Below are 139,006 nucleotides of genomic sequence, written 5' to 3'. Positions count from 1 at the left end.
CTGTTGGTAATAGCTTATCTAAAGTGATCACTCTCCTTACAAACCTGGATTTGTGCTGGAAATGGCCCACCTTGATTGTCATACACATTGTAAGGAGCGTGATCACTTTAGATAAGCTATTACCAGCAGGAGAGTGGGGTGGGGGGAGAGAAAACCTTTTGTAGTGGTAAACACCCATTTTTTCATGCTCTGTGTGTATAAAAAGATCTTCTCTACTTTCCACAGTATGCATCCGATGAAGTGAGCTGTAGCTCACGAAAGCTTATGCTCAAATAAATTGGTTAGTCTAAGGTGCCACAAGTCCTCCTTTGCTTTTTGTGGATACAGACTAACATGGCTGCTACTCTGAACAATGAGAGTAAATTCACATAGGAAAGGGAAAAAGATGGAGCCATCTGGAGCCTCCATCACAGCCACTAGCTCCCAGCCCACCTGCCCTTTCAAATCCTCATGTGCCAAGGTAAACATTGAAGGTGAGATGGTTTGAAATAACAATGGATAATTATAGGATGGAATAATATATATTTTGTGAAAAGGAGTACTTGTGGCACCTTAGAGACTAACCAATTTATTTGAGCATGAGCTTTCGTGAGCTACAGCTCACTTCATCAGATGTTTACCGTGGAAACTGCAGCAGACTTTATATACACACAGAAATAAATTGATTTCTGTGTGTATATAAAGTCTGCTGCAGTTTCCACGGTAAACATCTGATGAAGTGAGCTGTAGCTCACGAAAGCTCATGCTCAAATAAATTGGTTAGTCTCTAAGGTGCCACAAGTACTCCTTTTCTTTTTGCGAATACAGACTAACACGGCTGTTCCTCTGAAACCTGTCATATATTTTGTGCTATCTCTCGGTGTTCACAGGCTTTATTAGTAAATGGCTGAACAGATCACTGTCTCATCTGTTCATTTGGGGGTGTGGGTTCATAAACGATCAAGGTGGCCAGACTTCTGTGCTCCCTGCCTTCAGCCCTGGCCCTTGTGCTCGCACCAGCTGAGAGTCCTTCCCCTCTCCCTGCAGCAAGAGAGCCCCCACGTTGGTTTAATATCATGGGGGTTTAAGCCAATCTCATGGCTTAGGGGGGCCTCATTGTGAATGTTTGGGGTTGGCACCAGCTACTACTGCAGCAACATCCGACTTCCCGCCACACCCAGCATCCCCCCCACAATGGCATCTTCTCACCCCCACCCCACCCCCCCACAGCCAGCATCCCCCCCACAATGGCATCCTCTCACCCCCACCCCACCCCCCCCACAGCCAGCATCCCCCCCACAATGGCATCTTCTCACCCCCACCCCACCCCCCCACAGCCAGCATCCCCCCCACAATGGCATCTTCTCACCCCCCCCCCACAGCCAGCATCCCCCCCACAATGGCATCTTCTCACCCCCCCCCCACAGCCAGCATCCCCCCCACAATGGCATCCAATCACCCCCCCCCACAGCCAGCATCCCCCCCACAATGGCATCTTCTCACCCCCCCCCCCACAATGGCATCTTCTCACCCCCACCCCACCCCCCCCACAGCCAGCATCCCCCCCACAATGGCATCCAATCACCCCCCCCCACAGCCAGCATCCCCCCACAATGGCATCTTCTCACCCCCCCCCCCACAGCCAGCATCCCCCCCACAATGGCATCCTCTCACCCCCACCCCCCCACAGCCCCCGCCCCCGCCCCCATCCAAGCACCCGCGCCCCCTCCCCCCGGCACTGCCCCGCCCTCCCAAGCCAGCCTGCGGACTCACTGCCCGGCCCGGCCCGGCCCCGCACGCGCAGGCCCAGAGCTGTGGGGGGAGGGGCTCCGTGCAACTGGGGCCCCTCCAAACAACCTCAGTGGGGGGGTCTTTAAGGGGGGGTCAGTACAGGGGGGAGGAGGGGCGCTAGCGCCAGGGCAGCGCTGCACCAGCCCCCCCGCTGGAAAAATATGTGCGCGTGCGCACTATCAGGCGCATCGCTTCCGGGGTGGCCCGCGACCGTTCCACGCCGCGTTTCCCCGTCACGTGGCTGCCAGGGCCGGAACTCTCGGCAGGCAGCTTTCTTCCGCCCGGAAGTCCCCCACGCTCGGGATGGGCGGGGCCGCAGGGGAGCGATTGGAGGGGGTAAATTAGGGACCGTCTGAAAATTCCTGTCCCTTACCTGGGCGGGCAGCAGGGGCAGCGGTCAGCTCCGCTGTCTCCTCGCCAGGTCCCCGTGTCCTCCCCCAGCCACTCCGCCCCCACCCCGAGCCCGGCCACCCCAGCTCCCCCAGCCCCATATCCCAGGCCCCGAGCCCGGCCAGCCCCAGCTCCCCCAGCCCCATATCCCAGGCCCCGAGCCCGGCCAGCCCCAGCTCCCCCAGCCCCATATCCCAGGCCCCGAGCCCGGCCACCCCAGCTCCCCCAGCCCCATATCCCAGGCCCCGAGCCCGGCCAGCCCCAGCTCCCCCAGCCCCATATCCCAGGCCCCGAGCCCGGCCAGCCCCAGCTCCTCCAGCCCCATATCCCAGGCCCCGAGCCCGGCCAGCCCCAGCTCCCCCAGCCCCATATCCCAGGCCCCGAGCCCGGCCAGCCCCAGCTCCCCCAGCCCCATATCCCAGGCCCCGAGCCCGGCCAGCCCCAGCTCCTCCAGCCCCATATCCCAGGCCCCGAGCCCGGCCAGCCCCAGCTCCCCCAGCCCCATATCCCAGGGCCCGAGCCCGGCCAGCCCCAGCTCCCCCAGCCCCATATCCCAGGGCCCGAGCCCGGCCAGCATCAGCTCCTCCACCCCCACGGCCCGGGCCCCGAGCCCGGCCAGTCCCAGGCTCCAGGGCCCGAGCCTGGCCAGTCCCGCTCTCACCAGACTCCTCACCATAGTCTGTTCCCTTCCCTCCCTCAACCCAGCATTTGTTCCCTCTGTTTTGAAATCAGGTGTCTTCCCCCTCCACTAGCTTGGCGGTACCGGATCAGTGGGCTCCCCGCTTTCAGGGTGGTCGCCAGACCCAGCATGGCCCAGAGCAGGCGGGCCAGGGCCAGGGCTTCCGCGCCACTGTCATCGTGGGCTGGAGGGAGCATGATCCGGGGCCCCGGTGCAGTCCGGTCTCGCACAGGCTCTGCGAGGGGACGCTCGGCGGCTGTGCGGGGCTGACGCGAGGGGACGCTCGGCGGCTGTGGGGGGGCTCATGCGTGTGCGCTCTGCTCAGCCCTAGCCGCTTTAAGGGGCTGTGGCATGTGCAGGGCTACACGACAGCTGGCATGCCACAGGGCCACAGCTAGAGCACGGCAGCAGATGGAAAAATTCTTCCATCCACCTACCACTAAGAAAAGGAGGACTTGTGGCACCTTAGAGACTAACCAATTTATTTGAGCATGAGCTTTCGTGAGCTACAGCTCACTTCATCGGATGCATACCGTGGAAAGTAGAGAAGATCTTTTTACACACATAAAGCATGAAAAAATGCGTGTTTACCACTACAAAAGGTTTTCTCTCCCCCCACCTCACTCCTGCTGGTAATAGCTTATCTAAAGTGATCACTCTCCTTACAATGTGTATGATAATCAAGGTGGGCCATTTCCAGCACAAATCCGGGGTTTAACAAGAACGTTGGGGGAGGGGGGGAGGGTAGAAAAAAACAAGGGGAAATAGGTTACCTTTCATAATGACTTAGCCGCTCCCAGTCTCTATTCAAGTCTAAATTAATTGTATCCAATTTGCAAATGAATTCCAATTCAACAGTCTCTCGCTGGAGTCTGGTTTTGAAGTTTTTTTGTTGTAATATCGCAACTTTCATGTCTGTAATCGGGTGACCAGAGAGATTGAAGTGTTCTCCGACTGGTTTATGAATGTTATAATTCTTGACATCTGATTTGTGTCCATTTATTCTTTTACGTAGAGACTGTCCAGTTTGACCAATGTAAATGGCAGAGGGGCATTGCTGGCACATGATGGCATATATCACATTGGTGGATGTGCAGGTGAACGAGCCTCTGATAGTGTGGCTGATGTGATTTGGTCCTGTGATGGTGTCCCCTGAATAGATATGTGGGCACAGTTGGCAACAGGCTTTGTTGCAAGGATAGGTTCCTGGGTTAGTGGTTCTGTTGTGTGGTATGTGGTTGCTGGTGAGTATTTGCTTCAGGTTGGGGGGCTGTCTGAAAGCAAGGACTGGCCTGTCTCCCAAGATTTGTGAGAGTGTTGGGTCATCCTTCAGGATAGGTTGTAGATCCTTAATAATGCATTGGAGGGGTTTTAGTTGGGGGCTGAAGGTGACGGCTAGCGGCGTTCTGTTGTTTTCTTTGTTAGGCCTGTCCTGTAGTAGGTGACTTCTCGGAACTCTTCTGGCTCTATCAATCTGTTTCTTCACTTCTGCAGGTGGGTATTGTAGTTGTAAGAAGAAAAGGAGTACTTGTGGCACCTTAGAGACTAACCAATTTATTTGAGCATGAGCTTTCGTGCAGCTACAGCTACAGCTCACCACATTCAAAAAATCTATCAAGCATTCTTACAACTACAATTCCCAGCTGCTGAAGTGAAGAAACAGATTGATAGAGCCAGAAGAGTACCCAGAAGTTACCTACTACAGGACAGGCCTAACAAAGAAAATAACAGAACGCCACTAGCCGTCACCTTCAGCCCCCAACTAAAACCTCTCGAGTGCATCATCAAGGATCTACAACCTATCCTGAAGGACGACCCATCACTCTCACAGATCTTGGGAGACAGGCCAGTCCTTGTCTACAGACAGCCCCCCAACCTGAAGCAAATACTCACCAGCAACCACACACCACACAACAGAACCACTAACCTAGGAACCTATCCTTGCAACAAAGCCCGTTGCCAACTGTGTCCACATATCTATTCAGGGGACACCATCATAGGGCCTAATCACATCAGCCACACTATCAGAGGCTCATTCACCTGCACATCTACCAATGTGACATATGCCATCATGTGCCAGCAATGCCCCTCTGCCATGTACATTGGTCAAACTGGACAGTCTCTATGTAAAAGAATAAATGGACACAAATCAGACGTCAAGAATTATAACATTCAAAAACCAGTTGGAGAACACTTCAATCTTTTTGGTCACTCGATTACAGACCTAAAAGTGGAAATTCTTCAATAAAAAAACTTCAAAAACAGACTCCAACGAGAGACTGCTGAATTGGAATTAATTTGCAAACTGGATACAATTAACTTAGGCTTGAATAGAGACTGGGAGTGGATGGGTCATTACACAAAGTAAAACTATTTCCCCTTGTTTCTTTCCCCCTTCTCCCTCCCACCCCCCACTGTTCCTCAGACATTCTTGTCAACTGCTGGAAATGGCCCACCTTGATTATCACTACAAAAGTTTCTCCTCCTCTCCCCACTCTCCTGCTGGAAATAGCTCACCTTAAGTGATCACTCTCGTTACAGTGTGTATGGTAACACCCATTGTTTCATGTTCTCTATGTATATAAATCTCCCCACTGTATTTTCCACTGAATGCATCCGATGAAGTGAGCTGTAGCTCACGAAAGCTTATGCTCAAATAAATTCGTTAGTCTCTAAGGTGCCACAAGTCCTCCTTCAATCACCGTGCTTCAGGAGGCTCTCTAGGTTCTTGCATTTTGTCATTAGCTGCTCTTGTTTTCCTATTTCATTGAATTTAGTTGTGTCATACAAAAATCCAAACTGTTCATGGTGTGCTCGCAAGGTATTAAACCTTTCATCAATGGCAGATATTGCTTTATCCATCACAACATTAAAAAATTCAACCTCAAAATTTTTTTTCTGAATCTTCTATGGGCTCATCTGCTCCTTCATATTCTGCTTGCCATTTTTTCCTTGAAACTCTTGTCATGTTTGGACATAGAAATTTTGGTTCTACACCGAGTGCCTGTGCAAACTCTCTTGAATCCGTTTTCTCTGTATTTCACTAAAAAGTCTCGTGTGTTGTTTAGTAAGGTAAGTGTTGAATCAAGCTGCATCATTGGACTCTGCATTATTTTGCTTACACGTGAGATTTTAACTAGAATGTCATACCAGATTACGACAGATGTTAGAAACTTGAATCTGGATATTTCAGAGGCCAATGACTGTGCTTCACTTTTAGCTTTTGGATCTCTGGCTTCTTCCGAAATAGTAACCAGTGCTTCGTAAACTTCCTCAGATTGATAGCTCAACATTTTTGCACTTTCTACTCCACTTTCCCAGCGTGTCTCAGACAGAGGCTTAACGGTAATACCATTGACATGTGCCTTGAATATTTGCCATCATCGAGTGGAAGCTGAAAAGAGCACATAAATGCGTTGCAGCAAACGAAAAAAAGAAATAGCTTCTACAGAAGACTTGGCCATATCACACAAAATCAAATTAAGGCTGTGGCATGCACACGGAACAAAAAAGGTTCATGGATTCTATGCCAGCAATCTAGCTTGCACGCCAGAAATGCATCCTCTCATATGGCACCATTATTATAGCCTTGTCCTCTAATGGCCATTACGGACAATCCCATTCATTTTAATTCATCAAGGAGAGCTTGAAGAAGTCCAAAACCTGTAGTATCCTCTACTTCTAAAAATGTGATAAACAATTCCCTAACTGTAAGCTTAATCACTAATGTCGACAAATCTCACTACTTTGGGGGGAGGGATAGCTCAGTGGTTTGCGCATTGGCCTGCTAAACCCAGGGTTGTGAGTTCAATCCTTGAGGGGGCCATTTAGGGATCGGGGCAAAAATTGGGGATTGGTCCTGCTTTGAGCAGGGGGTTGGACTAGATGACCTCCTGAGGTCCCTTCCAACTCTGATAGTCTGTCTGTGATTCTGTGATACTAACGACATCTGTTCTTGATGACTTATGTCCAGAGTACAATCTAGAATTATGGAAAAATATTTCCCCGGAGTAACCAATGAAACAATTTTGTCTTTCACTTTATCACTCATTAGCATGATGAGTTTGTGACGAAGTGGGAATGTTCTTAATGTTCTCTCTCAATACTGTGTGGGTGTCTCAGTTTCCCCTAGGCATTTCTTAAGTATCGAGGTGGTGGGATAAGGGTGTGTGATTGTTGCAGAGCCCTAGAGGGCCAGTGTGATGGTGGCTGCACAGAGAATGGCCGACACCCTGTCTCCTGGCAAATGATGGCCTGGGCCCCACCTCTGCAAAGGTGCCAACTGAAGGTGTTGGAGAACAAAGAGATCGGGTGGCCTCCTGGCCCAGGAAAGAGACAAAGGCCAGAGGAGGGGCGGGAGGGTTTCAGTTTGGAGCTGGCTGGGGAAATGGAGGGAGGCCCAGATGGGGCTCTGGGCTCCTTGGCCCCCAAGATGGACCTGACTGAGGGGTCCTGTTTCCTGTACCTACAAGCTCTGTTTTAGACTGTGTTCCTGTCATCTAATAAACCTTCTGTTTTACTGGCTGGCTGAGAGTCACATCTGACTGCTGGCTTCCTCAGGAGCCCCGTCTGTGCGGACTCGCTGTGGGAAGCGCACAGTGTGAGAAGGGGATGCTGAATGCTTCGAGGTCAGACCCAGGAAAGTCGAAGCTGTGTAAGCTTCTTGCCCTGGAGACAGGCTGCTCACAGAAATGAGGCTCCCCCAGAGTCCTGCCTGGCTTCGTATGGAGTAGTTCCGGAGCATCGCCCGGTGACTCCGTGACAGAGTTCATTTTGAATTCTTGGTTCTAAATAGTGGTCATGTATTTCATTTTCAGTTACTCTTGGGAGATGTTCACTCATCACTCTGTCAAATTTTCCCAGCAGTTGTACAAGGCCCCAAAAATTGCCATTTTTGGGCTGGAATAATTTCTCAATGCTTCCTCTGAAAGCAAGATTGTTTGTTGATAGCTATTCAACAATAGATCATAGACGTTCAAGAACACGACACCAATGCTGCTTCTCTGACCCTAGCAATCTTTGGTGTTGGGCATCAAGAGTTGTCTGATTTTTTAACCTTACACTCAGCTCACAATATTTGTGCATACTTTCAACGTGGTGTTGTGCCTTTTCATGTTGCAGTAATGTGTGACTAAGATTTTGCCAATTATTAATACCCATGGCTGCTATCTTAAAATTGCAACTGTTGAAAATCTTGCATGGGAAATAAAATACAGCATCCTTGCATTTAGAGTACACAAGCCCCCATCTGTTGACAATTTCACCATTAGAAAGTCTTTTGTAGTAATTGTTTTCTGTCAATTTCCTACCTCTAATGTCTTTAGGATATTCAAGACCTTTTCTTTTCACAGGGCCTTTCTCAAGTATAATGGCACGTAATTCGTTGTTTAAAGATTGCGACCATGCATCCATATCCCATGCTAGTACAGTTTCAACTGTTGTAATTTCTTGTTTTGTATCTGCATCTGTTTCAAATGATTGTTCTGTGTGTTGTTGCGTTTCTTGAGCTTTGTCTGCATAAAAATTTTCTTTGGTAGTTACTTGATGATCTTGATCAACTTTGTTGTTTTCATGATGTATAAACTTAAGTATAGAACCCTTCTGTGCTTGTACAGCTAATCCTATTTCATCTTTCCGTTTTCTTTTTTGTGACCCAGAAAGTTGTTTTCGATATGCCATAACTTACAAGGGAGTTTTTAAAGAAATAACTGTTTAAATTATTGTCAGATTATCAAAAATATTATTTAAAATAACTAATATAGGCTAGCCGTGAGTCTGTGACCTTGAGCTGGTGTGAAGACTCCTCACAAGGTGCTCCACCCTGATGGAGAAATAGTAGAGTTGGAAACCCATGTCATTTTTACAAAGTCACTTTTTAGTTCTACATGTATAGTGGGCATCAGTCTTAATGTTAGTTTTAACTCTATATCACTGTTACACTGTAACTAGATCAATGGCATTATCCAATTTAATAAGCAGGGTTTCCAAGCAGCGGGAAAATAGAACCCTAGTTTTATTCCTAGGTGACCAAAATGAAGTCAGCACAGAATTGTCCCATCTAGATTAAGGTAGGACAGAAATGTCCTGAAAACAGCCCAGGAACTGGAGAGAGAGGTCAAGGACATGCTGGCTTTAGGGGTGGTCCAGACATAGAATCATAGAATATCAGGGTTGGAAGGGACCTCAGGAGGTCATCTAGTCCAACCCCCTGCTCAAAAGCAGGACCAATCCCCAATTAAATCATCCCAGCCAGGGCTTTGTCAAGCCTGACCTTAAAAAATTCTAAGGAAGGAGATTCCACCACCTCCCTAGGCAACGCATTCCAGTGTTTCACCACCCTCCTAGTGAAAAAGTTTTTCCTAATATCCAACCTAAACCTCCCCCACTGCAACTTGAGACCATTACTCCTTGTCCTGTCCTCTTCTACCACTGAGAATAGTCTAGAACCATCCTCTCTGGAACCACCTCTCAGGTAGTTGAAAGCAGCTATCAAATCCCCCCTCATTCTTCTCTTCTGCAGACTAAACAATCCCAGTTCCCTCAGCCTCTCCTCATAAGTCATGTGTTCCAGACCCCTAATCATTTTTGTTGTCCTTTGCTGGACTCTTTCCAATTGATCCACATCCTTCTTGTAGCGTGGGGCCCAAAACTGGACACAGTACTCCAGATGAGGCCTCACCAATGTCGAATAGAGGGGGACAATCACGTCCCTCGATCTGCTCGCTATGCCCCTACTTATACATCCCAAAATGCCATTGGCCTTCTTGGCAACAAGGGCACACTGCTGACTCATATCCAGCTTCTCGTCCACTGTCACCCCTAGGTCCTTTTCCGCAGAACTGCTGCCTAGCCATTCGGTCCCTACTCTGTAGCTGTGCATTGGGTTCTTCCATCCTAAGTGCAGGACCCTGCACTTATCCTTATTGAACCTCATCAGATTTCTTTTGGCCCAATCCTCCAATTTGTCTAGGTCCTTCTGTATCCTATCCCTACCCTCCAGCGTATCTACCACTCCTCCCAGTTTAGTATCATCCGCAAATTTGCTGAGAGTGCAATCCACACCATCCTCCAGATCATGTTTATGAAGATGTTGAACAAAACCGGCCCCAGGACCGACCCCTGGGGCACTCCACTTGACACCGGCTGCCAACTAGACATGGAGCGATTGATCACTACCCATTGAGCCCGACAATCTAGCCAACTTTCTACCCACCTTGTAGTGCATTCATCCAGCCCATACTTCCTTAACTTGCTGACAAGAATACTGTGGGAGACCGTGTCAAAAGCTTTGCTAAAGTCAAGAAACAATACATCCACTGCTTTCCCTTCGTCCACAGAACCAGTAATCTTGTCATAGAAGGCGATTAGATTAGTCAGGCATGACCTTCCCTTGGTGAATCCATGCTGGCTGTTCCTGATCACTTTCCTCTCATGCAAGTGCTTCAGGATTGATTCTTTGAGGACCTGCTCCATGATTTTTCCAGGGACTGAGGTGAGGCTGACTGGCCTGTAGTTCCCAGGATCCTCCTTCTTCCCTTTTTTAAAGATTGGCACTACATTAGCCTTTTTCCAGTCATCCGGGACTTCCCCGGTTCGCCACGAGTTTTCAAAGATAATGGCCAGTGGCTCTGCAATCACAGCCGCCAGTTCCTTTAGCACTCTCAGATGCAACTCGTCCGGCCCCATGGACTTATGCACGTCCAGCTTTTCTAAATAGTCCCTAACCACCTCTATCTCCACAGAGGGCTGGCCATCTACTCCCCATGTTGTGATGCCCAGCGCAGCAGTCTGGGAGCTGACCTTGTTAGTGAAGACAGAGGCAAAAAAAGCATTCAGTACATTAGCTTTTTCCACATCCTCTGTCACTAGGTTGCCTCCCTCATTCATTAAGGGGCCCACACTTTCCTTGGCTTTCTTCTTGTTGCCAACATACCTGAAGAAACCCTTCTTGTTACTCTTAACATCTCTCGCTAGCTGCAGCTCCAGGTGCGATTTGGCCCTCCTCATTTCATTCCTACATGCCCGAGCAATATTTTTATACTCTTCCCTGGTCATATGTCCAACCTTTCACTTCTTGTAAGCTTCTTTTTTATGTTTAAGGTCCGCTAGGATTTCACCATTAAGCCAAGCTGGTCGCCTGCCATATTTACTATTCTTTCGACACATCGGGATGGTTTGTCCCTATAACCTCAACAGGGATTCCTTGAAATACAGCCAGCTCTCCTGGACTCCTTTCCCCTTCATGTTAGTCCCCCAGGGGATCCTACCCATCCGTTCCCTGAGGGAGTCGAAGTCTGCTTTCCTGAAGTCCAGGGTCCGTATCCTGCTGCTTACCTTTCTTCCCTGTGTCAGGATCCTGAACTCAACCAACTCATGGTCACTGCCTCCCAGATTCCCATCCACTTTTGCTTCCCCTACTAATTCTTCCCGGTTTGTGAGTAGCAGGTCAAGAAAAGCTCCCCCCCTAGTTGGGTCCTCTAGCACTTGCACCAGGAAATTGTCCCCTACGCTTTCCAAAAACTTCCTGGATTGTCTATGCACCGCTGTATTGCTCTCCCAGCAGATATCAGGAAAATTAAAGTCACCCATGAGAACCAGGGCATGCGATCTAGTAGCTTCTGCGAGCTGCCGGAAGAAAGCCTCATCCCCCTGGTCCGGTGGTCTATAGCAGACTCCCACCACTACATCACTCTTGTTGCTCACACTTTTAAACTTAATCCAGAGACACTCAGGTTTTTCTGCAGTTTCGTACTGGAGCGCTGAGCAGTCATACTGCTCCCTTACATACAGTGCTATCCCCCACCTTTTCTGCCCTGCCTGTCCTTCCTGAACAGTTTATAACCATCCATGACAGTACTCCAGTCATGTGAGTTATCCCACCAAGTCTCTGTTATTCCAATCACGTCACATCATCCAGTCCTTGGGCCTCTCTCTTGGTGTTGGTCCCCAAGAAGGATGGGTCAATCTGGTTTTGTGTGGCCTACCAAAAGCTTTATGCCATCACCAAGTTTGATGCCTACCCCATGCCTAGGCCTGATGAGCTCCTAGACAAGTTAGGGCGGGCTTGTTATCTCACTATTATGGATCTCACCAAGGGCTACTGACAAGTACCTTTGGATCCGGATGCCAGGCTGCAATCTACTTTTATCATCCCTCTGGGACTATATGAGTTCCTGGTCCTACCTTTTGGCCTAAAAGGGGCACCTGCAGGGCTGTCCCTATAGATTGTGGTGCTATACGCAGCCCGCCTGTGGGAGGGACGGTGGCTCCAGGCCTCCGAGGTGGGGGGCATCCCAGGCCTCTGCAGGGGTTGGGGGTGGGTCTGCGCCCAAGGGCTTTGGGAGGCAGGAGCAGCCAGTGCAGGAAGGCAGCAGGTGTCGGGCCTGATCCCGCACTCATGGGGTGGCGGGAAGTGGAGTGACCCGGCCGCAGCCTGCTCCGCTCTGCTCCACTGGCTCCCAGGCTTTGGGGAAGGGGAGAGCTGCCCCCCAGCACTCACTGGCGGCACGGCTGGGAGCTGGTGTAGCTTAGCAGGCTGGGGCCGGGGCCAGGTCGCTCCACTTCCCACTGCCTGGTGAGTGCCGGGCAGCCCCGACCCCTGCTGCAATCCCCAGGGATGCATAGCTCAGGGGATGGGATGGGGGGAGGGGCAGAGTGGGGGCAGGGCTGGGGCGGAGCAGGGGTGGGAAGGGGAGGGGGTGGAGCAGGGGCGGGGGCTGAGGGGAACAGGTGGGGCCAGGGGGGAGGCAGCTTTCCTGGGCCCTGCTGTGTGCAGTGCACAAGGGGCCAGCTCAGCTGTCCAGGGATTGTGCTGGCCACTGGAGCTGGATGCAACACACAGCTGCATAGGGCACTGGGAAATTTGGGGCAATTTGGTGCAGCTGCCTAGTTTGCGTATAGGTAGGGATGGCCCTGGGCACCTGCCACCTTCCAGCGCCTGGTGGACCAGTTATTCAAAGGGATGGAGAATTTTTCCCGGGCATAGATTGATGATATCTCTGTTTTTAGCCAGGTTAAACAAGTGCTGGGCCGTAACTTCCCCAGGTCACTGGCTAAAGTGGCCCCGCTCAGTTCGGTCTCAGAGACGGGAGAGATGTGATGAGTGGGGTTTTATTCATCTTGTTACGTTGCATGTGAGTTTTACTGTCCGATACGAACACTGTGTGTACCTCCATTTCCCTGTGTACTGCATCAAGATTTCGGTGGTGGGAATTGGGTGTGTGATTTTTGCTGAGGCCCTCGGGGCAGGTGAGGCTGTCCAGCTGTCTGCCCATATGTAATCTGAGACCCAGGCGGGGGATGTGACCAGGTGACAAGGGGTGACAATAGGCTCACAGAGAGGAGGCATGCTCCCCCAGAGCCCTGACTGGCTTTGTATGGAGTCATTCCAGAACACTAATCCGGTGACTCCGTGACACTGGGTCAGACCAAAGGTCCATCTAGACCAGTAGCCTGTCTTCTGAAAGTGGCCAATGCCAGGTGCCCCAGAGGGAATGAACAGAACAGCAACAGCAACCCCCAGGATCATCAAGTGATCCATCCCCTGTTTCACATTCCCAGCTTCTGGTAAATAGAGGCTAGGGACACCTTCCCTGCCCATTCTGGCTAATAGCCATTGATGGACCTATCCTGCAGGAACTTATCTAGTTCTTTTTTGAACCCTGTTATAGTTTTTGCCTTTGTAACATCCTTTGGCAAGGAGTTCCATAGGTTAATGGTGCATTGTGTGAAAAAAAATACTTCCTTTTGTTTGTTTTAAATCTGCTGCCTATTAATTTCATTTGGTGACCCCTAGTTCTTGTGTTATGAGGAGTAAATAACACTTCCTTATTTACTTTCTCCACACCAGTCATGATTTTATTTCCCCTCCCCCCCAAGTTGTCTCTTTTCCAAGCTGAAAAGTCCCAGTCTTATTAATCGCTCCTCATATGGAAGCCGTTCCATACCCCTAATAATTTTTGTTGTCCTTTTCTGAACCTTTTCCAATTCCCATATATCTTTTTTGAAGTGGGCGACCACATCTGCACACAGTATTCAAGATGTGGGCGTACCATGGATTTATATAGAGGCAATATGATATTTTCTGTCCAATGATCTATCCCTTTCTTAATGTTTCCCAACATTCTGTTGGCTTTTTTGGCTGCCACTGCACATTGAGTGGATGTTTTCAAAGAACTATCCACAAGGACTCCAAGATCTCTTTCTTGAGTGATAACAGCTAATTTAGATCCCATCATTTTATATGTATAGTTGGGATTATGCTTTCCAGTGTGCATTACTTTGCATTTATCAACATTGAATTTTGTCTGCCATTTTGTTGCCCAGTCAGCCAGTTTTGAGAGATCCTTTCGTAGCTCTTTGCAGTCTGCCTGGGACTTAACTATCTTGAGTAGTTTTGTGTCATCTGCAAATTTTGCCACCTCACTGTTTACCCCTTTTTCCAGATCGTTTATGAATAAGTTGAATAGGACTGGGCCAAGTACAGACCCCTGTGGGACACCACTATTCACCTCTCTCCCCCTTGTCCACATGCTTGTTGACCCCATCAAAGAATTCTAGCAGATAGGTGAGGCATGATTTCCCTTTACAAAAACCATGTTGACTCTTCCTCAACAAATTGTGTTCATCTCTGTGTCTGACAATTTTGTTCCTTACTATAGTTTCAACCAGTTTGCCCGGGTCTGAAGTCAGGCTTACGGGCCTGTAATTGCCGGGGTCACCTCTGGAGCCCTGTTTAAAAATTGGCATCTAGAGATGGGACTAAGTTTTGACTTCTGCTGGTCTGGCGGTACTTGCACAGGTAACTAAGAAGGGACGGCTCCATGCCCCAGCCCCAGCCCCAGCCATTCTTCTGACAATAATGCATTCAGCTCTGGCATGCACACTCCTCTCTTTCTGACTCACGTGGTCTAGATCGAAGCTGAGTTCCGGAAAGGAAATTACAATCTGATTCAGAGAGGAGCACAAGATAACATATATGCCAGTGGTATCCTGTAATTCACAACCCCATCCTAGCTCTGCACTGTCATTCATTCCCAGCAGGCCAGAGCTCTATTACAAAGAAATAACCATTATAAGGAAATGGGGCCACTCTGTCTATAAGAACAACCCCCTATATCAGAGGTGGGCAAACTACGGCCCATGGGCTGACCGTCCTGCCCGACCCTTGAACTCCTGGCCGGGGAGACTAGCCCTCAGCCCCTCCCCTGCTGCCCCCCACCCTTTCAGCTACACCGCCGAGCGGGCAGTGCTTTGGGCGGCGGGGCTGCGAGCTCCTACCGAGCAGACCGGCAGTGTGTCTAGCTCTGTCCTGGCGGCGTGGCCACTAGACATGCTGCTCTGAGTAGCATGGTAAGGGGGCCGGGGCCCAGGGGGGCAGTCAGGGGACAGGAAGCAGTTGGATGGGGCAGAGGTTCTGCGCAGGGGGGGTCAGGGGATGGGGATTGGGGGGACAGGGAGCGGGGTGGTTGGATGGGGGTGGGGTCCCGGGGGTCCCAGAAGGGGGCAGTTAGGGGACAAGGAACAGGGGGGGTTCAATGGGTCAGGGGTTCTGAGGGGGGCAGTTAGGGGGCCGGAAGTGGTAGGGGTCAGATAGGGGGTAGGGGCCAGGCTGGGAGACACAGCCTTCCCTACCGAGCCCTCCATACAGTTTTGCAACCCCAGTGTGGCCCTTGGGCCAAAAAGTTTGCTCACCCCTGCCCTATATAATGCACTGATGTCTTAGCACAATCACAGCCATAAACCCAGAGAGTCTAGATTCAGCTACGAGGGCTCTCAACCCCCTCCCCGATTTTAACTTTTGGAAAGACCCTCCCTTGGGGCAGGACATGTCAAGGTGTGGTTTCCGAATTTTTTCCTGCCTGGAAAGTGGGGTCAGCCCCAGGGAAGGCTACTGCCAATGATTCTGCTAGAGAGGGCCCTGACCCAATGCTGCGGGCCCAGGCCTTGCAGCGGGAAGGTGGGTGGCTCAGGGTCCACTGGAGACCCCTGGCTGTTGGGGTGCTTAGCTCCCCCCGCAGGACCCTGGCTCCGGACAGGACTCCTTCCCCCCCGCCCCGCTCCAGGGGGTGCAGATCAGGGCCTTGGCTCCCCTCCGTGGGATGCAGATCATGGCCTTGGTTCCCCTCCGGGGGTGCAGATCAAGGCATTGGCTGTCCTCGGGGGGTGCAGATCAGGGCCTCGGCTCCCCTCTGGGGGGTGCAGATCAGGGCCTCGGCTCCCCTCTGGGGGGTGCAGATCAGGGCCTCGGTTTCCCTCCGGGGGTGCACATCAGGGCCTTGACTCCCATCCGGGGGTACAGATCAAGGCATTGGCTGTCCTTGGGGGGTGGAGATCAGGGCCTCAGCTCCCCTCCAGGGGTGCAGATCAGGGCCTTGGCTGCCCTCCGGGGGGTCCAGATCGGGGTCTTTGCTCCCCTCCGGGGGGTGCAGATCAGGGCCTCGGCTGCCCTCTGGGGGTGTAGATCAGGGCCTCGGCTACCCTCCGGGGGTGCAGATCAGGGCTTTGGCTCTCCTCCGGGGGTGCAGATCGGGGTCTGGGCTCCCCTCCGGGGGCACAGATCGGGGCCTTGGCTCCCCTCCGGGGGTGCAGATTGGGGCCTTGGCTGCCCTCCGGGGGTGCAGATCAGGGCCTCGGCTGTCCTCCGGAGGTGCAGATCAGGGTCTTTGCTCCCCTCCAGGGGTGCAGATCGGAGCCTAGGCTACCCTCCGGGGGTGCAGATCGGGGCCTTGGCTCCCCTTCGGGGCGCAGATCGGGGTCTTTGCTCCCCTCCGGGGGCGCAGATCGGGGCCTCGGCTCCCCTCCGGGGGTGCACCGCGGGGCCTTGGCTCCCCTCCGGGGGGTGCAGATCAGGGTCTCGGCTCCCCTCCGGGGGCGCAGATCGGGGCCTCGGCTCCCCTCCGGGGGTGCACCGCGGGGCCTCGGCTCCCCTCTAGGGGTGCAGATCGGGGCCTTGGCTGCCCTGCGGGGGTGCAGATCGGGGTCTTTGCTCCCCTCCGGAGGTGCAGATTGGGGCCTTGGCTACCCTCCGGGACGCAGATTGGGGTCTTGGCTCCCCTCCGGGGGCGCAGATCGGGGCCTCGGCTCCCCTCCGGGGGCGCAGATCGGGGCCTCGGCTCCCCTTCGGGGTGCAGATCGGGGCCTCGGCTCCCCTCCGGGGGCGCAGATTGGGGCCTCGGCTCCCCTCCGGGGGCGCAGATCGGGGTCTTGGCTCCCCTTCAGGGCACAGATCAGTGCCTCGGCTGTCCTCCGGGGGTGCAGATCACGGTCTTTGCTCCCCTCCGGGGGCGCCGATCGGGGCCTCGGCTCCCCTCCGGGGGTGCAGATCGGGGCCTCGGCTCCCCTCCGGGGCGCAGATCGGGGCCTCGGCTGTCCTCCGGGGCGCAGATCGGGGTCTTGGCTCCCCTTCAGGGCACAGATCGGGGTCTCGGCTGACCTCCGGGGGTGCAGATCGGGGCCTCGGCTGCCCTCCGGGGGTGCAAATCGGGGCTTCGGCTGCCCTCCGGGGGCGCAGATCGGGGCCTCGGCTGCCCTCCGGGGGCGCAGATCGGGGCCTCGGCTCCCCTCCGGGGGCGCAGATCAGGGCCTCGGCTGTCCTCCGGGGCACCGATCGGGGCCTCGGCTCCCCTCCGGGGGTGCAGATCAGGGCCTCGGCTGACCTCCGGGGGTGCAGATCAGGGCCTCGGCTGACCTCTGGGGGTGCAGATTGGGGCCTCGGCTCCCATCCGGGGCACAGATTGGGGCCTCGGCTCCCCTCTGGGGAGCAGATCGGGGCCTCGGCTCCCCTCTGGGGAGCAGATCGGAGCCTCGGCTCACCTTCGGAGCGCAGATCGGGGCCTCGGCTCCCCTCTGGGGGTGCAGATCGGGGCCTCGACTCCCCTCTGGGGGTGCAGATTGGGGCCACGGCTGCCCTGCGGGGGCACAGATCGGGGCCTCGGCTCCCCTCCGGGGCGCAGATCGGGGCCTCGGCTCACCTTCGGAGCGCAGATTGGGGTCTTGGCTCCCCTCTGGGGGTGCAGATCGAGGCCTCGGCTCCCCTCCGGGGGTGCAGATCGGGGACTCGGCTGCCCTCTGGGGGCGCAGATCGGGGCCTCGGCTCCCCTCCGGGGGTGCAGATCGGGACCTCGTCTGCCCTCCGGGGGTGCAGATCGGGGCCTCGGCTGTCCTCCGGGGCGCCGATCGGGGTCTTGGCTCCCCTCCGGGGGTGCAGATGGTGGCCTCGGCTGCCCTCCAGGGGTGCAGATCACGGTCTGTGCTCCCCTCTGGAGGTGCAGACTGGGGCCTCGTCTGCCCTCCGGGGGTGCAGATCGGGGCCTCGGCTGCCCTCCGGGGGTGCAGATCGGGGCCTCGGCTGCCCTCCGGGGGTGCAGATCGGGGCCTCGGCTGCCCTCCGGGGGTGCAGATCAGGGCTTTGGCTCTCCTCCGGGGGTGCAGATCGGGGTCTGGGCTCCCCTCCGGGGGCACAGATCGGGGCCTTGGCTCCCCTCCGGGGGTGCAGATCACGGTCTTTGCTCCCCTCCGGAGGTGCAGATTGGGGCCTTGGCTGCCCTCCGGGGGTGCAGATCAGGGCCTCGGCTGTCCTCCGGAGGTGCAGATCAGGGTCTTTGCTCCCCTCCAGGGGTGCAGATCGGAGCCTAGGCTACCCTCCGGGGGTGCAGATCGGGGCCTTGGCTCCTCTTCGGGGCGCAGATCGGGGTCTTTGCTCCCCTCCGGGGGTGCAGATTGGGGTCTTGGCTCCCCTCCGGGGGGCGCAGATCAGGGTCTCGGCTCCCCTCCGAGGGGCTAAGATCGGGGTCTCGGCTTCCCTCCGAGGGGCGCAGATTGGGGCCTCGGCTCGCCTCCGGGGGCGCAGATCGGGGTGTCGGCTGCCCTCCGGGGGGTGCAGATCGGGGTCTCGGCTCCCCTCCGGGGGCGCAGATCGGGGTCTCGGCTCCCCTCCGGGGTGTGCAGATCGGGGTCTCGGCTCCCCTCCGGGGGCGCAGATCGGGGCCTCGGCTCCCCTCCGGGGGTGCACCGCGGGGCCTCGGCTCCCCTCCGGGGGGTGCAGATCAGGGTCTCGGCTCCCCTCCGGGGGCGCAGATCGGGGCCTCGGCTCCCCTCCGGGGGTGCACCGCGGGGCCTCGGCTCCCCTCTAGGGGTGCAGATCGGGGCCTTGGCTGCCCTGCGGGGGTGCAGATCGGGGTCTTTGCTCCCCTCCGGAGGTGCAGATTGGGGCCTTGGCTACCCTCCGGGGCGCAGATCGGGGTCTCGGCTCCCCTCCGGGGGCGCCGATCGGGGCCTCGGCTCCCCTCCGGGGGCGCCGATCGGGGCCTCGGCTCCCCTCCGGGGGTGCAGATCGGGGCCTCGGCTCCCCTCCGGGGGCGCAGATCGGGGCCTCGGCTCCCCTCCAGGGGCGCAGATCGGGGCCTCGGCTCCCCTCCGGGGGTGCAGATCAGGGCCTCGGCTGTCCTCCGGGGCGCAGATCGGGGCCTCGGCTGTCCTCCGGGGCGCAGATCGGGGTCTTGGCTCCCCTTCAGGGCACAGATCGGGGTCTCGGCTGACCTCCGGGGGTGCAGATCTGGGCCTCGGCTGCCCTCCGGGGGTGCAAATCGGGGCCTCGGCTGCCCTCCGGGGGCGCAGATCGGGGCCTCGGCTGCCCTCCGGGGGCGCAGATCGGGGCCTCGGCTGCCCTCCGGGGGCGCAGATCGGGGCCTCGGCTGTCCTCCGGGGCGCCGATCGGGGCCTCGGCTCCCCTCCGGGGGTGCAGATCGGGGCCTCGGCTGACCTCCGGGGGTGCAGATCAGGGCCTCGGCTGACCTCTGGGGGTGCAGATTGGGGCCTCGGCTCCCCTCTGGGGAGCAGATCGGGGCCTCGGCTCACCTTCGGAGCGCAGATCGGGGCCTCGGCTCCCCTCTGGGGGTGCAGATCGGGGCCTCGACTCCCCTCTGGGGGTGCAGATTGGGGCCACGGCTGCCCTGCGGGGGCGCAGATCGGGGCCTCGGCTCCCCTCCGGGGCGCAGATCGGGGCCTCGGCTCACCTTCGGAGCGCAGATTGGGGTCTTGGCTCCCCTCTGGGGGTGCAGATCGAGGCCTCGGCTCCCCTCCGGGGCGCAGATCGGGGACTCGGCTGCCCTCCGGGGGTGCAGATCGGGGACTCGGCTGCCCTCTGGGGGCGCAGATCGGGGCCTCGGCTCCCCTCCGGGGGTGCAGATCGGGACCTCGTCTGCCCTCCGGGGGTGCAGATCGGGGCCTCGGCTGTCCTCCGGGGCGCCGATCGGGGTCTTGGCTCCCCTCCGGGGGTGCAGATGGTGGCCTCGGCTGCCCTCCAGGGGTGCAGATCACGGTCTGTGCTCCCCTCTGGAGGTGCAGACTGGGGCCTCGTCTGCCCTCCGGGGGTGCAGATCGGGGCCTCGGCTGCCCTCCGGGGGTGCAGATCGGGGCCTCGGCTGCCCTCCGGGGGTGCAGATCGGGGCCTCGGCTGTCCTCCGGGGCACAGATCGGGGTCTCGGCTCCCCTTCAGGGCACAGATCGGGGTCTCGGCTGACCTCCGGGGGTGCAGATCGGGGCCTCGGCTGCCCTCCGGGGGTGCAGATCGGGGTCTTGGCTCCCCTCCGGGCCCGCAGATCGGGGTCTTGGCTCCCCTCCAGGGGTGCAGATTGGAGCCTAGGCTACCCTCCGGGGCTGCAGATCGGGGCCTTGGCTCCCCTTCGGGGCGCAGATCGGGGTCTTTGCTCCCCTCCGGGAGTGCAGATCGGGGTCTCGGCTCCCCTCCGAGGGGCGCAGATCGGGGTCTCGGCTCCCCTCCGAGGGGCTAAGATCGGGGCCTCGGCTCGCCTCCGGGGGGTGCAGATCGGGGCCTCGGCTGCCCTCCGGGGGGTGCAGATCGGGGCCTCGGCTCCCCTCCGGGGGCGCAGATCGGGGCCTCGGCTCCCCTCCGGGGTGTGCAGATTGGGGCCTTGGCTACCCTCCGGGGCGCAGATCGGGGCCTCGGCTCCCCTCCGGGGGTGCACCGCGGGGCCTCGGCTCCCCTCCGGGGGTGCACCGCGGGGCCTCGGCTCCCCTCTAGGGGTGCACCGCGGGGCCTCGGCTGCCCTGCGGGGGTGCAGATCAGGGTCTTGGCTACCCTCCGGAGGTGCAGATTGGGGCCTTGGCTACCCTCCGGGGCGCAGATCGGGGTCTCGGCTCCCCTCCGGGGGCGCCGATCGGGGCCTCGGCTCCCCTCCGGGGGCGCCGATCGGGGCCTCGGCTCCCCTCCGGGGGCGCCGATCGGGGCCTCGGCTCCCCTCCGGGGGCGCCGATCGGGGCCTCGGCTCCCCTCCGGGGGCGCAGATCGGGGTCTCGGCTCCCGTCCGAGGGGCGCAGATCGGGGCCTCGGCTCCCCTTCGGGGGGCGCAGATCGGGGCCTCGGCTCCCCTTCGGGGGGCGCAGATCGGGGCCTCGGCTCCCCTCCGTGGGGTGCAGATCGGGGTCTCGGCTCCCGTCCGAGGGGCGCAGATCGGGGTCTCGGCTCCCCTCCAGGGGGCGCAGATTGGGGCCTCGGCTCCCCTTCGGGGGGCGCAGATTGGGGCCTCGGCTCCCCTCCGTGGGGTGCAGATCGGGGCCTTGGCTCCCCTCCGTGGGCGCAGATCGGGGCCTCGGCTCCCCTCCGGGGAGTGCAGATCGGGGTCTCGGATGCCCTCCGGGGCGCAAATCGGGGCCTCGGATGCCCTCTGGGTGCGCCCATCGGGGCCACGGCTGCCCTCCGGGGGGTGCAGATTGGGGCCTCGGCCGCAGATCAGGGCCTCGGCTCCCCTCCGTGGGGTGCAGATCGGGGTCTCGGCTCCCCTCCGGGGGCGCAGATCGGGGCCTCCGCTCCCCTCCGGGGCGCAAATCGGGGCCTCGGATGCCCTCCGGGTGCGCCCATCGGGGCCACGGCTGACCTCCGGGGGGTGCAGATCGGGGCCACGGCTGCCCTCCGGGGTTTCAGACCGGGGTCTCGGCTCCCCTCCGGGGCGCAAATCGGGGCCTCGGCTCCCCTCCGGGGCGCAAATCGGGGCCTCGGCTCCCCTCCGGGGTGCAGATCGGGGCCTCGGATGCCCTCCGGGTGCGCCCATCGGGGCCACGGCTGCCCTCCGGGGGGTGCAGATCGGGGCCTCGGCTCCCCTCCGGGGGTGCAGATCGGGGTCTCGGCTCCCCTCCGGGGCGCAAATCGGGGCCTCGGCTCCCCTCCGGGGCGCAAATCGGCGCCTCGGCTCCCCTCCGGGGGTGCAGATCGGGGTCTCGGCTCCCCTCCGGGGCGCAAATCGGGGCCACGGCTGCCCTCCGGGGTTTCAGACCGGGGTCTCGGCTCCCGTCCGGGGTGCAGCGCGGGGCCTTGGCTGCCCCGGTTCCGTGCGTGGGCGCGGCGGGCGGCTGGAGCGATGCCCGGTCCCGCCCCGGCTGCGCAGGGCGCGGGCGGCAGACACGCCCCGGGAAGGGCGGGCTGAGCCTGGCCCCATCGGCCCCGCCGGCCCGGCCCAAGCGGGCGGGGATTTGCTGACCCGGGGCCGGCGTGACGGGGCCAGCGGCCGCCGCGCCATGGGGCCCCCCGCCGAGACCGACCTCTACCGGGACACCTGGGTGCGCTACCTGGGTGAGTGTGACCCAGACCCCGACCCCGCGCCCGTGTAAGGCGTGTGCACGGCGCGGCACTAACGCCAGGCCGGTGACGTGTCCGGAGCAGGGTCTGCCGCAGTGTCAGACACGGAGCCGTGTGTGTGTGTGTGTGCGGGCGCCGCACACAGGCGGGGAAGGGGCTGTGTGTCCTCCCAGGAGAGAGGCCGCCACACTCCAGAGCTCACCCTGCAAGGGCTGGTTGTGAGCCTGATTTCTCAAGGTGTTATTGTGGTGTGTGTGTGTGTGTTGTGCAGCCACACACCGATTTACACACATCAGTGTACTGTGTGTGTGTGTTGCTCTGTAACCACACACCGATTTACACACATCAGTGTCCTGTGTGTGTGTGTTGCTGTGTAACCACACACCGATTTACACACATCAGTGTACAGTGTGTGTGTGTGTTGTGCAATCCGTGCACAGCACATGCAGGCACCCGTGCGCTCCATCCCCCTGCCGCGATTGTTGCATTGCGGAAAAGGGGGCCATGTCCCATGCCATGCTATGAGCATTTGGCTTCTTTGAGTCCCTGGGTCAGATGTGCCCCTGTGGACAGGCACGCTGTGGGATCTTGCCAGTGATGAGCTGCCAAAAGCTGAAGAACGGGGTCCTTCACTCGCTCCGGGTCTTCGGCGGCACTGGAGGACCTGCCGAATTAAAAAGGGATTCTCAGGGGAGCCTCCCCAGCCGAGAGCTCAGGCGGGCCGGACAGGATGGCCCTGGGGGCAGAATGTGGCCCGCAGGCCGGAGTTTGCCCACCCTTTAACAACCGGTGCTAAACTGGCTTCAAAATTTAACAACTGGCTCCAGCTCACCACTGGATCTTCCTGCTGGGGCTGGCTTTCTGGCTGAGACGTGGAACGGCCCCCACCTGCCGTGGGCAGCTCTCACCAAGTGATGGGCTGCTGGAGGCCGATGCAGGGAACAAAGGGCACGCTCAAGGTGACCTTCCTGCCCATCAGCCCCAGGCTAGTGAGGCCTCTGCAAGGGCTCAGTGTTTCCGCCCTCCGGAGGCGCCTGGCACAGCCTGCAGGTGTCAGAGGCACCAGGGCTAAAAATAACCCTGGAAGCACTGCTGACAGCCCAGGGCACGCTGAGAAGGCGGCTGCTCTGAAACTCTGTGTGGTGCGTCTGCGAGCGAGCCCTGGAGAGCCTCAGAGTAGTGCAGCAGAGGGCAAGCTTTGCCCACATTGCCCTGCCCCATGCCTCAGCCCTGCTGAGGAGGCACCCAGGGCCTATTCTCTCCTGGGCCGGCGCCTCCCGCAGAGTTTACATGTGCAGTTCCCAGCCTCGTGATCCCAGAGGTGACCTGATGCAGAATTGTCTGTTCAGTCTGCAGAGGGTCTGACGCTCTCTGAGAGGCGTGAGCTGCCCATTGGCTGCAGGGAGCTGCCAGGCTGAAGCCTAGTGCTGATGCTTGAATGACAACACTGGGGCTGCTGATCATTGAGCTACTGCGGTGTTGTGGGTGGAGCTTGGGTAGGATCCCACCGTTTTTTTGTTTCAACTCCTCTCTGGCCTGTGCCTTAGCCTCTTCTGTAACTAAACCCTCCCCCACTGGTCCCTCTGACCTTGCCCTTTCTTAAAGGCTACGCCAATGAAATTGGAGAGTCCTTCAGAGCCATTGTGCCCATCTCGCTGGTCTGGGCGAGCTACGGGGTGGCTACCACGTATGTGACAGCCGACGCGATTGATAAGGGAAAGAAGGCAGCTGTTGTAAGTGTCCTGGAGCTCTCAAACCCTTCTGTCCCTGTACCCCAGAGCTGGTTGTCTCCTGGACCCCTGGGATTGTGTGTGTGTGTGTGTGTGTGTGTCCTAAACCCCATAGAGGGGCCAGAACAAGATTCTGTCACTTAGACCCTGGTCAGGTCCTGTGCCAGCGGGGAGGGCAGGCTAGGGTGGGTCTCCCTGTCAGGCCTTTGACCTTCCATGGGGCAAGGGCTCTCCTCTCCTGCTGACAAACTGGGCAGCCTGGGGCCAAGTTCTCTCATCTGCTAACTCCACCCTCCCTCTCATTCCTGCCCAGATCCTGTCTACTAGGCCAGACCTGCTCATGCACCAAAAGTCTGCTTCTGCCTCTGAGCCCCATCTTTTCACAGACAAAGTCAGTCTGGCACACCTCCACTGCACAACTCTCTGCACTGAGGCCCTGTCTTCCTCTCCTGCTCCACCGGCTATAGACGTCAGACTCCATAGATTGAAGTTCCTGGGCATGTTTTAATTCATGGTGTCAGCTCAGGACTTGTAGTGTCCTGTATCTCCATTCTGTGAAATTCACCTGCCTTTTCCTTTCAGTTCTTTCTCACTCACCTCCTTGGGTCGGACAGTGGACCATAAGAATTCCCCTGCAGGAAGAGACTTGTGGTCCATCTAGTGCAGTATCCCATGTCCCTGACCCTCTGGAAGAGACCCCTGAGCTCTCCAGTCCAGGACCCTGTATCTGACATTGGCCAGCTCCAGATGTGTCGTAACTGTGCAATATGCTGGGCTGCGGGATCATTCCTGAGCCCACCATCTGCAAAAGCATTTGGGTTTAGGGCATGCCAGGAGCTGGCAGCAGATCCAGGAGCCCGAGAGGCCAGCTACAGCACCTCCAGGAGCGTGGAAGAGGATGTTCTGACCCCTGCTGCTGTGCTGGAGACGGGGGCAGAGCCTGCTAGCACTGACCCCCCATCCAATGGTAGCTAGAGAGCAAGGAGCCACGTGCTGTGGTCTGGGTGAGCGAGCCAGGGGAGGCCTGGCTCCCTTTGAAGGGGCAGGTGGGATCCCCATCAGACACAGCAGTGACTTGGCAGCTTCCTTGCTGTGTGTCGGCTGCGCTGCCCCGCGGTGCCAAGCTGAGCTCTGCGGCGGTTCCTGATTGGTGGTACCACCCTGCACGCACCAGGGCAGCACCTTCCCTGCTCAGGTGAGCTAATGCACCCACCCAGACGCGTACAGACACACCCAGCCCTGCACCCCTGTGCATGCACGGATCTGTACAGCCCCAACCTGCACACGCACGCACATGGACGTGCACACCCACAAATCCACAGAGACCTGTACACCCCCTGCCTGCACACACACCTGCACACGTGTGCACTCAGACACACACACACACAGAGACCTGTACACCCCCTGCCTGCACACACACCTGTACACGTATGCACTCAGACACACACACACAGACCTGTACACCCCCTGCCTGCACACACACCTGCACACGTGTGCGCTCACACACCTGCACACGTGTGCGCTCACACACACACACACAGACCTGTACACCCCCTGCCTGCACACACACCTGCACACGTGTGCACTCAGACACACACACACAGACCTGTACACCCCCTGCCTGCACACACACCTGCACACGTGTGCACTCACACACACACAGAGACCTGTACACCCCCTGCCTGCACACACACCTGCACACGTGTGCGCTCACACACACACACACAGACCTGTACACCCCCTGCCTGCACACACACCTGCACACGTGTGCGCTCACACACACACACACAGACCTGTACACCCCCTGCCTGCACACACACCTGCACACGTGTGCACTCAGACACACACACACAGACCTGTACACCCCCTGCCTGCACACACACCTGCACACGTGTGCGCTCAGACACACACACAGAGACCTGTACACCCCCTGCCTGCACACACACCTGCACACGTGTGCACTCAGACACACACACACAGACCTGTACACGTGTGCACTCAGACACACACACACAGACCTGTACACCCCCTGCCTGCACACACAGCTGCACACGTGTGCACTCAGACACACACACACACCTGTACACGTGTGCACTCAGACACACACAGACCTGTACACCCCCTGCCTGCACACACACCTGCACACGTGTGCACTCAGACACACACACAGACCTGTACACCCCCTGCCTGCACACTCTCCTGTATGCATGTGCGCTCACACACACAGAGCGCCCATAACAAACGATTTTCTCTGCTTGCCTTCTGCTGTGGTCCATTCCTCTCTGCATCATTTCCCCCAACCCATACTGGACGCTGTGTGTAACCCACCTCTTCCACATCACTGATACATTCCTCTCTGTACATGCCCCCCCATCCACACCCTGCTGTTCTGCCCCTCTCCTCCAGTACAGTGTCCCTGCTCTCCATGCTCTCTTTGCTGCACCCATCAGGCACATGAATACGACGCGGGGAAGACGACGCGGGTGGCCGTGGCGGATACGTTTGTGTGGCAGGCTCTGGCCTCCGTAGCCATCCCCGGCTTCACCATTAACCGCATCTGTGCTGCCTCCCTCTACCTCCTGGGCACCATGACCCACTGGCCCCTCCCCATCCGGAAGTGGGTGACCACAGCCATTGGCCTCTCAGCCATTCCCATCATCATCAAGCCCATTGACAGGTAAGGGCCGGCCTGGCTTCCCTGGCATGCCAAGGTTTAACACTGCGGAGGCAGGATCATGGCTAAGCACCTGGGGCTCAGGACTCTGGGCAAGAGTCCAGAGGCTTGTGATGCCCTGGGGGGGAAGATGATGGTGGAGGGGGTAGTGTACACTACTTACATAGAGAGGCACGGTGTTAAAGCAGAGGACTAGGAGTCAAGACTCCTCCCTCCGCTATTGACTCATGGTATGGCCTTGGGCAAGTCATGGGGCCGCTCCGTGCCTTGTTTTCCCTGCCTCTATCAGCGGTAGCTACAGTGCTTGGCATTAAAAATGCAGCATTTGCCAGTAGTGCTCTGCCTGAGGGATACCAGTGACCCTTGTAAGCCCCTGCACCCTGAGCCCGCTGCCTGGCAGGAGCACTGTGGAGGGAGGAGCCCCCGTGCTCCAACTCCATTTCCCCAGCTGGAGTGCCGGGGGAACTGCAGGTGGAAGGGGTGGGGAAAGGCCCCACAAACCCCTAATCTGAGTGGAGCAACGCCTGAGGGTCTTTGGATTGAGGCCGTAGGCACCCCACTCCTGCTGAAAGTCCCCTCATGCCCCAGGCCCTCTGGCAAGCGCAGCCTGTGTGTTCATTGTCAAGCAGCTCAGAGGGAGCTAGCACTGGGGAATTTGTGCAAGTACCCTGGTTGCACCATTGCCCTGCACCAGGATGGTGTCACCCTCTCCTGGCACAGCTGCCGTTAAACACCTGGCCGAGCACAGCGCTAGCTCACAGCTAAACCCTGTCCATTGCTTCAAGGGGCCTCGACCACAGGAAGACTACAGGGGCCCATGGCAAATACCAGCCTGGGGCTGATGACAAGACTCCATGCTCACTAGGAAATTCCGACACTAAAAAATGACCCATAAGCCACCAAGCAAAGGCCAGCGTAGGCCTGGGAAGCTGAAGTGGATTGGTTCACATGGGGCCTTAGTCCTCACTGGTGCCTGGCAGTAGGGGGTGGTGCATGAAGCTTGTCCGGCCATCCCACATGGTGCTGCTCTTTGCTTTCACCTGTCACCCGCTCTGTATTACCAGCATGGGCATCCACACATCATGAGTCAGCCCCTGCCCCAAGCATGGCTTTTTTTTAAAGACGCCACCCAAAGCCATGTTGGTTTTGGTTGGCTGCTAGTGGCCTAGCTGTTCAGGGTCACAGCTCCAAGCTTTTCCTCACCCCCTCTGGGGAATAGAACCTTAGTTTCCATTTTAAAAAGTGAAGTTCTCCTGCTCAGACAACTCGAAGAGCTGTGAGCACTAGCTGCACTTGTGTGTGCTAAGCATCCCCCTGTACCAAGAACCTAGAGGGCTATAAAAATAGCTGGAATTTAAGAGCAGCCCTCTGGCTGCCTCTAATAGGGGCTGCCGTGTGCAAGAAGAAACGGGCAGCTGGTATCAAAGAGCAGGTGGCTGGGCAGCACATCCATCAAGGGACTGAACAGCTAGGAGGAGAAAGAAAAATCAAAATCAAAGGAGACCTTGTGGTTAACCCTTTCACTAAGGGCCCCACACTGATCACATTAGAGATGGATACAAATGTTTTCCAAGTAACTCCTCGCTGTGAGCTAGTGCTCTGGGGCTGTTTGCTAGGAGACGGAGCCCAGCTGATGGAATGAAGGGATATGCAAGGGGCACAATGGGATAGGAGCATGAAAACACCTGTTTGAAGTAACTTCAGCCTCCCCTCTCTGCAGGTCTGTGGATTTCCTGATGGACTCCAGCCTTCGCAAACTCTATGGTGCAAAAGAGAAACATCCCTCTTCTTCCTGAGGCAACCCCCCTGCCCCCATGGCTGAAGTGGGGCAGCGGGGAGAACTCTCACCCATCCAGCTCCACACCTCACAACTGACTCCACTGTATTTGAGTAATTTTCTGCTGTTAAGCCAACTTACTGTGACATCAGGGTAGGAGAACAAGAGGGCTGGGCAGTCCTGCCCCATGCATCTCTGCTTCAGAGGCATTAGCACCAGGCCTGAATGGCCAGGAGCTGGTTGTCCTACCCAAATGCTGGCAGCCTAGCTGCTTTGGCAGAATGGGATTTCAGGGTTGTTTTTGGTCCTTTGTGGCCTGATTCAGGGAGTATTGGGGGATGGGGGAGGAGAAGAGGAAAAGCGGAATTGCTACCAAAACCCCCGTGGTATTAATACAGGCTAGGGCTGGTAGAGGCTCTATCTAAGTTACAAAGCCATGGGACAGGTTAGGTTTGGCCTATCGAGAGATCTGCATTTACTGTGAAAAACCCTGTTCTGGGGGTTAATTGTACTAACTCACATTCATCTAACTGGCTCCAGTTCCTGCTGTTTGACTAGTCAGGTTCCCACTGTAAAACAACTCTGCAATTCCCTCTCCTCAGAATAAACCACTTTAACCTGAATTCACTCCAGTTCCATGGGATATTGAACTAGCTGGTTAAGGCTCCCTCTGCTTTAGTGCAGGGACACTCTTAATAGCTATGATATGCTGGCATGGAGAGACCTGAGGAGGTTTGTCTCTCCCTTCCTCTAAGAAGCAGAGACAATGCAACATACAGACACCAGAAAACTCAGGATTTGGGTGGTGACCCCCGTAGTACCCTAGCCTGCAGCACGAGCCTCAGAGCATTGACCCTGACCTGTAGCACAGCTCTGGTTGACTCTTCAGCCTGTTTTCAGAGACTTAACTGCTAGCCTTGAGATGATTCCCCCCCCCACTCCAGCTCTATTTTCTGAGTCCTTTGCTACTGACAATTTCCCCTAGTTCATTGTTACAGGTCAGCTGAAGGCAGAGATAAGTGCATGTGCCCTTCACACCTGTGCCATCACCACAGGACATGGCTACTTGCACCTGTTATTTCTGAGCTTCACACAGTTCTGACTTCTTGGCTTCTGCATCCTCCCACCACCCTCATTTGTCAGCTGCCACTCACACTGGACAGCCAGTTCCTGAGCTTAGAGGCAGCCAGAAAAGCATCAGCCACAGGTTGGGTTTTTGTTCATTTTTCTTATGTGATCAAGTATCTATTCTGCGATTGCACTCAGGCTCCCCTAGTTGGGGGGTGGATAGGAACTGCTGCATTGCAAAGTGGGACTCTTCCATTTGCCATGGCTGCTTACTAATTGGAATGCTTAGAGCTAGGAGTTGCCACAAAGTCTTAACCTATGGGTCTCTAGACCAAGCAGCTGCATAACATCACCCTCCCCCCCCCCAGAGTATCTGGACCTGTTGGTGGAGAAAACTAGGAAACCCAAGGCTCATTCCAGCAAGGAAGATCCAGATTCTCATGGAGGGCAGAGTCAGTGTCTCATCTCCCCCTGCCCCTCCTCCCCCCCCTTGGGGGCTTGGAGACCTCAGCAGAGGGAAGACAGACAAGAGATGAACATTAGAGAAAGAGCATTTATTGTAGCTTGAAGGGCTGGTTATTCCTTCTCTGATGCATCTGTATTCAAGTTGTAGTCTATGCTGGATTCTCTCTGATCCTTCTGTATCTCTTCAGCAGGAACAAGGGCACTCACCACAGTCTGCAGCTCTGTATGGTAGGGGTACTCCTTCCTCTTCCTCAGCAGCCTTTGCCCTTTGCTGCTCTGGTATGACCGGAACAAGGCCAGAGCCAGAGCTAAGAGGCCTCCTACAAAGAGGGCTCCCACTAGACAGCTACCCACAAAAGCAACACCCACCAGCAGAAGCTTCTTCAGGGTGCGGCATCGTTCTAGGGGACAGAGACATTTAGGGGTTGAGTCCAGACCAAGTGGACCAAAGAAAAATGTAGCCCTAGGAGAAGCCAGTCTCTTATGAGCCCTGCATTTGTGTATTGGCTCTCAGTGCCTAGCCATTCATTAGATGCCACCTACAGAGAAATGCCCAGAACTGCTGTTACAAGCAGTGCCAGCTGGGAGCTACAAAACCAAGTACTGCCTTCTTACTCAGAGAAGAGTGCTAGAGCTTTTACCATTAGTCTTAACCATTTTCAGGTGTTGTAGGGGTGGAAGGACCCTGAGTCTAAGTTATTCATTCCCACTTCCCTCCCAGTACAATGAGTTTGTCAGGTCTCATTCACACCTACCTTCATACCACGGAGCCTCTTCCTTGCGCACTGTCAAGGGGCCAGCTACCTTTCTGTGGAGCATCCCTTCACCTACAAACTCTGTAGGAAAAACAGGTCTTTGGACAACCCAGTCTGAGCATGGGTAGTCACTTTACTACAGAGGCAGGTGAGCACAGCCATGGAGATCTACGGGATGGCTACAGCCACCTTCATTCCACAAGGAGATGGAGGCTACAGGTCCAAGCTAGTCAGCACAGGCTGCATCACCATATTGAGGGGGTTTTGGTTAATAGAGTAGGAGTTACTTGTGTGAGAGAGTTCAATACCCAGCTCAGGTGCCTTAGCTTGATTTGATTTGGCAAGGTGGCTTGATACCATGCAGCCCCCACCATTCTTGTGCTGCATATGATGGAGTGGAGGCTGCCCACAGTCTGATGTTAGATGGGGTCTTTGTGTTTGTGTCCCCATCAGAGCAGGGAGATGGTTGTGACCGGCTCCTGTAGGATAGCTAGACTTTCCCCCTCCTCATGATGTATTGAGGCTCACAGAAGAGGGCCAGTCAAGATCACATTTCCTCAACATTGCCCCATTCTTGTTGGCTGCATTATTGCCCTCAAAACCACACAAATCCAGTGGAGAGCCCAATGCTAACTGGCCACAGCAGAGTGGATGATACCAGGAACCCAGAAGCCCTCCCACTCTGGACAGATGAAACACCCTCTTACGGCATTGCTGCCAGGTCCTGCCTGCAGTCTGCTGAGACAGCCCCAGCAGAGAACATCTGTTTCTCTGCAGCAAAGTCAGAGTGACCATTCTGTTTGGGGAGCACTCACCAATTGGTGATACAATCTGGCTGCACAGTATCAAGCATGCAGAGAAGAAAAGGGACACAGGGTCCTGGTACCTCTTAGTTCTCCTGGAGGAGTGGGGTCAGCAGGGCAGTGGCTGTCACAGCAGCTACACTTTAAGTTCTGGGAAGGATCCTCGAGGTTCTGCCAGCTGGAGATAGTGAGAGGAAGGAATCACTGGGCAGCAGTCCCTGCACAGCACATCTGGGATCAGGAGTGGTCCCACAGGGAGGGTACCCCCTATAGCCCCACAAGCAGGTACTTTGAGGACAGGCCAGCCCCACACCATTCTAGCCTTGGCATCTCTGCAGAGGCTGCCAGTTGGTGACAGCTGTGATGGCCATTTCCATGTGGCAGCTTGCCCACTAGAACTGAATGGAAACCCACTGCTTCACATAGGCTACTCAATCAAATGGTCACTACTGATCAGAGCTGGATTCAAGCCAGCTTCCTGGACATACCCTCCCAGCAGGGTGTTATGTTGGCAGGGGGCCACATTTAATCCAGGTGGCCACATTCAAGCCATTGGTGGCTCAAATTTAGTCATATGTCCTCCTCCACAAGCATAGCCCAGAGAGCCTTCTCCAGGCACTGTTTGACAGATGCTCTGGAGTAGTGTCTTGTTTGTGCTCAGATGTGAAAAAGCACTTCCCCAGATGCAACTGTTGCAACAGCCCTGCCAGCTGCTTCTTATATGGGAGAGCCCCACTAGTCAGTGTTAAGGGGCATTTTGGTCACAGCCCCCAGAAATGCACAGAGAATGGCTGAGCAGACCTGAAGGAGGTACTGTTGTAATAGCAGGACTTCTTCCCCAGGCTTGTGAGGCTCTCCTGACCCCATGCAGTCAGCAGGCAGTGAATGTAGATCTGAAAGAGACAACTTGTGCTCAGAGCAAGCCCTAAGCTCCCACCCCAGATTCATACCCCAGGTGCTGCTGGTCAGTCTACATGTAGGCCAGACTGCAGAGGGATTGAGCTCAAGGTCATGGTCAGAGCAGCCAGGGGAAACCCTTGGGCCAAGCCTCATCTTGGCTGAAGCTTGCACTGACTGACAATTTCATTTGATGTTCTAAGTTTGGAGGGAGCCTGGCAGGTGTCCAGAAGCAGATGGGATGGTGGGCTTGCCCACTGTCATGCAACTGCCATACATGCAGCCTTCCCACTTCAGGCAGGCCCAGAGCCACTGGGGAACAGAGGTGAAGCTAGTGCACAAATGAGGGCCTGGGAAGAGTTGGCTGTCTGGAGAGGCAGTGCACAGGGACCCCACAGCTGAATGATCCTGAGGGCTGAGCCAAGCACAAGCCTCTCTTCTGAACCATTTGCTGTATATGGTTGTGTTGAGATGGGGCAAGGGGCAGCCAGCTCAGCCAGTCTGGCTACTGCACACGTTCCAGGACAGACATCTCCCTGAAAGCCCCAGCTACATCGTTGGAGATGCAAGCTGGTGTCCCGCAAGGGGTGCACATGGGCGTCTTAGCCTGGGCAATAGGGCAGGACATAGTGCTGCCTTCCTAGATCAGTCTTCCATGGCAAGGATAACCCCCTGGTTCCAACCAGGTAGATTCAGGGGCAGTTAAAGCACCCAGCTAACAGAGAGGAGACTTTGGGATCTTTGTAGGAGGATCTGGATTCCAGTTAAGGTGGCTTTCACCAAGCAGTTCCTGCTTTTCTGGTTTACTGGGGAGGGGCAGGCAGAGTCTCTCATAGGGCACCGTCTGTTCAGAATTAGGATTCTGAAGCAGGACAGGCAATTACTGCCGAGTGCCTTGGCTAGGCTGCAAAGTACAGTCAGCTCCACTCAGTCGCTGCAGGGAGCTTGTTAAAGGCTCCCAAGTCTGCTTCTTAGTTGGCAGCATCTGAGGAGGCAGATGCCCTCCTCTATCAGCCCCTGGCTGAGCCCAGCTGCCCCTTTCAGCCACTAGCAGAACAATGCCTGAGGGCACAGCCAGTCACACTCCCCACCCATAGTGGGGCCTCACCTTTTCCTCTGGTTCGCCAGCCAGCATGAAAGCCTGGATGGCAAACTGCAAGGCAGAATCCTCCGGCCGACGCCAGATTGCAATGTCTCCAGACTCCCCCCCATGCAGACACCTGGGGGAGACAAGAGAGCCAGCCAGGGATGCCTTGAGCCCAGGGTCACAGCCTCCAGAAGGGGGAAGGGATCAGAGGAAGTGCCCTCCCCAGCAGTGACGTGCAGACTGAGTAAGGGTTGTCATGTTACTGACCAGGCTGCCGTTCTTCCCATTGACTTGTCCTAGGCTCCCCAATACCAAGGTGGTGGGCATAGCCCAGGAAGAGACTCCCTCAAGTGTATGGGGATCCACACCCCCCTACATCTGGGAGAGTAAACAGGGATGACTGAGGGTTTAATATAGGAACCAGCTGAGGGTCAAAGAGCACCTGCTCCCCCTCCCTGCTGTATTTTTGCTCCAGGGAAGTGCTGAAATCCAGCCTAGGGTGACCAGATATCAGGACTGTCCCTATAAAATTGGGACAGTCCTGATTTTTGGGTCTCATATAGGCTATTACCTTCAACCCGATTTCACATTTGTTGTTGGGTCACCCTAATCCAGACAGCAGGATAGATTGCATGTCCATGTGTTGGGGGTGAGACCCCACAGCTGAGGGCATGCAGAACAAGCCCAAGCACCTCCTCAGTCTCTGATCTCCCCACCCTTCGCCCCCACTGACCCATGGTTGTTCACAATCACATAGATCCTCCTGGAATGGTTCAGGTGCTTTGCACGGGTCCCATAGCACTCATCCACATAGATCCTTGGGGAGACACCTGCACTGGATTCCACTCTGGCCTCAACATGGATGGGAGAGCCAGGGTTGTATGTTGGGGGCTCTGCCATCACACTGAAGTCCTCTGGGGGGGAGGGGAGGAGAGGATAGGTTACATGTGCCAATGCCTTGTACTATCCCAAATACGTCTGGAGCACCTCTGAAGAGGTGCTCTTGTCTCATCCACCCAGTGACAGAGGGAGTGCCCCAAGGGCAAAGTACACCTTCTTGCCAGCATCCAGGGAGGTCATGGGATGGAGAAAGTCTGTATCAGGTCCTTGCACCCAGGAACAGCAAGCCATAGCTGTAACTAGGACTGTCTCTGCTCTCCAGAAGGGTCAAACCAGCAACTGCTCTTTCCTGGTTTCCTCAGCCCAGAAAAGGAGCAAGTGGTCAAGGAGCTGGATGAAGGCCACCTAGCCCTTGAGCTCAGTTTCCAATCCAGTTCAGATTGATTGAAACTAAGAGCTATTGCTTCCCAGGAGCCTATGGCTGGAGTCTGAGGTGTCAGAAGTTCAACTCCATGGTAAATGTTAAGATTGAGACCTACTCAGACTTGTGTTCTGGTGACAGTGGTCACCCCCAATAAGCCACCAGCTAGTCCCCAGGAAGTATTATGGGACAATAGAGGAGTAGAGAACAAGCTACCCACTCACATGGTGGAGCATACAAACAGCTCAGGGTACAGGGAAGGTACTGAATGTCCCAGCTAGACAGAGGCAGGGCTAGAGGCTATTCTAATCCAGGAATTCTGTTGTTGAAACTACACAAGACTCCCATTTATGAAGCCCTCTGCTGAAGGGAGCCCCATATGCTGGCCCTTATACCTGCCACCCCAGGTATTTAATCCCAGTCATTAGGTTCATTCAGCTAGGTGCTGGAGCCAGTGTGCATTGGACCAGCAGAGGTTCAGCACTATAGAGCTGATCCACCCTTGGACCAGGGCAGAGGATGGCAGCTCCCCATGCTCAAGGTGAAAAAAAGTGGTGCTAAACCACACTTCCAATATCTCTCACAGGAAGTGCCTTTGGTTTCTCAGTGCGCAAAGCCCTGCACGTGGGGCAGTCCAGGAAAGAATGGGGGTGGGGGGTGGGGAGAGAATACATCAATGGTCACCACTGATGAGATGAGCCCAAGATGCCTGTAGGTGGTCACATCCAGGAGCACGTTAACCAGATATCCATGGACAGATTGTTACCCTAGAGACAGCTGGCTTAAACTCATACTGACACCTAGGCAGCAGGGTGAGTGTTTACCAGGGTTGGTTTTGTACATGGGGTGGGGGGGGGCAAACAGCACAGAACAGAACATTAAGGCAGAATGCTGCATCTCTTACACATGGCAACTTCACCAAGATCTGTAGGAAGGTCTCACCATTCAGGATCCTTAGGGTGAAGTTCATCTTCGCAGACTTTATGGAGTGGCCACCTTGCAGGACCTGGACATGAGCCGGTGTCCTAGCTGAGAGATGGCCAGCCACTGGGGTACCAGAGGGGGCTGAAGCAGCAGGCACCACTGTGGACACTGTATTGTAAGAGGAATCACCCCAGAAGGGGGACACTAGATCTTTGGCAGCTATGAGAGAAGAATTGAGAAACTAGACTTGAATCTACATTGAACAGCATCTGTAGGAACATAGAAAGTGTCAGACTGGATCAGACCAGCAGTCCTATCCCCAACAGTGTCCAACTGGAGAGACTTTAGAGGAATGTGTCAATAGGCTGCCCATGGGGGGGGGGAACCTATAATTAAACACTCACCCCCATTGCAAAGTTTGGTTTATGCCAGGATTTATTTAAACCTCAACATGGAAATGTTCTTGCTACCCACAGAGCATCTTAGTCTGGCAGAGTTCTTGACCTTGATGCATTTCAGTGGCATTGAGTTCCACAGACTTAGGTAAGTCTTGTCAGTTTTAAATTTGCTTCATTCCAGTCTCACTGGTGTTTGTTCTAGGAATGCAAGAATGGGCGAGTAGGAGCATCTTGTCTACTTTCTATCCCATTCTTTAGACTGGAGACCTTCATCAGGCCCTCTAATTCATTGATGTACCATGCAGGCACCTCTCAGCCCTCCTCCTGCAGCATTCACCAGCCTAACTATGGCCACAGAACTGGCCAAGTGGGACCTCCACCACCACAGAGGGACCTACTAAAATAGGTTCTGCAGAAAACCTATGGAGGGACCAACCTGAGACCTGCAGCACTGTAAGAGAGAGACCATTAAACATACATGGGTTTCTAGGTAGCTGGCCTTTCCTCCCATGAAGAGGTTAGGACCTGCCTTTGGGTCATTCTGGAAGGAGGGGTTGGATAGTAATAAAGAGGACTAGTGAGCAGCTCCCAGAAGGAAGGGGACAAGAGCACCAAGCGGCTCATCCTTCAGGAAGTCATCCATAGGATGGAGTGAAGGAAATATGGCCCTACAAACATGTAACCAACTTCTGCACTGAGGGGACTGCCTGGCTAAGTTGCAACCTTCAGGTCAGTGGTATTTTGCCAAGTAGCAGCCCACCAAGCCACAGGCAAGCCCTGCCTAACCTAATGAGGGGATGGCAGTGATGCAGGGTTCAGAGCAGGGCGAGGAATCGAGAATGAGCTCCACAGAGTTTCAAGGATGCTGCTGCATATCTGCTGAGGGCCTAACCCAAGATGGAAGTAGCTAGTGTCATGGGCTTTTGCAGCTCTTGGGCTTTTGCAGGGCTTGACCTGCCTGACCCAGGAGGCCAAGGGTTTCTCACCATTCAGGACTTTATGGAAGAAGCTCATCTTTGCAGACTGTGCAGTTGTGGCGTCTTGCCGATTGTGACCTGTGGCAATAGCTGCTGCAGTTGGGTGCAAGGAGCCATTCCATTGGGTGGGAACTAGCTCCGGGACAACTAGAGAAGGAAACCTTTGATTATTGCCAACTCAGCCTGGGTTAGCCACTATGCTTAGAGTCTTACATCTCCACTCACAGTGCACAAGCCAGGCACCCAGCTAGCCTTCAGTCTCCTCAGCATGGAGCAAGATGGTAAATGAAGCCCTTAAGAGTACCGATTCCAAGGATACAAGGAATCACAACAAAGCAGGGAATTTGTTCATTTAAATCCAAAGTTATCACATGGTAGGGGGTTAGTTACAGAAAAACCCAGCCATGCTGAGGAAGCAGGACCCAGCAAGGAGGACAGACCCCAAGAGAAGCTCATACAGGTTGAGAACCTTTCAGAGCAGGGAACATCCAGGCAGAGAGGGATTGTCCAGACTGGGGTGCAGGCAGTTATATAGCGAGTGAAGTATTACCACTCCCCAGCCCAGGGCTTAGAAGGGGGGCAGAGGCAGATCTCTCCCCTCTTGTGGCCTACATAGGAAGTCAGTGGATGCTCCAGCTCCTAGGGGTCAGGTGTCCACATCCCTAGCTGGCACCATTGTTATCAGTCACAGCAGGAACTGAAGGAAACATGGAGTGGGTAAAGTCCAAAGTTGCCAATGCTGGATTCATAAGAGACTCTCATAGCATTTGGTGGTTTTCTTAATGCCCCAGCTCCTATAATCATGCGAGTGTGGGGAGTCTCAGCTTTCATTTAATAGTGAGTTTCTAACCTTATGGTATAGAAGAGCTTGAAAGTGACTTGAGTGCACCCTAAAGGCTCAGAAACCAGAAGTAAATAGAGCTTTATTAAGACACACATGGCATTCTCTATAAAAATGATCTCATATTTGAAAGCTTGGGGTTGGTAATACCAAGAATCTGATTCTCTCTCCCCCCTCCCCAGCCCTCAAATCCTTACACAGGGCCTGGGGAATGGGGATGTGAGCTAGAGGTAGCAGATGAGGGAATCTGAGCTAGAGACCATTTTAGCCTCCAGGGCTGAGATGCACCTTTCTCCTGCATTAAACCCCAGCATGGCATTTCAATCTACAGCTTGCTCCCTAGACACTAAACAAGTCCATTTCCCTTGGGCACAGAGTTTTCATTAGCCCAATGATCAGATAGCAATTTAGTCTAGTGCCAGAGGACACCACAACAGTTCCTAGCCTGCTCAAGGGTAATAAAAGCCTTAACTTTTTGCTGTCCACTCCTCCCTCAACACCCAGTTACAAAAAGCCCTCATAGATCAGCTGTAAAAAGAAAAGGAGTACTTGTGGCACCTTAGAGACTAACCAATTTATTTGAGCATGAGCTTTCGTGAGCTACAGCTCACTTCATCGGATGCATACCGTGGAAACGGCATTAGACATTATATACAGACAGAGACCATGAAACAATACCTCCTCCCACCCCACTGTCCTGCTAGTAATAGCTTATCTAAAGTGATCAAGTTGGGCCATTTCCAGCACAAATCCAGGTTCTCACCCTCCGCCCCCCCACAAACTCACTCTCCTGCTGGTAATAGCCCATCCAAAGTGACCATTCTCTTCACAATGTTTATGATAATCAAGGTGGGCCATTTCCTGCACAAATCCAGGTTCTCTCACCCCCTCCAAAAGCCACACACACACAAACTCAATCTCCTGCTGGTAATAGCTTATCCAAAGTGACCACTCTCCCTACAATGTGCATGGTAATCAAGGTGGGCCATTTCTAGCACAAATCCAGGTTCTCACCCCCCCCCCACCACCCTCATACACACACACAAGTCAGCTGTGACTCCTTTAGGCAGATACCCGTGTCTTTCTGCTTCTCTTCACTGCATGAGGCATGGGTGCTACCACAGGGGAATGGTGGAAAATCAAGTGGAAGCGAGTCAAGATTGAATGTCTAAGAAGTTATGCTATAGCTCAGAGAAGAGGGGTTTTTTGGGGGGCACAAAGGGGAGAAAGGAATGTTTAATCTTTGTTGTGCAGGTGGTCAGACTAGAGGCTCTTAATGGTTCCTTCTGGCCTTAAGTTCTATGAAAGACAGCAAGAGCAGGCTGGACTTCTGGTGGAACTGTGCCTTTGTTACAAAAAAAAAAAAAGAGGAGACATGCCTGTCTCTAGACAGCTTCCTCTCACATGGAAAGAGAGGTCAGCCAGTGAGCAGAGCTAGAGAGCAAGCCATATATCCGCAGCACATATGCGCCCTAGTGAGCTAACCACTAGAAGGTTTCAGGGCAACACTACTTTGTTCCTTAGAACGATCACACTCACCTCCAAAACAAGGTGAGCAGGCTGCTTTGTCTCTTCAAGGCAGAGAGACCACAACATGAGAGGCACAACCTTCCCCACAGCAGGCAGCTACTAGGCCCATATCACATCTTCCCCACAGAGCCCCATAGCCTGCAAGCAGGACCAGGAAAACCCCCATGCCATTTAGAGTGATGGCTTACCATTTTAATACCCCACACTTCTCAGTCAAGCAGACACCCTAGAAAGACTAGCCTAACCTAAGGCATCAGACACCATCTCACCCAGCACACAGGAGTGAGAACAAGAGGCCCTCATAGTAGGATTGCTAAGTAAGGATGTTACAGGGTAAGAAGTCTCAGATTACCTGGCACCCCAAACACTGCTACACACACAGCTGTAACCAGGACCACCCTCCAAGGAGCCATCCTGGGAAAGAAAAGATTCAGAGCACTACCTCCCAAGCCCCTGTAAATAGGTGCTCTGAGAGCGAACAAGCCCCACCTGAGTGAGCTTCAGCCCAAGAGCTCTGCCTCCTCATTGGGCAGTTCACCTGGATAACCACCTGGGTTGGGGGAGGGGGAAATCAATGCCAAAGCAAAAGCTCATAGAGATTCCCTGGGCACACCTGGATCAGCTTCATCCTTCACCCAGAATTGGGTCGCCTCCAGTCCCACAGATTTGGGGGGGAAATCACAGCCCATGTGGATTTAAGCACATAGTAAAAGTGCTGAGTGGAGACTCCTTATTCATTAGCTGACAGGTGCTTAATATCAGTGCTGGGAGCAGTGCTAAAAGTTCAGGGGTTCTGCCCAGCCCAAGCATCTAACATGTCCAGTGTTTTCTGACCCCCAGCTGTGAAAAGCTCACTGGCTCTCGCTCTCCTGTTAGCTTTCCAGTCTCTTGATTCCAGCAGGGCTGTATATGCCTTACAGATAATCAGCTGTGCAGGGATAGTTTATTTTTGGCAGTAACATAGCACCTAGAAGCTGCTACCTATTGAGACCTGAACTGCATCGCGTTAGGAGTGGTGCATGCACATAGGAAGAGATAGCCCCTGCTCTGGTGATGGGGTTGCCCCACATATGGGACATCAGTGACAGGCTTTCAAATCTTAGGCGAGGTGGGGCACAGGTTTTGGGAGGAGGGTTGCGTCTCACCTCGTGAGAACCAGTTTCTCTGTCCCTATCAATTTCCTTGAGGTGTGGAATGGATGGGGGAAAGGAGTGTGCTCAGAGGGTGGTCTGGGCCTGGGCCCGGGCCCAAGGAGTTCATGCCCCCAAAAGAGACTAGTTTGCAATCAAGGTGTAAGTAGTCTCAGAAGCACAGTTCTCTCCTTGCTTGTCTAGCCTGGGCAGCTCACAGAACTCTCTGGGGCTCCTGGCTGTGGGACCACCCCCTGTCTTGTCTCTGCTGGCCTGGCACTACCCTCTCCTCCCACCTGACCTTACTGTCTACAGTATTCATCCCCTCATTGTCCTCTGAGGTGACAAAATGGCTGGCATCCTGTAGGCCTCTGTATCCCAGCATGCTACCTCTAGGGTTGCCAGGTGTCCGGTTTTCAACTGGAACGCCCAGTTGAAAAGGGACCCTGGCGGCTCCGGTCAACACCGCTGACCGGGCCATTAAAAGACTGGTTGGCAACGCAGTGGGGCTAAGGCAGGCTCCCTGCCTGCCATGGCTCTGCGTGCCGCGCAGCTCCCAGAAGCAGCGGCATGTCCCTCCTCTAGCTCCTATGCATAGGGGAAGCCAGGGGGGCGCCACACGCTGCCCCCACCCCAAACGCTGGCTCCGCAGTGCCCACTGGCTGCACACTCCAGCCCCCTGCCTCAGCCCGGAGCCCTCCCATACTCCGAACTCCTCGGCTCCACCTCCCAGCCTGGAACACTCTCCTACACCCCAAGCCCCTCATCCCTGGCCCCCACCCCAGAACGCGCACCCCCAGCCAGAGCCCTCACCCTCTCCCACATCCTAACCCACTGCTTCAGCCAGAAGCCCCCTCCTGCACCCTCAACCCCTCATTTTTGGCCCATCCCAGAGCCTGCAGGCCCAGCCAGAGCCCGCACCCCCTCCCACACCCCAACCCCCTGAACCAGCCCAGTGAAAATGAGTGAGGGTGGGGAGAGTGAGTGACAGAGGGAGGGGGGGATGGAGTGAGAGGGGCGGAGCCTCAGAGAAGGGACAGAGCAGGGGGCAAAGCGACGGTGTTTGGTTTTGTGCAAGTAGAAAGTTGGCAACCCTAACTGCCTCTCCAGCCTGGCAGCCTCTGCCCCACTGCACTGACTGAGTCACTGGGAAACGTGATGGCGGTTGCTGACAAGGGGTCTGGGCCTCCTCCACCTCCTCTTCCCTCTCAACACCCCCTCCAGGCTATATCCGGGCATTGTTGCCAATGCGGTGCCGGCAGGGTCCGGCCCAGAGACAGAGGCTGGGATGAGAAGTGGAGTTGCCCAAGTGGAGTGCAGGAAGCGATATGGTAGGACAGTGGCCCAGGAGAGCGAGGAGCCATGGGGATGGGCTGTGGAGCAGGGAGCTCTTGGCCACACACAGGAAATTCCTGCTATGGCTTTGGTCCCCACTCATTGTCTTCATTTAAGCATTTATATGACATCACTGTTGTTCAGACCTTCCCCATCTCCCTGAAATAATCAGCAACCACAACCATAGAGCAGATGCTCCTTGGTGCCGCCTGCTCTTCCCTACGCCCCCCACACCACTGCTGGATCTTGAGCCGGGCTTCTATTGTGCCCCTGCTGCCCACACATTTCCTTCTACACCAGGAGGTGGTACTGCTGGGCGTATGAAGCTAGGAATCAGTTTTCCGCCTGCAGAAGGTTGTTATGTTGTGCTCAGCCCCCAGGTAACTGAGCACCTCCGAGTTTCTTCCTTGTCCATGGGAAGCATGCCGCCCACCCCATCCATCCCCTTCCATTCTCAGAGGCCCCACCATGATTCCTGGGAGGTGCTTCTGCAGCATTGGAGGGAAGGGTCCAGGGGGCAGAACTACAGCTATCCCTTCATGCATGCTACTGCCCTCCCACCTGGCTGAGCTCCCCTCTCTGATGAAGAGAAGAGCAGAGGCCAGCTCAAGCAAATCAGGTTTCCCCGTGAAGTCATTCAGTCCAGCCCCACACCCCAGATACAAGGCTAACTATCTGTGTGTAACTGCCTCCAGACACTGTGCCGTCTTCTCAGATGTTAGGGCTGGTCAGAAAATGCTTTTTATTTTCCCACAAAAAATTGTATCTTTTTGGTAGAAAGTCACCAAACAGAAATATTTGGATTTGGAAATGCTGCTGCAGTGCTACATGGGAGTTGTAGTTCTGATGCCTCAGAGTGCCACTCTCTTGTATATGCCTGGCTCCCTTCTTGGACTACATTTCCCAAGATGCACCATGGTCTCAACTTTCGATGAGGAGAAGCAGTGCTTTCTGGGAATCCCTGGCCATGGTGTATGAGGAAGATGGCTGGGGACCATAAAGGAGAACAGGAACAGAAGGCTACAGAACTACAGCTCCCATACGGCACTACCGGGCCTTTCAGAACTGAATTACTTTGATTTTTGGCTGAAAACCCTAAACACTGGTTTGGGGCATTTTTTTTTCCTTTCACAAAAAGTGAAAATTTTCTGCCAAAAGCAGCCACTTTGTGTGAAAAATTTTGCTGAGTAAAAAAATCAGATTTCCCATCAAAACACATCTTAGATGGAAAATGTTCACACATACCTATTCAATATGCACAGCATCTATCACTGTAGTATTTAAGTGCATTCCTGGGCTCCTACCACAGACAATCCCCTTTTGTCCTCCACTTGCTCAATGGATAACAAGCAACAATGTTTCCTTCCTACAACTGACACCCATTCATCAGAAACTCATTCAACTTTATTGTTGATGCATTTCAGCAGCACCTCCCTCACTTCCTGCTGAAGTCTGCTTACTAGGGGCTCGCTCCCCCAGGGTGGAGGGGCAGGGCAGACAGTTCTTCGACATAAGTGTATTTGAAATGAGGAGTTTTATCTCCTATGAGACCACAGCTCCTTGAGACCACAGTACATCGCATAGCATTAATTCCATGCTCCCCTTCTTGTGCAAATGACAAAGGCCACAGGGTTTTTTTCTTTTCACTTTGTCAGTCGCTGTTTAAGCTGTAACAATCTGGGGCCAGGGAAGCCTGCATGAAAGCAGCTGGTGATCGGTTTGTCAGTGACCCTGCCCTGACGGACACAGAGCTGCTCTGGTCTAAATGATGCAGAATGTGTGGTGGGATGGTTACTGCAAGAACCTATTGGGTTAGCTTAAAAACAGGGCTGTTAGGACAAACAAGCAGGAAGGGAAGAAGGATAGCTCAAAATAAGGCCCTGGTCAGCAAACACTTGAGTGTTGTCATGGGACAGTGGGAGGGCTCACGGGCTCTGATTTGGCCTCTGGCTGAGGCTGCAGGTTTTGACAAGCAGGGCCAAAGCCCAGGAACTGTCAAGAACAAGGAACTCGGGCTACATTATAAGGGACTTTCTCTCTCCAGAGGGGCATGGTTGTTCAGGGGAACTAGACTGGGACAGGACCCTGCTGTGGTATCAGAAGAAGGTAGGCCTTCTTAGGTCCCCATCAAGGGGGCCAGGACTTCAGGTGAGACAGCCATGTGTGAAGGCTATCCTCTAAACGCTTTGTTCCTACTGTTAAAACATCGGCTATCATCGGCAGTAGCTGATGGGTCTTTTTTCCTCGGTGACACAGGGACACTGCCTTTCTCCAGCATGTGAAGACTGTTCTGGTGGACTGGGTAGAGGAAATCAATTTCTGATTCAATGGCCATGAAGGCAGTTCAGCAATGTGCTGTGGGGCACGGAGAGCATGACAAGACTCTGAAGCTGTCCTGGCCACCCACTGCAGCTAAGGAAGTCCCCAGCCATAACGATTCTTCATGCTGCTGGAATCTTTTTTCCGTGGCTGAGAGTGTGGGACGGTTCCTGTGCAGCGCCTTTCTCACTCAGAAATTTATCGCAACTCTCATCCCATTAACATCTTATCAAATCTCATTAACGTCATATCACTAATTCAAGTCCTGTGGTGATGGGGGCATGGCGAAGCGACTGTAGAGATGCCCACTGGCGGTCGTAGCCACAATCCTGCACGTAGGCGGCCTTGGGGCTAGTGGCCGTTCAGCTCCATCCCAGGGCAGTGGAGAAATTCGGCAGCACCCTAGGTGATGGAGCAGTCCTTATTAGGAAAGCACTGCTCACCCTAGATAAGGGAGGGGCTAGAAAAGGTGCTTTAGACATAACACCTGCCCCATAACATCTGGCCAGACTACCATGGCTGGCAGATCATCCTTCAGTGGTTGAAAAACAATAAAGAAGAAAAGACTCACTCTAGGAGCATGGAATGTCTACACCCTTATGGATGGAGGGGATGCACAAAGGCCTGAGAGAAGAACAGCTCTTGTCTCCAGAGAACTTGCCTGCTACAACATTGATATTGCAGCACTCAATGAGATGAGACTGGACGGAGGAGGTTCCATCAGTGAGCTAGGAGGTGATTACACTTCCTTTTGGAAAGGAAAAGCAGAGAATGAAGACAGGATCCATGGCGTCAGATTTGCAATAAGAACGTCTCTCCTGAAACAACTCCCTGACCTCCTTGTTGGCCTGAATCAAGAGTTCATGGAACTTCAGTTCCCCTGAATCCTTTATGGCATGTCACTATTATCAGTGCCTGTGCACCTACACTGCCCAACACATAGGAAAGCAATGAGCAGTTCTACTCTGACCTGAACTTCATCACTGGATCAACCCTGCAAATGACAAGCTCAGCCTCCTGGGAGGCTTTAATGCTAGAGTTGGTAGAGACAGCAGTGGCTGGAGAGGTGTGATAGGATGACATGGACTAGAAAGATGAACAGCAATGGACTCCTCTTGGGTAAATGTGCAGAACACAGTCTGCTCATCACTAACACCATCTTTAGGCAAAATGATAAATATAAAATGACATGGATGCACCCATAGTCCAAACAGTGGCACCTGATCCACTATGTTATCACCTACCAATGAGATGTCTGTGATGTCAGAATTACCAGAGCCATGCGTAGTGCAGAATGCTGGGCAGACCACATATTGGTAAGAGCAGTGCTCAACCTGCATATAGTCCCTTGACAGCATAGGTGTCCCAAACTTAATAGAACAGCCTTCAACAGAGCAAAGCTCAAGCACACTAACTATCAGGTGCAGTTTCAGAAGTCACTTGATGACAAGCTTTTTTCATGCCTGCCAATTCCTGGCAACCCAACAGAAAAATTGAACCAGTTCAAACATGTGATTATTGACACAGCTAAATCAGTGCTGGGGCCAAAGAAAATGGTGCTCCAGGATTGGTTCGATGAGAACAGCGAGGATATCTCCAAACTCCTAAGTGACAAGGAGAAAGCATTTGTTGAATGATGTGATAAACCTATCTTTCTTTGAGATGGAAGTGAGATTAAGTACCTACTGAGCAAGGCCCAGTCTGAACTGAGGAGAATGCAGGATGAGTGGTGGGAGAGGAAAGCTGCAGAAGTCCAGCATTACGCAGATACAAACAACGCAAAGATGTTCTTTGACTCTCTCAAAGCAGTCTACAGACTATCTAAATCTGGCAAAGCCCCCTTGAACTCGGCAGAGAGCACAATTCTCATCAAAGACAAGGAGGGAATCGTACAGAGATGGACTGAACACTTCAATAGTCTACTCAATAGACCATCCACAGTCATTTGGCGTGTCCTTGATCATTTATCTGAGAAACCTATCAAAGAGGATCTCGATCTCCCTCCCTTCCAGTTGAGGAAGTTATAAAGCCATCTGTCATAAATATAAAGGGAAGAGTAAACACCTTTAAAATCCCTCCTGGCCAGAGGAAAAACCCTTTCACCTGTAAAGGGTTAAGAAGCTAGGATAACCTCGCTGGCATCTGACCAAAATGACCAATGAGAAGACAAGATACTTTCAAAAGCTGGGGGGAGGGAGAAACAAAGCCTCTCTCTGTGTGATGCTTTTGCTGGGGACAGAACAGGAATGGAGTCTTAGAACTTAGTAAGTAATCTAGCTAGATATGCGTTAGATTCTGATTTCTTTAAATGGCTGAGAAAATAAGCTGTACTGAATGGAATGGATATTCCTGTTTTTGTGTCTTTTTGTAACTTAAGGTTTTGCCTAGAGGGATTCTCTCTGTTTTGAATCTAATTACCCTGTAATGTATTTACCATCCTGATTTTACAGAGGTGATTCTTTTTACTTTTTTTTTTTTGTTTTCTTTCTAACTCTTGGGAGTAAAGTTAGTTAAAAACCAGAGAGATTAGGATGACAGACTCCACGGTTCAACAAAAGCTGGAATTAGCCAGATTTGAGGCTGAGGAAAAACAAAAGGAACATGAAAGACAGGTAGAACTCAGACGGATGGAGATGGAGGAGAAGGAAAAAAAGAGAGGAAACATGCACTGGAGATGGAGAAGGCAAAGGCTCAGCAGAATATACCAACAAACCCTAACAATCCTTCTCCAGGTACCACTTCCCATCCCAGAAAGTTCCCCACCTACAAGGCAGGCGATGATACCGGGGCCTTCTTAGAAAACTTTGAAAGGGCCTGCCTTGGGTACAGCATCTCTACAGACCAATACATGGTAGAGCTGAGGCTGCAGCTCAGTGGACCCTTAGCTGAGGTGGTGGCTGAAATGCCTAAGGAACACATGCACAAGTATGAACTGTTTAAAACCAAGGTGAGAGTCCGAATGGGGCTAACACCCGAGCATTCCCATCAGCGGTTCAGAGCCCTAAGGTGGAAACCAGACGTGTCATTTACCCGACATGTCTACCACATTGTGAAACATTGGGATGCCTGGATATCGGGAGCAAGTGTTAAATCTCCAGAAGATTTGCCCTTCCTAATGCAAATGGAGCAGTTCTTAGAGGGTGTTCCTGAGGAAATAGAAAGCTACATCCTAGATGCGAAACCCAAAACTGTAATCAAGGCGAGGGAGATTGGAGCCAAATGGGTGGAGGTGGCAGAAAAGAAAAAAAACTGGTCGCAGTTGGTGTGGATACCAGAAGGGACAACCTCAGACCACACCCTACTACCAGGGGCAGCCCAAGGCCCCACCTACCCCCCAAGGAACCCTCCAGCCACCTTATTGTCCCGCCACACCGTTCTCCAGCAACCCCCCTCGCCCCAGTGACCCGTCAGCTGGACGATGTTTTAAATGTAACGAGCTGGGGCATGTAAAGGCCAACTGCCCCAAGAAACCCAACAGATTACAGTTCATTGCACTGGAATCACACCAGAGGTCCTCAGGCCCAGATACCTCCCAGATACCCTTGGAGCAGAGGGAAACTGTGAGTGTGGATGGGAAGAAGGTCACCGCGTGGAGGGACACCAGAGCACAAGTGTCAGCTATCCATGCTTCCTTAGTGGACCCCAATTTAATCAACCCAGAGATCCAAGTGACGATTCAACCCTTCAAGTCCAACTCTTTCAATTTGCCTACAGCCAAGTTGCCTGTCCAGTACCAGGGCTGGTCAGGAACGTGGACTTTTGAAGTCTATGATAATTATCCCATCTCCATGCTGTTGTGGGAAGACTTGGCCAATCATGTGAAGCAAGCCAAGCGGGTGGGAATGGTCACTCGCAGCCAGGCTAAACCAGCTGTCCCGCCTAGCTCTGTTCTGGAAACTTCGACCAGGACCTGGTCAGAGGTGATGGAACCGGACCCTAGGCCAATGTCTGCAACAGCAGTAGTGGACCCAATCCCAGAGACCCAGACGGAACCAGCCCCAGAACCGGAACCGGTGGAACAACCAGCACCAGACCCACTGCCAGCACTGAACCCAGTACTTGCAACCCGAACACCAGAGGGCCTCACTGAACCTGAACCGGCAGCAGCCGATAACCCTACACAAGAGGCTCAGCCGGAGCCTGAATCCCAACATAGTGCACCAGTGGAGAGCGGTTCACAGTCAACGGAAACAGCCCCAACCCTACATCGCTTCCAGAGGGACCAAGCCTAGGTCCACAATCCAGTGAGGAACTGATGTCTCCAGCATCAAGGGAACAGTTCCAGACCGAACAGGAAGCAGATGAAAGCCTCCAGAGAGCTTGGATGGTGGCACGGAGCCTCTCAGCTCTTCTAATCGATCCAGGTTTGTTGCAGAAAGAGGACTTTTATACAAGGAAACTCTTTCTGGTGGACAGGAGGAAGACTGGCATCCTCAGAGACAGTTGGTAGTTCCAACTAAGTACCAGGTCAAGCTCTTGAGCTTAGCCCACGATCATCCTAGTGGCCATGCTGGGGTGAACAGGACCAAAGACTGTTTGGGGAGGTCATTCCACTGGGAGGGAATGGGCAAGGATGTTTCTACCTATGTCCAGTCTTCTGAGGTGTGCCAAAGAGTGGGAAAACCCCAAGACCAGGTCAAAGCCCCTCTCCAGCCACTCCCCATCATTGAGGTTCCATTTCAGCGAGTAGCTGTGGATATTCTAGGTCCTTTTTTGAAAAAGACACCCAGAGGAAAGCAGTACAAACTGACTTTCATGGATTTTGCCACCCGACGGCCGGAAGCAGTAGCTCTAAGCAACACCAGGGCTAAAAGTGTGTGCCAGGCACTAGCAGACATTTTTGCCAGGGTAGGTTGGCCCTCCGACATCCTCACAGATGCAGGAACTAATTTCCTGGCAGGAACTATGGAAAGCCTTTGGGAAGCTCATGGGGTAAATCACTTGGTTGCCACTCCTTACCAAACAAATGGCATTGTGGAGAAGTGTAATGGGACTTTGGGGGCCATGATATGTAAATTCATAAATGAGCACTCCAATGATTGGGACCTAGTGTTGCAGCAGTTGCTCTTTGCCTACAGAGCTGTACCACATCCCAGTTTAGGGTTTTCACCATTTGAACTTGTATATGGCACAAGGTTAAGGGGCCATTACAGTTGGTGAAGCAGCAATGGGAGGGATTTACACCTTCTCCAGAAACTAACATTCTGGATTTTGTAACCAACCTACAAAACACCCTCCGAACCTCTCTAGCCCTTGCTAAAGAAAACCTCCAGGATGCTCAAAAAGAGCAAAAAGCCTGGTATGATAAACATGCCAGAGAGCATTCCTTCAAAGTAGGGGACCAGTCATGGTGTTAAAGGTGCTCCAGGCCCACAAAGTGGAAGTGTCATGGGAAGGGCCATTCACAGTCCAGGAGCACCTGGTAGCTGTTAATTATTTCATAGCATTCCCCACCTCCAACCGAAAGCCTAAGGTGTACCATATTAATGCTCTAAAGCCCTTTTATTCCAGAGAATTAAAGGTTTGTCAGTTTACAGCCCAGGGAGGAGATGACACTGAGTGGCCCGAAGGTGTCTACTACGAAGGGAAAAGTGCTGGTGGTGTGGAAGAGATGAACCTCTCCATGACCCTTGGGCGTATGCAGCGACAGCAGATCAAGGAGCTGTGCACTAGCTACACGCCGATGTTCTCAGCCACCCCAGGACTGACTGAACAGGCATTCCACTCCATTGACACAGGTAATGCTCACCCAATTAGGGTCCAACCTTACCGGGTGTCTCCTCAAGCTAAAACTGCTATAGAATGGGAGATCCAGAATATGTTACAGATGGGTGTAATCCGCCCCTGTGGCAGTGCATGGGCATCTCCAGTGGTTCTAGTTCCCAAACCAGATGGGGAGATACAGCATTTAGCTTACGGTAGTCCACGCAAAAATGTAACTCGTCCCGACAGCTATCCAGTGCCATGCACAGATGAACTATTAGAGAAACTGGGATGGGCCCAGTTCATCTCTACCTTGGACTTAACCAAGGGGTACTGGAAGGTACCGCTAGATGAATCCACCAAGGAACGGTCAGCCTTCACGACACATGTCAGGCTGTATGAATTTAATGTACTCCCTTTTGGGCTGCGGAATGCACACGCCACCTTCCAAAGACTTGTAGATGGTCTCCTAGCGGGATTGGGAGAATATGCAGTTGCCTACCTTGACGATGTGGCCATATTTTCGGATTCCTGGGCAGAACACCTGGAACATCTACAAAAAGTCTTCGAGCGCATAAGGGAGGCAGGACTAACTGTTAAGGCTAAGAAGTGTCAAATAGGCCTAAACAGAGTGACTTACCTTGGACACCAGATGGGCCAAGGAACTATCAACCCCCTACAGGCCAAAGTGGATGCTATTCCTGGGCAGAACACCTGGAACATCTACAAAAAGTCTTCGAGCGCAACCCCCTACAGGCCAAAGTGGATGCTATCCAAAAGTGGCCTGTCCCAAAGTCAAAGAAACAGGTTCAGTCCTTCTTAGGCTTGGCCGGTTATTACAGACGATTTGTACCGCAATACAGCCAAATCGCTGCCACACTGACAGACCTAACCAAAAAGAAACAGCCAAATGCTGTTCAGTGGATCAAAAAGTGCCAGAAGGCCTTTAACGAGCTTAAAGCGACACTCATGTCTGACCCTGTACTAAGGGCCCCAGACTTTTACAAACCGTTCCTAGTAACCGCAGATGCGTCCGAGCATGGTGTGGGAGCAGTTTTAATGCAGGAAGGATTGGATCAAGAATTCTACCCTTTAGTGTTTCTCAGCAAGAAGCTGTCTGAGAGGGAAAGCAACTGGTCAGTCAGTGAAAAAGAATGTTACGTCATTATCTACGCTCTGGAAAAGCTATGCCCATGTGTTTGGGGACGGCATTTCCACCTGCAAACCGACCATGCTGCGCTACGGTGGCTTCATACTGCCACGGGAAATAACAAAAATCTTATTTGGTGGAGTTTAGCTCTCCAAGATTTTGATTTCAACATCCAACACATCTCAGGAGCTTCTAACAAAGTGGCTGATGCACTCTCCCTTGAAAGTTTCCCAGAATCAACTGGTTCAAATCGTCCTTGAGATGTGGAAAATATTGTTAGTCTTTATACAGTTAGTAGTATATTTAGAGGTGCATGTGTTTTATTAACTCTGTTTTCTCCTAGAGCTCCAGGAAGAAATCCCAGCCAGCGTTTTACCCTATCTGTGATTTGGGGTGTGTGTCATAAATATAAAGGGAAGGGTAAAACACCTTTAAAATCCCTCCTGGCTAGAGGAAAAACCCTTTCACCTGTAAAGGGTTAAGAAGCTAGGATAACCTTGCTGGCATCTGACCAAAATGACCAATGAGGAGACAAGATACTTTCAAAGCTGGAGGTGGGGAGAATCAAAGGCTCTCTCTGTCTGTGTGATGCATTTGCTGGGAACAGAAAGGAATGGAGTCTTAGAACTTAGTAAGTAATCCAGCTAGATATGCGTTAGATTCTGATTTCTTTAAATGGCTGAGAAAATAAACTGTGCTGAATGGAATGGATATTCCTGTTTTTGTGTCTTTTTGTAACTTAAGGTTTTGCCTAGAGGGATTCTCTATGTTTTGAATCTATTTACCATCCTGATTTTACAGACGTGATTCTTTTTACTTTTTCTTCTATTAAAATTCTTCTTTTAAGAAACTGAACGCTCTTTCATTGTTCTTAAGATCCAAGGGTTTGGGTCTGTGGTCACCTATGCAAATTGGTGAGGATTTTTATCAAACCTTCCCCAGGAAAGGGGGTGTAAGATTTGGGAAGATTTTGGGGGGGAAAGACGTTTCCAGACGGACTCGTTCCCAGTAACAGGTGTTAGATGTTTGGTGGTGGCACCGAAAGTCCAAGGGCAAAAGGTAAAATAGTTTGTACCTTGGGGAAGTTTTAACCTAAGCTGGTAAAAGTAAGCTTAGGAGATTTTCGTGCAGGTCCCCACATCTGTACCCTAGAGTTCAGAGTGGGGAAAGAACCTTGACACCATCAAACAACTGAACTCTGGCAAAGCCTCCGGAAAGGATGGCATCCCAGCAGAATTGTATAAAGTAGCCACCCCAAGGCCATCAAGGTGTTTCATGACAACTTGAGTAGCATTTGGGAGGAAGAAGAAATGCCACAAGGCTTCAAAGATGCTATTATTGTATCACTGTTCAAATATAAAGGCAGCAAAGCTGATTGTGGAAACTGCAGAAACATTGCTCTCCTCTGTACAGCAGGGAAAATACTAGCTTGCATTCTACCGAACAGACTCATTGCAAACATCACTGAGGAGAATCTTCCAGAAGCACAGTGTGGTTTCAGACCAGGTTGTAGTACTATGTGTAATGCCGACAGACCCCGGTCGTCAGCAGGAGGGATTGAACCTCTGGAGCTTAGTGCATGAGCCTCTACCGCATGAGCTAAAAGCCAACTGCCTGTTACCTAAGGCTGTAGAGAAGACTCGTTTAACTTTCTCTCTAAGTGGTCTCGGTGCCACTAGATGGGTCAGAACACCACACCCAGGAGGTGTGTGGGTTACATATGGACATGATCTTTGTCATAAGGCAGGTTCAGCAAAAATGTTCAGAGCAGAACATGTACTTGTATGCAGTTTTCATTGATTTGACCAAAGCTTTCGATGTGGTCAACAGAGGGGGATCTATGGGCTATTCTGCATAAACTGGCTGCCCAAAAAAGGTTGATACAAATCAACTATCTGTTCCATGACCACATGCCATTGCAAGTACTCGCCAGTGGTGACTTTTCCGATGCGTCTGAAATCTCAAATGGAGTGAAGCAAGGTTGCATACTTGTTTTTTGCGGGTCTCCTCAGTCATGCAACAAGATGACTTGGATCAGGTGATATACATCTGCTACCTACTCGATGGCTCCCTCTTTGAAAGACTCAGTGCTAAGACCAAGACACTGGAGAGGCTTTTCACTGAGGCCCTTTTTGCAGATGACTGTGCCTTGATGGCCCATAGACATGATGACCTTCAGATCATCATTGATAGATTTTCTGAAGCATCTCAGCTCTTTGGTCTCATCATCAGTCTCAGGAAGACCAAGGTCTTGTTCCAACCAGCACCTCATTCCAATGCCCCAGTGCCAGCCATCTTCATCCAAGGCACACAGTTGAAAAATGTGGAGCAGTTCAAGTATTTGGGCAGTACCATCTTGAGTAACGGTACCCTCAATAAGGAAATTTCCTCCAGAATTAGTCAAGCCACTTATGGAAAAGCTGCTAGGAAAAGGTGCATCTGATCAAAGGTAAACATACCTAGCCCAGACAGCACAGATCACAGCCCTCTAGGAAAAGGGGGCAAGGAAGCACTCAGTGCTAGGAGAGGGAAGTATCAGGTAACCCCAAAAAGGGAGCTGGATTTTCTGTATATGTACAGTCCTGGGGTTGAGAGACCACTCCCCAAAGGGCCAGCCAATGGGCAGGATCCCCCTGAACACCTATCTTGCCAGACCCTGAGGCATTAAAATTCCAGAAACATGATTAAATTAAGAGCCCGCACAGAGGGGAACACTGGAGGGAAAGAAAAGCCAGTGATTGATTACATGGAAGAAAGTCGAAGGACATCATGTGTAATGAACAAACTAACCTCAAACTGAACAGATGGCATGGTATCATAAAGATACTTGTAAACGCACATCTGTGATACAAATTTTGGTATTAATGTTAAGTTTTGGGGATAAGAATTTTGACACAGATGTTAAACCTTATGATAATGCTACTTTATAATTAATAACTGTAAACAGACTTAAAGCATACCACAACAGAGAAACCATAACAAACCTGGTTTGCTGGGTGAGGGGGGAAACTGAGGCACGCTGCCTCAAAGCCTTAATAGCTATTTCCTGAGGAGACTGAAACCAATGGGGCAAACCCAAACCCTAACGAAAATGGCCAGATCCCTCAAACTGACCCAGTATTATCCGAGGACAGGAAAACAGAAAATATGGGTAACGAACCACCAGTCTTAAGAAGGTCCCAGAGGTCTAATAAGGGTGTACTTCCTGTTAGACTTAGAGATAATGATGTTATTGGTTCTATGTAGTGTTTTAATGAATATTGTTATGTATAGTATGAAGAAGTAGATGTGAAATGTTAAATATGTTAAATGTTCTTTTGCTAATGGGTTTTTAATATAACATGATGTGGATATATGGTGTTAATATGGGGCCCGGATGTACTGGTGTGAATATTGTGGCTGTGGCAGAATTCTAGCAAGGGGGAATGTACGGGGACTGTTGCCCCCTTACTAACATTCAGTGGGGGTGTTTTGTTTGGCTAGCTCCCAGTACTAAAAGGGGAAGGGTAGATGGGAAATCAGGACCCTGAGATGGACAGCCCCCAGGAACAATGGGGAGAGGCCAATGCTGCAGGTCAGCCTGAATGACAGGGTGGGCAGGCTAATCAGGGAGTCAAGAGGCCAGGGAGGTCCCGTCCTCCGTGTCAGCTGGATTTGCCTGGGTCAGACAGAGTGGGGCCAAGCTAAGCAGAAAGCAGGGGCCCAAGTTGCGCTGGGGAGCAGAGCTGGGCCAGATCCAGAGGGACCAGAAAAGCAGCCCAGAGAGAGCAGACCCTGTCCTGGGAGCAGAGCTGCAGCCCCAAAGCCAGAGGCGCAGCCCAGAGAGAGCAGACTTGCCCTGGGAGCAGAGCTGCAGCAACCAGAGCCAGAGGGGCCAGAGAAGCAGCCCAGGGAGCTGGAGGCAGAGCAGCAGCACAGAGACCGAGTGGTGGGGCTGGAGCAGTCCGGAGCTGGGTGCGGTGAGCAGCTGGGGAGAGCGAGGGGGACCCTGGGCAGCGGGCCCTGCACAGGGAGACGCCTCAGCCAAGAGGCTCTGCAGGCCAGGCTTAGATCGTAACCCCGACGGGGGGGGGGGGGGGGCGTGACACTGGGCAGAAGGGTCCTGCCACTTCGAGCCTGAGAGCATGTGGCCACCACCAGAGCAAGTGTCCAACCCACAGCATCCCTGCAGCACAGCCAGGGCCGGAGCAGGGGGCCTGGGACTTAAAAGGAGCAGACTGTGAACTGCCTGGACAATCCAGAGACACCGTTTGTGATGTTCCCTGCCACAGAGCGGGGTGATGTGTTTCCTTTAACCTTTCCCATTTTTCCTTATTCCTTTTTAAACTAATTGTTGATTAAATAAATTGTATTTGCTTTAAATTGTATGTAATGATCAGTGGGTCAGGGAAGTGTCCAGTGCAGAGAGAGTACCCCGCAGTGGGGACACCCTAGCCCCTGTCGTAGGTGACCACAGTCGGGTTAGGGGGTTGAGCCCCCCAGGAATCCTGGGCCCAGCCTCGTTGGGGTTACGAGGCCTCTGCCAGACAGGAGAGTAGGGAGGAAGGCCTCCGGGTAAGGGAAGTGGGAGCGAGGACTCAGATCCTTCCACTAGCCCATTGCACCAGGGTAATGCAGAAGCCAGGAAAGCTCTCCACAAGAGCAGGGCCATTCCCCCGCTTACACATGGGCAGACAATACCATTAAAGTGGGAGTCAAATCTAGGCATTTCTGAGGAAGGAGGCAGAGATTCAGGTGCTGCGTCTGCTGTTGTTGGTGTGCGTACAAGCCCCTTTTCTTACCCGACAGAAGCATCGATCTCCTGTGTCACGGTGAAGCAGCAGCAGCAAACGAGGGGAAATTACCGTGGCCAGCAATGAAACTGACGGGCAAAAGGGTGTTTACATGCATGCCCTAGAGAGAGCACATATTTGTACTAAGTAAACAAAGGCTAACCTCCTCCTAATAGCAGCACCTTACCTGCGACTTGGACCACCACCACTAGCCATTTCCACACCGGAGTCCAGTTTAAATTAGCACCACTTTAAATTTGGTGAAACTGCTGAGAAGTTTGACATCATGAACATCTAGTAAGCAGTGTGTGCACATGTAAAAATGATGAAAGGGAGTATGGTCCAGTGCACAGGACAGAGGTCTACTCCCACCTCAGCAACTGACTTGCCCTGTAACATCATGCAAGTCACTTCTTATACTGTCCCTGATCAGCTTAGACTGTAAACTCTTGAGGGGCAAGGCTGGCTGAATGTTTGCCCAGTCCCCAGCATGAAGGGACCACAGCTGAGATCAGGACTCCAAGGTGGTACTGGTATGGAAACAAAAAGTCTTGGTGGTGCACAAGTGTCATTTGTAAAGTCACATGTGTACAAACAGCCAAAAAGGGCTGAGTACTTAAACTGAATGGTAACAGCCCATGAATCCCAGTGATTGAACCTGGTGATAGTCTGAACAAAAAGCTCCATAGGGGTGCTTAGTATCACACGGATTCAGACCGGCTAGATTACAGAATAAAATCCCAGGCATGTCACTACTGATTAGATACCCCATCTCTGAATAATCAGTTCATGCAGAGGCTGCTTCGCCTTCCCCCTTCTCTTAAATTGCAGACTGGTTTTAGCACTCAATACCCTTGCTCTACAACGGCATGGGGGCTTCAGCTCCCAGCTACTGCCCTGAGTCAATGAAGGTGCCTCATGGCAAGTCTGCTGCTTTGCTTCTCCTTGAACTCAAGGATCCTCAGTTTCTCCCCTGCAAGGATGGGTTAGGTACCACCCTGCAGGGTTCACAGCAGAGAGGATAGTTATATGGCAAAAGCAGAGGCTTGGCTCTGACATAAGCCTTCCATGGAGGAACTTGAGCAACTCAGTTTATGGACCTCATTAGCTACATTTCCTAAACACGGCTAGTTGTGCCCTAGCACTGGGAGGTAATGTGGCCTAGTGGTTACAGACCAGGCCTGGAGCCTCAGACTGTCTAGGTTTAAGCCCAGCTTGGCCCCTGGATGACCTGAGCCAAGTCATTTCCCCTCTGTGCATCCACTTAATAGTGTTTGAGATCTAGTGCTCTCAGATGCTCTGATGGTATTTTGATAAACACCCTGGAAATGCCTTTGAAGAGAGGGTTTCCCCCCTATGATTGTAAGCCAGCTGAGGGTTGAGCAGGGCAGCCTTGCCCTAACTTTACAAGACTAGGGTAGAAGAGGTTAAGTGCAGAAGTTGTCTGGCACCATCTCCTTTTGAGGAAGGTCCTGAAGGCATTTTTCAGTTGTTTCCCCAGCTACAGTAGAACCTCAGAGTTATGAGGACCAGAGCTACAAACTGACCAGTCAACTGCACACCTCATTTGGAATTATGCAAGCAGCAGAGGAAAAAAAAAAAGAGTAAAAATAAAAGGGAAAGTTCTGAAAAAAATTGACAAGCTATGGAACCTGTCTGTGCTGGTTTCATTTAAATTAAGATACTTAAAAGCAGTAGTTTTCTTCTGCACCATAAAGTTCCAAAGCTGTATTATAAAGTCAATGTTCAGTTGTAAACTTTTGAAAGAACCATAATGTTTTGTTCAGGGTTACAAACAACCTCCATTCCCGAGGTGTTCGTAATGGAGGTTCTACTGTATTCTCAACAGCAGTTCAGCTCCTGTGGTTGGAGCAGTGAGTCCTGCTGCAGGCCAGTTACTGGCATGTAAGCTCACTGAGCGGGGTTTAAATTAAAAAAGGTTTAACTAGTAGTCCCCTCCAACACTGTCAAATCCAGTCCAACTCTACCCTTAGAAAGCCTCTGTCAGAGCTACTTTCCCTAGATCAGCAAGGGGCCCCACCAATGCCTTTAAGAAAAAAAAAAAAAAACACACAAAAACCAACCCCATGTTAAAAGATTGTCCTTGAGTCTTTTAAACTCATGTTGGCTTGCCCCATATTAAGTCTATTCAGGAGCTAGAATATTCTAATCTCACTTGTGCTTTCCAGAATAGCAAAGAGGGTTTAGCAGGACTACACCTGCACTTGGACATTACCAGTGCTAAACTGGCTTGTTATTTTTTTTTTTTGTTAAAGGTTGGCTCAGTCTGACTAGTCTAAGTCCCTGACCTCCTCCTATGGGTCCTAACAAGGACTTGAGTTACTGGATCTATAGCTGAAGGAGCAAGCCAGCTCAGCAGTTAGATCACATTTTAAGCAGGTCAGAGCAAGTCAGTGAGCTAGAGCATTTTGAGCAGTTACTGGGACACCAGAAGGTTTTCTTGCTTGACATCCAGCATATGGAGTGTCCAGAGCATGGCCTCCCCAGGAAGGGGACATTCCCAGAGGTTGGTAGTGTCTTGGTTCCAGTACTAATAGGGTCTAGGATCAAGCCTGAGAGAAGCTCTTCCACAAGGAGTATTTGGAGACTTGCCCTGGCTCAGGCTAGTGAGGGAATATTGGTAGAGAAAGATGAAGTTTAGCTAGAAAGCAGCATGAGATATTCAAATGCAGCTTTCAACTTGCTGGTCCCCTTCCACCCCAGAAGCTCCCAGCCCAGCCATAAGTGACATGCACACACCAGCTGGATTTGTTAAGGTTTTACTTGGATTCATTCCACATCTGCATTAATGCTTGCACACTCCTGTTCTGCAGTAACCAGCCCCTCTGTGCAGGAGTCTGCAGCCCCCCTGGTTCTGAAACAGAGCTTCTTGTGATGGCTATTGTACAGGCAGAAACCCAGGGACACTACAGCAATTAGAGCAACTTCCAGCAGCAGGGCACCAACAGGAGGTGGCATCACACTTGGTTTCCCTCCTGCAAGAGGAAAGTGTCAAGATGCAGCTGGACATTGACAGCTTATTTCCCAAAGCCATCCATCCCTGCAACAATGGGCCATGTATCTTTTGGGAAACCCTTGGGTCAGGATGGGGTACAGGTGTGATGTTTGTGGGAGTTTAGTTATGTTGACAAGCCCATCATAATTGGGGTGGAAAGGACTAACTGCCCCTCACTGTGCTCAGGGAAGGCATCAAGCTAGTTATTTCTCCTCCCATTTTTGGCACCTCTGCCTCATAGAATTCTCAGGGGTGGCTCAGCTGGGCTTTAGACTAGCAAGCACCTGCTCTGACTTCCTTGGGGTTCTTTGCTCTTTAGAGAGGAGAAAGATTCCAGAGTGTACTAGGATTTAGAAGTTGGATTGAGGAGCTTGTGGGTGTCCAACTCCTCATGGAGAGGAGCTGTCTTCACCCAATGGCTCCCTTGGTTAAGGCAAGGCCAGTAGTGGGTGGGAAATCTGGAGGGGGTATGGCTGTAACTGCCCACACCTACCCACTGAGTAGACACTTCAGTTCTCTTGAGCAAGGCACCAGACAGTTCAAACTCTACTCCCCTCCCACTGGGCAACTGAGCTTTCTGGGGCTGTTGTACCAACTCCATTCCCTGCCTGTCAGGACTCCCCACTGTAGCTTGTCTGGTTGCTATGGAACACAGCTTCAACCCACGAGGGTAGTTACCTGTGTGACTCTGGATTGCAGGAAAGCCATTTGAGTCCCAGTCATAGCTTCCAGTCTTTGCAGCTAGTTTCTGCACCTTCAAGGGGCCAACAACAACAGCATGGACAAGTCCACCTTCCCTTGCAGAGCCTGGGGCAAATGGAGATGGGAAGCTTCAGACCCCTGGGGCAGCAAGTTATATGGGCCTGGCCCCACCTGCCATCACCCTGCCATGAGCCTCCCCCAGCCCCACCTGCCACCCCCAGAGCATCCCCTGCTGCTCTGTGCCCCTTCACCAGCTGCCACCAGCTACAGAAGAAGCAACACCAGCAGCAGAGGGAAGAGGCACACATGTGATGGCTGCTTCCCCCCTCCCCACCACAAAGGGAGGCAAGGGGGCTTCCTAAACCTGAGAGTCCTGTGGCCCCAGCCCCAGGGCAGCCTGCCTGCACCCCAGAGCTCTCCTCCCCAGTGCAATATAAGGAAACTGTTAGACACTTACTGTTTCTAGTACATATATAGGCTTACAAGCCATGTGTGGGGGTGGGAGGGACTTGGACCCCAAAATATTACAAATCTGCTGCCCCTCCCAAAAAAATACTGAACAATTTATCTCTTGCTTGGCCAGGAGCTTGTTTACAAAGCTGGCTCTGAAGAGCTCAGCATCTCCTACCTCTTCCCTTTGCTTGGGGGAGAGCCCCATTACCAGGTCTCTACTTCACTAGAGCGGAGATGCTGGAATACTGATGCCATGTGACAATGAAAGCCACCTTTGCACCACAGGAGAAGGGGCACCCCAAACCAAGCCTGCCAGACTTGGCCAAGTCTCCACTATCAGTAACAATGACCACACAGAACATCCTGCCCCATCCCCACACACTTTCCTTCTCAACAGAAGTAGTACCTTCCAGGTCTCTCTTGTGGCGAGAGGTTGTGGCTTGGCATAGGGAGTCGCAGCAGCTACAGCCAGAGCTCAGAGAGGGACTGTCCAGGAGTTCCCACCTGTTGGAGGAGAGTAGTACAAAGGTGACTCACCCCTGCTGATCAACATCTCAAAAGTTGAGGAATTACATGGGATTGTGAGGTCCCTAGGCTCAGTCCCCAGGCAGCTTCTAACTCATCTGGGCACTGAGGCTTTCAGGAGAGCTAGGGCAAGGTTGAGCATCTGCTTGCAACAGGACTGGTGTGAAGATCAGCAGTTCTGTCCTAAGTGAGAGGCGCAGAGCAGGAATGGATGGTAGAGCTGCCTGGGAGCATTGTCCCTTGCAGCAAGGAGAAGTTGGGAGTGGTTGTAAGATACAAGCATGGTGTTTTAGGCTACATCTACACTGATCAGGGTGAGAATCCAGCTATGTACGTATGCCCACTAACTCGATAAGCAGCAGCATGTGTATGAACAGCGCTACTATCCAGAGGACAAACCCCACCTGACTCCACGGGTATGCCCGTGTTACAGCTTTGCTATGCCAGCACTAGTGCCATTGTGTCTGGCTGGCCTGGGACTCAGCCCCCACGAGAGCTCGTGATGTGGCTGTAGCTCTAGAGACCCAGGTTTGCTTGGCCAGCTGCTGGTTTGCACCTGAACTTCAGCCAACCTTGAGTGTTCAGACAAAGTTCATGGACTCTGCAGCATACGGACTGGTCATTGGTCTGCCAAGGAAAGAAGTCCAGCACTGCATCCCATGGGGGCTATTAGTCCTGAGCATGCTAGAAACCCTGGTAAAGCTCACTACCCATCACAGAGGGAAGCAGGTAGAGATCATGTGAATTGCCTGGTGCCTTTCTCAAGGCAGGCCTGGATTTCCCCTCTACACTTAGTGCTTGGCCTGTTCTTTGTTAGAACAAATCTCACTACTGCAAGAGCAGCCTGTACGCCATGTTTCTAGGGGCCATGTTCCCACCCTCATGAAAGGGTTGTGGGGGGGGGGGGGGAACACTATGGCAGGACCTTTCTGTCCTGCTTTGAACCAAGTCACTTTGGCACAGCACTTGAAGCTAGGTAGTTTCCCTTGGTAGGTTTGCAAGGGAAACCAGCCTTTGCCACCATTCCCAATCTAATGGAGTTCACCTGAAGGCTTTTAGTGTTGTCCAGCTAGTCCCTCCCAGTTTGTTGGCTTTGCCATTATAGTCTCTCCACCAGTGAGGTAGGAGAAATAAGGGTAATGAAGAAGCAAGTGGTATGAGCTGAAGTTGCTTTGGACACTAGAGCCAAGTTTGTTGTCCACAAGAGAGTCTCCAGAGGACTGTTTGCAAGCATCTCTGCAGGTTGTTCCCTCCTGTATGGCACGTCACTGGGACATACCCATGTAGAACAACCAGATTCTGTTCTAGCTGGTTTAGTTTTAGAGAATTGCAATTCCTCCTTCTCCCCCAAGGGTCCTTACCTGTTGGTGTCCCTGTGAAATGAACAGGCCTTCCTTGTGGGATCCATGAGCACGCTGGGATCCCAGACCAGTACCTGGCAGTGGAGATAGATCTTGGGGGGTGGGAGGGGAGAGAAGAGAAGAAAGCAGATTGAGATTATCCCCACTGCCTATCAGGAAGAAACATCCTTCACTGGTGGTGGGGGAAGCTGTGGGGGGTGGTGTTCAGGAGAGGAGAAAGAGCCCTACTCAGTATAGCTGCTCTGCTCAAGTGCAGTCCAGATACCAGGAGTCCCATTACAAGTCCCCCACATGCTGCCTTTCAGAGATGCTCTGGTTTGTGGATGGGTCTGTCATGACCCCATGCTTGCTATGAAGAAGTTAGATGGGGCTTCCAGGCAGTTGCCTATTTGTAGCCCCTAAAATGCTGCATTCATAGAGGAATTAGGCATCTAAAGTAGCAGTTAAGTGCTTAAATCTCAGAAGCAGGCTTTACTAGGCTTCACAGAAGCCCCACTGGGCTGTCCAACCTATAGGGGCCTAACCTTGCTCAGGACCTAGATTTCTGGCCTAAGTTCCTTAGGTTTCCATCTCTGGGCATGCACACTGCAGCCCAATGCTGGGCATCCAGCCCTAGAACAATGACCTGGGGATGAGGTGGAGGACACAGACCTGCTTGTAGGGCCTAGTCTGGTAAGCTTGCTTAGCCCCTACCTACTTATTGGGCCCCTAGAGGCATCCTGCGTGAGACATCTGGGGAAGGAGGAGCTTCCCTCCATTTTTAGCCCAGCACTTGGGATTAGGAGGACCACTCCTCCTCTCCCCTCCCCCCCCACACCCCTGAGGGTAGAGGGGATTTGAACAGGGACCACCAGGCTTGTCTGAGAATCCCAAGCCCAGCTAGGTACTTCCCTGCAGATGGGATTTAGGTGCCTGTCTCCAAGAGAGGGATAGGTTTTTAGCAACCCCCTCCCAGTGGCTAATTTCAGCCAGGAGCTGCCTAGGGTGCTGGTTTTTGTGAATGCTATTCTGAGGTCTCCCCTCCCACAAACCATCCTTGTAGAGAGCCTGGGGGCCAATCAAGCTTTGTTAATTCCAGTGACTTTCTAGGAGCAGCAATGCTCAGCATCACCATGATGAAGCTTTGCGATACTAGCCTTGGGTGGCCAGAACATCCAGCTCTGGACTAACTAGGCCACTTCAATGTTAGTGAGAGTAACAAAGCAGCTGGTTGCATGGAATTTCTTTTGTGAAGGCCTGTTTGCTAGGAGCATAGCTGATGCCCTAGTTTGGAGGCAGGGCATGTCAGAGGCTAGATGCTGTCTGAAGGTGCCTTTCAGTGCTTAAGGCAGTGGTTCTCAACTCATGGCCTGCTGGTGGCCCAGTCAGCACACAGCTGCAGCCCATGTGACATCCTCAGGGCCATACATATGTTGTGTGGCTGCAGCCCACATAACAGAGCTGCATGTGCAGCCCATAATGGTAAATAAGCCAGTGGTTCTCAACCTAAGGGAAGCATGCTGGTAGGGGAGTTAAATTTCTAGGCTTCACAGAAGTACATGAGAGGTGGAGTCTCCTCAGGTACTGTTTGCTAGGTTGTTGGATGATAAGTTGAGATAACTGCAGTTCTTAATGCAGTTGTGTGCCAGTTTCCACAAGCTAGAGTCTAGCTGAAACTAAAGCCATGAAGTGTTAATGGTGTGGAGCCCTTCACCAACCCATCAGTGAAAAATGAGTTCTAGCTTGAGCCATCTGCAAGTTGCATTCAGAGTATGCAGGCATTGGACATTCCAGCCCTTGAAGGAAGCTGTACATCTAATTCAGATTCTTAGTTACTTACATCAGAGTCCACACCTACAAATTCAAAGGCCTGCAGGGAGAGCTGGATAGCTTCAGGGGTCTGTCTGGGCAGGAACTGGGAGTTTGCCACCTTACCATCCACAAGGCACCTGGAACAGGAAGACAGTTAAACTCACTGGTCCAGGGACTGTTAGAGATAGAAGAACTGTTTAACCCTAGGAGAGGCCTACTGCATTATTCTCTCTCCACTTGCAGTCAGTAGTTTAAGAGCTTCAAAGACCTACACCAAGTGTTACAGAGCAATATGAACATGAAGTTGCCCTAGCAACAGCAAAGGCTTTGGATATATCAACTAACACTAGTGCCAGTGTGTCCAATTCTTTAAGGGGCCATGTGGTTACCAGAGGCCAAGCCAGACATCTTCATTTACTATTGTCTCTTGGTAGTCTGTGGCTTAGTCGGATCAGCTGGAGTCAGAGACCAGCCTTTCTCCCCCAAATCTAGGATTTATGTAGGAGCCTTAAGAACCCAGCATGTTCCATTACAATGGAGTTGGGGCAGTCCCAGGAGCATGTTTCACACCTTACTCCACTTCAGACATTCAAGCACCCCAGAGCTATTGTCTCCTGGAGATAGTTACCCATGGTTTGCAATGATGCTATAGTTCCTCGGAGACTTGCTAAGTTCTGGGGTTGGGGTGGCAGTGCACTCATCTACAAAGATCTGCAGAGGCTGGTGGAAAGAACTCTTTACAGAAAACTCTATATGGATCTGAGAGCCTAGGAAGAAGATCTTGGAGTCTGATGGGGCACTGAAGTCCACTGCAAGAAAACAAGAGTTAGTCAAAGTGCATGGTACAGAATGCTGGTCTCAGAAGGAGACTCCAAGCACAGAGCCTTCTGCACATGCCTGCAGGTTTTGGGGAGGAAATGGGGAGGGGTGTGTTCCAATGGGTATTCTTGTGAACACATTACTGAAGCAAAGACTTGTGCCTCATGATTTTGTAGTTTCCTAGAAGCTGAGATGGCAATGGTGCCAAGAGCCTAAGACGCCATCTTAGAGAGGCAAAGTGAGTATTGAGGTGGAGGGAACTGGGTTGGATGTTGCCTGAAGCTGCAGGAGATGCAGTCAGGATGGGCTGTGTGGGAGATCAGCTGGCACTGCCCACCCCTTCCCCAGGTGTCTTACCATTCATTAGGGTCACCATGAACATTAGCACTCCAGAGGCAGACAGGTGGCCAGTCTCTGAAGAGATGTACATAGGAGTCAAGTGCCCTGCCCTAGGAGAGGCAGAAAAGGGTTACTCTACAGGGATCAGATTCTCATTCCCTCCCTAGGAAGAGGGAGTTCTCCCTGCTTGTATCAGGGAGTGCTAGGCCAGAGGCCATCTCAGCTGGACTGGAAAGCTGAAGTCACCCCAGCTCCATAGCTTACTTAACAGAGGCTGCTCTAGAGCTGGAGTGAAGCTGACCCTGGGCCACCCCTCATGTCCACAGGGGGCTTGCATATCCCAGGCTCACTTGCAGACAGTTTTTTGCAGGGTCAGCTCATGCTGGTGACCCCAACATGTGCTGCTGTGAAGACGTGGCACAGCCAGTCCCACAAGCATCACTAATATAGTTTGACTCCCACTGACGCCCCCAGGCTGTCCCCTCCCACTGAGTCATTTCTCATCCACCTTCATTAGCGCCATCTTCCAGGTGGAGTCTCATTTGGATTCCTGGGCTCTAGACCCCCATTGTATTGGCTCTAGCATGAGAGGTCCTCAACTCCCTGGGCTGAGGTCTTGAGTTTTAACCCCCTGCCCCCAAAATATCATTGGAATGCATCCTGACAGGAGGGGCAGCATAAGACCCTCCAGTCCATTCACAGTTCATAGAGGCTCCTAAACACTCCTATCTTGCACCCAAGACGAATGCTTTACTAGTTTGTTAGTCTAAGGTGTCACAAGTACTCCTTTTCTTTTTGCTGAAACCTGTTACTAGCACTAGTGTCCCTTTGTCAGCAGTACTCAGGGCTGCCTGCTACCCTTCCCACCTCATGCCAAGCTGCCTGGCTCCTGGGGGTATTTTAGGTTCTATGTTACTAGGGATATGAGCCAGGTTTACTAGATGGCAATAGCCAGGACAACTCATCCCACATGAGCTTGCTTTGCTCCAACCCTGTGATCAACATCCCTTTGACAGTTAGGGGTGCACATCACCCCCCCCCCCCATCAGCTGGGTAGAGCCCTGTCTTGCAGCCCTGCTGCTTTTTATGGGGTCCTATTGCCCCTCAGTGAAGCCCATGAGAGTCTGGGAAATTTTAGCATCAGTCCCTTAGGGTGCTAGCATAAGCCAAGTGCTGGCAGCTTACTCATAGTCAGTGCAGTTGATCCTCTCAGTGAAGGAGGTGGTATAGCGTCTGCCTGTGCCAGGGGAAGGCCTGTAGACCAGGTCTGTGAAGTATTCAATCATGTTCCCAGATGTCTGGAGATGTGTGCATGTGGGGAGGGAAGAAATCAGAGAGGGTGGCAGTCAGCACTAGCATCAGTTACAGCTTCCTCCTGTAGCTCTTGGCCTAGCAAAGTGGGAGGGTTGGTTCATTGCTAAGGAAGTGAAACAGTATTTCTGTTCCTTGAGACAAGCAAGGGAGAGATGTTGCTCCACACTGCCTCCCCCCCAGCATTCCCTGGCAGGGCACCAGTCTGTTACTGGGAGTATTAAACTGGGAATATGGACAGAAGCCCAGCTAGGTAAGAGCCACTTGGGAGGGGCCTTTGCCATTTAGCATTTCTCCCCTCTGCCAGGGGGGCCAACATGCTGTTCAGGTAGTGGGCCAGGACCCAGCCTCCCCCCAGAACAGAGAATCAGGATCCAAATCCAAAGTAATAGGCCCTTGGGATATCCATTCACACAGCCATCCCTTCCCTTGCCAGTTCAGCACATGAGGGGGGACACTCAGATCCCTCACCCAGCAGGAAGGCAGTTTGTTTTCACCCACACAGCCAGAGTACACGAAATGAGCCAGCTTGCAGGCATCCAAGCAGCAGACAGCACCTTACTGCACAGAACACAAGGCTGCGCCCCAGCTAAGGTTCTCTCACTCACCAGCCGAGAGAAGTCACAGTCCTTCAGGCGGTACTGGAAGTGCAGAAAGCCCTGTAGGTCGTTGATGGAGTAGAGGCAGCTGCCCAGGTGCACAAGTTGTGGATCCAGCAGGAGTCCATTTCCCAAGGGGTCTATCTTTACAGCCAGGTGGATGCTGGTTTTATTGCACTCGTAGAGCACAGAGTTAATGGGTGCTAGAGGAGAGTGAGCCGACTTGACATAACCCTCTGGGGAGGCACCCAGAGACAATCTTTCCCCCAGACCTCCTGTAATCCCACCAGGTGGCAGGCTCTCTGGACAAGAATGTCAGAGGAGTCCTCCTTGGGAGGAGCCATTGGCTTAGCTAGCAAAATGATCAGATAGCCAGCCCTTCAGAACCTTTGCTGTTACTAGAAAGGAGCCAGCACCTGGAGGTTTGACTGCCCAGGCTCTTTGACCCTCTAGCTAGAGGATCTGGCTTCAGTGCCATTATCTGTAAATAACAGATGAATTTCATGCTGTTGGTTCACTGTTGGCCTCACTCCCCTTGAGGATAGGGGTGTGTCACCATCCCGTGGTCACAAATGCCATTGTGCTTGTTACTTTATTAAAAAGAAGTCTTTTACCCCCACCCTACCCATCACCTGGGGACTTCCAGGGAAGTCTTAGAGCCTGTCCCTGCTGGTCAGGCTCCTTTAAGGAAAGGAAACCCTTCCTTGGTGCTCTGCAGCTGGAGAGCCCTTGGGCAAAATCATGGGTGCTCAGCAGCTAGCACCAACCAGTGGGTGGGAGGGAGAGGAACAGGGCAGAAGGAGGCAGAGCAAGGGTGGGGTGTGCTCAGAGTCCAGGGGAGGGGCAGAAGAGGGGGCCCTGGGGCCCCCACCCAGAAAGAAGAAAGTCAGCACCTGTGGGGTAAAGGGTTACAGCTGTTCAAGATGCTTCTGTAGCCAAGCATGAGACAGCACCAAGTTCTCATTAGCCTTCAAAGTGGCACTGCTGTAGCTACCAGAATTGGCTACAGCTGGTGGTGAAGAGCTAGTGTTAGATGTCACTCCCAGCACAAGCAGGAGCTCACTCTGCAAAAAGGAGCTGGCAAGCCGAGTCTCAGAAATAGCCTGCAGGCAGCTTTCAGGTTGGGTTACTGCATTTACAACCTTAATTGCAAAGGTCAAAGGAGCAGGGTCAAAGCAAAGGTCCCCCTTTAGAGAGCAGTCAGCGTTGGCAGCTCTAGTGAGCTTAGAACTAGAGTTAGGACATGGGAGGTTTCTTACAGAGCCAGCCCCTGGAGTCAAGTTATTGCCTGAGACTCAACTTCACTGGAGAGCGAAGTGATTTGGTTGCTGAGACAAGCTTTGAAACAGAAGGTTCAAAAGCTAGAGGGCAGATAACAAGTGTGTTTAAAAACAAAATACCCTTGATTTTTGAACACTGAAGTTGGTATCACTGAGTACTGGACCTTAGCTCAGAACCCCCATGGGGGGGGGGGGACGGGGACGGACAGACAGACAGACTTATCACCACACACTTACCTCTCTGAGCAGCAAGAGCTGAGCTCCAGATAAGCACCCCCAGAAATGCTTTCCACAGCCCCATGATGCTAGTAACCCACACTCAGGTTAGCAGGAAGGCAACATACCTCTAGCTCCTGGGCAGAAGCTATATATACCCATCTAGTGATAGGCTACTGCTGTGATCAGAGCCACCTCCTTAACCTCCACAAGCAGCCCCAGCCAGGAGCCGCAGAATGCAGCATTCAACTCAGGTGCTGGGCATTCTTCATCTTCCTCCCCATCAGGAGAGCCAGCTTTCAGACCCCCACAGACAAACCCAACTGTCTCCAGGCAAAAGGGCTGCTCAGCTAGTCCTAGGCCCAGAGAGCAGGCAGAAGTGTCACCTACAGATGTGGGCAGGGCTCTTGGCTGCTGTCCTATGCTTTTGCTATGCCTCATCCAAGTCAGTGGTAAGTTGGGCAGGTATCAAGGAGCAGGCTGCAGGACTGGGGCTGTGTGCTGTAAGTTCTTTGCACCAAGGACTGCACCTTCAGAAGTGTTTGTATAGCACCCAGCACAACAGGGCCTGATTCGGATGAGGGCCTCTGCGTGCTACTGCTAATTTATAATAAGGGCAGCAGTGTAGATGGAAGACTTTCATAGGAAAAGAAGAGGTGCGCTAAGAAGTGAGCTGTTTTCTCTCCTCTCCAGTGAGTTAGCACAGAGCTGCCACATGAGGAGGCACTGTCTTTTGGGTGACCCATAAAGCTGATGTCCTAACTGGTTGGAGTAATTAAAATCCCAGGGCACTTTCTGCAAAAGGAAGGTGGGGTCTAGCCATGTATCCACCCAGGTACCTGTATTCTGCTTCCCTGAAGTCATCCCTGCAGTGTCCCCTGGAGAGGACACTCTCATTCCCTGTCCTAAAATGACCCTGCTGTGAGCTATTAAACAGCTGCCACGGTTCAGTCCTGGGTCAGATGAATCCTGCAGCGTCTCCAGAGGGTGTTGGGCTGCAAAGCGGCCTAGAAGTGTCAGTTATCACCGGCTGCTGAGGGATGGGACCTTTGTGGTGGCTGTGCCAGCAGCTGCTTCACTTATATAAATCCTGCTACCTGCAGGTCCCCTACTTCTGCCAGCATCCTCGAGTGCTGTGCAAAGGCAATGCAGCTGCAAGGAAACCTGGGTTCATTGCAGGATCTTGGTGTTTTATTTGCTGCAAGGGGCACTTTTAGATGGTCCTGCACTTGCACACATGGTTAAAGGTAAGTGTGTGGACGTTTGTAGGATTAAGGCGTTGGCATCTGTACTGCTTCAGTGGCCCGGGCTCCATTCTGAATATGGGTCTATTCCTGGCTCTGCCGCTGGCTTGCTGGGTGAACTTGGCAAGTTATAGTCTTACCCTATGCCTCAGTTTCCCCATCTGTAGCATGTGGATGACAATACTGACCTGCCCTATCATAGAATAGCATCATAGAATATCAGGGTTGGAAGGGACCTCAGGAGGTCACCTAGTCCAACCCCCTGCTTGAAGCAGGACCAATCCCCAATTTTTGCCCCGGATCCCTAAACGGCCCCCTCAAGAATTGAACTCACCACCCTGGGTTTAGCAGAGCAATGCTCAAACCACTGAGCTATCCCTCCCCCACACTGTAATGTTCATGGGTGGAAAATGCACAAGCATGAATGTGATTCTTTCTCCGCACTCTGAGCGTCTGTGCAATGACTGGGTTAACTCAGTGCAACCCGTGTGTAGACACTCACTTCTGTTTCAGAGCGCCTGACTCACTGATTTCTTACTGAGTTAACCTAGGGCACTGTAGAGCTCTCTTAACCAGAAACAAAACTGTCTGCACCAGCGCGTTGCATTGATTTACCTGCATCAATTTCTAACCTGATTTAGTACGAGTGCCGTGTTCCCATGCAGGCAAGGCCAGATTAGGACACCACTCACTGAGCAGTGGCAGTTGCTGGAGAATCCCAGCAGGCCCTGCCAGTGAAGCATGCTGAAGAAGATTGCCAGAAGGGGAGTTGGGTAGGTTCTCCCGCATAGGCAAGCGCTGGGGACCCCCAGCAGTGAGTCAGAAAGGCTGCCTGAGAATGGATCCAGGAATCTGGCATCAGCAGGGGGAATTGCTGGGGGACTGCAGTGGGGCGGCAATGGCAGGAAGAGTCAGGGAGGGGGAAACTCATCTGGGAAAGCCCTTTCCAGCAGGAGTAGCCAGCGACAGCTGCTCAGGATCCAGGAATAAGGCTGTGCCCACCTGCTCTCCATCTGCCCTCCTGGGATTTCCTCTCAAGAGGTCAGGCCTGAGCAGAGGAGGTCAGAAGGGGGGAAATGAAATCAATCTGCCCTCTGCAATCAATGGAGGCAGACTTGTCCCTTGGGCCAGGTCCCCCTATCTCCTGAGGCTGCTGCCCCAGGAGTCTCCATATCCATTGCTAATGGGGCCAAGACCCCCCTGCCAGCTCCCGGGGGAGAAGAAAGAGACCACAACAAGAACAGCTGAACAGTTCATATATTAAAAACTGTCAAATATACAGTATAATTGTCATACAAAATGATCATTTTATTCCCTGTCTTTCCAAGCAGAGCAGGACGTTAGACACCCTCCCACCAAGGAGTATCGATGGCACCCAACGGCTACAGCCGGGAGAGGAAGGAGGCCGTTTGACAGCAAGGTCTGGGGTTACCTTCCGCTTTAAAACATGCGGGCGGTGCACAAGGACCACAGATCCCCGCCTGCGCGGCTCCTTCTGCATCTGAGCATCTTCAAAGACAGAGCAGGGCGTGCTGGCACTGCCATCCCATAGGCCACCCCGAGGATGCGGCATCGTACTCTGCTCCACTATATGCCAGTTAGGGGTTGCCCTTAGGCTCCCGCCGCAGCCCTGGAGACGGTGCTGAGAACTAAGGACTGGGGCAGGGCTGACGGGGCACATGACCAGCTGCTGCCTCCTGGAGTCCACTCACAGGGGAGAGACAGGGACCAGCCTTCCCACAAGCTGCCTGTTCTCACTCTAACATATCCCCCAAGCCCTGTCTGTGAGGCAAGTCTCTCTCTTGTGCAGCCCTGTGAACCTGGGGCCTATGCTCCAAGCAGGTGTCTTTGGGGGTGGGGGCATCACCCCGGCTCTCATCTTCCAGCCACCTGCAACCAGCTCCTCTGCTGATGCCACACGCCACCGCACCCCAATCCCCACCGTGCCCCCTCTGGAGCACCCTGGGCTGCAGATTCAGCAGAGGACCCCTTTGCCAGCAGCCGCATATGGGCTGCGGGGGGAGAAGCCTTTAGCGCTTTCCCTGCTCTCACTGGGCCTCCTGTCACTCCACGAACTGCTGCCCCTGGGTGTGAACCGAGTGGCATATGGCCACCCCAGCTCCCCCAAGGCCATGGGAGGCTGAGTCCATGGGATGGGGGCGGAGGGCCCTGGGCTGCAAATGCAGGACAGGCAAGTTCTCCCCTGCTGGAAATTCCTGGTGTTGCTGGGGGGCGGCTGGAATCTTGTCCCCCTCCCCTACTGCCAGGGAGTCTCCGGCTGCTGCATTCCCAGAGTCCAAGCTCATGGTGGCAGGTGGGCCATAAAGCTGGGGGATTCAGTGCCAAGCGGGGACTCCCCCAACCCTTCCCCTCTTCAAACAGTGCTCCCTGAAAGGTCTGCCCTCAGTCTGCTCTCGCCACCCTCCCTCCTTGCCTCTGTGCAGCTGGGTTGCTTCCATCCCTTTCCAGGCCTGGTGCTTTGGTTACTCCCTGTGTAGCCCGATGAACTGTGCCTCCTAGCTGCACAGCCCTGGGGCCCCTCCCTGCTCGCTGGCTCCCTCCTAACACATCCATGATGGCTGCTGCTCAGCCCAGTGCCTCCCAGGCTGATCGCCCTCATACTAAACACCCTGGTTGGGTCCCCTTGCCCTTCGGCTTTGTCCCATTCTCCTGAAGAGAGGTGCAGTGGCTGCAGGGCTAGCGGGGGGCTCATTGTGAGGGGTCACAAGCATGGCAGCTGTTGGGAGCTTGTCTCCTGTTCCCTCTTCCCCTCTGGACTCCCCACCCCAGCCAAGCCTCAAAGCAAGAAGAGAAAGCAGGGAACATGCTGTCCTGCCCCCTCAGCCTCTCTCCCAAGCCCTCCTGTACCCCCACCAGTTCTCACCAGGTCTCGTGGCTCACACCCAGCCTCCCCTCTAGGGAGGGGCACCATGGGACCCTCGAACTGGTGGTGTGGGGGCAGGAAGAGAACACACTCTGCTCTGCTGGGAGCCAACCAGCCATGGTCCAACAGGAAGCTTGGAGCACTGAGCCCATGGTGGCTCAGGGAATGATAAACACATGGCGACTGGAGCTATGGGTTACAGTGGAAACCTACCATCCAGTATCCAGCCGTAGGCATGAGACCCTGCAGCAAAGGATCTGACAGTGGCCAGGTTCATGCAGTGAAACCTCCACAGGCAACAGCTGCTGGAGGCTGGGATTTGGTTGGCAGACACCCTGAAAAGACTCTTTTGTTTTCCTTTGAACCTGCCAGGCTGGTTAGAAATTCAAGGACCACAAACAAACCCACAGAAGGCTTGTGTAGTGGGGTTTTTATACATGCCTGAAACTCAAGTGTTGATGCTGCTTCAAACAATATAGTCATTTTTCTGGCTGCTAGTCAATAATGTGTTATAAGGACCCATGGTCAACTACAGACTGTCTGAGCTCATTGAACACCATAAAAACACGTACATGGAGGTTGAGTTAGGTGCAGCTTGAGCTGGTAATATCTACCACTTGGAGTAGTATGAATCATGCATAGCCTGTTCAAAATCAGTGCTATGGGAGAACTAGTTTGATTAAATGTGACACATTGGCCGTCTTAATGTATTTAAGGACCGCTGCCTTGGTTGTTATTTCCCATATATGGACTGGTCTGAGTCAGTGCAGGCTGAAGACTGTTGTGGCCAACTAAGCCCTCTGATGCAGATAAAAACCAGCATGTAGACACATATTGACTTTCACACACAGACTGTATGTGGTCTACATGGAACTGACAGTCTCTAGGCCAGTGTGAATCAGTGCAAATGGCTGTCTCTAGAATGGACAGAGAGTACTGAGTATTGTCTGGTATATCAGCCATAGTGTGACTTGTGCAGCTCTAAACAGATATGCAGGCAAACAGGCTGGTCAGATTCACACATACTGAGTGAAATATGCACGCAGATCCCCATACACCCGATAACAGGTTGGTCTCTCTCTCTCTCTCTCTCTCTCTCTCACACACACACACACACAGTAATACATCCATCTCTTACATCCCCTACACAAGATCTGGATATTCACTGTACGGTATTGTACACAGCCACCACATGTCAACCATGCACAGATTCCTGTATGTACACCCTGCACACACTGAAATACACACAGTGACATAGTGACACACCTAGAGAGACCAATGTTTGTTGCAGAGTACTGTTACACTGTGTATTTGTTGTGTGAACAGATCAATCTCTCACACACAGAGAGAATCCTGTAATGTAACAGGCTAAGGCTCCCCCCGCAACCACCAGCAAATATACTGACCACACCCCCATTAATACCAGTGTTCACTGTCATGTACTATTTACACACACACAGAGTAATGTGTGGTTCACAAGCGCACTCACACCCAGAATATACAGTATAACATATCTGACATACCTCCCAACCCCGAGATTCCTTCGCACATTGCAATGCATTGCACACACATTCTTGCAGCTGGAGTAAAGCACACACATTAAAGCATACACCCATCAGTGTGCAGCACACAAAACCAGTCATCAGTACAAACAAACACACACACTTGCAACTCCATATCTTGTCTCCTGTTTACGCTGTGACAGGTATACTGCTATTAACATGAGTGAGGTACCCAGGCTGGGATCCCACTGCCACAGACGGTGCCCCCATTACTTTCAAAAAGAAGCAAGAAGAAAACACATTGTGAAAAGCAATATTCCCTGTTGGAGCCTCAAGTCAGTTCTGCGTGTCATGTCCTGCATCCAGCCAACAGACATAAGGAAGAAACGAAAATGAAAGCACTTGGTTCTCCTCTTGGGTGAGGATGAGGGCAGCGGAGGGGAGGGAGTTGGGAACAGCTGCAGTTCACATGTTACCACTTTAAGAACTCCCGCACGTGGCTCCAGAGCTTGGTGATCCAGAGGTTGACTCCCAGGTCAGTCAGGTACTGGATCTCAGGCGTCAGCATCTTGCGGCACAGCTTCCGGTGCTTCTTGTTGATCTTCTTCTTCAAATTGTAACCCAGGATGGACTTCTGGCCCAACGGCTGCCATGGCTGCATGGAGGACTCCTGGATGGCGTTGGCATCCACAGGGCGCCCTCCATCGATGCAGATGCTCTTCATCTTCTCATTCTCCCGGTGCAGCTCGGCCACATCCCTGGCCATTCGCTCCCACCCATAGGCCTCCACCTTGCGCCAGAAGGTGGCATTGAAGTAGCGGTAGAGCTTGGTGTCAATGAGGTTCCAATAGGTGGCCTTCTCATAGAGCTCACCTGTCAGCTTGGAGACAGTGGAGTCCTTGCGGGCATTGAGCTTGAAGTAGAGGACGTCCTCCAGCTCCCAGCACAGCAGGTCCTTCAGGAGCACTAGGGACTCATCAAAGTACTCCAACAGCATGACCAGATGGAAATGTTGGTTGATCTCCTGGATGTACTGGTCCACCAAGGGGCTGTTGGCATTCATGTTGTTGTCATAGCCCAGGTCAAAGAAGAGCAGGTTCTGGAGGTAGTGAGCGTTGAACCCGTTAGGGTCATAGTAGTGCCATGGGTCACGGAGGAATTCTGCCAGCTTGTCCTCGCCTTGCAGCTTCCAGGTGAGGGGGATGATGCGCCCAAAGTAGTGGAAGGAGGACTCGAAGAGGTAGGCAGGGTCACGCAGCACTGTCAGAAAGATGGTGTCAGCCGGCAGTAGCTTGCGCACCTCCTGGTACTGGAAGCGCATGTGGTTGCAGATGATGTTGAAGCACATGCCGGGCTGGTAGTCCTGGACCTGGCTGCGTTCGAAGTAGGAGGGGTAGTAGAAGTCATTGCGGCCATTGGGGAAGGCGAACTTGAGGCGGTGCTTCTCACCGAAGCGGAAGAGTATGTTTAGGATGGTGCTGCTGGCTGTCTTGTGTGTCTTCATGAACATGATGTCCAGCTTGGGCAGACACCCTTGCCCCAGGGGACTGTGGGTGCTGTTCACCACACCTGGCACCCTGGCCTGGGCAGGATAGGAGGAGCAGGAGTAAGGGATAGGAATGCTGGAGGAAAGGAAAGAACAGGCACATCGGTGAGGGCTGGATCTCTGCGCTGGCCTTGCTCATCCACCAGGATCCCCAGTGACTAGCCACGAGGACCCTGCAGAAAAGAGCCATTCCTTTCCAAGGGAGTCTGGTTCTGGGGAAAGATGCTGGCTCAAGGGCTCTGGGCACTGGAGCCCTCTCTTGATCCCCTGAATGGGTACAGCACAGACAGCCACATGGCAGGTTCCCCAAGGACCAGCTGTGGGGTGGAGAGGAGACCAGACTCTGTCTAGCTATTTTGACAGAGCCTTTTCCGTCAGTACCTGGGCTAGGTCCATGGCCCATTCAGTGCTCAGCCTCTCTGCTATCATTGCCAGCAAGAGTGCCAATGAGTGCAGGGGTGATGTGCACACCTTCCCAGCAGGAACTACCCTGACATCACTGTAAGTAACCTTGGCCTCTGCACAGCCATCAGCTGGGAGCTGCTTTAGTCACTATGGGGGCGGGGGGGATGCGCAAAAGGAGTTAGGCTCCTAACTTCCAATCCACCCCGCTGTCCTGGGCTCGACTAGAAACAATGGCTGGGGTGAAACTGGGATTTAACTGGGAATTGGTCCTGCTTTGAGCAGGGGGTTGGACTAGATGACCTTCTGGGGTCCCTTCCAACCCTGATATTCTATGATTCTATGATTCTATGAAAGGCTCCACGCTCCATTCCCAACCCCTGAGCCAACCAATCCCCAGGAGCCAGCATCCTTTGGTACGAATGCAGTGAACCAAACTCTGCCATCAATTGCCACTGATCTGAAGTCACAATTTGGCCCCAAGGTTTGAAAGCAAGTTCGTCCTTTCAGAGAATCATGGCAGCCTGAGGCCAGCACTTGTCAGGAACAGTGGGGTAAACTGCAAAGTCAGTGAGGATTTCACTAGAGTTACTATGGATTTACACCAGGGTGACACAGACTGGAATCCAGCCCCTTCCCTTCACTCTGTTGCTGAGGTGCTTTTCTGGCTGGATTGCGGGACCTTTGGCACTTGCAATAACTGAAGCTGTTGGATTTTGTCTCCTCTCCCCTTCACCAGATTAAATCTGTATGTGGCAGCAAACACCCGCTCATCAAGTCTGATCTTCCCTATTCTGAATCTATCTATTGATCTATGTAAAGAGTTTTATTCTGCTGCCCATCACTGTAGTATCTGAACACCTTCCACATAAAATCACTAGCAATAGCAAAGTCCCTGGTGGACTTATTAGCGTCTCTGAAACCACTCCTTGGAGAAGTCGTTTTTTAAAGTGGGGAAAGCCCCACTGATCCCTGCTGCCAGGAGGGGTGGCGGGGGTACACAGGGTCAGCCTAAACCTCGCCCTCCCCCTGCATCGATTAAGAGGTGGGAGCCAGGCTGTCTCTCATTGGAGAGGGCATGTTCCTTAGTCTTCAACACGGCCCCATATTGGCTCTAATGCTGCAATAGTGCAGCCCTTATTGTCCCACCTCTGTGCAGTCCCCTCCCTTTACCCCAAGGAAAAGGAGGAGTTTGTCCCTGTGAATCGGCAGGAGCCTGGAGGTTTCACTGCTCTGCCATTTCTGCACTGCCAATTGTCCTTTCCCTTCTCATTAGAGACACAGAGCATTTGGCCAGAGTGCAGAGAGCTGCCTGAGGAACGGCTTCTAGGTTGGCGATAGCTCAGGCTCAGTGTGAGAAGCCCAGGGACTGGGGAGGACATTGGGACCGAAGGCTGCAGTGGACGGGGCTATCGTTACACTGGGCTGTGTACAATTGGGTGGCTGTTCCCATGTGCAATGAGACTGGTGTGTCTCAGCCCAGTTCTAACACACGCGTCCCCATCACAAACACCTCCATCATGACTGGCACCCACTGGCCTCTTGTCAGCAGCCTCAGGATAATTTCGTGAGACGGGAGATTGAACTCTCCTTTAGAAGGGATCCGGCCAGGGCAGGACTGTCCATCTACCGCTCTCCACCACGGCTAGATAATAATTATACATCAATACAAAGCTCTAATGCAGCACCTTGCATCTGTAGATCTCAAAGGCGTGCAAGTGAGAAAGCACACAGGCGGGTAATGTTTCACAGATCAGAATAGCCCATCACAGGTAAAGGCAGCTGAGCAAGCCTCTCTGGCCAAGGGGGCTCAACTTTGCCCTGCAGGATCCACAACTAGGGGCATGGGAGCTCTTCCAGCAATCGGCTCTCTTCTGAGAACTGGGGTGTTGTTTTAGGACATTTATCCTTGTCCATTAGAACTGGACTGAGCCCCCCAGTTGACTTCACACAGACGACAACTTTCAGGATAACACCACTACAAAACCGCACCGTGGCAGTGAGTCTCAGAGCCCAGGGCAGCCGGCTTGGGCTTGTGAGACAAGGCTAACAATAGCTGTGTAGGTGCCAGGGCTCGGACTGGAGCCCAGGCTCTGAAACCCGGCCAGGGGTTTGTGTTTCAGAGCCGGGGCTCCAGCCCCAGCGAGAACACCTGCACTGCTATTTTTAGCCCTGTAACGTGAGCCTGAGTCAGTGGACGTGGGCTCTGAGACTCACTGCTGGGGGTTTTCTTTGCAGTGTAGCTGTACCATTGCACTCCTGGATTGAATCCACCTGGGCTGGAGCTGACCCAGTGTGGCTCCGTACCCCACCTGCCAATCCCCTGAGCCAGCCCTTCCCCACCCCTGGAGCCAGCATTTCTGAGCGGCTGGAAAGGAGCTGTTCTAGAGAAAGTGCAGACCCTCTGCCAAGGCGGGACTCACTCACTCCATCATGCTGACTTGCAGAGGGGGAATGATGTAGGAGTACAGCAGCAGCATGAAGCTGGTCAGGACAGTTCCCAGAACAAGCCCCTTGCACATGGACCTCCAGTGCTTCTTCTTCTGCAGCATTGCGGCCACCTGCAAATCCCAGAGAGAAGAGCAGTTAGGGAGGCAGGCAACCAGAGAGGAGTCTTCAGTAATTCCCTAGAGACAGACAGAGAGTGAGAGGATGGCCCAGGGAGAAGGGATGGGAAAGGGAGAGGAGATGCGGAGAACACGAACACCCCTGGGAAGAAAAGAGTTTTGATTCCTAGATTATTACCCCATCAGGGGCAACTGTGACCTGTGTCTGAGCTCCTGCGTAACTGAGAACTTCCCTGAATCCATCCCACCTGAACTAGAGCAGAGCTTCTACTAAAACAGCCAATCATGCTTTAAAAATTGCATGCGATGGAGAATCCACCATAACCCTTGGTGAACTGAGCCAATGGTTAATTACCCTCACTGCCCCTTGGTGAACTGAGCCAATGGTTAATTACCCTCACTGCCCCTTATTGCTAGACTGAGCTCTTCTGAAGGGAGGTGATGGACTCTCCATCCTTAGAGGTTTTAAGGCCAGGCTTGACAAAGCCCTGGCTGGGATGATTTGGTGGGTGTTGGTCCTGCTTTGAGCAGGGGGTTGGACTAGATGGCCTCCTGAGGTCTCTTCCAACCCTAATCTATGATTCTATAATTCTGTGCTACCAGACTCTGCTCCATGTATACAAATCAGTGATGTCTGAGAGTTAGCGTGCAGTGGTTCTCAGACAAGGTTAGATGTACCCCTAAGAGTACACAGAGGTCTTCCAGGGGGTACATCAACTCATCTAGATATATTATCCTAGTTTTACAACAGGCTACTTAAAAAGCTCTAGTGAAGTCAGTACAAACAAATTTCATACAGACAGTGACTTGTTTATACTGCTCTATGTACTACACACTGAAATGTAAGTACAATATTTATATTCCCATTGATTTATTTTATAATTATATGGTTAAAATTAAGAAAGCATGCAATTTTTCAGTAATAGTGGCTGTAACACTTTTGTATTTTTATGTCCGATTTTGTAAGCAAGTAGTTTTTAAGTGAGGTGAAACGTGGTGATAGGCAAGACAAATCAGACTCCTGAAAGGGGTACAGTAGTCTGGAAGGGTTGAGAGCCACTGGGCTAGTCTACACTACAATTGCACTGATGTAGCGCATATGGAGAATGCTCTCCTGTCAGCATAATTACTCCACCTCAATGAGAGGTGGAAGCTGTGTCGGTGGGAGAAAGTCTCCCGCCAACTTAGCACTGGTATGGACTTGCATCATTCGGGGTGTGTGTGTGATTTTTTCACACCCCTGAACTACATAAGAACATAAGAATGGCCATACTGGGTCAGACCAAAGGTCCATCCATCCCAGTATCCTGTCTGCCAACAGTGGCCAATGCCAGCTGCCCTAGAGGGAGTGAACCTAACAGGTAATGATCTAGTGATCTCTCTCCTGCCATCCATCTCCACCCTCTGACAAACAGAGGCTAGGGACACCATTCCTTACCTGGCTAATAGCCATTAATGGGCTTAACCTCCATGAATTTATCTAGTTCTCTTTTAAACCCGGTTATAGTCCTAGCCTTCACAATCTCCTCAGGCAAGGAGTTCCACAGGTTGACTGTGGGCTGAGTGAAGAACTTCCTTTTATTTGTTTTAAACCTGCTACCCATTAATTTCATTTGGTGCCCCCTAGTTCTTATATTATGGGAACAAGTAAAGAACTTTTCCTTATTCACTTTCTCCACACCACTCATGATTTTATATACCTCTATCATATTCCCCCTTAGTCTCCTCTTTTCCAAGCTGAAAAGTCCTAGTCTCTTTAATTTCTCCTCATATGGGACCTGTTCCAAACCCCTAATCATTTTCGTTGCCCTTCTCTGAACCTTTTCTAATGCCAGTATATCTTTTTTGAGATGAGGGGACCACATCTGTACGCAGTATTCAAAATGTGGGCGTACCATGGATTTATATAAGGGCAATAAGTTTTATTCCCAGTTTTATTCTCTATCCCTTTTTTAATGATTCCTAACATCCCATTCGCTTTTTTGACTGCCGCTGCACACTGCGTGGACATCTTCAGAGAACTATCCACGATGACTCCAAGATCTCTTTCCTCATTAGTTTTAGCTAAATTAGCCCCCATCATATTGAATGTATAGTTGGGGTTATTTTTTTCAATGTGCATTACTTTACATTTATCCACATTAAATTTCATTTGCCATTTTGTTGCCCAATCACTTAGTTTTGTGAGATCTTTTTGAAATTCTTCACAGTCTGCTGGTCTTAACTATCTTGAGCAGTCTAGTATTGTCTGCAAACTTTGCCACCTCACTGTTTACCCCTTTCTCCAGATCATTTATGAATAAGTTGAATAGGACTGGTCCTAGGACTGACCGTTGGGGAACACCACTAGTTACCTCTCTCCATTCTGAAAATTTACCATTTATTACTACCCTTTGTTCCCTGTCTTTTAATCAGTTCTCAATCCATGAAAGGATCTTCCCTCTTAAACCATGACAACTTAAATTACGTAAGAGCCTTTGGTGAGGGACCTTGTGAAAGGCTTTCTGGAAATCTAAGTATACTATGTCCACTGGATCCTCCTTGTCCACATGTTTGTTGTCCCCTTCAAAGAACTCTAATAGATCAGTAAGACATGATCTCCCTTTACAGAAACCATGTTGACTTTTTCCCAACAATTTATGTTCTTCTATGTGTCTGACAATTTTATTCTTTACTATTGTTTCAACTAATTTGCCCAGTACAGACGTTAGACTTACTAGTCTGTAATTGCCAGGATTATCTCTAGAGCCCTTTTTAAATATTGGCGTTACATTAGCTGTCTTCCAGTCATTGGGTACAGAAGCTGATTTAAAGGACAGGTTACAAATCATAGTTAATAGTTCCACAATTTCACATTTAAGTTCTTTCAGAACTCTTAGGTGAATGCCATCTGGTCCTAGTGACTTGTTACTGTTAAGTTTACCAATTAATTCCAAAACCTCCTCTAACGACACTTCAGTATGTGACAATTCCTCAGATTTGTCACCTACAAAGGACAGCTCAGGTTTGGGAATCTCCCTAACATCCTCAGCCGTGAAGACTGAAGCAAAGAATTCATTTAGTTTCTCCACAATGACTTTGTCGTCTTTAAGTGCTCCTTTTGTAGCTCAATTGTCTAAGGGCCGCACTGGTTGTTTAGCAGGCTTCCTGCTTCTGATGTACTTAAAAAACATTTTGTTATTACCTTTTGAATTTTGGGCTAGCTGTTCTTCAAACTCCTTTTTGGCTTTTCTTATTACATGTTTACACTTAATTTGGCAGTGTTTATGCTGCTTTCTATTTACCTCACTAGGATTTGACTTCCACTTTTTAAAAGATGCCTTTTTATCTCTCACTGCTTCTTTAACATGGTTGTTAAGCCATAGTGGCTCTTTTTTAGTTCTTTTACTGTGTTTTTTAATTTGGGGTATACATTTAAGTTGGGCCTTTATTATGATGTCTTTGAAAAGTGTCCATGCAGCTTGCAGGGATTTCACTGTAGTCACTGTACCTTTTAATTTCTGGTTTCAGAGTAGCAGCCGTGTTAGTCTGTATCTGCAAATAGAACAGAAGTACTTGTGACACCTTAGAGACTAACAAATTTATTAGAGCATAAGCTTTCATGGGCTTCAGCCCACTTCATCGTATGCCTAGAATGGAACATATAGTAAGAAGATATATATATACACATACAGAGAAGGTGGAAGTTGCCATACAAACTGTAAGAGGCTAATTAAGTAAGATGAGCTATTATCAGCAGGAGAAAAAAACTTTTGTAGTGATAATCAAGATGGCCCATTTAGACAGTTGACAAGAAGGTGTGAGGATACTTAACTTAGGGAAATAGATTCAATATGTGTAATGACCCAGGCACTCCCAGTCTCTATTCAAACCTGAGTTAATGGTATCTAGTTTGCATATTAATTCAAGCTCAGCAGTTTGTCCTTGGAGTCTGTTTTTGAAGCTTTTCTGTTGCAAAATTGCCACCCTTAAGTCTTTTACTGAGTTGCCAGAGAGGTTGAAGTGTTCTCCTATTGCTTTTGAATGTTATGATTCCTGATGTCAGATTTGTGTCCATTTATTCTTTTGCATAGAGACTGTCCGGTTTGGCCAATGTACACGGCAGAGGGGCATTTATCACATTGTTAGATGTGCAGGTGGACGAGCCCCTGATGGCATGGCTAATGTGATTAGGTCCTATAATGGTGTCACTTGAATAAATATGTGGACAGAGTTGGCATCGGGCTTTGTTGCAAGGATAGGTTCCTGGGTTACAGAGTAACAGCCGTGTTAGTCTGTCTTTGCAAAAAGAAAAGGAGTACTTGTGGCACCTTAGAGACTAACCAATTTATTTGAGCATGAGCTTTCGTGAGCTATAGCTCACTTCATCGGATGCATTCCGTGGAAACTGCAGCAGACATTATATACACACAGAGACCATGAAACAATACCCCCTCCCACCCCACTGTCCTGCTGGTAATAGCTTATCTAAAGTGATCATCAAGTTGGGCCATTTCCAGCACAAATCCAGGTTTTCTCACCCTCCACCCCCGCCCCCAAACTCACTCTCCTGCTGGTAATAGCCCATCCAAAGTGACAACTCTCTTCACAATGTGTATGATAATCAAGGTGGGCCATTTCCTGTACAAATCCAGGTTCTCTCACCCCCTCACCCCCCTCCAAAAACCACACACACAAACTCACTCTCCTGCTGGTAATAGCTTATCCAAAGTGACCACTCTCCCTACAATGTGCATGATAATCAAGGTGGGCCATTTCCAGCATAAATCCAGGTTTTCTCACCCCCCCACCCCCATACACACACAAACTCACTCTCCTGCTGGTAATAGCCCTTGAGGAATTCCACCATGATTTCAACAATTTCCATCCCACCATCAACCTCAGCCTGGTCCAGTCCGCACAAGAGATCCACTTCCTGGACACTACAGTGCTCATAAACAATGGTCACATAAACACCACCCTATACTGGAAACCTACTGACCGCTATTCCTACCTACATGCCTCCAGCTTTCACCCTGACCACACCCCACGATCCATCGTCTACAGCCTAGCTCTGCGATACAACCACATTTGCTCCAACCCCTCAGACAGAGACGAACACCTACAAGATCTCTATCAAGCTTTCTTACAACTACAATACCCACCTGTGGAAGTGAAGAAACAGATTGATAGAGCCAGAAGAGTTCCCAGAAGTCACCTACTACAGGATAGGCCTAACAAAGAAAATAACAGAACGCCACTAGCCGTCAACTTCAGCCCCCAACTAAAACCCCTCCAACGCATTATTAAGGATCTACAACCTATCCTGAAGGATGACACAACACTCTCACAAATCTTGGGAGACAGGCCAGTCCTTGCCGACAGACAGCCCCGCAACCTGAAGCAAATACTCACCAACAACCACATACCACACAACAGAACCACTAGCCCAGGAACCTATCCTTGCAACAAAGCCCATTGCCAACTGTGCCCACATATCTATTCAGGGGACACCATCACAGGGCCTAATAACATCAGCCACACTATCAGAGGCTCGTTCACCTGCACATCCACCAATGTGATATATGCCATCATGTGCCAGCAATGCCCCTCTGCCATTTACATTGGTCAAACTGGACAGTCTCTACGTAAAAGAATAAATGGACACAAATCAGATGTCAAGAATGATAACATTCATAAACCAGTCGGAGAACACTTCAATCTCTCTGGTCACGCAATCACCGACATGAAGGTCACTATCTTACAACAAAAAAACTTCAAATCCAGACTCCAGCGAGAAACTGCTGAATTGGAATTCATTTGCAAATTAGATACTATTAATTTAGGCTTAAATAGAGACTGGGAGTGGCTAAGTCATTATGCAAGGTAGCCTATTTCCCCTTGCTTTTTCCTACCCCCCCCCCCCAGACGTTCTGGTTAAACTTGGATTTAAACTTGGAGAGTGGTCAGTTTGGATGAGCTATTGCCAGCAGAAGAGTGAGTTTATGTGTGTGTGTGTGTGTTCCCCGGGGCGGGCGGGGGTGAGAAAGCCTAGATCTGTGCTGGAAATGACCCACCTTGATTACCATGCACATTGTAGGGAGAGTGGTCACTTTGGATGAGCTATTACCAGCAGGAGAGTGAGTTTGTGTGTGTGGTTTTTGGAGGGGGGTGAGGGGGTGAGAGAACCTGGATTTGTGCAGGAAATGGCCCACCTTGATTATCATACACATTGTGAAGAGAGTGGTCACTTTGGATGGGCTATTACCAGCAGGAGAGTGAGTTTGTGTGTGTGTGTGCGGGGGGGGAGGGTGAGAAAACCTGGATTTGTGCTGGAAATGGCCCAACTTGATGATCACTTTAGATAAGCTATTACCAGCAGGACAGTGGGGTGGGAGGGGGTATTGTTTCATGGTCTCTGTGTGTATATAATGTCTACTGCAGTTTCCATGGAATGCATCCGATGAAGTGAGCTGTAGCTCACGAAAGCTCATGCTCAAATAAATTGGTTAGTCTCTAAGGTGCCATAAGTACTCCTTTTCTTTTTGTTCCTGGGTTAGTGTTTTTGTTGTGTGGTTGCTGGTGAGTATTTGCTTCAGGTTGGGGGGCTGTCTGTAAGCGAGGACTGGTCTGTCTCCCAAGATCTGTGAGAGTGAGGGATCATTTTTCAGGATAGGTTGTAAATCTGTGATGATGAGCTGGAGAGGTTTTAGCTGGGGGCTGAAGGTGGCAGCTAGCAGCGTTCTGTTATTTTCTTTGTTGGGCCTGTCCTGTAGTAGGTGACTTCTGGGTATTCTTTTGGCTCTGTCAATCTGTTTCTTCACTTCAGCAGGTGGGTATTGCAGTCTTAAGAACACTTGATAGAGATCTTGTAGGTGTTTGTCTCTGTCTGAGGGATTGGAGCAAATGCGGTTGTATCTTACAGCTTGGCTGTAGACAATGGATCGTGTGGTGTGTCCTGGATGGAAGCTGGAGGCATGTAGTTAAGTACAACGGTCAGTAGGTTTCCGGTATAGGGTGGTGTTCATGTGACCATTGCTTATTAGCACAGTAGTGTCCAGAAAATGGACCACTTGTGTGGATTGGTCTAGGCTGAGGTTGATGGTGGGATGGAAATTGTCGAAATCATGGTGGAATTCCTCAAGGGCTTCTTTTCCATGGGTCCAGATGATGAAGATGTCACAACTGTCTAAATGGGCCATCTTGATTATCACTACAAAAGTTTTTTTCTCCTGCTGATAATAGCTCATCTTAACTAATTAGCATCTCACAGTTTGTATGATAATTTCCAACTTATCTGTATATATCTTACTATATGTTCCATTCTAGGCATACGATGAAGTGGGCTGTAGCCCACGAAAGCTTATGCTCTAATAAATTTGTTAGTCTCTAAGGTGCCACAAGTACTCCTGTTCTTTTAATTTCTGTTTAACTAACCTCCTCATTTTTGCATAGTTTCCCTTTCTGAAATTAAATGCCACAGTGTTGGGCTGCTGAGGTGTTCTTCCCGCCACAAGAATGTTAAATGTTATTATATTATGGTCACTAACATAAGTTACTTCGACTTAAGAGGTAGTATAGACAAGCCCTCAGGGACAGGGGAAGAACATCGAACGGGGATAAAGAACATTCCAACCAAGCTGCCAAATTGAGGATGGCCATTGTCATTTTTAAATAGAGCTGGGAGGGAAAGCGGTTTCCTGTCCTGGGAAAAATGCTGAGATTTCAAAAAAATGTCCTCTCCCAAATCAGAATGAAAAGTTACAATCTCGAAATTTTTTGCCAAACCAATAATCTGCGTCAATCCCACTGTTTTGTTTCAATAATTTCAGTGTTTCATTTCAATTTTGACCTTTTTAATTTTTATCATTTTTACTCTGCTTAGTTGACATTTAGAAACAGAACATCGTTCCAAACCAAAAAAGTTGAATTTTTCATTCCGACAATTTCAAAAGCATTTTTTCCAAAAAATGTTCAAAACAAGACATTTGTCAGAACTGACCTTTTCCCACAAAGGTTTTCAGGTTTGATGAATCAGCATTTTCTTATGAAAAATGGTTGACCCCAAAATTCTCGACCACCTCCGTTTTTAAATTATTTTTCTAACAAAATTAATAAATTCATAGATTCCAAGGGGGTACCTTAACTCATCTAAATGTTTGCCTAATTTTACAACAGGCTACATAAAAAGCACTAGCATACAGACAAAATAAGAAAGCAAGCAATTTTTCAGTAATAGTGTGGCTGTGACACTTTTGTATTTTTATGTCTGATTTTGTAAGCAAGTAGTTTGTAAGTGAGGTGAAACTTGGGGGTATGCAAGACAAATCAGACCCCTGAAAGGGGGACAGTAGTCTGGAAAAGTTGAGAACCACTGCTCCAAATCACACATGCTTTAACATTGTCAGTTTACCACGGACCCTACCTAATGGCTTACAGCAGTTCCCTCAACCACCTCCTAGCATTCTGGACCCAAAGGAGTCCCCTGAAAAATTCAAGAATGGGATGAAGGAGCAAGCAGTTTTTCAAGCACACATTTAAAGTCTTTCCTGTGGGAAGCCTCTCATCTTTGGCCTGTTGCCAAAACATCCTCTACTGAGAAGGACACACGGCTAATTAATCTCACCCATGTCACCTCTCTCACCAGGTCCTGCTTTCTCCTGGCTGCTTGGATGGTGACATCCTTTCCAACCAGCTGCAAACAGACAACAACAAAACAACTGGCAAGGTGTCAGAAACAGCAGCTGCATGCTTCATAAGTGCACTTCTCAGCCGCTAGGGGCGATGGGGTTTGGCCGCGCTCCTGCAGTGGATCCCGTTCCTCTCTGCTCTTCCTCAGGCTCCCCTGGACTCCCACATGGCTTGACTCTGCTTCAGCAACCCTCTAACCTCTAAGAGGCCTCCTCAGAAGTGAGGCCTCAGGCCGTCTGTCCCCAGGCTCCCTACTCAGTGTTCCCTGGGAACCTGGTAGAGTTAGAGAGCCCCGCTTAGACCATGACGGGTTAAAGACCCCCGCACTGACTGTTCTCACTGATAAATTCTAAATCATTTAAAAAAAAAACCTAAAGAAACTTCCAGACAAAACACAGGCACGTTAAGGGTAAGAAATACCAGCAACCTCAACCCCAGAAGACCAGGGTAGCTATTAAAAGCAGCTCAGGCACACAGTGCTGGGATGGTAAAAACAAGCCTGTTTGTGCCATGTCCAGCTGCTTGAGCTACAGAAATGGTGGGAGAGTCCTAGATTCCAAGGTCAGAAGGGCCCACCGTGATCATCTGACCTCCTGTTTCACACAGGCCAGAAACCTACCCCATAAAAGCTCCTAGGGCAGAGCTGTTAGAAAAACATCCAATCCTGATTTAAAAATTGCCAGGGATGGAGAATCACCAGACCCCTGGGTAAATTGTTCCCATGGTTAATTATGCTCATTGTTAAATTTTTACAACCGGCTACATAATTTTCAGTTACCTTATTTTCAGTCGGAATTTGTCTAGCTTCAACTTCCAGCCATTGGATCATGTTAGACCTTTGTGTGCTAGACTGAAGATCCCATTGTTAAATATTTATTCCCCATGTAGCTATTTATAGGCTGTGATCAAGTCATCGCTGAAGCTTCTCTCTCTGTTAAGCGAAGCAGATTGAGCTCTAATGAAATAGCTGGAGAAAGATGATTGAGTGAGCAGCTGCCAGCCCAGCTGTCTGTCAGAACACGGCCTTCTGTACATTAACCATGGTGTTCTGCCAGGAACAAATTCACAACAGGGGTTACCAGGGGGTGGATTAGGGCATGATCTAGGGATCCAGTCCTTGGGTGGGAGGAAAGCTCAGGGATCCACAAAGTCTGGCTTCCAGGCTCTGTGGGAAAAGGGCCAATGGCCAGAGAGTTCTGGGAATGCCCTAGTGAGTCAGAAGTAGGAGGTAGCCTGGCAGGGAGGCTGGAGAGCCAAGAGCACTAGTTTTTTGTGAGGGGGGCAGTTGGCTGGACTGGATCCAGACCCCTTTTGTCTCAATTTACCCACTGGGTGTTGAACAGATCTTCAGATAGTGATAGTGAGAGAGGGCCCAGCTGAGTGTTTGGTTGACTATGGATTCCAGGTGAAAGGTGGCTGTGTTTGTTAGACCTCGCGGCTGATTTAGACTATAGGCAGAAAGTAGACAGTAATTAAGACCTGCATTGCTCCCTCAGCCACAGCAAAGGTGCAAAAAGAAAAGGAGTACTTGTGGCACCTTAGAGACTAACCAATTTATTTGAGCATAAGCTTTCGATGCATCCGATGAAGTGAGCTGTAGCTCACGAAAGCTTATGCTCAAATAAATTGGTTAGTCTCTAAGGTGCCACAAGTCCTCCTTTTCTTTTTGCGAATACAGACTAACATGGCTGTTACTCTGAAACCAGCAAAGGTGCAGTTCCCCTGTGTGAGATGGCAGGCCCAACAGCTCCAAAGGACAGCACTATGGGCCAGCAGGTGGGATCTAGACGGAGCCACATTTTCTTCCGGCTGGGGTACTGAACCTCAAGCTGTCATCTTTATATTAACCGGTAGTTTTCCCTCTGGGGCACGTGGTCACCTGCTCTGCTCCTGCTTTCCTCTCGTGGAAGCTGTTATTTCACCACTATGGCTCGTTATCCCTAGGAGTCCCTGCAGAGTGTTTAAAGGCTGTTCACAGCCTGAAAAGAGGGACTGCCCCTTGGAGGGGGGAGCAGCTCAAGTTGGGGAAGCCAAGGACTGGAAGGGCCACCAAGTGCAGCTGATACTCACAGGGGCCAAGCTCTCTCCTGGGAGCAGCAGCAGAAACTGACTCGCCACCAGGTGGTGCTGGGCTGTTTCTCGTGACCACAACAGTAGCAGCCCCTGTGGGTGGTCGAAACAAAGGCTGAGCATTCATGACATTCCCACAAGGGCTGGACGAAAGCAGCTCAGGTCATTGGCTTCACATCTCACTGCACAGCAGAGCTCCAGGTGGATCATCTCCTTCCACTTCGTCACCAGCTTCACTTCCAGCCACACGCTGGACACGCTGCACGGGGCCTCCTGCCCAAGCACTGCTTAGCTTAGGGCATCAGCCAATGGGCAACAGGCAGGGCAAAGGCAGCAACTTGCAGTCAAAAGGCAAAAGGGGATAGTAATCTGCACCCAGCACACAGGCTCCAATGACTCTGGGCAAGAGCACAGGCACTTCCACTAAAGAAGCCCATGCTGTGCCCGTGGAGTCCAGAGAAGCAGCTGTAACCATTTGACCTGTGTCTCCAAACAGCCCCCTCCTCGCCCTACACTCACGCCAATCAGCTCAGTATACATGGGCGACAGCAGCAGCCAGTCTGAGCCCAGAGGGACCAGCATTGCCACACAAGTGTGTAACAGGATGTGCGTCGCTGGGTCACGCGGGTCCCAGGCCTTCTGACTTTGCCCTCCTGTCCAGCTCCCTCTCTCTTTAGACTGTAAGCTTGTCAGGGCAGGGACTGTGGCTTTCTTTAGGTGTGTGGGGACCTGCATCCATCATTCAGACTAATTTCCAGGGGCCTCGAGCCACCTGTGCGCACACAGGGACACACACGAAAGCCAAACCATCCAAGCAGGGGCAGGGGTGCCCAGAAATACACGTAACCTGGTCTAAGTGCTTGGCTACACTTACATTTCATAGCGTTCTAACTTGCTGGCTCAGGGGTGTGAAAAATCCCGCCCCCTCAGTGCAGCAAGTTTGAGTGCTTTACAGCGCTAGCGTGGACAGGCTCTGAGCAACTCCTCTCATGGAGGTGGATTACCAGGAGCGCGTGACCACACTTACACTTTAAAGCGCTGCTGCGGGAGTGCTTTGAAGTTTCTAGTATAGATGTAGCCTAAGTCTGCACACCTGGTAGCAGAAGGACACACACGTCTGATTCACTCCCACAGGGGCCAGCAGTGCACAGACGTGTACCTGCCAGGACAGCCTTATAAATATCCATGGGGCAGTGAACTTTTCACCTGCTCTCCAAGGAAAGGGCTCTCCCCATCTTGAGCCCTGTAGCCTAGCCTCCCCAGGGACAGCCTCCTGCTGCTCTCTAGTTCCATGGTTCATAGGCACACAGGGATGCACCTGATCACCTGCACCACTCATTCTTACCACCCCACCCTATGCACAGGGTGCACATGACCCTTCTTGGGAAGCCCAGCCCCTCCTGTCCGACCCCCTCAGCTTGTCTAGGAAGCCTTGAGCCAGCCAGCAGGGACCAGAGGGAAGTTAAAAGGGTACAGCACCTGCAAACCATCAGCTGCAACCTGCAAGGGATGAGTTCTCTGGAAGTCCCAGGGAGCAGAGGGGATGAGCAGGTCCAAGGTCTGACAACTGACTGAGGCTGGAGCTGCCTGGTAGCGTGTGAGCAACTGCATTGCAGCAATGCTGTCCTCTGTGTTAGGACAAGGAGACATGCTACTTGGGGATGGGAAAGCTGCCTCAGTCCCTGGAAAAATCATGGAGCAGGTCCTCAAGGAATCAATTCTGAAGCACTTAGCGGAGAGGAAAGTGATCAGAACAGTCAGCATGGATTCACCAAGGGCAAGTCATGCCTGACTAATCTAATTGCCTTCGATGATGAGATAACCGGCTCTATGGATGAAGGGAAAGCAGTGGATGTGTTGTTCCTTGACTTTAGCAAAGCTTTTGACACTGTCTCCCACAGTATTCTTGCCAGCAAGTTAAAGAAGTATGGGCTGGATGGATGGACTATAAGGTGGATGTTGTCGGTAGCTACTGGTGAGGTGCTCTGCTCTGGTTCGATGATGATAACAGTCGGCTGCATGCGTGTTCCCTCTGTGTGCTGCCCCAGCTCTGTGCAGATAGCTGACACAGCAGACCCCAAGAGAACCCCCAAAGACCACAGACTCTCGTAAGGTACGAAGGCACCTGGCCCGGTTTATTGTCAAACGAAGCCCAGGAATAGTTTCCTACAGACTCTCCAGGACTTACTACGAATATGTGCCCCCTGGCAATGGACACAGCTCAGTCAGTGGCGGGACACTCCACTGCCCCCTAGGCTGGGCAAAGATATGCACTCCGGGACCTATTTTTATACAGTTGCAGGACAGATTACTCATCCCTACTGACATATTGAGGTACAGCCCCTTGACTCATTAGGGTGCTGTCTCCCCCTTTGATCATGTTGGTTCAAACAAACAGATCTGTCCATCATGCTGTCCTTTTGACCCTGTCTTTGGGGTGCATCTGGCTGTTCCTTGTTATCTCTGTGAAGTGTCCTCGTATTGGGATGTCCAGGTGCCATCTTGGTACACGTTCCTCTTATTACTACTTATATCATTAGCACATGCTTTCTAGGATCCCTTTTCTTGCCAAGTTCTGCAATTAGGGCCTGCCTCTGGCTCACAGCCCAGCTTTGCTTAGCAATGCCTGGAAGTACTTTGGTTCAGGCTTTAGGCCTCAGACCAGGCCTCTGATACAAGGGTTTGTATTTCAGGGTCTCTTACTACAGCAGATAGAAACCTGGCTAGATCTTCAGGCTGAATGGGTAGTGATCAATGGCGCCATGTCCAGTTGGCAGCCGGTATCAAGCGGAGTGCCCAAAAGGTTGGTCCTGGGGCCAGTTTTGTTCAATATCTTCATTAATGATCTGGAGGATGGTGTGGATTGCACCCTCAGCAAGTTTGCAGATGACACGAAACTGGGAGGAGTGGTAGATATGCTGGAGGGTAGGGATAGGATACAGAGGGACCTAGACAAATTAGAGGATTGGGCCAAAAGAAATCTGATGAGTTCAACAAGGACAAGTGCAGAGTCCTGCACTTAGAACAGAAAAATCCCACGCACAGCTACAGACTAGGGACCGAATGGCTAGGCAGCAGTTCTGCAGAAAAGGACCTAGGGGTTACAGTGGATGAGAAGCTGGATATGAGTCAATAATGTGCCCTTGTTGCCAAGAAGGCTAATCGCATTTTGGGCTGCAAAAGTAGGGACATTGCCAGCAGATTGAGGGACGTGATCATTCCCATCTATTCGACATTGGTGAGGTCTCATCTGGAGTACTGTGTCCAGTTTTGGGCCCCACACTACAAGAAGGATATGGAAAAATTGGAAAGCGTCCAGCGGAGGGCAACAAAAATGATTAGGGGACTGAAGCACATGACTTATGAGGAGAGGCTGAGAGAACTGGGATTGTTTAGTCTGCAGAAGAGACGAATGAGGTGGGATTTGATAGCTGCTTTCAACTACCTGAAAGGGGGTTTCAAAGAAGATGGCTCTAGACTGTTCTCAGTGGTAGCAGATGACAGAAAAAGGAGTAATGGTCTCAAGTTGCAGTGGGGGAGGTTTAGGCTGGATATTAGGAAAAACTATTTCCCTAGGAGGGTGGTGAAGCACTGGGATGGGTTACCTAGGGAGGTGGTGGAATCTCCTTCCTTTGAGGTTTTTAAGGTTAGGCTTGACAAAGCCCTGGCTGGGATGATTAGTTGGGGATTGGTCCTGCTTTGAGCAGGGGGTTGGACTAGATGAGCTCCTGAGGTCCCTTCCAACCCTGATATTCTATGATTCTATGCTTGCAGCAATGCTCCAGGCAAGGCCCACAAAGGTTTTGGGCGACTCAGGGCAAAAATCTGAAACTGAGGCCCCTTCATACTTCCAAAAACATTACCATGTGTAGACCAAAGAGGGGAGAGGATGGGGAGGGCAGGCGGGGGAAGGGGGGGGAGAGGCCTGTTGTAGTAGTAGGATTTTATGTTTGTATAATTCTGTATCTGAGCTGATTTCAAGGCAGTAACAGACCTTTGAGGGTCACCACTTTGTTGTAGGCTTAGCATTTTAAAATAAGTAAAAGAATGCCATGATTGTTTTTCTTCTGCATTGCAATTTGATGTTCCTGTTCAAAATGTTCTGTGTAAATTAATTCTCTTTTGTGTGTGAATGAGGAATGGGTGTTAAGAGATAAGTGTGAAGGCCATGGCTGAACCAGATGTTCTAGGGAGGAACCAGAGACAGACACAAGGGTGCCAGGAGGCTGAAACATGCCCCTATTGAAATATCAGAGGAGGGTAGATTGACGACTCTAAAAATGAGACAGGCACCTATCAATGGGGACAAGATAGCAGTGATCAAAACCAGCAGGGATAACTCCCTGAAAGACTTAATGAAAGAACAAGATAAAGGATGAGAAAAACAATGTAAGAAAACAAGCACTCATCAAACAACAGTTGATTACAGCATGATGGTGCAAAACTCATTGGTTCCCAAGGAAGGAAAATCACTTTGGGTTCATCCTGCCAAGACTTCCCTGAAGTATTGTGTCGCAACTGACAGAACCCGGCTCCTCTCTACCCGTGATCAACCTACCTGGCCACTAGATTGATCTGGACTCTGGACTGGTAACTATAACAATGACTGGCGGAACAGTGTGTGTGTGCGTGTGATTGAATGCATATGCTAATTGTTGTATCTTCAATAAAGTGGTGTATTGCCTTTTCCCCTGAAAAAGATCCCCTGTGCTTCTTTAAGCATAACATTTTTGGTGGAGAATTGCAAAAGGGGGAAGACATGCACTGTGATTGTTGAAAACACTGCTAAATACTGCTAAAAGATATACCATACATATAAAGTGATTGATCATTCTGATGTGCACACCCCCGGTCGTAGAAGTGCCAGGCAATAGGGGGAGGATTAGAGTCCTCGGGGCGACCCGTCTTTTGGGGAAAAATTACATAGGTGAATAGACCCTCGGTCGTAGCCCAAAAGGTAGGGGGCTTAGCGTTCCCCCCTCCTGCTCTGTCAAACAGAGTTTTTATGCATCTGATTAAGTGAGCTGTAGCTCATGAAAGCTTATGCTCTAATAAATTGGTTAGTCTCTAAGGTGCCACAAGTACTTCTTTTCTTTATGGATATAGATTTTTTGTGTTTTGTAAGTCCCAGCACAAGCGTGGGCAAATAAGGAGTAGATTTCTGTAAAACCTCACTCTGAAGGATATTGGAGTGTGGGATATTGTTGTGATTTCACAATTTTAAGAAAAATGTTAAACAAAAGGGACCAGGAAGTGTGGGGGCTAATTGAGGAGCCCACCCTCTTTGCTAAATGGTTAGCGGGACAAAGCCTGTGCCCATAAGAAGGGATAGTTCAGCGAGGAAAGCAGGATCAGATCCAGACAAGCAGGCAGGCAACAGATAAAGAGATTGGAAAACAGGTTGGGAGCCCTGAGGGGCCTAGTGGCAGGAGTAAGGAAAGGATAGGCATGGGGATTTCAGATCCCTGGGACAATACAGTAACTCCTCACTTGACATAGTAGTTCTGTTCCTGAAATATGCGACTTTACGCGAAACGATGTTAAGCAAATCCAATTTCCCCATAAGAATTAATGTGAATGGGGGGATTAGGTACCAGGGAAAATTTTTTCACCAGACAAAAGACTATATTATACATAGTATAAGTTTTAAACAAACAATTTAATACTGCTACACAGCGATGGTGATTGTGAAGCTTGACTGAGGTGGTGAAGTCAGAGGGTGGGGTACTTCTCAGGAAATGTTTCAGAGTAGCAGCCGTGTTCGTCTGTATTCGCAAAAAGAAAAGCAGGATTTGTGGCACCTTAGAGACTAACAAATTTATTTGAGCGTAAGCTTTCATGAGCATCATCGGATGCATTCAGTGGAAAATACAGTGGGGAGATTTATATACAGAGAACATGAAAATCCAGTTTGCAAATTAATTCCAATTCAGCAATTTCTCGTTGGAGTCTGTTTTTGAAGTTTTTTTTGTTGAAGAATTGCCACTTTTAGGTCTGTAATCGAGTGATCAGAGAGATTGAAGTGTTCTCCAACTGGTTTTTGAATGTTATAATTCTTGATGTCTGATCTGTGTCCATTGATTCTTTTATGTAGAGACTGTCCAGTTTGACCAATGTACATGGCAGAGGGGCACTGCTGACACATGATGTCATATATCACATTGGTAGATGCGCAGGTGAACGATAGTGTGATAGTGTGATTGATGTGATTAGGCCCTATAATGGTGTCCCCTGAATAGATAGCAGGAAGTGTCTTACTGCTAAATGATGAACTAGCAATTGGCTGAGCCCTCAAGGGTTAACTCATTGCTGTTAATGTAGCCTCACACTCTACAAGGCAGCACGAATGGAGGGAGGGGAGACAGCATGGCAGACAGAGACACACACTGTGTGTGTGAGAGAGAGAAATGCACATTGTCCCTTTAAGTATGCTGACCCCAGACCACACTCTTAAATACCCTACCTTGTTAAGTAGATCAGCAAACTGAGACCGCAGCTGCTGCCAGGAAGCTCCCTCCGTCCTGAGCCCTGTCGTGTGTCCCCCCTGCTCTACTGAAGATGGAGTAAGTGGGGTGCAGCAGCCGGGGGAGGGGGACACCCTGACATTAGCCCCCCTCTTCCTCCTCTCCCTCCCCCTGCACATAGCAAGCAGGAGGCTCAGGGAGCAGCTCTAAAGCAGAGGGCAGGAGCAGCACAGGGCAGTGGGGGGAGGGACAGCTGAACTGCCGGCAATTGATAGCCTGCTGGGCAGTTGCCACACAGAGAACTTAGGGGAGCAGGGAGCTGATGCGGGGCTGCCGGCCCACCCTGGTTCCAAGCCCTCACTAGCTTCCTGCAAGTAGTGGACAAAGCAGGCCGCTGCCAAATGACATTATAAGGGAGCATTACACAACTTTAAACAGCATGTTCCCTAATTGATCAGCAACGAAACAACGTTAAGTGAGACGACTTTAAGTGAGGAGTTACTGTACTCGGAATGGTGAAATCTGAGTTGATGAAGGTGTCATTTTGGGAGATAAGCAAGTGATTTAAGGAAAGAGAGTGAGAAGTTAACTGCAGATTCTGAAGGGAATTAAGCAGTTGAACATTGTCAAAATGTTAAAAAGGAAAAGTGTTATAGAAAAAGAATTCTTGGTTTCTTTGCAGACATTCTGAAGGAAAAATGGGCTCTTTTCCAAAGGAATGTCTGTAAATAAGCCAGGCAAAGAGACAATCTGATTTAAATCATTTGACTATGAACAATTTAGTTAAATTCACTAAAAGAACATAAGGGGTTTCTACTGAAACTTTACCTCCCGCAAATGTATACACATGTAATCTATGTATAACTGTGTAAAAATTAAAGCAGTGTAAGGGATGTTAAGAAAAAATAATGTGTGTGTGTAAATATATTGTGTAAATATGTGAGGTTTTAAGGACCTAAATCAATACTCCTGGTCTGCAGGTTTAAGATGAATTGGTTTTGTTCTGTTTTTAAATAATACCACTAAAATCCATTCAAATCTTTCATTAAAAGTTGCAGAAATGACAGACACTGTTTGCCAGACACAGGTAACTAGTGCTGTTTGGCTTTGGTATTTAGCATTTAACCCTTAAGGTACCTTAATGCTTTATAATGTTCAATATCTTTTTAAAAACCAAAGCTGTGGCTGCAAGCAGGGCAGTCAAAGCCAGGAAAATAGGAAAAGATTCTGGATTTGTTTTTTGGTAACAAAATAGCAGATAAGAGCTGTAGTAAAAGTATAAGAAATTAAAAAAGACAGTGTGCCCTTCTGGAGCAACAGCAGTGGTGAGGTGCACAAAGAAGCAATGTTAGAAACACTGAGCCTTAAGGTAGCTCTGAGTAATCAAACTGTCACTTTGATAAGGTTTCAGAGTAGCAGCCATGTTAGTCTGTATTTGCAAAAACATCCGATGAAGTGAGCTGTAGCTCACGAAAGCTTATGCTCAAATAAATTTGTTAGTGTCTTAGCCCTGGTCTACACTAGGAGTTTAGGTCAAATTTAGCAGCATTAAATCGATGTAAACCTGCCCCCGTTCACACGATAAAGCCCTTTTTTTCGACTTAAAGGGCTCTTAAAATCGATTTCCTTAATCCACCTCTGACAAGTGGATTAGCGCTTAAATCGGCCTTGCCAGGTCAAATTTGGGGTACTGTGGACGCAATTAGACGGTATTGGCCTGCGGGAGCTATCCCAGAGTGCTCTATTGTGACCGCTCTGGACAGCACTCTCAACTCAGATGCACTGGTCAGGTAGACAGGAAAAGGCCCGCAAACTTCTGAATTTCAATTTCCTGTTTGCATGGTCACCTGCAGCTTGCCACGCTGGCCAGAGCTCATCAGCAGAGGTGACCATGCAGAGCTCATCAGCAGAGGTGACCATGATGGAGTCCCAGAATTGCAAAAGAGATCCAGCATGGACCGAACAGGAGGTATGGGATCTGACCGCTGTATAGGGAGAGGAATCCGTGCTATCAGAACTCCGTTCCAGTTTTCGAAATGCCAAAACATTTGTCAAAATCTCCCAGGGCATGAAGGACAGAGGCCATAACAGGGACCCGAAGCAATGCCGCATGAAACTTAAGGAGCTGAGGCAAGCCTACCAGAAAACAGAGAGGCAAATGGCCGCTCCGGGTCAGAGCCCCAAACATGCCGCTTCTATGATGAGCTGCATGCCATTTTAGGGGGTTCGGCCACCACTACCCCAGCTGTGTTGTTTGACTCCTTCAATGGAGATGGAGGCAACACAGAAGCAGGTTTTGGGGACGAGGAAGATGATGATGATGAAGTTGTAGATAGCTCACAGCAAGCAAGCTGAGAAACTGGTTTTCCCGACAGACAGGAACTGTTTCTCACCCTGGACCTGTAGGCAGTCTCCCCTGAACCCACCTAAGGCTGCCTCCCGGACCCGCCAGGTGGAGAAGGGACCTCTGGTGAGTGTACCTTTTAAAATACTATACATGGTTTAAAAGCAAGCATGTTTAATGATTAATTTGCCTTGGCATTTGTGGCTCTCCTGGATGTACTCCCAAAGCCTTTGCAAAAGGTTTCTGGGGAGGGCAGCCTTATTCCACCCACCATGGTAGGACACTTTACCACCCCAGGCCAGTAGCACGTACTCGGGAATCATTGTAGAACAAAGCATTGCAGTGTATGTTTGCTGGCATTCAAACAACATCCGTTCTTTATCTCTCTGTGTTATCCTCAGGAGAGTGATATCATTCATGGTCACCTGGTTGAAATACGGTCCCCCTTTTCCCCCTTTTGTCCCCCTTTTCTTAAGGGGACATGCAGAGGTGCCCATTCCTGCTGGGCTGTTTGCCTGTGGCTGAACAGAAATGTTCTCCGCTGTTAGACGGGGGCAGGTGGGGTGTGAGGGGCTAGCCACATGGTGGGGGGAGGCAAAATGCGACCTTGGAACGAAAGCACATGTGCTGTGTATGTAATGTTAACAGCAAGGTTTTAACCATGAAAGAGTGTAGCCATTGTTCTAGAAAATGTGTCTTTTTAAATACCACTGCCTCTTTTTTTTTCTCCACCAGCTGCATGTGTTTCAATGATCACAGGATCTTCTCCTTCCCAGAGGCTAGTGAAGATTAGAAGGCGAAAAAAAATGCACTCGTGATGAAATGTTCTCTGAGCTCATGGTGTCCTCCCACACTGACATAGCACAGACGACTGCGTGGAGGCAGACAATGTCAGAGTGCAGGAAAGAACAATATGACTTGGAGGAGAGGGCTGAAGAGAGTAAGTGGTGGGCTGAAGAGAGGGCTGAAGCTCAAATGTGGCAGCAGCGTGATGAGAGGAGGTAGGATTCAATGCTGAGGCTGCTGGAGGATCAAACCAATATACTCCAGAGTATGGTTGAGCTGCAGGAAAGGCAGCAGGAATACAGACCGCCGCTACAGCCCCTGTGTACCCAACCGCCCTCCTCCCCAAGTTCCATAGCCTCCTCACCCAGACGCCCAAGAACGCAGTGGGGGGGCCTCTGGCCACCTGGCCACTCCACTCCAGAGGATTGCCCAAGCAACAGAAGGCTGGCATTCAATAAGTTTTAAAGTTTTAAATTTTTAAAGTGCTGTGTGGCCTTGTCCTTCCCTCCTCCACCACCCCTCCTGGTGCTTCTCTCCTCCACCACCCCTCCTGGGCTACCTTGGTAGTTATCCCCCTATTTGTGTGATGAATGAATAAAGAAGGTATGAATGTGAAGCAACAATGACTTTATTGCCTCTGCAAGTGGTGATCAAAGGGAGGAGGGGAGAGTGGTTAGCTTACAGGGAAGTAGAGTGAACCAAGGGGTGGTGGGTTTCATCATGGTGAAACAAACAGAAATTTCACACCGTAGCCTGTCCAGTCATGAAACTGGTTTTCAAAGCTTCTCTGATGCGCACCCCGTGCCCTCCTGTGCTCTTCTAACCGCCCTGGTGTCTGGCTGTGCGAAACCAGAAGCCAGGCGATTTGCCTCAACCTCCCACCCCACCATAAACATCTCCCCCTTACTCTCACAGATATTATGGAGCGCACAGCAAGCAGTAATAACAGTGGGAATATTGGTTTCGCTGAGGTCTAACCGAGTCAGTAAACTGCGCCAGCGTGCTTTTAAACATCCAAATGCACATTCTACCACCATTCTGCACTTGCTCAGCCTGTAGTTGAACAGCTCCTGACTACTGTCCAGGCTGCCTGTGTATGGCTTCATAAGCCATGGCATTAAGGGGTAGGCTGGGTCCCCAAGGATACATATAGGCATTTCAATGTCCCCAACGGTTATTTTCTGGTCTGGGAAGTAAGTCCCTTGCTGCAGCTGTTGAAACAGACCAGAGTTCCTGAAGATGCAATTGTCATGTACCTTTCCCGGCCATCCCGCGTTGATGTTGGTGAAACGTCCCTTGTGATCCACCAGTTCTTGCAGCACCATTGAAAAGTACCCCTTGCGGTTTATGTACTCACCACCTTGGTGCTCCGGTGGCAAGATAGGGATATGGGTTCTGTCTATGGCCCCACCACAGTTAGGGAATCCCATTGCAGCAAAGCCATCCACTATGACCTGCACATTTCCCAGGGTCACTACCCTTGATATCAGCAGATCTTTGATTGCGTTGGCTACTTGCATCACAGCAGCCCCCACAGTAGATTTGCCCACTCCAAATTGATTCCCAACTGACTGGTAGTTGTCTGGCGTTGCAAGCTTCCACAGGGCTATTGCCACTCACTTCTCAACTGTGAGGGCCACTCTCATCTTGGTATTCTTGCGCCTCAGGGCAGGGGAAAGCAAGTCACAAAATTCCATGAAAGTGCCCTTACGCATGCAAAATATTTCGCAACCACTGGGAATTATTCCAGACTTGCAACAGTATGCGGTTCCACCAGTCTGTGCTTGTTTCCTGAGCCCAGAATCGGCGTTCCACCATATGAACCTGCCCCATTAGCACCATGATGCCCACATTGCCAGGGCCCCTGCTTTGAGAGAAGTCTGTGTCCATGTCCTCATCACTCACGTTACTGCGCTGATGTCGCCTACTCGCCCGGTATTGCTTTGCCAGGTTCCGGTGCTGCATATACTGCTGGATAATGTGCATGGTGTTTAATGTGCTCCTAATTGCCAAAGTGATCTGAGCGGGCTCCATGCTTGCTGTAGTATAGCCTCTGCACAGAAAAAAGGCGCGGAACGATTGTCTGCTGTTGCCCTGATGGAGAGGGGGGCGACTGACGACATGGCTTATAGGATTGGCTTACAGAGAATTAAAATCAACAGAGGGGTGGCTTTGCGAGAAACTGAATGGCCCCCTCAAGGACAGAACTCAAAACCTCAAGGATAGAACTCAAAACTGGGCTTGGCAGGCTGTTGATTTCACAGAGGGAAGGAGGGAGGGAGGAGAAAATGAATACAAAATAAATCTGGTCTATTTCTTGTTTTGAGCCACTTCATCTATCTTTATACATCTTGCTGGCAGCAGACTGTGCAGTATGACCGCTAGCCGTCATCATCTCCTAAGTGCTCGGCAGAAGACGGTGCAGAATGACAACTAGCCATCATCTTCTGCTGGCTGGAGGTTAAAAGACAGTGCACTGCCGGTAGGACTGAATCGCCATGAGACGAAACTTAAAAGGGAAATGACTTGGCTGAATCACTCTCATTTTTGCCCAGGCGCCCGACTAAAAGAGCACCCAGGACTACGTCGATGATGGCTACCAGTCATACTGCACTGTCTGCTGCCAAAAGGCAATAAAATGCTGCTGTGTAGCAATGCAGTACCACATCTGCCAGCACCCAGGAGACATATGGTGATGGTTAGCTGAGAGGGCTCCATGCTTGCCGTGGTATGGCGTCTGCACAGGTAACTCAAGAAAAAAGGTGCAAAACGATTGTCTGCCCTTGCTTTCCTGGAGGAAGGGAGGGAACGGGGGCCTGACGATATGTACCCAGAACCACCCGTGACAATGTTTTAGCCCCATCAGGCACTGGGATTTCTACCCAGAATTCAGATGGGCGGCGGAGACTGCGGGAACTGTGGGATAGCCACCCACAGTGCAACGGTCCGGAAGTCGACGGTTGCCTCTGTACAGTGGACACACTCCGCCTACTATATGCACTTAGAGCACTTGTGTGGGGGGACACACAATCAACTGTATAAAACCGCTTTCTACAAAACCGACTTCTTTAAATTCAACCTAATTTCATAGTGTAGACATACCCTTAGGTGCCACAAGTCCTCCTTTTCTTTTTACTTTGATAAGGGTATATGAAAACTCGGTGAGCACAAAAGAAACAGTTACATCTTATGTAAAAATTGATATGGCTAATACAATGTTATAGAAGTTAAACTATGGAAGAAATGTGCATTTTCCCCAGGATGTGTGCAGTGTATATTGTAGAAGCGGTAAAAGAAATGCAAATAAAACATGCTACTTAATTAAAATCCTATTAGGGCTCCAAAAGGAGCCAAGATAGGTTGAGTTTTCTTTTTCAGATTGCTGTGTGTTTTGGAAGCAGGAGTTGAAAGTTAAAAGTAATCAGAACTCTGGTGAAAGTTGATTGTATCCCTTTTAAGACAGTCTCTGATGGCTGATGGCTTTGGATCCAAAAGCAAGCCAGAAAGCATCTGTGTTGATGCAAATTAGCTAACTGATAGAGAAAGGAGAGAACTGCACAGAAATGGCAGCACAAAGGAGCTGCAGATAAAGAACATACCTGGTAAGCAAAGAAACTACCTGAAACCAAAAGGCTTAAATTATGACCCTCCAGAGGAAGGTGGAAAAAGAGGTCAAACCTAAAAATAAGAGAGGAACAGGTTAACCTGAAGTAGAAAAATGCACTATGCAGTGCTGAAATCTGAAGACAGGTACAAAAGGGGTCTGCTTAAATGCATGACTCTCCTTTTTAATTCACCAAAACCCCAAGGATAAAATTCATGGTATATATAACAAGATACCTTTAATAAATTTGATGCTAATGTTATTGTTAATATTAAACTTTGGGATAAATTTAATGTTAATAAGTACCCCTGTAACAATGTAAAGGGTATGATTTTTGGGAAAAAAAACAAAACAAAAAAACCTTTAAGGTCATATGGTAATGATGCTTCTCAGCTATTACCTGTGAATAAACTTAAAACTTAGCACAGCAAAAAAACATTACAAACTTGGTCTCCTATATAGCAAGGGAAACTGAGGTACACCACCTCATGAGTTTAATGACTAAACAGTGGGATAATTTCCCCTAAACCCTTAAAAGGTAGAAGCCATTGAAACCTGGCCTCCCTCTAGAACAAAAACACAGGAAAGTATGGGGGTAATTCCTCTGTTTTGCCTGCAATCAGCAAGAGTATTTGTAAAAGAAAGGGATATTTTAAGCAAAAATCTGCCACCCCAAAAGGGGTAGAGACATGTTCTTTTTGTCTTTCAAAAAATCAGGAAAAGCTGATACCAGCTGAAGAGCAACCCAGATTTCCATGAATCTATTGTCGTGACAAAAATTGTTTTGTGTTTTATGTTTTGTCTTGTGATTTCATTATCTTTGAAAACTCGTGGCGAACGGGGGAAGTCCCGGATGACTGGAAAAAGGCTAATGTAGTGCCAATCTTTAAAAAAGGGAAGAAGGAGGATCCTGGGAACTACAGGCCAGTAAGCCTCACTTCAGTCCCCGGAAAAATCATGGAACAGGTCCTCAAAGAATCAATCCTGAAGCACTTACATGAGAGGAAAGTGGTCAGGAACAGTCAGCATGGATTCACCAAGGGAAGGTCATGCCTGACTAATCTAATCGCCTTCTATGATGAGATTACTGGTTCTGTGGATGAAGGGAAAGCAGTGGATGTATTGTATCTTGACTTAAGCAAAGCTTTTGACACGGTCTCCCACAGTATTCTTGTCAGCAAGTTAAGGAAGTATGGGCTGGATGAATGCACTATAAGGTGGGTAGAAAGTTGGCTAGATTGTCGGGCTCAACGGGTAGTGATCAATGGCTCCATGTCTAGTTGGCAGCCGGTGTCAAGTGGAGTGCCCCAGGGGTCGGTCCTGGGGCCGGTTTTGTTCAATATCTTCATAAATGATCTGGAGGATGGTGTGGATTGCACTCTCAGCATTGCGGATGATACTAAACTGGGAGGAGTGGTAGATACGCTGGAGGGCAGGGATAGGATACAGAGGGACCTAGACAAATTGGAGGATTGGGCCAAAAGAAATCTGATGAGGTTCAATAAGGATAAGTGCAGGGTCCTGCACTTAGGACGGAAGAACCCAATGCACAGCTACAGACTAGGGACCGAATGGCTAGGCAGCGGTTCTGCGGAAAAGGACCTAGGGGTGACAGTGGACGAGAAGCTGGATATGAGCCAGCAGTGTGCCCTTGTTGCCAAGAAGGCCAATGGCATTTTGGGCTGTATAAGTAGGGGCATAGCGAGCAGATCGAGGGACGTGATCGTCCCCCTCTATTCGACATTGGTGAGGCCTCATCTGGAGTACTGTGTCCAGTTTTGGGCCCCACACTACAAGAAGGATGTGGATAAATTGGAGAGAGTCCAGTGAAGGGCAACAAAAATGATTAGGGGTCTGGAACACATGACTTATGAGGAGAGGCTGAGGGAACTGGGATTGTTTAGTCTGTGGAAGAGAAGAATGAGGGGGGATTTGATAGCTGCTTTCAACTACCTGAGAGGTAGTTCCAGAGAGGATGGTTCTAGACTATTCTCAGTGGTGGAAGAGGACAGGACAAGGAGTAATGGTCTCAAGTTGCAGTAGGGGAGGTTTAGGATGGATATTAGGAAAAACTTTTTCACTAGGAGGGTGGTGAAACACTGGAATGCGTTGCCTAGGGAGGTGGTGGAATCTCCTTCCTTAGAAGTTTTTAAGGTCAGGCTTGACAAAGCCCTGGCTGGGATGATTTAATTGGGTATGGGTCCTGCTTTTGAGCAGGGGGTTGGACTAGATGACCCCCTGAGGTCCCTTCCAACCCTGATATTCTATGATTCTATGATTCTGTGTTTGTCTTGTTGCTAGCATTGTTGCGTATTGTGTTAAACAAACAAACAAACAAACAAAAAAAACCTACTGCATTAGGCAGAAAAGGATTAATAATCATTTTAACTGTCTTTACAGAAACCAATGTTGCAGAAAGGCAGAAGTCAAGAAATGCCAGTCTGTTAACAGGGAAACATCCTCATATAACAGACACCATATTAGGAAGAATTGGTTTTGGAGCAGTATTCACGGGCGCCACTCAGTGCTGACTGGTTGCCGCTGAGATTCCCATCGCACTGAATAATGAATGGAAATTGTAAGTGGATCCTGAAGTTGAGGGCAGCAGCTGGTAACAGGACTCCCTTATCCCTGACACCCAACACTGCAGCCTAGTGTCTCGGGCAGAACCAGCTGCTTCCCTTCCACTAAAACTGGTCCACAGGAAAAGTTCCAGATCTGAAGCTGGGTGGGGGCAGGAGGGTGCCAGCCTTTTGGCTATTGTCATCGTCTAGTGATAGGCAGACCTCCCGGGGAGGGGGCGGGGATGCTCTCACAAACTGCCTCTCTGCTGCTGTCCTTTCTACCCTTCACTGGTGTATCCCTGGCAGCCTTTGTACCTGAACACAAGGATCGGAAAGCTGATCCTCTTCCCACCAGCCTGGCAGCAGCAGCTACCGTCTTTCTAATGCCTCGCTTCCTCCAAGTCATTCAAGAGGGACCTGGCACCTCAGCTCCCAGCAGAGACTCCCAGCTACAGACTAGGGATCGAATGGCTCAGCAGCAGTTCTGCAGAAAAGGACCTAGAGGTTACAGGGACGAGAAGCTGGATATGAGTCAACAGTGTGCCCTTGTTGCCAAGAAGGCCAATGGCATTTTGGGATATATAAGTAGGGGCATTGCCAGCAGATCGAGGGATGTGATTGTTCCCCTCTATTCAACATTGGTGAGGCCTCATCTGGAGTACTGTGTCCAGTTTTGGGCCCCACACTACAAGAAGGATGTGGAAAAATTGGAAAACGTCCAGCGGAGGGCAACAAAAATGATTAGGGGACTGGAACACATGACTTATAAGGAGAGGCTGAGGGAACTGGGATTGTTTAGTCTGTGGAAGAGAAGAATGAGGGGGGATTTGATAGCTGCTTTCAACTACCTAAAAGGGGGTTCCAAAGAGGATGGATCTAGACTGTTCTCAGTGGTAGCAGAGGACAGAACAAGGAGTAATGGTCTCAAGTTGCAGTGGGGGAGATTTAGGTTGGATATTAGGAAAAACTTTTTTACTAGGAGGGTGATGAAACACTGGAATGCGTTACCTAGGGAGGTGGTGGAATCTCCTTCCTTAGATATTTTTAAGGTCAGGCTTGACAAAGCCCTGGCTGGGATGATTTAGTTGGGCATTGGTCCTGCTTTGAGCAGGGGGTTGGACTAGATGACTTCCTGAGGTCTCTTCCAATCCTGATATTCTATGATTCTATGAACTTCTCTTCCTCTAGCCCAGTGATCATGACCCCAGGCTTGACGCAGGAAAGATAGTCTCCTCCTGGGCTTATGACAAAGACACCCCATCAGCAACCAGAGGCATCATCATCAAACACCAGTCTGTGTTTCCAACCCCAACACCTCCAGGCTAGAAGGGGATCTATGTAGGCACAGACTGAAATGGCTGATACCACTGGGATGGCAGCACCAGGAATACCCGGGAGGTTTAGGTTGGACAATAGGAAAAATATCCTATCAGGGTCGTTAAATACTGGAATAAATTGCCCAGGGAGGTTGTAGAATCTCCACCATTGGAGATTTTTAAGAGCAGATTAGACAAACATCTGCTGGGGATGGTCTAGATCAGCGGTTCTCAAACTTTAGCAACCCAAGGACCCCCATTTTGATTTAAAATTTTTCAGGGACCCCCCAAGCCCATCCACTTAGCCCCAGGCCCTGCCCTCACCCCATCCCTTCCCTCAAGGCCCCATTCCCGCCCCACCTCTTCCCACCCCCCGCTGACTCCATCCCCACTCCCTCCATCATTCGTTCTCCCCCACCCTCAATCACTTTCACCAGGCTGGGGCAGGGAGTTGGGGTGCAGGGGGGGTGCAGGGTGCAGGCTCTGGGAGGGAGTTTGGGTGCAGGGTGTGGACTCTGGGCTGGGGCAGGGAGTTGGGGTGTGGGAGAGGGTGTGGGTTCCGGCCAGGCGGCTCTTACTTTGCATGGCTCCCGAAAGCGACTGGCACACCCCTCTGGCAGTGGCTCCTAGGTGGGGGGACCAGGGGCTCTCCGTGCACTGCCCCTGCCCATAGGCACTGCCCCACAGCTCCTATGGGCCACAGTTCACAGCCAATGTGAGCTACAGAATTGGCACTCGGGCTAGGGCAGCACACCGAGACCCCTGGCCTCCACCCAGGAGCTGCAGGGTCGTGCCAGCTGCTTCCAGGAGCCGTGTGGAGCCAGGGCAAGTAGGAAGCCTGCTTAGCCCTGCTGTGCTGCCAGACTTTTAGCACCTAAAATCTCCCAGTTTGGCTTCAGTAGTCTCCGGAAAATAGAGGGGAGGAGGAGTTGATCAGCGATGCCTGCAGATCCCCTGGAGTATCCTCGGGGACCCCCAGGGTCCGCAGAACCCAGTTTGAGAAAAGCTGGTCTAGATAATTACTTAGTCCTGCCTTAAGTGCAGGGGACTGGACTAGAAGACATCCCTTCCAGTCCTCAGATTCTATGATTCTACCTTCATGCTAGATAGGAAACCTACTACTGGAGCGGTTGCACCATAACTCACCTCCTGTGTCCTTGAAACATGCAGAGGCAACATCACATTGCTGTGTAAATGCAACAGGGTCAGGCTATCGTTTGTCTCATTAGACAAGCAGCCCCCTGAGCCCCACTGAAATGCACCTAACGGCTCTTGACTCCCACCTCTATAGTCCCCCAAGGTGATTTTATCAAATGGTCAGCAGACACGTCTGGCAGAGAAGAGACTGGGGTTTAATAGGTTCTCTTCAGGGGACAGTTTTGTAAGTATTCTCAAGAGTGGCAGTAATGGTAAGATAATGGCCTATGTTCTCATAGCAGCTTCTAGCCCAAAGGAGGCCAAAAAAGGAATCACTTCACCCAGCACTGCCATGCAGCCACCTCTGGGGTGGAACATGGCAGCTCTTTAACAGAATCCTAGAACACTAAACAACAATTTAGGATATTAAGTCCTGCATTCAGCTGAAAATTCAGGGGGAAATTTGAAGAACAGGCGATTATAAATGACACCATAGTCAGAAATGGGCCAGGACCAGAGCTACTACCCTGATATTTGTGAGAAGTGAGTTGGAATCTTTCACACCCAAGGCTTTGGTTTTACAGCTCATCCAAAAGACAGTAGCCCCTCCACCAGCACACTTGGTATGAAAATGCCATAGAAATGCAAGGTATTATTATTACAGCCTAATCTGGAAACAGAGAGATTTTCTCTGACAGAACCAGCAAACTCAAGCATCTGTTCTACCCCACAAAGTGCCCAACGTGTAAAAATGAGCAGCATAGTGGAAGCATTTGTAAACATGTCTCCCTTGCCATGCAGAAGTTGCTGAGGTGGGGAGAAGGGCCCACATTCTCCAATGTCCCTAGTTCCCATTGAAATGCACCTAAATCCCTTTGAGCATCTGGGCCAAGGTGCTCCACACAGGCAGCCAGGGTTCTCTGGCTGCTGAAGTAGGAATAAATCTCTTTTTACACAATAGAAAGAAAATACCGTCACTAGCAGTAAAAGGCTGCCCTATGTGTAGAGTCCTACCAAATTCACAGCTGTGAAAAATGCATCATGGACCATGAAATCTGGTCTCTGCTGTGAAATCTGTTTTTTTGTTTACTTTCACCCTATACTATACAGATTTCATGGGAGAGACCACTGTTTCTCAAACTGGGGGTCCTGACCTAAAAAGAGGTATGGGGTGGGTCACGAGCAAAGTTCCCTCTAATTTTTGACAGGCTGTGCGTGCAAAAAATTTCTTCTGTGCAAATTTTTGTGCTTCTGTGCAAATATTTGTGTGCACGGTGTTTCGCCGTGTGCGGGGGGTTTAGGATCTGTGTGCGTGCGTACATGCGCACAGCTTAGAGGGAACAGTGGTCGCAAGGTTATTGTAGGAGGGGTTGTGGGATTGCCACCCTTACTTCTGTGCTGTCTTCAGAGAGCGGCAGCTGCTGTCCAGGCGCCCAGCTCTGAATGCAGTGCCACTGCCAGCAGCAGTGCAGAAGGAAGGGTGGCAACGCCCTGCCACCTTCCTTCTGCCCTGCTGCCTTCAAAGCTGGGCGGCTGGAGAACGGCAGCTCTTGACTGAGGGCCCAGCTCTGAAGGCAGCAGCGCAGAAGGAAGGGTGACAATATCACACCATGCCATCCTGATTTCTGCAAAGCTGCTGGTGGCAGTGCTGCCTTATGAGCTGGGCGCCTGGACAGCAGCTGCTGCTCTCCAGCCACCTACCTCTGAAGGCAGTGCAGAAGTAAGGGTGGCAATACTGCGAATCCCGTACAATAACTTGTGACCCCCCCCTCCCACAACCCTCTTTTGGGTCAGGACCCCGAGTTACAATACTGTGAAATTTCAGATTAAATATCTGAAATAATAAAATGTATTATTTTTAAAAATCTACGACCGTGAAATTGACCAAAATGGACTGTGAATTTGGTGGGGCTCCACCTATGTGTAGGGAAACTGCTGTGCAAAGGGCCTGTCAGTCAAGCCATTCTCACTGTGGCCTTGTCTACACACAAAGTTGTACTGGTTTCACTGAATTGCTTTTAAATCAACTTAAGTTAGTGGTGTAGTGCAAAGACGCATGTGCACTCTTGAATTGGTTTAAAAGTGTTTTTTCTCAATTCAGTTTAAACCACTTAGAAGCCAAATTAAACTAAATGATTGTAAGCCACATTTAAATCAATTTAGGTGTATCCACACAGGTTTTTCACTGATTTAACAGCACATTATAGTGAAACTGGCACAAGTCTGTGTGCAGATCAGGCATAGACCAAAATGTCACTCCTGGTAGATAGCTTTCAAATGAGTGATGAGAGCATAAAGGGGTTGTGACATCAGAAGACTGACTGCATTGAAAACTCACTCCTTCCCACTTTCTTTACCAAGGGTACAGCAAAGCCATGACTTTAAGCATAGCACTAGATGTGCACGTATTGCCATGATTAGAATCTGGGCCAAGCTCCTTCCCTCTGCCACTAATTATACCTGTGATTATTGACGGGAAACAATTATAAGGAGCATCTCTTCCCTGAGGAGGGACTATAAAAATGGTACAATGGTTTTCATGTTTCTTGTTCCTCCAGAACAAATGCGCTCAGTTTTTGACAGCCAGCCCTTGGATCAGAGAGCAAAACTGGGCTCATTCCTTCCCATGCATCATCGCTGGTAATTAAAATTCTGCAGACCACATTACAGCTTCAGTAATGCCATTGTGTTCTGGGATCAGATAACTGGGGCCCTGTCATTGAAACTCAGTTGATAGTTCTGTTGATGAAAAGTGCTACATAAGAGGTAGGTATTTATTATTAATATTTTATTAATCATAATTATTATTATTGATTATAATTATGCAAAAGCCAGAATACAATCTGACACACTCTCCCAGAGCTATGTGACTTTCCAGCAGTTAAGAGCAGTCAAAAGTTATTGGGGTTTTTGTTTGTTTGGTCACTAAGGTCAGGAAAATTGAGTCAGACACAAACAGCTAGCAGGTCTGCTGAGTATGGAGAGGGTCACTGCTGCAGACACATTCAAAGCAGGGTCTCACTGTAAGCATCTAACTCACTTTTCTTTGCCCATTCAGTTTATTTACTTTTTGCCTTTTACTCAGCAAACAGTGAAACAGGCTGGTCAGTTTCCGGTTCTGTTTCTTGTCAGTTTCACTTCCTGGTTCCCATGCACTGGCCCAAGGCTGGGTTGCGGACACTGCAGGATGTTGGCTAAACCCAAGCTATAGAGGTTCAATGAAATGTGAAAAGAAACACACAAAAGCCTATTAGCTGGAGTCCAGCTCTGTAAATCCTGAGACACGGGCAGTGAAACAAGTAACTGCCTCCTCCAGCCGGTGACTGCTCTGCAGTAAGAGTCTCTAATCCCCAATCCATGGTCATTAGAGTGGAGGGGGCATTTCCCCCTGCTCCCAGGGATGCTAGAGAGTACTTTCTCCTCCACCCAGGCCTGGCCTCCACTGGGATGTTTATAAATAAATACTCCTGGGATCGTTTTCATAGCCCAGCCTCAGTATTGACTTTGCCTTAGGTGAGTAGATTAATAATTAATGCAGGCTGCAGCCCTGCAGGCAGGTGGCAAGGAGCAGCTCCTGTTATTTGTGGCTCCCTGTTAGCACTGGGAGCAGGGGCATGGTGACTTACCACCTTCCTAACGAGAGTAACACAGCTGTGCCCATACAGAGAACATGGCCCCAACTGCCCCTCCCAGACAGCATGTCCCCTACAGCTACCCCCACTTTCCTGTAGACACACATGACCCCCACTGCTACCCCCAGAGACAGCAGGTTTCCCACAATTACCCCCACCCCTGCAGCCCTCCCAGCCCCGAAAGCCTGTCCCCAGTGGCACTCCTCCGGCAGAGCAGGCATCCCAGAGGAAAAGGAGGGCTCTCACTCTTCCCCATACATCTCCCTCTCCCAAGCCCATGCTCCCTGCTGCACCCGCAAACACTCTCAGTGACAGCCAGACTCTTTACAAACAGTGTCCTGGCACACACAGACTCTACTACCCCACTGCACGCAACCACCCAGTGCTCTAACTATATGCTTTCCCTTCCCCATTACAGACAAACACTCTATCACCCCCTCACCCCTTTCCATTCTTTCACCACACATAATCCCCTATGCATGGTCTCTCTCTCTCACACACACCCAACACACACTCCCCCACATGCTCTCTCACACACACGTCCCCTGCACGCTCTCTCTCTCTCACACACGCACTCCCCATTGCAGTAGATATGTTGTAAAAAAACCGCTGTGAACCTCACCTTTTCCTTGGCTTAAGCTCCTCTCTGCAAACTTCCCTTTTCTTCCAGGGCTCAGTCGGACCAGACTGCACGCAAAGGGCGTTGGGATGCTGCTTCAACATGGAATCTCCTGGGCAACTATCCCAGTGCCAGCTCTTACAAGGCAGCTCAGCCCTCCCTAGAAGTCGTGGCCACCTTCCCTATGCCAACTCCACGGTGCCAGGGCCATGCCATCAGCTTGGGACTTTGGAACAGGCAGTTTCTTTCCAATGGTGCCTGCTATCTCCAGGATCTCAGACTCTCCTCCCAGGTGTGGAGCTGGGGCTGGACCCTCCCACCATCTCCTGGAGGGAGACTGTCCCGAGAATGAACTCTCACCATCACCCTAGCTGGCTCCCTGGCTTGTCCCTCCTCCCACTTCAAGCCGCACAGAGAGCTCATTCACAGCCCTCCCTTCCGGGGCTGAGAACAACAGAACCATTTGTATCCTTCTGCAGCATTGACATCAACAAAGACATTGTCACTGAAGACCATGCACTCCTTCCCCATTTCTCCTGCTAGGCACAGAAAAATGCAGCCTTACCAACCATGGCAGGAGCCCAGGGCCCAGAGCATGCAGATAAAACAGCCAGGGCTGGGAGCTTGTGGCAGGCACTTGACCACAGGACAGGTTTCCATTGGTGGCTAGTGGAGAGGGCCCTACCCGTAACCCAGCAGGCAGGCGTGGCAGGCTGGGAGGCGGACGGGTTCCTGGCTCACCTGGCAGCTGCTAGCAGGGATGGGGTTTCAAGATTGGCTGAGATTTCTCAGTAAACACACAGTAAGAGGTTCAATACAGCAGGGCCTGTTCCACCCACCAGGGCTGGGGGAGAGGCAGACAGCAAGCCCCACTGTAGCTGCTCATTGGCGAGGAATGGTCTCCCATGTGCTGGGGCTGGGAAATGGCTTCATACTGCTCAGGAGGTTGCTCACAGTGGGCCTGGTTTGAAGCCAATTGAAATCAGTGGGGATCTTTCCATAGACTCCAGTGGCCTTTGGAGCTGGCTCAGCATGCGAGCTGGAAACCGCAGGTGGCTGGCACTGCTCCAAGCACCTCCTCGAGCACACTGCTTCGCAGACTGGGAGGGGCCAGCCTTTTCCCAGAGGCTTAGCTCCACTCCAGAGGGGGCTTTGAAAAGGGGGGTTGGGCGGGGCAACCTTGCTGCTTTGACCTTGGGGGGAGCTGTGATCTGGATCTGAACTCTGTGGCCGAGGCTTGTCTCAGAGATCCTGTCCAAGGCAGAGTCTGTCTCTGCTCAGCCCTATCCCGATTCCAAGCCAGAAGCTGACATCTCACAGCCCACGCCTGGCCTGCTCAGTCCCTGCTCACTCATCACTGTCCCGGTCTCACTGATTCCCCAGCCAGCCTTTCTCTAACGGAATCGCTGATCCCCACCACTTATCTCTTTATTTATTTATAGACCTTTATGGGCATCATCAGGGAGCAGCTGAGTCCCTGCCAAGTTATTAAAGTCCAATTACAATCACACAAACTCTCTTGCCCTCTCTTCACTGACAGGCCATAGCATTATTTTTTCTGGTGTGTTTAAGTGGGTGAAGTTGGCCAAGGCTTATCTTGCCTCTGGCTATTGTCTTCTCTGCAACACAGATGGATTTTTTTTCGGGGGGGGGGGGTCATGACCGCACGTTAGCCAGCCCACTGTCAAGTTCTAGTGGAGTTCTACCATGGGTCAACAATATTCTGCTGCCCATGGTTGACCTTGCCTAGCCTCTTGCATCCATTTTCAGTGTAAAAACACATATTATTTGGCAGTGAAGACAAAGCCTGTGTGTGGAGAGCTCTTGAGGGGAAACTAAGCTGAAGAGATGAGTTTTGCATTGAGTTCTGATCCCTCTGAGGCCCGTGGTCTTGTCTCTCATGTGGCAGGGAGTTCCACAATCTAAGCCCTTCGCCCATGAGGGTTCTGACTCCTGTACTCACGAACCTCCCCCATTGGAGACAGTGTCGGGCCCCGGAGGCACATAGTTGTCATGGGACATTGTGCTCGCGGAGGGAGAGGCGTCTCTCAGGCAGCAGGGCCTGTTCCTTGGAGGGCTGGGACAGCAGGGTCCTGCGCTGGTCTCTGTTCAATGGGGTGCAGCGCTGGGGTGCTGTGCTCAGGGCACAGGTGTGCTGCTAAGCGGACAGGCTGCTGTGCATGGCACCAGCTGGCATATACCCAGGGTGTGCAGCTCCATCGTGGCAGCTGAACCGCCCTAATGGAGCTGGGAAGTCCTAAATGTCCTCACCGTGGCCAGGTCTGTGTCAGACAGGACAGGGCATGATTGTCTGGCTAGTCATAGTCAGAGGAGGGCAGTTTGTGCTGTCTGGGCTATTTGGGCAGCCAGTATCCCCAAGGAGCAGGTGCCCTTGATTGAGGGGGAAGTTATGGAAGAGGAGAGATCTTCATGGCACTTCCCTCTTCATAGCAGCATTGCCTCTGTCTCACCTGGGTGTGGTGTTCACCAGCTGCTCTTTGTCCAGGGGCTGGTCCCAGCCAGGCACCAGGAGAACAGGGAGAGGGAGCTGGTCACATCTGCCAGAGCGGATACATAGAGCTGGGTGCCACCTGTGTGTGGCTGGCATTTCAGCCCCTAGTGTCTAATCAGTTCCTCTGGTGGCTTCATATAGCTGCTGAACCTCCATCGCTGATCATCTCCTATTACCCCTCATTTCCACTATCAGCAGACCCTTCTATGACCACTGCGGCCAGGCCAGGATGTAGGAAGACCCTGTGCGGTCAAACTACGCAGCTCAGGATGGCAGATACACAGCCAAAGAGGACCACAGGGTCTATCTGTGTCTAGTAGCCTCAGTACAGAATCCCCTTTTAGTCACTACAATCAAGGCCTGTCTCTTTTGTACGGTGAGGGATGCTTCATCCATCACCCACCCACTCACAGACTGGCACTGTTAGCCTGGGTAGGAGGGTTCTGGACCAGCCGCTAGAGATGCCCCAGCTGAAGCCCAGTTGCTGCTCTGAAAGATGCCTCTGCCAGGCCTGTCTCTGATTCCCACAGCTCCTATTCATGCCTGGATCCAGCCCAGACCTGGCCATGGTGTTGCCCGCAGACCTGTGTGGGGAGGAGGGGTAGGGCCCGGCCTGGGGCATGAAGCAGTGTTTTGTTCAGAGGAAACAAACCAGCCCTTTGCTGGCAGCTCCTGGTGGGGAGCTGGGGACCGAGGTGGCCCACAGGCTCCTTTGTCCCCAGCAGGCAGCGTAAGCGGATCTGAAGTGGGAGGCGCGTGAGTGATCTTTCCACCCGCGGCAGCAGCGGACCCCGGCTCCCATCTGCCTGGACCGCCTAACACATCACCCCAGGCACAGAATAGGGGCCATTGTTCAGCCAGCCCCAGCCCTGGCTCCCTCCCATCTGCCTATAAGCCAGGCTGCTGCTTTTAAAGGGGACGACACAGCAGCACTTTGCTCCCCAAGGGCTTGCTGTGCCCTGCCCCAGGCAGCTCTTGGGGTCCTACTCAGAAGAAGCCAGCATTTGCTGTGCTGGGCAATGAGCCCTGTGCCGTCATGTGCCTTTCTCATCCCCGTCCACTGCACCTTGCTCTCCATATTGCACCCCTCACTTGCCACCTTGCATGTCTGGCGCAGCCCCGTGCATGCCTGACACCTCACACTGCACCTCCTGGTCCTTGCCCACCCCTCCCCCTGTGCTGTGCACTGATGACCATGGCCTTTGTACTCCTTGCACACCTCGAGCTGCATGCATCACACGGCATCTTCCATGCCTCGTGCCACACCTTGGCCTAGTCTACACTGGCAAAAAGGGACCTGTAATTTTCCATCAGTACAGCAATGATAGAAGCTGTAGTGTAGACAGTGTCCAGAGACTGCACATACATTACACCAGACACTGCCTGAACCATGGCTCTCATTTTTGCAAGTGTGAACCCAGTCCTTGTGTCTGGAAGAACTCCCCTGTGTTGGGGGTTCACGCTGAACAGGGTGAGCCCCCAAAGGTCGCTCCAGGTTTGATCAGAACAGAATCAGTCAGCAGCATGTACCTGGCGCTTGAACTCAAATGGCTCGTGAGCCCCAGACAGCTGAATGCATCCAGGACAATCTATTGGTAAATGCCCTGAATAGGCCATGAAGCAGATCTGAATTCTGCAGCTCAGACCAATCTCACAGTGTCATTCATACCGGGTTTGGATCTGGATCTAGGCTTCCCCAGTGTTTGGCTCCAGGGTATGGGTTTGCCCTGTCTCTAGTAGCACTGCCTTCTCCATGGACTACCAGAATCCTGGGACATAGTAAGGTTCTCTCTTTCTGCACCCTGAGGGACCATGCTTCCTTACTTTATACTCAAAGCATAACTAACCAGAGGACCTCCCAGCCACAGGATATCATGAAGGTCATGAGCTTAGCAGGGTTCCAAAGAGAATGAGAGACTGATAAGAATCAGAAAAGCCACAGCTATTTTAGCTAGGATAAAAATGTGGAAGAGAAATCAACTCTCATCCTTCAGGGCACGAGCAAACCACTAGCTGCTGGGGTCAGGAACCAACATCTCCCATGGGCAGGATAGACTATAACTATCCAGTGTGGAGGATTTACACCTTCTTTTGAAATACCTTCCATGGGCCCTTGTCAGAGACTTGAGCTGAAAGATTCCCCTGCCAGCCTAGGGTCCTACATTAGGCCAGGTCTTACATCTATCTAGCTCCCAGCCACTGCCTCAGTTCATCAGGCTCCCAGCTGCTGGCTTAGTGCCCCCTTGTTTTGGGACTGTGATACAGGCCCCTGACAAGCTCCGGCCTTCAGCAAAGCAGGTCTGAGAGAGCCACGAGTTCCTCCCACCACCTAAAGGGCCCAAGTCTCCATGGCACTGAGCAGCCCGCCCACCACCCCCTTGACCAGCTCTGGAATGGGGAGAATTCCAGACGCATGCCAGTGGTTCAGCTCTGCCCTCTGGGGCCTCTATTCATCAGGAGGACAGGGGAGGGGCACAGCGAGTTTGTGCGCCCTGTCTGTGTATTTCTGATCAGATTGGCCTGCCACCCCCTTTCACCCCATCCCATTCCAGGATCTGGGGAGGAAACAGCCCCTGAAAGCTGTAGCTCTGACAGGTCAGCTGTAGCCAGGACAGGGACTTTGAGAGTGCCCATGCTGCAGCTGGGGATCTTTGTCCTGATCCATGCTGGCCGGTATAGAAGGAGTGCTGCTGCTGTCCGCTCAGTCGAACAAAGGCAGCCAGGGCAGGGCTCTGTGTTGGGAGGGTCAGAAAGAATGAGGTGCTCACGGAGAGCCCTAGGTTCTGGACATTGTGTCACCAGCTGGTACAGCCCCACTCTGGGGGAGCTGCTGGGAGGGGCTGGCAGCACTGCACAGGAGACTGGGTAACAGGGAAAAGTCACGTTTCACTGCTCAGTGCCCCAGGGAGTGCCCCGGCCGTGCTGCAGATACAGCCCAGGTTGAGTGGCCAGGTCTTTCCATTCTCCTGACACTGCAGATTAAAAGTGCTTAATCACAGGGGGCAGGCGTTAAAGCTTTCTGTGGGGGGAGGGCAATTCACCAAGGCATCAGCTCCCCTGCTCCTGGGAAGAGCCTTGACCTCTCTGCTGAGACTTCTGGCAAAGGGGCCAAGACATGCCCAGCAGCCTGTCGATACTTGTCTTAGACCTTGTTTACACTGAAAGGTTGTGCTGCTTTGTCAGCATAGTTACAGATGAACTGCCCACCCCAGTGTGGACACAGATATGCCAGTATAACAGCACTAAGGCTAGGACAGTTTCATCTGGTTCAGGGTGACAAACTAAGCCTAATAGGCATAAGCACTTTTATACCAGTATAACAGCTACACCAGAGCTTTTCCTGAGGTTACTATGTCAGCTCAGACTCACCCCCCTGACTGCCCCAGCTATGCCAGCCACATTTCTGAGAGCAGATCTGGCCTTACTAGGGTCTGGTGAGTGGTGAGACCCACTAAATGCACTTCACACAGGCCACTATGGAGCCATCAGACAATGACACATTGTAATCAATACCAACCTAGGCTGGATTTTAGCAAGTGATTTATTGTCAATCTCATTGCCAGTCCCTGAGGCACACTGATAGAAATAAATAGTCAGGCTATGTTGATATTGAACTAATTAATATATGAGAACCCATTGACTCATCTATAGGGCCCTACCAAATTCGTGGTCCATTTTGGTCAATTTCACAGTCATAGGATTTGAAACATCATAAATTTCATGATTTCAGCTATTTAAATCTGAAATTTCAGTGTGTTGTAATTGTAGGGGTCCTGACCCAAAAAGGAGGGGAGGGGAGGGGAGGGTCACGAGGTTATTGTAGGGGGTGGTGCTGTACTGCTAAGCTTACTGCTGCAGGCGGCAGCGCTGCCTTCAGAGTCGGGCAGCTGGAGAGCGGCGGCTGCTGGCCAGGAGCCCCACTCTGAAGACAGAGCCGCTGCCAGCAGCAGGGCAGAATTAAGGATGGCCTGGTCTGGGATTGCCACTCCTGGGTGCTGCTGCCTGCAGAGCTGGGCCCTCAGTCAGCAGCCAATGCTCTCTGGCCACCCAGCCCTGCAGGCAGAGCAGAAGTAAGGGTGGCAATACCTCATCCCCCATAAAATAACCTTGCGACCCCCACACAACTCCCTTTTGGGTCAAGACCCCCAATTTGAGAAACGCTGGTCTCCCTCGTGAAATCTGTATAGCATAGAGCAAAAGCACACAAAAGACCAGATTTCACAGTCTGTGACGTGTTTTTCATGACCATAAATTTGGTAGGGCCCTAGTCATCTGGTATATAGCGCAACTCTCCCACCCCATATGCTCTGATATCTGTTATCAAAGGGATTCTAACCTCTTAGATAGGTAGTTACCTTTCTAACGAACTTAACTAGGGCTAGGAAACAGCCAGTATGCATCTATATTCTGTATCAGAACCTCTGCTTTCAATTACAAAACAAAGCAAGTCTCTGGCTATTACGGTCGCTATGAAAACCTCACAAATCTGAACTGGCCCTAAGAAGTCTATCTGAGTATGCAGAGAGCCTGAGATAATAGTTCTGAGAGATGTGAACCACCCCATTCATCCCATTGAGGGGTTTAGTCACATGCCCGGTGATGATATTTCATTGCTAAAGTGAGGAAGGAAAGGGACGGTCATGGAGCTGCACAAGTTATTGTGAGTGACATCTCATTTTGGTGCCACAAGTGAGTGGGATATGTCACCACTTATTTTTTCCCCCAATCAAGAAGGAGACAAGCCCAAGGCACATCTGGTCCCCAGGGAGGGGGAACTGAGCTCCAGGAGGCCAGTAGACCCTGGAGACTAGGCACATTCATGTTCTGAACATCTGCACAATCTGCTGTGAGCAGTCTCATTGTGGTGACTCCCAGAAGGCAGAACTTATTTTGTGGAAAAAGAAAAGGAGTACTTGTGGCACCTTAGAGACTAACCAATTTATTTGAGCTTAGGAAAATACCACCATTTTTTCCTCCCAGTCTGACCCCTGATTTACACCTTGGTACATCCAAGACAGAGGCCTGACTGGGTGCTGTTGGGCATCACCTGATTCTAGCATGAGTCTCTTTGTAATGGGACTGTCCTGGTGTAGCACCATGTGGATTTGCCACTGTCTCATGCCCCACACCCACCCTTGCACGAGGGGAGAAGAAACACTGCCATCAGTTGAACCTTGGAAGGACTTACCCTGACACCTGGCATCAATCCGTCTGCACAACCACACCTGGCCCTGCCTGGGAAACTCTCACAACAGCTGGAAAGTAAGAATGGGGCTTTAACATTAAATACAGACAAAGGGATTGGCTTATCCCTTCAAACCAGAGTAAAAGGACAGTCCCACCCTCCTGTAAACCAATGTCCCCCAATAAGGGAATAATAGACATAGATAAGGATAAGAACAGCCACAGCTATTTTAGCTAGGATAAAAACATAGAAGAGAAATCAACTCTCATGGTTCAGAGCAAGAGCCAACCACTAGCTACTGGAGTCAGGAACCAACAACTCCCATGGGCAGGATAGACTATAACTGTCCAGTGTGGAGGATTTACACGTTCTGAAGTATTTCACACGGGCCTTTGTCACAGACTTGAAAGACGCCTCTGCCAGTCTAGGGTCCTACACATAGAATCAGAGACGTGTAGGGCTGAAAGGACCTTGAGAGGTCAGTTAGCCCAGTCCCCTGCGCTGAGGCAGGACTATGTATTATCTAGACCAGGGCTTCTCACCCTGTGGGTCACCAGAATGTGACAAAGGGTCTCATGGGAGGGCTATGGGAAGGGGGTATGTTGCAAAGCCAGCCCATGCTCATTGTACAGCAGTGACTTTTGGGACTTCAGTCCTACGGAGCTAGCTGGCCTTGGCTTCCTGCTCTGGGTGTTGTAACCTAGTGCATGGGGTGGAAGCACTGCTCAGATTTGGCCCACCAGCCCCTCTGTCTTGATGATGGGGGTACTGTCTGGACCAAATCTGAGTGAGTGGTGCTGTGATCCTATATCTCAGGTTACAGTGCCACTCACACAACTTTGGCCCAGCCAAGGCAAACCTGAGCAGTGTTGCAATCTCAGAGCCAAGCCCACTCTGGGTGGACAAGAGCCACTGCTGTGGTACCATGTACTTAGTACTTATGGCATTCATGTGTAATCGTAAGCCAGATATTATTTGTACTAAAGCAATTTACTGGGTCATGACAGGACACTGAAATTTACAAATGGGCCCTGAACTGAAAAAGTTTGACAACCACTGATCTAGACCATCCCTGACAGGTGTCTGTCTAACCTGGTCTTAAAAACCTCCAACAACAGAGATTCCACAGCCTCCCTAGGCAATTTGTTCCAGTGCTTAACTATCCTGACTGTTGGAAGCTTTTCCTAATGTTGAACCTAAACCATCCTTGCAGCAATTTAAGCCCTTTGCTTCTTGTCCTATCTCCTCAGAGGTTAAGGAGGACAATTTATCACCCTCCTCTTTATAATATTTGTATATGTACTTGAAGACTGTTATCATGTCCACCCTCAGTCTTCTCTTCTCCAGACTAAACAAACCCAATTTTTTCAATCTTTCCTTGTAAGTCCTGTTCTCTAGACCCTTTTTGTTGCTCTCCTCTGAATTTTCTCTAATTTGTCCACTTCTTTCTCAAAGCATGGTGCCCAGAACTGGACACAGCACTCCAGCTGAGGACTTCTCAATGTTGAGTAGAGTGGAAGAATAACTTCTTAAGTCTTGCTTATTCCTGATAATATATCCCAAAATGATGTTTGCTTTTTTTGCAACAGCATTACACTGTTGACTCATGTTTAGTTTGTGATCCGCTATAACCCCCTAGATCCTTTTCTGCAGTACTCCTGCCTAGGCAGTCATTTCCCATCTTGTATGTGTGCAACTGATTGTTCCTTCCTAAGCATAGAACTTTGCATTTGTCCTTAGTGAATTTCATCCTATTTATTTCAGACCATTTCTCTAGTTTGTCAGGATCATTTTGAATGCTAATCCTGTCCTTCAAAGCATTTGCAACTCCTCTCAGTTTGGTATCATCTGCAAACTTTATAAGTGTATGTTGTACACCAACATCCAAATCACTTATGAAGATATTGAATAGAACCATCCCAGGACAAATCCCTGTGGCAACCCACTCTCTATACCCTTCTAGCTTGATTGTGAACCACTGATAACTCTGAGTGTGCTTCTTCAACCACTTGGGCATGCAGCTCATAGTAGGTTCATCTAGGCTGTATTTCTCTGGTTTGTTTATGAGAAGGTCATGTGGGATAGTTTCAAAAGCCTTACTAAAATCAAGATATACCACATCTACTACTTCCCCCAACCAGAAGGCTTGTTACCCGGCCAAAGAAAGCTATTAGGTTAGTTTGACATAATATGTTCTTGACAAATCCATGTTGATTGGTACTTATTTTATTTTCTTCTAGATGCTTACAGATTGATTGTTTGATTATTTGCTCCATTATCTGTTAAGATGACTGGTCTGTAATTCCCTGAGGTGTCAGAGCAAATACACGATAGGAAAATGATAATAATAATACCTAGCTCTTAAAAACCGCTTTTCATCAAAGGTCTCAAAGCACTTTCCAAAGTTGTCAGTATCAACAACTCACTTTTACAGATGGATAAACTGAGGCAAATGTCTTGCCCAGCAGGCCATGGCTACGAATAGAACCCAGGTCTCCTGAGATCCAGTCCAATGTGCTATCCACTTGGCACCACCACCCTTTATTGGTAGTGGCAGTATTTCAGCTGGGGAGGGAACTCCCTGTACAAGAGGTTACCAAACTTGGCCACTACAGAGACACCCAGTGCAATAGCTAGTGCTGAGCGTGGAATAAAGCTGCATTTGTACTTTGTCTCTGTAACCATGCCACTGGAGCTCCATATTTATTGTCTCCTAGAGACTCCAGGTCAAATGAGCTCAGTTTATAAGTAACAAGACGGTTTACCTAACTGACAGACCACAAACAGCCTCACATCGAAGGCAGCATCCACACTAGGTTTTTAGCCCTGTAATTCCCAGTGGGCACAACTCAATCAGTGGTCATGCTGGTGGCGGTTGCACTGGGGGTGGCTCCTGCTGGGCGTTAGCAACAGTGCGACATATCTGTGAAAGGCTGCCTAATGCAGATAGAGCCATGGAGGGCCCAAATCTGCCACTGTGCAATCGCATACACTTTTATGGGTGACATGGGATGGGATTCAGTGCAGAATTTGTGTCACAGGCTTCAACTCAAGGGCAACAATTGACCGCTGGCTGAGGCGATTGCAGCGTCATCCTTGCAGAGTTACCTTGAGTTATCTATGCTGTAGTTAACACCTCTCTCAAGCTGGCCTTGCTCAAGTGACAGTAGCCACACTGCGATAAATACTCTAGCTGCGACACCCATACTGGTGCTGCACTCACGGGAGTGGTGCTAAGATTGCTGCAGGCACACCCCCTGGTCCTTAGTTCTATGAACTCTTTCCCAGTGAATTGTGGGAGAAGTTGTCTGTCCTTTCTGAGCATTTGGGGAGAATTTTGGAGTGCAGTGGAGGACTAGCCGCACGCAAGTGGAGCTAGCCTGTGTCCACATGACACAGTGGTCACGTTAGCGGCTGATGAGTTGTGCTCACTCACTCAATCTATACCCCTATACCTCTTAGGCAACCAACTCCAATTAAAAATACCAACACGCTTGAGGGAAGGGTTTTGTGTTTGGACAGGGCTCCAGTTAGGGCTAACACACAAGATATAACTCATAGAATCATAGAAGATTAGGGTTGGAAGAGACCTCAGGAGGCCCTCTAGTCCAACCCCTGCTCAAAGCAGGACCAACACCAACTAAATCATCCCAGCCAGGGCTTTGTCAAGCTGGGCCTTAAAAACCCCTAAGGATGGAGATTCCATCACCTCCCTAGGTAACGCATTCCAGTGCTTCACCACCCTCCTAGTGAAATAGTGTTTCCTAATATCCAACCTAGACCTCCCCCACTGCAACTTGAGACTATTGCTCCTTGTTCTGTCATCTGCCACAACTGAGAACAGCCTAGCTCCATCCTCTTTGGAACCCCCTTTCAGGTAGCTGAAGGCTGCTATCAAATCCCCCCTCACTCTTCTTTGCTGCAGACTAAATAAGCCCAGTTACCTCAGCATCTCCTCATAAGTCATGTGCCCCAGCCTCCTAATCATTTTTGTTGTCCTCCATGGGACTCTCCAATTTGTCCACATCCCTTCTGTAGTGGGGGACCCAAAATTGGACGCAATACTCTAGGCGTGGCCTCACCAATGCCGAATAGAGGGGAATAATCACTTCCCTTGATCTGCTGGCAATGCTCCTACTAATGCAGCCCAATATACAATTAGCCTTCTTGGCAACAAGGGCACATTGTTAACTCATATCCAGTTTCTCATCCACTGTAATCTCCAGGTCCTTTTCTGCAGAACTGCTGCTTAGCCAGTTGTTCCGCAGCCTGTACCAGTGCATGGGATTCTTCCGTCCTAAGTGCAGGACTCTGCACTTGTCCTTGTTGAACTTCATCAGATTTCTTTTGGCCCAATCCTCCAATTTGTCTATGTCACTCTGGACCCTATCCCTACCCTATAGCATATCTACCTCTCCCCACATCTTAGTGTCATCTGTGAACTTGCTGAGGGTGCAATCCATCCCATCATCCCAGATCACTAATGAAGATGTTGATCAAAACTGGCCCCAGGACCAACCCCTGGGCACTCTGCTTGATACCGGCTGCCAACTAGACATTGAGCCATTGATCACTACCCATTGAGCCCAACGATCTAGCCAGCTTTCTATGCATTTTATAGTCCATTCATCTAATCCATACTTTTTTAACTTGCTGGCAAGAATACTGTGGGCGACTGTATCAAAAGCTTTGCTAAAGTCAAGATATATCCCATTCACTGCTTTCCCCATATCCACAGAGCCAGTTATCTCATCATAGAAGGCAATCAGGCTGGTCAGGCATGACTTGCCCTTGGTGAATCCATGTTGACTGTTCCTGATCACCTTCCTCTCCTCCAAGTGCTTCAAAATGGCTTCCTTGAGGACCTGCTCCATGATTTTTCCAGGGATTGAGGTGAGGCTGTAGTTCCCTGGGTTCTCCTTCTTCCCTTTTTAAAAGATGGGCACTATATTTGCCTTTTTCCAAGCGTCTTGGATCTCTCCCGATCACTACGAGTTTTCAAAGATAATGGCCAGTGGCTCTGCAATCACATCCGCCAACTCCCTCAGCACCCTCGAATGCATTGCAACTGGCCCTATGGACTTGTGCATGTCCAGCTTTTCTAAATAGTCCTTAACCTGTTCTTTCACCACTGAGGGCTGCTCACCTCCCCCCATACTGTGCTGCCCAGTGCAGCAGTCTGGGAGCTGACCTTGTCTGTGAAGACCACGGCAAAAAAAGCATTGAGTACTTCAACTTTTTCCACATCATCTGTCACTATGTTGCCTTCCCCATTCAGTAAGGGTCCCACACTTTCCCTGACCTTCTTCTTGTTGCTAACATACCTGTAGGAACCCTTCTTGTTACCCTTCACATCACTTGCTAGCTGCAACTCCAATTGTGCTTTGGCCTTCCTGATACACCTCTGCATGCTCAAGCAATACTTTTATACTCTTCTCTAGTCATTTGTCCAAGTTTCCATTTCTTGTAAGCCTTCTTTTTGTGTTTAAGCTCACCAGAGATTTCTCTGTTAAGCCAAGCTGGTCACCTGCCATATCTGCTATTCTTTCTGCACATTGGGATGGTTTGTTCCTGCACCCTCAATAAGGCTTCTTTAAAATACAACCAGCTCTTCTGGACTTCTTTCCCCCTCATATTAGCCTCCCAGGGGATCCTGCCCATCAGTTCCCTGAGGGAGTCCAAGTCTGCTTTTCTGAAGTTCAGGGTCCATATTCTGCTGCTCTCCTTTCTTCCTTTTGTCAGGATCCTGAACTCAACCATCTCATGGTCACTGCTGCCCAGCTTGTCACCAATAACTTCTACGTCCCCTACCAATTCTTCCCTGTTTGTGAGCAGCAGGTCAAAAGGAGCATGACCCCTAGTTGGTTCCTCCAGCACTTGCCCCAGGAAGTTGTCCCCAGCACTCTCCAAAAACTTTCTTGATTGTCTATGCACTGCTGTATTGCTCTCCCAGCAAATGTCAGAGTGATTGAAGCCCCCCATGAGAACTAGGGCCTATGATCTGGAAACTTCTGTTAGGTGTCTGAAGAAAGCATCATTTACCTCATCCTCCTGGCCTGTTGGTCTACAGCAGAGTCCCACCACGACATCATCCTTGTTATTCTCGCCTCAAAACCTAACCCGAAGACTCTCAACAGGCTTTTCTCCAGTTTCGTACTGGAGCTCTGAGCAATGATACTGCTCTCTTACATACAGTGCAACTCCTCCACCTTTTCTCCCCTGCGTGTCCTTCCTGAACAGTTTATACCCATACATGACAGCGCTCCAGTCACGTGAGTTACCCCACTGAGTCTCTGTTATTCCAATCACATCATAGTTCCTTGTCTTCCAATTCTTCCCTTTTGTTTCCCAGGCTTCTTGCATTCATGTACAGATACCTAAGATAACTAGCTGATTGCCCTAATTTCTCAGTATGAATCAGGAGGCCTCCCCAGTTGCACCCTCCTCCTTGTGTTTCCTCCTTTCCACTTCCCCATTTACCTCAAGGCTTAGGTCACCATCCCCCAGTGAACCTAGTTTAAAGCCCTCCTCACTTGATTAGCAAGCCTGAAAGAGAAGATGCTCTTCTCTCTCTTCATTAGGTGAATCCCATCTCTTCCTAGCAATCCTTCTTCCTGGAACAACATCCCATGGTCAAAGAATCCAAAGTCCTCTTTCTGACACCACCTGCACAACCATGCATTTACCTTCACAATTCGATGGTCCCTACCTGGGCCTTTTCCTTCAACAGGGAGTATGGACGAGAATACGACTTGCACCTCAAACTCCTTTATCCTTCTTCCCAGAGCAACGTAGTCTATAGTGACCCACTCAAGGTGATTCTTGGCATTATCGTTGGTGCCCACGTGGAGAAATAGGAAGGGATAAAAGTCCGAGGGCTTGATCAGTCTCAGCAGACACTCATCACATCGTGAATTCTAGCTCCAGGCAAGCGGCACATTTCTCGAGTTTCCCAGTCTGGACGGCAGATGGATGACTCTGTCCCACTTAGGAGGGAGTCCCTGACTACCACCACCTGTCTCCTACTTTTGGGAGTGGTGGTTATAGAACCCCCATCTCTAGGACAATGCATCTCATGCCTTTCGGTTGATGAGGTCTCCTTCTGATCTCTTCCCTCAGATAACTCTTCCAAACCATTCTCCACTGTAGTACCTGTGCAGAGAGCCTGAAAATGGTTTCTTACCTCTATCTGCATTGGGGGTGCATGGGTTCTCCTCTTTCTTCTTCTGGAGGTCACATGCTGCCAATTTTCTTCCCTGTTCTGCACTGCCCTGTGTGACAAAATTCCTCCTCTATCTTGGTGGGTCTTGCGCTTACTGGCAGATTTGCTCGCCTTGGAGCTTCACGGCAGCCCTCAGTTTGGTCGTTTTCATGAATTCACAGTCCAGGTCAACTCCTCCTGTGTCTGATCAGGAGTTGGGAGGTTTGGGGGGAACCTGGACCCACCCTCTACTCCAGGTTCCAGCCCAGGGCCCTGTGGAATGCAGCTGTCTAGAGTGCCTCCTGGAACAGCTGTGCGACAGCTGCAACTCCCTGGGCTACTTCTCCATGGCCTCCTCCCAAGCCCTTCTTTATTCTCACCATAGGACCTTCCTCCTGGTGTCTGATAATGCTTGTACTCCTCAGTCCTCCAATAGTACACGTTCTCACTCTCAGCTCCTAATACCTCTTGCTCCCAGCTCCTCATACGCACACCACAGACTGAAGTGAGCTCCTTTTTAAAACCCAGGTGCCCTGATTAGCCTGCCTTAATTGATTCTAGCAGCTTCTTGATTGGCTGCAGGTGTTCTAATCAGTCTTAATTGTCTCCAGAAGGTTCCTGATTGTTCTGGAACCTTCCCTGTTACCTTACCCAGAGAAAAGGGACCTACTTAACCTGGGGCTAATATATCTGCCTTCTATTACTCTCCTGTCACACCTGTCTGATTCTTCAGCATGCTGTGCCTGCAGTACAAATGCTGACTTCTATCCAGAAAGTTAGCTCACAACACAGCCCCCCTAATGCAGCACTCACCGTAGCTCCTCTCCCTGTTTGCCTGTCCTCTGTTTGCTGCTCACTCATTAACATTGCAGTGAAAACAAGTCCTAAGTGTGCTCAGAGATGAGCTAAAACCAACAGACATACAGCTGAGCTGAGAAGTAACAGAGAAACCATCTAGCCTGCTTTTCTTCTCACTGGCACCAGAATAAATCAGGAGTAGCTCCCCTGAAGTTAGCAGAGTTAGACTATTGCAAATGAGAGGCGACCCAGGCCATGGGTGCAAACAGCTAGCAGCTGATGATCTGAAAGAGCTGTGAGTCTGAGCTGTACTATCTACTATCCTTCTTCAAGATTGTACATACATATAAATGACACCAGAAGTCAGTGCCTGTGTTGGTTTATTTTTCTCACCACAAAGAAATAATGAGGTTAGTCAAAGTTATAGGGCACCAGAGTAGGAGGCAGCAGTTATGTATGGGTTCTAGTCCCAGCACTTCACTGACTTGCTGCTTTACCATGGGTGGATTACCTCATCTCTCTCTTTCCCTGTTTTCCCATCTATCAAATGGCAATAATTCTTACTCCACCTCTGCAAAGCCACTGAGACCTATGATGAAAAGTGCTCCATGCTACATACCTATAGCCTGGGAGTCCACACTTTTCTGATTGCTCAGAACCTATGATGATTGGCTGGAGTGAAAACTGTCCCAATAGTCAGGTTTCAGAGTGGTAGCCGTATTAGTCTGTATCAGCAAAAACAATGAGGAGTCTTTGTGGCACCTTAGAGACTAACAAATTTATTTGGGCATAAGCTTTCGTGGGCTTACATGGCAGACGGGCATTGCTGGCAGATGATAGCATATATCACATTGGTAGATGTGCAGGTGAATGAGTCCCTGATGGTGTGGCTGATGTGGTTAGGTCCTATGATGGTGTCCTACAGACAGCTCCCCAACCTGAAGCAAATACTTACCAGCAACTACACACAACACAACAAAAACACTAACCCAGGAACCAAACCCTTCACCAAATGCCGGTGCCAACTCTGTCTGCATATCTATTGAAGGGACACCATCATAGGACCTAGCCACACCATCAGGGGCTCATTCACCTGCACATCTACCAATGTGATATATGCCATCATCTGGCAGCAATGCCCCCCTGCCATGTACATTGGCCAAACCAGACAGTCTCTATGCAAAAGAATAAATGGACATTCATCTGACATCAAGAATTATAACATTAAAAAACCAGTAGAAGAACACTTCAATCTCCCTGGACACTCAATAACATACTTAAAAGTAACAATTCTTCAACAAAAAAACTTCAAAAATAGACTCCAATGAGAAACTGCAGAACTGGAATTAATTTGCAAACTGGACACCATAAAATTAGGCCTGAATAAAGACTAGGAGTGGATGGGTCACTACAAAAACTAATTCCCCCCCGCTGATACTCACACCTCCTTGTCAACTGGGGAAGAAAACTATTAGAACCTCCCCTGGGATAGTGCTTTGGGTGTGCTATAGACTGCCAGGATCTAATTTGGATATGGATAGAGCCCTTTTTAATGTTTTTAATAAAGTAAATACTAATGGAAACTGTGTGATCATGGGAGACTTTAACTTCCCAGATATAGACTGGAGGACGAGTGCTAGTAATAATAATAGGGCTCAGATTTTCCTAGATGCAATAGCTGATGGATTCCTTCATCAAATAGTTGCTGAACCGACTAGAGGGGATGCCATTTTACATTTGGTTTCGGTGAGTAGTGAGGACCTCATAGAAGAAATGGTTGTAGGGGATAATCTTGGCTCAAGTGATCATGAGCTAATTCAGTTCAAACTGAGCGGAAGGATTAACAAAAATAAATCTGCAACTAGGGTTTTTGATTTCAAAAGGGCTGACTTTCAAAAATTAAGGAAATTAGTTAGGAAAGTGGATTGTACTGAAGAATTTATGGATCTAAAGGTAGAGGAGGCCTGGGATTATTTTAAATCAAAGCTGCAGAAGCTATCAGAAGCCTGCATCCCAAGAAAGGGGAAAAAATTCATAGGCAGGAGTTGTAGACCAAGCTGGATGAACAAGCATCTCAGGGAGGTGATTAAGAAAAAGCAGAAAGCATACAGGGAGTGGAAGAAGGGAGGGATCGGCAAGGAATGCTACCTTATTGAGGTCAGAACATGTAGGGATAAAGTGAGACAGGCTAAAAGTCAAGTAGAGTTGGACCTTGCAAAGGGAATTAAAACCAATAGTAAAAGGTTCTATAGCCATATAAATAAGAAGAAAACAAAAAAAGAAGAAGTGGGACCGCTAAACACTGAGGATGGAGTGGAGGTCAAGGATAATCTAGGCATGGCCCAATATCTAAACAAATACTTTGCCTCAGTCTTTAATAAGACTAAAGAGGATCTTAGGGATAACAGTAGCATGACAAATGGGAATGAGGATATGGAGGTAGATATTACCATATCTGAGGTAGGAGTGAAACTCAAACAGCTTAATGGGACTAAATCGGGGGGCCCAGATAATTTTCATCCAAGAATATTAAAGGAATTGGCACATGAAATTGCAAGCCCATTAGCAAGAATTTTTAATGAATCTGTAAATTCAGGGGTTGTACTGTATGATTGGAGAATTGCTAACATAGTTCCTATTTTTAAGAAAGGGAAAAAAAGTGATCCGGGTATCTATAGGCCTGTTAGTTTGACATCTGTAGTATGCAAGGTCTTGGAAAAATTTTTGAAGGAAAAGGTAGTTAAGGACATTGAAGTCAATGGTAAATGAGACAAAATACAACATGGTTTTACAAAAGGTAGATCGTGCCAATCCAACCTGATCTCCTTCTTTGAGAAAGTAACAGATATTTTAGACAAAGGAAACGCAGTGGATCTAATTTACCTAGATTTCAGTAAGGTGTTTGATACCTTGCCACATAGGGAACTATTAGTTAAATTGGATAAGATGGGGATCAACAGGAAAATTGAAAGGTGGATAAGGAATTGGTTAAAGGGGAGACTACAACGGGTCCTACTGAAAGGTGAACTGTCAGGCTGGAGGGAAGTTACCAGTGGAGTTCCTCAAGGATCGGTTTTGGGACCAATCTTATTTAATCTTTTTATTACTGACCTTGGCACAAAAAGTGGGAGTGTGCTAATAAAGTTTGCGGATGATACAAAGCTGGGAGGTATTGCCAATTTAGAGAAGGACAGGGATATCCCACAGGAGGATCTGGATGACCTTGTAAACTGGAGTAATAGTAATAGGATGAAATTTAATAGTGAGAAGTGTAAGGTCATGCATTTAGGGATTAATAACAAGAATTTTAGTTATAAGCTGGGGATGCATCAATTAGAAGTAACGGAGGAGGAGAAGGACCTTGGAGTATTGGTTGATCATAGGATGACTATGAGCCGCCAATGTTATATGGCTGTGAAAAAAGCTAATGCGGTCTTGGAATGCATCAGGAGAGGTATAAGGAGGTTTTAGTACTGTTATACAAGGCACTGGTGAGACCTCATCTGGAATACTGTGTGCAGTTCTGGTCTCCCATGTTTAAGAAGGATGAATTCAAACTGGAACAGGTCCAGAGAAGGGCTACTAGGATGATCCGAGGAATGGAAAACTTGTCTTATGAAAAGAGACTCAAGGAGCTTGGCTTGTTTAGCCTAACTAAAAGAAAGTTGAGGGGAGATATGATTGCTTTCTATATATATATCAGAGGGATAAATATCGGAGAGGGAGAGGAATTATTTAAGCTCAGTACCAATGTGGACACAAGAACAAATGGATATAAACTGGCCACCAGGAAGTTTAGACTTGAAATTAGATGAAGGTTTCTAACCATCAGAGGAGTGAAGTTTTGGAATAGCCTTCCAAGGGAAACAGTGTGGGCAAAAGATCTATCTGGCTTTAAGATTAAACTCGATAAGTTTATGGAGGAGATGGTATGATGCCATAACATGGTTTTGGTAATTAAATATTCATGGTAAATAGGCCCAATGGCCTGTGATGGGGTATTAGATGGGGTGGGATCTGAGTTACCCAGGAAAGAATTTTCTGTAGTATCTGGCTGGTGAATCTTGCCCATATGCTCAGGGTTTAGCTGACTGCCATATTTGGGGTTGGGAAGGAATTTTCCTCCAGGGCAGATTGGAAGCAGCCCTGGAGGTTTTTCACCTTCCTCTGTAGCATGGGGCATGGGTCACTTGCTGGAGGATTCTCTGCTCCTTGAAGTCTTTAAACCACGATTTGAGGACTTCAATAGCTCAGACATAGGTGAGAGGTTTTTTGCAGGAGTGGATGAGTGAAGTTCTGTGGCCTATGTTGTGCAGGAGGTCAGACTAGATGATCATAGTGGTCCCTTCTGACCTAAATATCTATGAATCTATGAAACTGTTTGAAATGGGCCACCTTGATTACATTGAACTCATTAACACCATAAAAGTGATTTTTTCCTCCCTTCTTGTCAACTATTGAGAATAACCCACTTCCACCTTAATTGAATTGGCTCATTAGCACTGATCCCCCACTTGATAAGGCAACTCTCATCTTTTCATATGCAGTGTATTTATACCTCTTTACTGTATTTTCCACTCCATGCGTCTGATGAAGTGGGTTTTAGCTCACGAAAGCTTATGCCCAAATAAATTTGTTAGTCTCTAAGGTGCCACAAGGACTCCTCATTGTTTTTGTCCTAATAGCCACCTGCTAAGTGTAGTCACCTGTCTTAGTAGCCAGGTAAATCTCTGTCCTGTGGGAATTGTTATCCCTATCACAACACTGTGTTATGTGACCACCTGGAAACCCCAAGCCCAGGTGTATAAATACACTGAGATCAACCTGATGTATAGGCTGGTGAACAGACAGACTTGAGCCAGCTTGAAGCACCACCCAGGAAATGGAAACAGGCAAGGCAGTGAAAAGGAATTGCAGTAGTAAGCCTGGGAGATGGACAGGAAATGGAGCCGAGCTGTGACTGAGGGTGGGGCTGGCTGGCCAGGCTCAGGGGCCATCTGAGCTTCCATCACACCTTGCCCCTGGAGCATGAGGAGTATTTAAGTGTGGATGCAGAGGCTGATACTTCTGGAATTTACATGCTGAATGGACAGAACTAAAGGAGCCAGTGATAAACTGCCCAGGCTGCCTCAGGGGATGCATCTGCATGCAATACTCTGACACCTGTTCTTTATTATGCCCTTGTTTCCCATCCTGCCCTGGGTGCGTCTTGTCCATTTAGATTATACGCTTTCCGGGCCAGAGGTCTTTGTAGAATATCTAGCAAAGCAAGGCTCTGATCTACGCTACGGTGCTTTAATACAGAAACAATAAATAATCATTGAGGGCCCAGCTCAGGATAATGCTGCTTGGTGTTTTAAACAAGAAGCTGTTTCTGGGTTACACAAGCTCAGCAAAATGTCTGACAAAGCCAGCATGCATTCAAGGGACAGCTGTTCCCTGTGCCCTTCAACACACAAAAACTAGGCCTGGAACAAGGCTATTGGATTTTTCTGGTTTGATCAGGTGTGACACACAAAGAGTAGGTTTCAGAGTAACAGCCATGTTAGTCTGTATTCGCAAAAAGAAAAGGAGGACTTGTGGCACCTTAGAGACTAACCAATTTATTTGAGCATGAGCTTTCGTGAGCTACAGCTCACTTCATTGGATCACTTCATCGGATGCTGTAGCTCACGAAAGCTCATGCTCAAATAAATTGGTTAGTCTCTAAGGTGCCACAAGTCCTCCTTTTCTTTTCACACAAAGAGTAACATCCGTTCCGTCTGCCCCCTCCTGGCTAGACTGTGCCTGGGAACAACCTTGGCAAAGGGTGTGATGCATTTCAGTTACCCTGGGATTCAGCAGTGTCACCTTTAACTGGGCTGGCTCCATCCCAGCACACACATCCTGCCTAGGGCTGCCAGTTCAATCCTGGAGGGCTGGCAACCCTGTAACACTGCTTAGTCTGCAAACCTGTGGCAGCTCAAACCCGCCTCCAAGATGCTGGGGGAGGAGGCCTGCAGGCTTCTCAGAGGTACTTCTCATTTTAAAAATCACTCCAGCCCTCCCTTTGTATTTACTGCTAACCTCACTAGAAGCTTGACCCAGAAACCCATTTCATTACTGAATGCCCCCCACCCTCCCCCGCATTGGGCTCACCCCCGGTTTTGTTATTGTAGGGTTGTTTGTGAGGGCTGGGCTACGTACAATGGTTTGTTATTGGACACCTACTCGTGACCCCTAGCTTTGGGGCACTTGTTTGGGTTTCATAGGGCAGCCCACCAGCCGCAGGCTGCCCCTACTCTGGCTTGTTATGGTGGGGTGACTTGCGAGTGCTGAGCCGGAAACACGGGTTTGTTATTGTAGGGTTGCTTGGGGCAGCTGCTCTACAATTGAAGTCATCATTGGAAAACAAAAGTCTGTAGGGAAAGTAAGTGCTTCTCCTTCGCCTGCTGGCAAGGATCCCCACAGGATGAGGTGGGGCCCGCTTTCAGGGGGCTGGCCTACATGGGGTTACATCTGGGGCCCTCCTGGGGCCTGCGGTAAAATTACACCCCCAGAGCACTGCCAGCTGCTCCCTCCCTCAGCCAGAGCCCCCAGCATGCCCCGTGGCCCCAGCGCTGTAACCCTCTTCCCCCGACCCCTGCCTGGGCACGGAGAGGGGACCGGGGTCACCCCCGCCCAGCCAGGCCCCACACCTGAACCGAGCCAGAGACCTCACCTGTGGGAGCCGGGCTGAGGAGACCCGCCTGCCGCGCGGCTGGGTCACCAGCAGGGGGCTCTCTCCCCGGGCCTGGCCCTGCCCTGAGCGCGCCCTGCCAGCCCGGTACAGGCCCCACACCGGGCCCCTCCGCCCCACAGCATCAATCCAGGCAGAGCCTCTCCAGAGCACAGCCCAGCACGGCAGCGTTGCTGCCACCCTCACGCAGAACGGCAAGTACCCCCCGCCCAGTGCCTCCCTCCTCCAGCTCAAAATGGCCCTCCGGGCTTTCCAAAGAGTCCCGCTGCTCCCCCCGACATCTCCAGCTCTCTAACCCTGGCCTCCTCCTCTGTGTCCCTTATAGATATAGGATGTAGATATTCAGGCCTGTCGGTAAAGGCCTAGACTCTAAGAATTTAGGTGTATTCTTATCACTTGGCTAGTGACAGAGGTATAAAAGAAAGAATCAAAATCACTGTCTGCTGGTGTAAGGGCCGTTTCTTACTGTGACAGTCTGAGGCCCTGTGCTTAGGCTCAGGCCTTTGGCTAAGCAGCAGAGGCAGCCATAAGCTGGGAAGCGACCGGTCACATCCTCACATTCCAAACTAGTCACATTGAAATAAGGTGCTATTGGGCTGTTAGGCACTATCAGGACAGGATTGTATTCCTATCACCTCCAGAGAAAGGGAAGTGCCTAGAAAATGTAAAAGGAAACTTAGTTTGATAGCATCCTGTCTGGCAAGAACTCACTTATCAATAGCTGGGATGTGAAAGCCTCACTTCTGTATTGTTTTGTCATTATAGTTCCCACTTTGCTGTTGTTTGTCTGTATAATCTCTGTCTGGTTCTGTGATTGTTCCTGTCTGCTGTATAATTAATTTTGCTGGGTGTAAACTAATTAAGGTGGTGGGATATAATTGGTTACATAATCATGTTACAATATGTTAGGATTGGTTAGTTAAATTTCAGGAAAATGATTGGTTAAGGTATAGCTAAGCAGAACTCAAGTTTTACTATATAATCTGTAGTCAGTGAGGAAGTGACTGTGTGTGTGTGTGGGGGGGGCATCTGGGTGTGTGTGAGAGAGATGGGAACAGGGAATGGGGGTAAGAAAATTGGAATCATGTTTTGCTAAAGCGGGAGATGGGAATAGGGAATGGGGGTAAGAAAATTGGAATCATGTTTTGCTAAAGGGGGAAATGGGAACAGGGAATGGGAGTAAGGAAGTTGGAATCATGCATGGCTAACAGCAGGAATGGGAACAAGGACACAGGTGTAAGGCTCTGTGGGTCAGAGCTGGGAAGGAGGATACTAAGGAAGGAAACTGGAATCATGCTTGCTGGAAGTTCACCCCAATAAACATCGAATTGTTTGCACCTTTGGACTTCGGGTATTGTTGCTCTCTGTTCATGCGAGAAGGACCAGGGAAGTAAGTGGGTGAAGGAATGAGCCCCCTAACATCTTGGTGCCGGTGACTTGGATGCATCGCATTGGATAGGTGGGTGGCAGCCTGTAAGTCCCCCTCCCCAACAGTCTGCGCAGCTGCTTGGAGGGGGTATCGCAAACTCTCGTGATGGTAGTTGCGGGTTCTGGCAAGCCAGGGTAAAGGATTTTTTGGATAAATGGATAAGGGAGGACCAGGGCCCATACCAGGTACAGGGGTCAACCTAGGATAAGATTAAAAAGGAAATGGAGGAAGTGTTAGGGGACCCAGAGGTATGGGGGGTGGCTGAGGAGCCCACCCTCCTTGGTATATGGGTAGGGGAAGAAGGTCCCTGCCCATGGGGACTGAATGCCTCCCAGGGAAAAGAGGCACTTTAGTCTGCTTGAGAGGTTTGAAGTAAGGGCAGCAGTATGGGAAGCTGCCAGTAATCTTTCAAGTTTGGTGCTGCTTCAGCAAGGGCTGCTGAAGGGTTGTAAATTAGTTAGGGATAGTGAAAGATGATTTGGCACAAAAGGGTTTAAGGTCAAAAGCAGAGTTAACAGACCACCTTTAGAGACTGGATCTGAGACTTGGTCCTGGGGGAGTGGAGGAAAAAAAAATAAAAGTTTCAAAGTGCAACCTGCCTTTCCACACTCTTTTTTGTTTTTCTGAAGTTTTAATGGAGGGTACTTTGGATACTTATGTGAGATGTCAAGAAGGAAGTTTTTGTTTAATGATAAAACCCAGTTTTAGAAATGTAACTGTATGTGCAACTCTGTGCAGTCACATTGGATGGAAGCTTGGTAATTAAATTATCGAAGGGGGTCAGGTAGAGTGACTACTACCACCACTACGCTTCTGTCCCCAGAAGCCTTTATAGCTATTCTGAGGGAAAATGGGCCCTTTTCCCACAGAAATGGTCTATAAGGGACTGCTGCAGGCAGGAGGTGGAGAGAGAATCTGAGCAAAATTATTTGACTATTGGGTAATGTAATCAAAATCACTAAAGGATGGAAGAGGTTTCTTTTGGAACTTAACTTGGCTGCCCCTAGTTGTGTCTAGTTGTACAAGATGGAAGTGTAATCAGGGTACAGTTGTGTAAAAAAGAGTAATCACAGTGCAAGGGATGTTAGGCAAAACAGAATTTTGTGTGTGTGTGCACAGGTAAAAGAAAAGGAAAAGGGGAGGAATGATGGGAACACTGAGCCTTGGGATGGCTCTGGGGGATTAGATTGTTGCTTTGAAAAAAGAAAAGGAGGACTTGTGGCACCTTAGAGACTAACCAATTTATTAGAGCATAAGCTTTCGTGAGCTACAGCTCACTTCCTCAGATGCATATCGTGGAAACTGCAGCAGGCTTTATATATACACAGAGAATATGAAACAATACCTATTCCCACCCCACTGTCCTACTCTGAAACCTGTCATTGTTGCTTTGGTGGGTTCTGCATGAAAACTCTGTAGGCCTGGGGGAGGCAGTTATACCTTGTGTAAAATTAATTTGGCTAATATGATGTTATGGAGGTTAAACTATATGGAAGGAATTTGCATTTTCCCAGGACATGTGCAGTGTATATTGGAAAAGGAGTAAAAGAAATGCAAATAAAACATGGTACTTCATTAAAATCCTAATAGGGCTCCAAAAGGAGCCACAATAGGTTGTGCTTTCTTTTTCAGATCGCTGTGTTTTGGAGCAGGAGATGAAAGTGGAAAGTAATCAGAACTCTGGTGGAAGTAAAATGTTTCCCTTTTAAGACAGTGTCTGAGCTGCTAACAGCTTTGGATCCAGAAGCAAGCTAGTAATCCTCTGTGTAAATGCAAATTACCTAGCTGATGGGCACAAAGGAGCTGCAAATAACAAATACATCTGGTCAGCAAACAAGCTACTAGAAGACTCAGATTATGGCCCTTCAGGAAAGGGAGGTGAAAAAAACAAGTCAAGCCTGAAAATAAGGGGGACAGGTTAACCTTAAGGGGTGTGTGTGTGTACAGTGCTAAAATCTGAAGCTGTGTCTCAGCTATTATCAGAGAATAAACTTAAAGCTTGGTACAGCAGAGAAACTATTGCAAACTTGGTCTGTTGTACAAGAGGGGAAACTGAGGTACACCATCTTATGAATTTCATAAATGACCAGTGAGTGAGGTAATTCACTAGCCTGACTATAGAACAAAATAAGGACAGTCTGGAGGTAATTCTTCTGTTTTTCCTGCAAGTAGCAAGGACATTTGTAAAAGAAAGTGGTATTATTATTAAGCAATAATCTGTCCCCACCATGGGGAAGGAAATTGTTTCTTTTGTTTTTCAGGCACTCTACAAGCAAGCTGGCGCCAGCGGGAAAAATAACCCAGAATACCATGGATCTATGTTTTGTGTTGTTTGTCTGTGGTGTTTGTCTTGTTGTTAGCATTGTTGTGTTTTAATGAACAGAAAACCTCATGATGTGGGTGGGGGATGGCTTCCAAAGGCTGGCCTTGGGGGGGAAGATGTGTATGGGAATGCAAATTCTCAACTAGGAGGCCAGCACCTGTGTAATAGCTACCGTGGTACCTGGAAATGGAATGGCAACTAAGGTGGCCCCCACAAGCCCTATGGAAATAATGAAAAGGGGAGGAGCTCACTGGGAATTAATGGAGGGGTGTGTAAAATAGTGTAAATCAATAGAAGATGTTTGGATGTGCCCCTCTCCTATGACTATAGAGGAGCAGGATCAATGGCCTATGCAAGGGGTGGACAATTGGATGTACTGTGTATAAGGTGTTTTGCTGGGAATGTACATATTACTGGGGGCACAATTACACCAGCCCATAACCAAACTACACCCATCTACATGCTGCTATATGGACTTTGGTGCACAAATGGATCTGTGAATCTTATTGCTGTGAATAAGCCAGGGCTTACTGCCTGATTCCATACCAAGTGGTCAAGCTGGTTTGGACAATATCCCATTTCTCTGTGAACATTCAATGGACTTGTGATATGGACAAAAGCATACAAAACTTGAAGGAGCAGCTTGTTGCAACTGCCAGCAACTGGACACAAGATCGTGACCCCATCGAAGGAGGAGAGGCAGTATTTTGGGGGTGTCTCGGATGTTGGACCATACTGCAGTGGTCAGGACTCGGTGTTGCTGTGGATTTTGTATTGTTAACTGTACTTGTGTTACGTTGCATAGGGAGATAACCTATTAGGAATGTAATAAGCCCTCCAAACCCTGCAGTGTACTAGACAACCCGGACCTAACCTTCTCAGGCCCACTCTAATGGGAAGTCTGGAACACTAATTGGAATAGGTGTGGTATGCCCGTATGAGAGAAGGTGCAGGGCACAGTACTACACAAGGGGCAGTGGGACAAATGGAATATCGACACCTTCCACCTTGATGCCTGGCCCTATCAGGAAATGTGTCGCCATATGTC

At 50.5% G+C, this 139,006-nt stretch overlaps 5 protein-coding genes across 6 annotated transcripts; 2 read left to right on the top strand and 3 right to left on the bottom strand.

Moving 5' to 3' along the window:
- Positions 1–22,251: 22,251 nt before the first annotated feature.
- Positions 22,252–29,237, top strand: MTFP1 (mitochondrial fission process 1). The gene is made up of 4 exons (XM_073312559.2): positions 22,252–22,427; positions 24,039–24,166; positions 26,614–26,840; positions 28,558–29,237. The coding sequence occupies exons 1-4, from the start codon at positions 22,373–22,375 to the stop codon at positions 28,631–28,633; spliced, it is 486 nt and encodes a 161-aa protein (XP_073168660.2). The 5' UTR covers positions 22,252–22,372; the 3' UTR covers positions 28,634–29,237.
- On the top strand, positions 24,669–26,622 carry LOC144929088 (uncharacterized). The gene is made up of 2 exons (XM_078848930.1): positions 24,669–26,145; positions 26,275–26,622. The coding sequence occupies exons 1-2, from the start codon at positions 25,367–25,369 to the stop codon at positions 26,399–26,401; spliced, it is 906 nt and encodes a 301-aa protein (XP_078705056.1). The 5' UTR covers positions 24,669–25,366; the 3' UTR covers positions 26,402–26,622.
- A 1,021-nt stretch (positions 29,238–30,258) lies between the features above and the next one.
- On the bottom strand, positions 30,259–35,920 carry LOC144929488 (zona pellucida sperm-binding protein 3-like). Its single transcript, XM_078848981.1, has 6 exons — positions 35,893–35,920; positions 34,423–34,603; positions 33,711–33,822; positions 32,520–32,598; positions 30,903–30,983; positions 30,259–30,548 (listed from the first exon to the last, which is right to left on the bottom strand). Exons 1-6 carry the CDS (start codon positions 35,918–35,920, stop codon positions 30,259–30,261), a joined length of 771 nt encoding a protein of 256 aa, XP_078705107.1.
- A 22,899-nt stretch (positions 35,921–58,819) lies between these two features.
- On the bottom strand, positions 58,820–68,526 carry LOC140898855 (zona pellucida sperm-binding protein 3). The gene is made up of 10 exons (XM_073313378.1): positions 68,463–68,526; positions 66,955–67,148; positions 66,221–66,333; positions 65,054–65,145; positions 64,506–64,686; positions 63,906–64,014; positions 62,087–62,178; positions 60,607–60,704; positions 59,724–59,852; positions 58,820–59,025 (listed from the first exon to the last, which is right to left on the bottom strand). The coding sequence occupies exons 1-10, from the start codon at positions 68,524–68,526 to the stop codon at positions 58,820–58,822; spliced, it is 1,278 nt and encodes a 425-aa protein (XP_073169479.1).
- Positions 68,527–70,924: 2,398 nt separating this feature from the next.
- GAL3ST1 (galactose-3-O-sulfotransferase 1) lies at positions 70,925–112,164 on the bottom strand. Of its 2 annotated transcripts, XM_073312934.1 has the most exons (4): positions 111,796–112,164; positions 82,077–82,120; positions 78,447–78,580; positions 70,925–75,693 (listed from the first exon to the last, which is right to left on the bottom strand). In XM_073312934.1, exons 3-4 carry the CDS (start codon positions 78,569–78,571, stop codon positions 74,544–74,546), a joined length of 1,275 nt encoding a protein of 424 aa, XP_073169035.1. In that variant the 5' UTR covers positions 78,572–78,580; positions 82,077–82,120; positions 111,796–112,164; the 3' UTR covers positions 70,925–74,543. The 2 variants fall into 2 exon arrangements, with proteins under 2 accessions (XP_073169035.1, XP_073169036.1); XM_073312935.1 differs by lacking the exon at positions 82,077–82,120.
- Positions 112,165–139,006: the final 26,842 nt, after the last annotated feature.

Source organism: Lepidochelys kempii, chromosome 15 (genome assembly GCF_965140285.1).
Source record: "Lepidochelys kempii isolate rLepKem1 chromosome 15, rLepKem1.hap1, whole genome shotgun sequence".
Classification (NCBI taxonomy): Eukaryota; Metazoa; Chordata; order Testudines; family Cheloniidae; genus Lepidochelys; species Lepidochelys kempii.
The sequence above is the reverse complement of the archived record's forward strand: the minus strand, read 5'-3'. Positions and strand labels throughout refer to the sequence as shown.

Coding starts and splice junctions, on each gene's coding strand:
- LOC144929488 (XM_078848981.1), bottom strand. CDS start 35,920: ATGAACTTCACCCTAAGGATCCTGAATG. Junction 30,984..32,519: donor GAAGTCCTGCTATTACAACA/GTACCTCCTTCA, acceptor TTTTTCCTACAG/AGTTTGTAGGTGAAGGGATG. Junction 30,549..30,902: donor AGAGGCTCCGTGGTATGAAG/GTAGGTGTGAAT, acceptor TCTGTCCCCTAG/AACGATGCCGCACCCTGAAG.
- LOC140898855 (XM_073313378.1), bottom strand. CDS start 68,526: ATGGGGCTGTGGAAAGCATTTCTGGGGGTGCTTATCTGGAGCTCAGCT. Junction 66,334..66,954: donor ACTGTGACTTCTCTCGGCTG/GTGAGTGAGAGA, acceptor ACACATCTCCAG/ACATCTGGGAACATGATTGA. Junction 59,853..60,606: donor CCACAAGAGAGACCTGGAAG/GTACTACTTCTG, acceptor CATTTGCCCCAG/GCTCTGCAAGGGAAGGTGGA.
- LOC144929088 (XM_078848930.1), top strand. CDS start 25,367: ATGCACCCACCCAGACGCGTACAGACACACCCAGCCCTGCACCCCTGT. Junction 26,146..26,274: donor TCAGACACACACACACAGAC/CTGTACACGTGT, acceptor ACACACACAGAC/CTGTACACCCCCTGCCTGCA.
- MTFP1 (XM_073312559.2), top strand. CDS start 22,373: ATGGGGCCCCCCGCCGAGACCGACCTCTACCGGGACACCTGGGTGCGC. Junction 22,428..24,038: donor CACCTGGGTGCGCTACCTGG/GTGAGTGTGACC, acceptor CCTTTCTTAAAG/GCTACGCCAATGAAATTGGA. Junction 24,167..26,613: donor AGGGAAAGAAGGCAGCTGTT/GTAAGTGTCCTG, acceptor TGCACCCATCAG/GCACATGAATACGACGCGGG.
- GAL3ST1 (XM_073312934.1), bottom strand. CDS start 78,571: ATGCTGCAGAAGAAGAAGCACTGGAGGTCCATGTGCAAGGGGCTTGTT. Junction 75,694..78,446: donor CTGCAAGTCAGCATGATGGA/GTGAGTGAGTCC, acceptor CCTTTCCTCCAG/CATTCCTATCCCTTACTCCT.